At 39.8% G+C, this 102,849-nt stretch overlaps 2 protein-coding genes and 3 long non-coding RNA genes across 5 annotated transcripts; 2 read left to right on the top strand and 3 right to left on the bottom strand.

The window, feature by feature from the left end:
* The first annotated feature begins 6,778 nt into the window (after positions 1–6,778).
* Positions 6,779–24,593, top strand: LOC124267765. The gene is made up of 3 exons (XR_006896115.1): positions 6,779–6,791; positions 24,116–24,205; positions 24,584–24,593. It is a non-coding gene; the product is annotated as an uncharacterized LOC124267765 (long non-coding RNA).
* Positions 24,594–48,710: 24,117 nt separating this feature from the next.
* LOC124267764 lies at positions 48,711–48,891 on the top strand. Its single transcript, XR_006896114.1, has 2 exons — positions 48,711–48,828; positions 48,862–48,891. It is a non-coding gene; the product is annotated as an uncharacterized LOC124267764 (long non-coding RNA).
* A 2,943-nt stretch (positions 48,892–51,834) lies between these two features.
* On the bottom strand, positions 51,835–91,528 carry LOC124267761 (E3 ubiquitin-protein ligase RNF213-like). The gene is made up of 26 exons (XM_046702750.1): positions 91,348–91,528; positions 89,926–90,189; positions 89,361–89,499; positions 88,556–88,836; positions 81,070–81,175; positions 80,171–80,284; positions 76,958–77,029; positions 75,809–75,871; positions 75,413–75,610; positions 75,116–75,200; positions 73,592–73,626; positions 72,676–72,773; positions 72,335–72,485; positions 71,946–72,108; positions 65,362–65,462; positions 65,171–65,228; positions 63,565–63,767; positions 62,784–62,916; positions 62,584–62,667; positions 62,197–62,392; positions 61,324–61,552; positions 61,133–61,207; positions 54,446–54,640; positions 54,014–54,103; positions 53,572–53,771; positions 51,835–52,240 (listed from the first exon to the last, which is right to left on the bottom strand). Exons 2-26 carry the CDS (start codon positions 90,135–90,137, stop codon positions 52,087–52,089), a joined length of 3,435 nt encoding a protein of 1,144 aa, XP_046558706.1. The 5' UTR covers positions 90,138–90,189; positions 91,348–91,528; the 3' UTR covers positions 51,835–52,086.
* Positions 91,396–96,158, bottom strand: LOC124267762 (E3 ubiquitin-protein ligase RNF213-like). Its single transcript, XM_046702751.1, has 9 exons — positions 96,037–96,158; positions 94,254–94,401; positions 93,817–94,164; positions 93,371–93,534; positions 93,050–93,274; positions 92,484–92,680; positions 92,258–92,357; positions 91,900–92,001; positions 91,396–91,533 (listed from the first exon to the last, which is right to left on the bottom strand). Exons 2-8 carry the CDS (start codon positions 94,276–94,278, stop codon positions 91,957–91,959), a joined length of 1,104 nt encoding a protein of 367 aa, XP_046558707.1. The 5' UTR covers positions 94,279–94,401; positions 96,037–96,158; the 3' UTR covers positions 91,396–91,533; positions 91,900–91,956.
* A 1,574-nt stretch (positions 96,159–97,732) lies between these two features.
* LOC124267760 lies at positions 97,733–98,480 on the bottom strand. Its single transcript, XR_006896113.1, has 3 exons — positions 98,426–98,480; positions 97,984–98,118; positions 97,733–97,747 (listed from the first exon to the last, which is right to left on the bottom strand). It is a non-coding gene; the product is annotated as an uncharacterized LOC124267760 (long non-coding RNA).
* Between the last annotated feature and the right edge of the window lie 4,369 nt (positions 98,481–102,849).

Below are 102,849 nucleotides of genomic sequence, written 5' to 3'. Positions count from 1 at the left end.
CCCGTCCCTCCATCCGGAAAACTGGTTGAGTCCCCATTCAGTGGGATTCTCAAACTTAATCTTCTTCTACAGTATAATCCTGGATTGAAGTGAGAGAGATCCCAGAAGGGACATCCATGAACGAACTGATGCAACTGGCCTCTGTAACATGGTGGTTATCTTGGTTGATATTTCCAACCAACTTAGGAGTATAAATGACTTGCTCTTGAGTCAAAGATTGCGCCCAGAAACTTGATCCTCGTGAAGGACCAGTTCTGACTGTAGGATGAAGTATTAGACCCAGATGCGTAAACACGTGGGATTATAAAGCTTACTGCTTCGGCATGAGAACCGCTGTCATCACTTTCCTTGCCAAGAAATCGTCCAGATAACCGTGTGTGTATCGCAATCCCTTCGTTGATGAAGAAGAGCCAGAATCGGGGAGATTATTTTCATGAACAACCACTGGCGCTAGTGATATTCCGAACGGCAAGTTAATCTCTAACTGAAACTCAAGGGCCGTCACCGCGAAATCTGAGGGATTGGGCACCTGGATGAATAGGAAGTACAGAGAAGTGTAACCTGTGGATTCTGCTGCAACTAAATCAACAATCAAGGTGTTGAACCTTAGCTGGTTTCAAAATAGCTGTCACTTTCGACGGCGACGCGCGATTTCTCAACCGGGAATCTTCTTGGGGAATTGTAGCCATTTGTAATAAACCCGCAAGCCTGAACTCCCCATAGCCCGGCATGCCAAATGACGGCTGCTTGCCCCGCAACGCTACTCGAAGAACAAACTGACGTTCTGGCGCAAGCCACGGAGCTGCCAGCCATGAAGACAAACCCCGCCATGTCAGACTTTCAATCTGTTTGGTTGGATAAGGTTAGTTTCCACCATGGTGGATAAGCCACCGCCCTCAGCTGGACAAATGTTCTGATAAAGTCCAATTCCAAGGATTGCGTCCAGGAATGCTTCCTGGATTTGGGCAAATGAACGCTGGAACATGGAAGACTTGAGTTTCCCTTTGAAGCTCTTAATTGAATCCACAAAAGGATCACTTCCTACCAAACCCCCAGATGAGATGAGCCTCTCAGTGAATGTTGGCTACTTGAAGAATGCCTTGAATCCCAAATGGAATGGTCTCCTTGAAATTCATCACTACTGCTGGAAGATTGAGAGAATCTGATTTGGAACACTGGAAACCCTTTTCTAGATCTGAAGGCCCAAGTCTTCCTCATTTTTGGGAAATAAAAGGACAAACATGACTGGTTCCTGGCCTGCCTAAAAGCACCTCTCAGCCCCAATAGCCTGCTTACACATTCACAAGTGCTATCCCATTCCCAAGGCACTGATGCTGAAATGAAAACCCTTTGAAACATCCTCGTAATTCTCACTGAATTTAGTTGCCAGACCAGCCAGCAACTGTGGAAGTCCAATATCAAATTATCACAATGAGACTATATCCAAGGAATCATCCCTTTCTGAGCATGGAACCCAGTTCCTTTCTTAACCCTGCATGAATGGTGGGAAACAATTTGGGGTGGGACAAGCACTGAACTCAAGAGAAACCAGTTTCTAATAGATCCAGGTCCACCCCACAACTGGAAAGGAGGAACCTGCATGAATGAGATTTCTGGTGCTAACTGGAAGCTGTTAAAGTCCTGTCTAAACTTATTATTTGCTGGGATGAACAACAATCAGACTTGAACAAAGAGGCCAGAAACCAGAGAACTCCCAGCTCTGAGCCTTGGAGAGCTGGGGTTGGCACTTTCTTAAGGATGATGAAGGTAAGTACTAAAACTGCCTGTGGAAGAACTTATAATTCATTCTCGTCATCCCACGTGGTGTGGTAGTATTAGGATAAAGTCCAGGTGTTCCAGTTTAAATGAATTAGCCCAGCCTAAAATCCCAGGTTGGACATGTCCACTAGGGTCTTGCAAACTGACCTGGCCCACACACATCAATCCAGCTGACCAAGTGGCCACAGCCTGGAGGAACTACGTCAGCTCCTGGACTTTCTGACCCTAGAACTTTTGTAAGTCTTGTTCCTGTGGGAGGGCAGCAGGCTGTAGCAGGATAAGTCAAAGGATGAATGGCCTGTAATGCTGAATTTGAGTGGCATCACAGGGCACATAATTGGATCACATGAAGGAATGCACATGAAGCCCATTAATTACTCTACAGTTTCTTTGACAACAGCTTGGTCTGAACTTCTAGCGATCCATGGCCACTGAAGATTTTTGCCTTTGGGTGGACCCGAGGAACTGATTCTGCAGATGAAACTGAAAGTGATGATTCTGACATGTGAAAATGACAGAGTCTAATGCCTGCTGCATTGACAAATGATAGGGCTCTTGCTTTCAGGAACATGTTCAGAAATGAAAAACAGATCTACTTAATAATTTGTATAATATCATTTCTGAAACAAGGAAGATTTGCTTTAAATAATGGCACCTGTCATGGATCTAATAAATTAATTTAATTCTGGAAAAGACATTTCATGATCCTCCCATGGAATCAGCATACTGCACTTGACTTCTGAGAAGGTGCTGCAAGGAACTCTCAGCCATCAACATGCATGTAACCCTGGTCTCAATACCTGCTTGGTTTTCAAAGCCCAGGTCCCTGTAGGAAACAGGTACTCTATGAGAAATGCAACCTAGCCTTAAGCAAACACCACAAACCAATGCTATGTGATTTGCACAGCATACATTTATAGGGCCATGAACAACATCAAACTGTTTGGATTTTTAAAGCATCCCTATGTGCTTTATGTATACTCTGAATACCTTAGACCAAAGGAGGAGTCAAGTTAATTTGAATATATATTACAATTATATAAGACAAAAGCAGCCTGGAAATCATTTTACAAATCACCGCAAGCTAAAATCCTTCCTGGAAGCCTGCACTGGAATCATATGTCAGGAAGTATGCACCAACTACCATTTAGCGATATTGCAGGAGCTGCTCAATTCTGACTTATATTTGAGGAGGAGAGGAACATTTTTTATGATAGATTAACCTTTGTTGCTTTTAGGATGCCATTTCTGATGTAGATCCAGAACACTCACATTTGTTTGATAATGGTGTTAGGATTCACACATCTATCGCAACAAATGTCACATCCAAATGCAAACAGCAGCAGTCTATCCAAAAAAGTGTTCCTCATCACACCGCATTCTAAAATGCCACTTAAGGCTGCAAATAATAGGTTCCAATGCTTATCTGTTCGGAAAGGAAGCATCACCAGAAGGGCGATCAATTCTGTGAAGGATCATTCCACGAGCCCAGCCGCCCTGGAGGGCACTGTTTTATCAATGAGCATGAGGGAGTCAACTATGAGGGCATCAAGGCAGAAACTAATACCTGAGAACAAACTTCAGCCAAGAGGTATGGTGCTGATAAATGGCCAAGTTTGGTATTTCATAACCACAGAGCTGTCATAAATTAAACCTGCAGTCTTGTTGATTTGTTTCTGCATCTTTTTTAGACAACATGACTGGGGTTCATTACGACAATTACAATGCCACTGGAAATGGATTATTTAGACTTCTACTCTAGGCTATTATTAATTGCCAAGAAAATATAGGAACCAGCAACTTTAAGAACAAAACAAGGATGTCCACAGCATGGATTCCTAAAAGTTTTGAAGACATCACAATTGTAGGCATTGCACTAAGCATCCCCAAACATTCTCTCCATTCACACCAACTCTTATGGAGAAGCACAGGCACTTATCCTCTCCAGGCCTTGAAGACCATCACAGTACATTTTCTCTAACTAATGCATGTTCTACTGTGTGTCCAGTTTCATCATTTCACCCCACCAGCAGTTAGCATGTGGGGGAAGAGGGAAGCAGAGGATTGTGATGTGTCTGCAAAGACCATTTTCTATCATTTCAACTGTATCAGGTGGCACCAAATATTTAATGAGGGCTTCCTTCCTTCAAGGTCTTGGCAACAATGTTTAATCATATGTATTCAGCAGGGTAGGCACGCACGTGATGTCCAGATTCTTGTTAACGCTTGGAGCATTCCCATGCACTCCATGGTCTTCAAATTTGGTGACAGCCTACATTATGGAATTGCCACATATTCACTCAATTTGGGTGACTTTGACCTTATTTCAAAGTCACCACGCCGATACTCTGACCCTTCTAATCTCTGTATAATCTGTATCTCAGGCAATAACAAATGAATGTCACAATGACCTTATCTTTCAAAGGTCACCACCAAATGGATGCTGCTAAATATTGCTAAAAAACGTGAAAACCAAACTCACAAGGTCACCATGACACTTTGACTACTCTTCTCAAACATCATGATATCTCATAAAACCAACAAAAAACAAAAAGCCTTCAAATTATGTTAAAGAGCCATTGGGATGGTACCAGCCATAAACGGCTGTATTGGTTTTGGATTTGGCACCAAGCCTGAATATAATACATGGTTAAGATATTGAAAACTTAAATTTTAGCTCCCAGATGCAGAATATATTTTGCCATTAGCTTCTAAAATCCTTGAATAACAATACACGTAGGAAGAGGGAGGGGGTACCCAGGTAAAGAATTTCACCCATCCCAGCTCTTGTGAATGCCATATACCGGATACCTGACAGTGGATATGTGCATCCTTCTGCATTCAAATCACCATGCCTGGAATATCTTTAGAGTTAGGAGAAGGATCTCTGAGGAGTGTAACCATTATGACTTTGAAAACTGACATCACACAAAAGGTAATCTTCTGTGAGACCCTAAAAGATAAAACCATACTATGTTATATTTGGCCCTTCTTGAAGAAAGGGACACACATGTTAGTGGCAAACACTTGTTTGACAATAAGATTCTGTTAATGCTAGTGGCAGTGATGGGCCCAGGACTGGAGAGATAATCAGTGACCAAAAATTCGTAGTGCCTTTATCAGACATCAAAGTATCTTTGGTAGCGGTTTCTAATTCCGCTGCATTCGCCAGTCTATCCTTTCCCCAACCAATATGCATGATTCTACAGATGAGGGGCCTTCAGATGATGAGCTGATGCCTGGATTACGTTTAGTCAGCTGAGGAGTCTGTATGGTGGAGGACAGCCATTTACATTTGGACAATTTACCTTACTAATTTTCTTCTATGGTTAATCAGAAGCAATAGTGGCAGGTTTGCCCTGGTAGTGAATCAGCACCTGCTGTCAAATCCATCTAAATTTAGCAAAATTTTGAACAGCATAGGTTGAGTTACTTCAAATTCATTATCAAATCCACGGTATTGTAATGTACTATTGGCTGGATGAACCGGGATTAATTTATAGCTGATTGTCTTAATGGTGGCTTCGTGCATATAAATAACTGATTTTGGAAAGTGAAGACAGATATGCTTACCTCTTTTGGATGTTGAGAGTCCATACCCATACGTAAGAACGCCTGATGCCTACAGCATGGAGACTGATGAGAACTCTCCCGTGGCTGTCTTCGCCGGCCCACTCAAGGGCCTGGCATCTGCCCCATGATGCTGGAATTTCTCAGGTGGCACCTAACGGAGTTATCAGAAAGATCATCAGTTCCAGGTAGCTACCAGTCTTTAAATTGCTTTGTTTAGGAATGTTCATTAGTTTGCTGACTCTAAAGAAAGCAGGAATAGAAGTTGATTGGAGCCCGTGTGTGTCCATAGGCACCTAAAGCGTAATAATGATATCTAGAGGCCATTCAACCATTAGTCTCTAAATTGCTAGTAGAGGAGTTTTGACCTTGGAGGTCAGACTATTTGATTTGATGAAAAAGTTAGAGAGGCACAAGTCAGCTGCTCACTGCTAATTGATGTCAATTTTGCAGCGATTTTCTTGGTAATTCAAACAACACCAGTAAGTGATTTAATTTTGATGCTGACTGTATTGTGTGCCATGAGCCTGCCTGAGGTCAGTAAGAGGGAACTTCACAGCAACCATCTATGGTCAGCTACTGACTCCTGACCTGTATTCCGCTGCCCCTTATCCTGGCCAAATTGTAACACTTTGAGCTGTGAAAGGTACCAATTACTGGAGGACTTGAAGGATTTGAGTATCAGCTCAAAGAAGCCAAGCAATACAGGCCAAGTCCAGAGTGGAGCAGAAGCGTCATAAATTTGAAAAGAGGCAAAGTGATAATGATTTCGAATAGTATGGATGTAGAAAAGGAGATTTAAACAAAATGCATTGATAGGTTACACTCTCATGTCCTGCCCACCTGACATCCTTTGATATGCAATTTCTACCAAGCTTTCTCCCAGATTGACTCATGTTCGAAGGCAGGGCAGATTCAGGAAAATGTGCAAGTGTTCGGGCGACACTTCCAGTATGGGAAATCACAGGTGTACTCAAGACATTGGCCTCTTCATAAAAGAAAGACATCAAATTTTCTCCAGAAATGAATTTAAAGATTTGTTGTGGCGCGTAAACCTTCACTGAATAAAAATGTTTTCTTCTGTAAACCTTCTAAATGCTGTATCTTTTACGTGTATATATAGATACCTAGTCTGCTGACAGCGCTGAAACCTTCACCGCCAAGCTGATAAGTTTTATGGCATGAAATAATTCCTCAGGATATAAGTTCTCTACTGGACCATTCAGCAAGCAAACATGTTCTTAAATTTCTTAGGAGCCATTGTCTCGGCGCAGCTTCAAGCCTAAATTGAAGCCCCAGAACAAAGTCCAGCCTGCCAGATGTCTGTGAATTTATCAACAACTGGCACGTTCAGCTTCCTCTAAAGACTTTGGGAGGAGAACCTGACAAGTCACGCAGATTTTGCGACAGCTGTGCTCGTACCACATACAATAAGCCAGAAGGTGCACAAACATCACTAATTATGTTAAGAATACTCGCGGTCAAAGATGATATGTCATAGATTGATTAAAACATGATGTGTATTAGTGACATTGCAGGTATTTCTGAACCCCAGAAATTTAAGCAGGAACTTCTAAAATATTCAACGAAACAAACATAAGATGGTATATACAAGTCCCACGAGTGCATCACCAAACATTTTTATGTATAGGGTAGAGAACTGGTGCAGCATGTTCAGTGATTAATGTTATGGGGCTACCGATTAAAGTCTGTTACAATAAACACATACAATTTCAAACAAAGTTGTTTAACCCGACAACTCTTTACTCAGTCCCTTGTACGACCTTGCTATGATCCATAGAACCTAAAATTCGTAGTTTCTTGAAAAGAACAACGGAAAATGGCCTTTCTCTTTATTTCTCTCAGCATCTTACATTTTGAAACAAATTAAATTCAATTGCATTGAGTTTATGTGCGTATTTCAGGCGAAAGGGTTTTAGAGTTCAAAGAAATTAATCACTGTATTTTACCATATCCTGCAGTCGTGCATACTGCTGAACACCACCAGGTGTCTCACATTTCCATCATGGCATGTATAAGTCCTTAATGTGACGGGAATTTGATACACTCAAACTGATGTGATGCTGCTACTTGAATATAAATATCTGCAAAGATTTCATTCAAAGTAGTATGTCGAATTTACTTTTGCATGATAAAGAAATTCGAAATTGAATTGAATTATTTATACCTATTTTCAGACTCTTATTTTTGCTAAAGTTTATATTCACCTTAATCTGAACTGCACGTTAGTTATTTAGATGCTTGTGAGAACCATTCAGCACCTGATAGTAACACAAAGTGATCTCGTGGAGGAAGAAAGAACAAATCTACTTGAGTCTCTGCCGAGAAAAGTCCGACAAGCTGGAGTTTCTCCTTGTCTCTTGCTGTGTGGCTGCACCGCTGATGAACTCTGATGGACCAAGTCCAAAAGTCCATGGTGAGGGTATGTTAGTCACAATGTCAGTGAACTGAATGTCTGCAAGCCGAAATCAACAGAAGATTCATTATCTTGAGCTCGTAAAGTCCTAGAAACTTATAAGACAGTCCTCGCGTTATTATGGTACATTCAGAAACAATGCATGTTAAATTATTTTGTTATATTTTTTTTGAGGTTTGCAATATAAACACTTAAGTTCCTACTTGAGCGCAAAACGATGTGGATGCGGTGAAAGTCCAGCTATTGTTTTGAGTCCCAGCTTTGCATAAAGCTTTTCCGGTCAAACATTGTTGTGTTGAACTCTTTGATGTTTCAAATCCTGTGTAAAAGTAAAAGCTCTGTCCCCTAAGCATTTCTCCTCCTTCAGTCAACATGCGCTAGGTAGGAAACCTCGGATAACTCCTCAAAAGTGATGATACTTTAAATATATTATTGTGGCAGTGTATGAAATATGCCAAAATCCCAGCTAGATGAACAGGCCATAACTTCGAAAATGCTACCAGCCCAAAATGGATTTAAACCAGACCAGATACCGCCAAGTGATATGGGTGAATTACTGAATGTAAGGAAACCCCGGCTTGCTGCAACCCAGACTGCCCCACAGAAACTCCAAACCCCGACTCTATGGGGTTAACGGGAGAGGGGCCATTTCCGCATACAACACATAGGGTCCCTTCAGTTTCCACAGAGTGCTCGGACCGCATCTTGACTAATGGACATTTTGGCAGCTGATTGCTGGCCATGTAATTCTATCAGCCTGAAAGATTTAAGGTAAGGTCACCTGGACAGGGTCACTGCATTGATGAAGGCCCAGCAACCCGATCAAGCAGCACTTGATCAGACCTTTGGATAGAGGGTTATACTCACTCTGGCTCACCAGTACTCAAGTGCACACTCCCAACACACGGGCTGCTGCTGCAGGAGACCTAGCCGGGCGAGGGCTGAGATGCAGCCGATGCTGATCCCAGCTTCAATGGGATAATGTATTGTACTCAAGTCTAAATCAAAATAACCCTCTCCCATGTGGGCTTCATATTGACGTCCATGGGTGGGAATATGGATTTCTTTTAACACTTTCAAGGAATTATCGCTGATTTCGTATGAAATTGATGGATTAGTTTTAATCTTCCTTTACTGAATCTGTGAACCTTTGCTCAAGAAAACAGTTACAATATTTACTCACATGATACAGGTTTTCGTTACATACCTTGCTACATCGATGCACATTCGAACACCACCACTGAAACTCCTGGCCCAGTTCCTTGCAATGATACACAAACCCAGAGTAAGAACCCTTGAGCAAACGAGCAACCCACTAATACAGGCATTTGCCAAAATAGGCCTTTGTAAATAGCTGTGCCTGATGTGCCTGCATGACTGTAAACCTGGCAATGATTGACTGTACCTCAGCATTTACTGAAGGGTAACTCTGTAGGTTCTGAAGCACAACATGAACATTGGGCCAAACAAAGCATCTGATTTTCATAGAGTGAGATATGATTCTGTTGAAACTGACACCGAAGAACGACCATTAGAGACATCATAATTATTTTGTCCCACAGACTTTAAAATGATTTAACTATTCGAAATGAACTTGACATTATATATTTTCATATTTCATGATTTAATGCATGACTACAGCAACCCATTTACATGATATTTCATGCAGAGATTATTTTGATTTGACATATGTACTTTCTCATTTAATTTAAAACAGGTGTTTTATGATATCAGAAATGTATATATTTTAGCTAGTTTTTACTGCTGCTTTGTGCTAATTTTCTCTTAAGCCATACATATATTACATATTAACTATTTTGCCATTTTATTTCCTGTTATGCTTTAACTCATGTTTCTTTCTCTACAGGACTATTTAAAAGTATGCACAATGCATTTAGATGCATAAACAGCTCAGAGTGCAATCACTTCTTTCGCTTTCTTTGATTATCTGTTTCATCACTATGTTTCATTTGTTTCTTCAATAATGCTTTGCCTGGTGCTTGACAGTAACAAACATAGGAGCTTGCACTGCCGCTTGCAGGCCAAAACTGTAACCTCCCATTGTAACTAGCCCTCGCCTACTGGAAATTGCCCATACTACATGATCTACAGGAAGTGCGCTTCATAGTGCCTGCATGATTGGCCGCCAGTTTGCCATTTTTCCCAGTTTATCTTCTTTTGGCAAGTCGTAATGGTTATATTCAAAGATGAACCATACCGTTAAATACTACAATAAGTGTGATGTGAACAACGATAATCACAACAAAAAGACCATCAGCAATATTCCCATTTACAGCCGTTCCTTTCAACATGTTTTTTCAGGAGGGTGCCTAAATTGTCATTCTTTGATAATAATTTTTGTTGCTTACATGTGTTGAGAATACCATGTATACAGAAGGGTCCCATGCTTGCTGAGGCATCCTCTGCAAAATGATTTCCATAGCCTACAGTACAATGGGAGTTTCGTTTACCAAAATTGAGGCAAAACAGTAATTTAAAGAAGTATTAAAATACTTTATTCATTGCTACTTTATTTACGCTCACAACCGTAAAACCATGAAGAAACTGAACTGTCATAGTTTACCTGTAGGATTTCTGCTGGTATAGTCTCACAATGTAGAAAACATAGAAATAAACTTGTTTGTACCCGATGAAGAATCTATGAAAAAAAAACATTGACATCCAACTTTCTTTCATCCCAAGCAATGTTACAAAACACTCCTGGTAATCATCAGTGTCCACATTGTACTTTTATGTGTCTTAAAAGCATCCATTTTGGTTCAAGGTAGTCAGTCACTACACTGTAAATTAGTAGCCGCATATGTGCCATGGTTATATATACCCAAAGATTTAGTAATGCCACCAAATGGCACGCTAATATTATACACCAGTTGTCACAACGTCACACACTGTAACAGGTCAGGCATTCAAAGCATAATGATATACACTGTGTTGTCGCAAATCGTCACACACTGTAAATAGTAGGCCGCATTCAAAGCATTATATATATCACTTACACTCTGTAAATAGTGAAGCCAGATTCAAAATTTTAGTGATATATAATTTGTTACACCTTGTAAATATAGTCAGGCATCTTGTGCTACAATATACAACCAGCTGTCACAATACACTGTAGCGAGTAATGCATCTGTGCTAGCTCATATATCATGTTTCTTACACTCTGTAAATAGTAATGCATTCCAGCTGTTATGCATAATTTGTTTCTATACACTCTAAAAATAGTAGTCGAATCTAGGCTTTGCAATAATATAACTAGTTGTCGCCAATGTCACACTGTAAATAGGCATTCCAAAGAATACAGGTATCACTTACACTCTGGGTGTAAATAGTAGTCAGCATTCCAAAGCAGCTATATATCAATGGTTACACCTCTGTAAAATAGTAGCTCAGAACTAAAGCAGGGCTGACATACACCCAGCTGTCGCCAATGTCACACACCTGTAAATAGTACGCATTCAATAAAGAAGTTATGTACATCAGTAGTCATCGCTAAACCGTCATTACTATTGTAAGAAATAAAATCACCATTGTAAATATAGTCAAGTATCTAGCCAGTTATACACCGCTGTCGTCGTCACACACTGTAAATAGTAGTCAGTACTGTGCGCTGTTATATTACTAATTCAGTTATCACAATGCACACTGTAACAGAAGTCAACATTCAGGCTACAATACTATATACACCAGTTGTCATAATGTCATTACTGTGCAAATAGAATAGTATTCAGTTAACTCTGTAAATAGTAGCTCAGTGCATCTGTGCTAGCTAATAATATATACCGTTGTCAACGCCGCCACTGTGTAGTCAAAATGGCACTGCAGCCAGCCATTCAAAGCAGAAGAGGCTATCACTCTGTTACACTCTGCAATAGTAGCCGCATAACAGCGTACGTCACACCAAGTAAATAAAATGAAATGACCCAGCCAAAGGGTATCACTTGTTATGACTCTTGTAATTAGTAATGCGTTAGCAAATAACATACAATCTCAGTTGTCACACTCTGTAAATAGTATCATATCCGGGCTACAGTTATAAAAAGAATTAAAAGTAGCTCACAATGTCACACCGTAGGAAATGCAACCCACACATTGTAAATAGTAGTCAGTATTCGGCTACAGTTATGTACATCAGTAGTCACACCACCACCACACCGTAAGAAATGCACCCACACATTGTAAATAGTAGCCAGCATCCGGCGTACAGTTATATATCTATTGTCACAATGTCACACTCTGTAAATAGTAGCTTCAGCATTCACAGTTATGTACACTGCAGTCACAATGTCACACCGTAAAGAAATGCACCCACATTGTAAATAGTGAATGGGCATCTGCCGCAACAAAGGCGTACCAGCGGTCGCGTTCGCCACTCTGTAAATAGTGAATAGTATCTAAAGCTAAGCAGTTATGTATGATCAGTAGCCGCCAAATGTCGTTATCACCAAGAAATTTACCTACAACATTCGTAAATAGTGAATAGTATCTGGGCTGCCAAGGTATAATCAAGAGTCGTCGTCAATAATCGTAAGAAATAAAACAATACTTGTAAATAGTGGTCAGTAATCTGGGCTACGCTGCGCTGATCACGCCAATGTCACACACCGCAAAGAAATGCACCCAAACATTGTAACAGTGGTCAGTATTCCGGCCGCGAAGTTATATACATCAAAGGTCAAATGTCAACACTGTGCGAAATGCACCAAAGCCACTGTAATGACCAAATGCGTTGAGAATAGTAATGCCAATGCTCAAACTGTAAGAAAATAAAATCTACATTGTAAATAGTGTTGGTGGTCAATGGGTTCACAGCCTGTTTCTTTTTAATAAACAATAAACACTTCAATATAACCACAACCACTCTGTACTTTTGGCTTTTGCGTGAAATTTGCCTCATCCGAATAGGTTATGAATTTTAAAGTTAAATAGTCATAAATCATATTTGTAAAACGCTTAACATTTCATTTGAGCTCTCAGACAGCCACCTCAAAGGTGCCGTAAATAATTGCAGAGCTGCCAACGAATGTACAATGAAAACCCAACCGCTTATATCGCTTCATCTGGCGCCAATAGGAGTGGTATCACGATCTTCTTGTCACAGCGAGCCATGCACATCTGGATTATTATTACTCAGACAAACTTAGTTAAGAGAGAATGTTTCTTTATGGGTGACAACGCAACCTGAGGAAATACGGATTTTGTAAACAATTTTGACATTGACATCGCATGTGTCCTCTAACGCTGGAATCGGTTTGAAACGTTTTCGCACTTCATCACTTGTGAAGTGAGGTTAAATGGAAACTGAGCCGTGAAACCAACAGGCTTTGTTATGGTACTCTGGAAACAACAGCAATTAAACTATGGCGAAGTGAAACGCAGACTCGTTTACCAACAAACATGCTGGAATATCGGCATACTTATTTGAATATTTGACATGTCGTGTTTAACCACCCTAACTTTTTAAACAGACTTTTCCATGCTTTATTTAAAATGTTGTGGATACCGAAGATATCACTACTGATAAATACAGTAAACACAACTAAATGTAACAATGTATCGGCTGTTTATTGTTTCATTAAACATATGCTTAGTGTACTTGCTACCGGTTTAAAGATGAACACCACAAAGCCTGTAACGTTCCGGATATTATTATTTTTTACAGAGGTATTGGTGAAGAATTATAACGGTGCAATGAAGTCAAATTCGGCAACTGCGATAGCTTTTCGTTCGAACGGTAAAACGAATGAAGATGGATCGTAATATGTCATAATGTCCAAAGTTCACCGCGCCACGTCTGGCAACCCGCATCAACGGATACAATATGTGCTGTTCAACAAAGAATTTTGAATTGAATGCGTATCAGCCACGCAGAATTGAGTTTGCCAGCATCTGAAGAAGCGGTATTATACAGTAACGCAAAGTCTGGAACAGTTAATGTCCAACAAACGTTCATCCAGCCGCCCGCCGCACGAAATGGTCCGTATGGGTTCGCATGTCCTGTTTCCATCCGAATGTCAACAAAACCGCCTTCAACCCACGGTCCATGTTTAACCACGGTTGAATATCCGCGAAACCGCCCGTCCGCGTCAGCTGACCAGAAACATCCAGCGCGTCCTCGGTACGCGAAAATCATCCGTTCCGCGCCGATCACGGGTCAATATTTAGCCTGGCTGAGTATTCAGGGTAAGATATGACCACAGTTGTTGATCTCCCTGTAACCTTGTAATGTAATGACAGAGGCACAGTTAACCTCTCCTGACATACCCGCAGGCATAAAACTACATTCCTTTCAAATTATTCAATGAGGGCTGTTGCACCGTTGGCATTCCTTCCAGAACTCTGGTCTCAAAATATGCGTTCAAACATGAAAACACCACCAGCCCTTCCGTGCCGCGTACCATTTCAAATCATCGTATCAAGAACGACAATTCTACAATATACCAAGAAAGTAATAGGCCCTTCTGGTTTGGGGACAATATGCGATAACGGTCGAAAAGTCCACCCATTAAAACTAAAATACCTCCCATTGAATGGCTACAATTACTGTGTTACTAAGGGGGATTGGCGTCATGATGTGGTTCAATAACGGTAAAACAAGTCCGGCGCCCGTGGCGGTATGCATTTAACCCTGACCTTTTCACGCTTTTGTGTAGTTAAAGAACCAAAAATAAATATCTTAATATGGTTGCAAGAGCGACTTGGCTCTCAGCGAGGCATCCCACTGAAACCAATCCCTGTGTACTTGAGCCAGACCTGCAAACTCTCACATACAGTTGGAGTCCTGATACTTTCAATGAAAGGTTTGCCTGGACTCATGACAAACCAAATAGCCTTTAGAGGTGGAAGGGATGAACCTCAGTCAAGACGATTAACAGCTGACGCAGTGATCATATTCTAGCCTTCTAAATGTCAAGCAACTTTTATGAGTATTGAAACAAAATTTTGATTATTTCGGCATTGCAAAGCATCCTTTAAACCTGCAGTCTTCTCCCAGCTAAGAAATTACGGTTGGGGCCCATCGTTATTGATTCAGCGGCATGCACGTAGTGGAACCGCGAAGAGAGTGAAAGGCACCCGCAGAAATGTACTGAGAAACTTCTTTTCCCATTTCTGCGGCGCGGCATAAAGAGAAACATTGACATCATGCCACGTTCAAAAAGAGATACCTTTTATCTGATAAGCAACATGCACTGCCAGTGCCCTGTAAAACAACATTATGGAATTTTTACGACACCAAACATAAAGAATCATTAAATACCCACAAACGAAACACAACTTTGTGATTCTGACACCTTCGCATGACTAACCAAACAACCAACCGTAAAGTTGAAAAGCAAACGCGATGAAAACCGCACGCAATCGGAGTTCAAACTGCTTTCAATTAATTCTTTTCCAGACTTTCTGGGGAACACTGGTTTCAACAGCTGGGTATACCATAGCACGCACGCAGTAGAGTAACAGGTTCGCTAACTGGAAGCTGGCTGTCTGGTGAATACTCGGGTGAAGGCTTCGGTTTAGCTACTTCATAATGTTTTGTTGATATCTCACAGGCGCCGAGCTTTTTATATGTTATTGCGACAGTAAATAAACTGTTTATATAATTTCATTTGTCTATTTCACCACATGCTCTCTTTCTTACCGAGTCACTTTCAGTCTCGATACTTAAAAAGCAGTCATTATTTAGCGCTGACAATAATTCTTAACTGTGATATAGATATGTCGCTGTCACAGACAAAACTCAATGTCTTGTTTTATTGACACCTGTGCGTCTGCTCTTCTGCCTGTCTGCTAATGACAATATTCAATACAATAACTGGCGATCACTGACCACATGCAATTTGAACTTAACACCAATCAGGCTATACACCATAAACAAAATGCATTGATTTATGGCCCGAAAGTTCGGTCTCTGTCACATTATGTAATTACACAGACAGGCAGGTGTGATAATTTTGAACACATGACATGTTATGATGTCTGTTGATTGCAAAATGTTATACACAAAAAAATGAGCATGTATTTACAAAACCCAACATCTCTATATATAATACACACACAATGAGCCGTGGAAGACGCGGCATCTGCTAATGAACCAGCCGCTACACTTGAGTGCACACCCACCCGCTTCTGACTGGGTTCGGTATCCCGCCGCTTCGCTTCGAGGGAGGTAAACCCAAGTACAAAATATTGCACCTTTTGATTTGGCGATTATAATGCTTATAATTTTGTTTATTTGTTTTTTCATAATCAGCAATGCATATTATATGTCATGAAGAAGTGATAATTGTGTTTTAATTATGTTTGATTTTTGGTTGCATGTGACCTTTAAGGGATGCATCTTGTAAGTAAAAAATTATTTTACGGGCACTCCTTTTTTTCCAAATAAGCCATGGCAAGTAGCAGGCATAATGCGAACTTTTCGTATTGAAGTGAAGTGATTTGTGAAATATTTTATTCCCATTTCACACCCTCGTCAAAGTTGGAATGGAGAGGTTAATTTCGGCATTCCAACTCATTTTAGACCATGTGACCAAGCAGAAGTACTCTGGAGTACCTGGTTATTATATTTCTTCTAAATCCAAACAGCTTTAGAGAACAAACAAAAACGCGGCCAAAACTTCGAGTACGGTCAAAGGGAGGCAAACCATGTTCTCGGAAGAGCAGCCACTTCGCATTAACTCCACAATAGAAACTCGATTGAAACTCCAGCGGTTTGATCGATCTTCCAAGGGAGCTAACTGTGTATAACAAATCGACAGTTACGTCCCTTGGCCAAAGAGAGGGGTCACTCTGAAGAAAAAGAGGATTTACAGTCCCTTTGACCATCAATAACACGACCCCAGCAAATCCACTTTGCAGCTTGGGGCGAATAAGCTTTAGATTGTCCCGAAATGAAACTGAAATCGTCAGTACGAGGCCAAGTGAAACACATCCTGTAATCTCAATATACATATATATAGTGTGTGACACCTTCTTCCCTTTTCAGCTGGTTCAGTTGCTGAAAGGGTTGTTGGTACTCGGAACTACAGACAATCCCAGGTAGCTACCATTTCAGTTTCAGTTTTATGAGTACATCTCTTTAATGTACAGATTTAAATCTTGTTCTTCTCTTCATCCGAATCTTTTTTTCTGAATATGAACTTGGCATAATACCTAAAACAAAACCCACACCCCAAAAAACCACCTGCAAAAGACCGTTTTCGTTTATGGTCAAAGGAGGTAATCGTCTCACATTACGAGTTAACTCCTGCCTGAACTCCATAGTGTCTCTCATAAAAACTTCGCACAATACCGCTCTTAATCAAAGGAGCTAATCGCGAATTACAATTTTTGAAAACCTAACAGTTATCTCCCTATGGCGACAAAGGAGGTAAGTCTGTTTAGCAAACGATACAAATGGTATATAAGTTACTTCCCTTTGACCATCAATGCGCTGTATCATGAGTTTTATTACTGAAGCATGCAGATATTGGGTATAAACCGGGTGCGTGTGGAAAGTGTAGGTAGTAAGGTTGGTCATGAAATTATACAAAATTTTTCTCAGCCTATATTTTGCAACCCATTTTGTCAACTGCAAAACTGTGGATTGAGATCTTGCAAGTAGTCTGGCGTGACTACTTATGGTCAAAGGGAGGTAATCGTTTTCTCCCTGAGTTAACTCCCCTGCTTGAACTCCACACTGTAAGTTATTGTTTAAAACTTCACACACGCCGCCATAGCAAGGGAGCTAACTGAGTATATCAAAAATCAAGAGTTATGTCCCTTTATCAAGAAGGGAGGTAAGTTGTTTGTCAAAGGGAAACCAGGATTTGGCAATTACTTCCCTTGACCATCTACGGCATGGTTGTTGCAAAATCCAGTGAGTTCTCCATCCATGTAGGTAACAGAACACCCCTGTGATCTTCGAGTCAGAATAAAAAAGGGTGAGTCTGCGGCTCATGAAACTACGCCTGTGTTCCTTTTAATTGATATATATATTGCTTACAGCGAAACATGGAGATGTGTGGATAAAGTTTTGTCAGAGTTGTCTCCCTTTACCGAATAGATGTTTCAACACCACCGTTTGATGAGGGGATGGTTGGTATGGGAAACAGTACCTAGCGGTTGGAGTCCGTTACGAGAAATCTATCCTGTACAATGCAGTAAAGCAACTGGAGTCAAACACCCGTCCTGAAACAGGTTTAGTTACGTCAAAAGTACCAAACGACCCCATATTAGGTAGATTCTAAATCTCTGCAATTTTGTAAAACTACCAAATCATCATTCACAGTATTATTTCGTGTATGCTTTCAAATCTAAAAAATGTTGGATTATTCTAAGATTGAATAAGAAAAACTGCTGTAATTCATCAATTCCCCAATGGTCGTTCTATATGTTTGCAGTATACAGATTCGGTTGGGAAAACCCCCAATAAGATCATTAAAAAGGTAGGTGAACTTTTCTTTATGTTAAAAAGTTTTGATAACCAGTGTTTAGCTGAGTGGTGGTTTTGTAACACAGATTACCCCAGATATCCTCAGCACTAGGGCAGTGTTTTATAAAAAAACTAGTGATACTTGTTTCTGCTAGGTGTAAGATGAAGATGTAACTAACATAATATAGCTGATAGTATAACCCCCAGCAAGAGTTTGACAGGCAGAATTTAGTGTGGCAAAGTATGTAAAATCTCTGCCATGAATTTTGAAACGAAATTTGTTTTGCGGTAGAAAGCACATGATATTTACTGAGATTTGGCCACACTAATGTTGTTTTGAGCCAATGCTAGCCATGTAGATATAGGGAATTCATGACTATCTTCTCTCTTCAGTTTACATCTGTCAGTCCAGAGTCTATAATAACCAATTATGCAATTGTAAAACGGGGTTCCTGTCGATCCTCAAATAAACCAAAAGCATATTGATATCATATGTATACTGACATGGCATTACCACATTATTAAATAATAATTGATACATTGTCAAAATGGAATTCATCCAAATCAATCTCATGGATGTGAAAAATGCATTCACTGCAAGGATACTGTTTTTGTCAAATCAAACTATAACCATTTTCACCTTTCCATTTGTCACTTTGTGTTGAAGACTGGAATGCATACCTTTCTCTTGTGTTCAAATCACCATAGACCATGGGTAACTAGTCAGTGTTCAGAAAGGCTTAGACATTGTATCAATCTTTATTTCTGCAGACCTACAGATGGTTTGTCAGGTTCTTCCCTAGGAATCCCATGGAACTGATCATAACTGTTGCAGGAAGGACTAACAGTGTGGTAAAGTCAGCACAGTTTAATGCTTCACATTTGGGTAGTGCTACCATCTACCATGGTCTTCTGCCATCTGCCATACAGGGCTGAGAATATTCAGAAATCCAAAACTACCAAAAGGCACCAGTACACCACCAGAATTATCTATATGCCAAATTTGGTGAGGAAATATTGAACTGTTTTTAAAGTTCTGTCTCGAAAAGAGAACTAAAAACCAAATGCAGTTAAAGTCAAACAAAATATTTTATTCAGAAATCTTAAACCATCAAAAGCACCAGTACATCACCAGACCTATATGTGAGATCGCTTAAGAAGTGATAGTGAACGGTTTTTAAGTTCTGCTCTGGAAAGGAGCACCAACACCATTGCAGTCGGTCAAATTTGTTGCCATGGAAACGCGAAAAATATTTTATTCAATTCAAAGCTACCAAGAGGCACCAGTACACCACCAGACCTATCTGTGTCCCAAATATGGTGAGGAAATATTGAACAGTTTTTAAAGTTCTGTCTCGAAAAGAGCACTACTTCCAATTTCAGTCGAAGTCAAACTTGTTGCCATGGAAATGCAAAAAATATTTTATTCAGAAATCCTAAACTATCAAAAGGCACCCTCCAGACCTATCTGTGTGAGATGTTTGGTGAAAAAATAGTGTATGATTTTGCCCTGCCCGGAAAGGAGCACCAACATCATTGCAGACAAACTTGTTGCCATGGAAACGCGAAAAATATTTTATTCAATCTCCAAACTACCAAAAGGTACCAGTACACCACCAGATGAATCCATGTGCCAAGTTTGGTAAAGAAATAGTAAGCTTATTTTTAAGTTCTGTCTCCAGAAAAAATGAATGTGCATGGATGGACGGATGCACGGACAGTCCATTTTAATACCCCAACCTAAACATGGGCAGGGGATAAAAAAGTGATAATGAATTGATGAGTGGTACCCTTGTTCCCCGCTTAATTTGCCTGGTACTGGGAATGCCAAATCTTGTGTCAGTGAACTGTGTCTGAGCTACAACACACTCTTTGTCCCTCTTTGAGGTGATTTAGTGCAGCTAGTTTGTGACAGGATGAAATGTTTGTATATATTTAGAGTTTTTATTCTTTAGTTTTAACCAAATTAAATATTCACTTTGGTGTATCTTAAACATCATAGATACTTCACTCTTTCAGCTTTTCTAAACCCCTCTCTCCCCCAGCTTACTGCATGCTTCTCTGCCCAGACACAATCACTTTCTACTGTCAGCTGGTCACAAAAGCACTTGTGGATATTGATAGTGCATATTTGATTTTGACATTTTATTTTGGAGCTCATGGGATCATTTCTGAAGGTTAGTCTCTTTCAATACTTTGTAGTATGTAAATCATGTGGTGTGTATAGATATTGTGTTTATGCTTTGATAATTTGGCTGCTTTGTCATATTGTAAATATTGAGTAATTTATGATAACTAATTGTGCTGCAGAATGTTAATGCATTATCAGTGTATCGTAATTATTTATGAATGTATAATGTGTGAAAGCATGAATGAAACAGGGTTTTACCATTATATATATATTAAATGTTTCTCATTACTCAACAATAATTAGCCTGCACAGTGTGTATATATGTTTATTTATTCATGCAGATGCACGAGGGGCTTTTAAAAGTTCAAAGCTCCAACCAAGAAACCACACACAAATGTGGCTGCTTTTATTTTTCTACTTTCTACATATTATCTGTCAACCTTAAGCAAATTGGTATTAAGTATGTTCCAGCCTCATGATCACCATTTTTGTGACTTTTATCTTGGTACCCCTAAAACGCAGTTAAGCTAAAAAAATGGGGTTATCCTTAAAACAGCCCCACAGTAATATAAATCAAGCAATCCAAACCTTTGAATGTTAATTATGACGGTAGTCATCGAATACTATACTGAACACATTTTATATATTATCTGAGAACATACCATTATGCAAGAGGTACCAAAATGACAGAACGTTTCTTCATTTTCTGCAATTTTAAAGAGTGATTGAGTTAATATTTAACGCCACATCGGCAATATCTCAGCCATATCGCGGATGATAAATTTTTAGAGAAATATTATACCCCAAGTCCCCAATGTGTTGTGATGAATAATATCTCAAACAACATTACCCACATATTTTAAATTTTGTATATGGCTTTGCTGATGATTCCTTCAAAAATAAAATGGAAGCTTTTCAAACATTGAGCATCGAGAATATATTAGGCTGAATACATATTGAATACCCCTCATAGCTGTATTGATCGCAGTAGCTGTCAGTAAAATTCCAGGTCCACACACTTGGTGGGTTGTAGACATGGTAAGAAATGTATCATGCTGTTTGTTTCCCTAATATGATATGATATGCATATGCATATGTATGTATGAGATAAAGTATATATGGAATATGCCATCATTATAATGTTGAGGAAATGTATACCAAATAGATTAGCAATTATAATATTTTGTAAATAATTAAAGATGATATTAAAGATTGATTTATCTATCAGCATAAATTCTATGTTTTGTCTGAAGAATGTTTTAATTGTTTCAGGGTTTTAAATGAATTATCAGGAAATACAGGGCCATAATGCAAACATATTGAAACAGTTCTATTTTCATGTTACTTATTAGGAATTGCAGTAATAGTATGACTTAGATAGGTATCCATGATCAGTTCTTAGAAACTAAAGGGATTACTATATGTCAGAACCTATATCAACTCTGGTGTGTTCTGGCAGTGACAGTGATAATGGCCTCCCAGATTGTAACACAGATTTCATTAAGGCAATGATGTAAAGTGTGTAGTATTCTTACAATTATGAAGAATGGCAACTGTTGTTTTAATTTAAGTGAAAAGTGACAAACATACTTCATGAATGACCTTCACGGTGATCTTGATCATAAATGTATCTCGGCTGACAACCTTCTTAATTTATGCCCTTCATTTCTGGTGTCCCTGCTGTGATATAGCTGGAACCAGAGACCATTGCTAAAAGCTTACATAAAACCCAACTCACTCACTCATGCCCTTCATGAAGGAAGGCACATATTAGTTTCTTTAAAATACAGCAGATCATTTTCAAATTTCCATCTGCTATTATAATTAATCTTGACACCACATTTCTTCAAAGATAAGGGAAAACCTTTTTAGAATCAATGTAGTCTTGAAAATGTACTCAATTTCTAAATGGTTCAATGTCTATAGAAACTACGCAGGATAATCAATATGCTATATATGATCTTATTGTAGATGAGGGGCTTTAAGAAGGATGTAGATGAGCTGATGCCTGATTTGGTTGCTGCTTGGGAAATGTGTCAAGGAGAGTCTGCATGGTGAGACAGCCATTTTACATTAACAATATACCATCAACATACATACATTTTAGATTAATTTTCTTCTGTGGTTAATTCATACACTAAGGTATGTTTGTTATATCACCCCATGTATAGTGCAGGACTGTAGTGACCTGCATGTCAATCCATCAGTGAAATTTAACAAATTTTGCATGAAATTGTAAAGGTTGAGTTATTTCTCAGTCTTATTATCAAACTATTTGGTATTGTAATGTATAATGCAACGTTATTGGCTGATGAACCTAGATTAATTTAGTTGATTGTCTTTAACATGTATTTTTGTGTATATAAATAATCAGGAGATTTTTGGAAAGTGCATGACAGATATGTTACCTCTTTTTCAGGATGTTGGACAGTCCATGATGGTCTGATACACCTGCCTGCTGCCTACAAGAACATGAGAATAGATGAGAACTCTCACCTTGCCGTTCTTCTGCCGTCCACTCAAGGGCCTGGCATCTGCTCCTACATGATGCTGGAGTTCCTCTTCAGGAAGCATAATGAATTCATGGAGAGTTACTGTGAAAAGATCAGTTCCAGGTAGCTGCTTAGGTCTTAACGTTTCTTGTTTAGGAATGTTCATTAGAATTAATATCTCCTTGCAACAAAGCTGACAGGGAATATAGATACTGGCCTCTGTGTGTCCATACCTGTGTTGTGGACACAATATCTAGAGTACCATTCAACCATTAGTCTCAAACTTGCTACAGAGGTGCTTTGTGACCAGAGGTCAAAGACTATTGATTTGAGGGTAAAAAAGTTAGAGAGCATGGTCAAAGTCAGCAGTTCACTATTTGTTATGAGGGAGGAGTGCAGAGAAAGGGACAGCCAGGTGTTAGAGAAGCATGTGTGCAAGTGCCGACAAAGTTATTGTTTCATTAACCTGTGCTGTGCTGTCTCCATCGTTTCTGGCACACATGGCTGTCCCTTTCTTTGCACTCCTCGCTCGTAACAAATAGTGAACTGTGTCAATATTTTCATGATAGTTTGTTAAACAACTCTTTTATTTTTAGGACATAAATTCTGCAAAAACCTCACAGAGTTGGTCTGACGTTTTGATTATGATCAGTGTTTCATTGAGTATTTTATGTTTATTAGTTTTCGAGTTAGATTTCAATTCATCGGTCTGCTTTTGAGCCAAACGGACTATAGTCAGTGATTCATGTTATAAGCAATGATTAAGTCTGTTACGATAAAATGACATACAATAAACAAAGTTGTTTAGCCTGACACCCTGATTGTGGTCCCCAGCTAGGTGACCTATTATGACCCACATAGAGTCCTGGGAACCACAGGGGATTCCATGACAGAACTGGTCCCTAGCAAGATGACCTATTATGACCCACATAGAGTCCTGGGGACCACAGGGGATTCCATGACAGAACTGGTCCCTAGCAAGATGACCTATTATGACCCACATAGAGTTCTGGAAACCACAGGGGATTCCATGACAGAACTGGTCCCTTGCAAGATGACCTATTATGACCCACATAGAGTTCTGGAAACCACAGGGGATTCCATGACAGAACTGGTCCCTTGCAAGATGACCTATTATGACCCACATAGAGTCCTGGGGACCAGGGTTTCTTGAAAGTATGATATCAGAACTGTACTAGGCTCTTCTTTTATTTTCATATCTGTAATTTTTCAACAATGAATTCACTGTATTGAAGTTTATGTGTGTATTTCAGGCGAGGCAGGTTTGTGAGTTCAGGCATGTTCAATCACTGTGGCTTTTACTGACATTCCAGAAGTCAGTGATACTTGCTGAACACCACCAGGTAAACTCACATTCAGACATTTCCATGTATAAGTCTTTAATCTGACGTTGGACTTTTACACTAAACTTGATACTATGTGATGTTTGTTACACTTGTGAATATAAATGATTCACACAGATCATCTGCATGACAGATACAATTTTGACATGACATCAAAACCTGCTTTTGCATGATAAAGGAATTCCGGGTTAAATGACTGAAATCTTGTATCAGGACATGAAATTGAAGCTACACTGTAGCTTTGGATCAACATTAATTCAGCTTTTCTGAACTGCATTATGTATACCTATTTCTCAGACTGTATTTTTAGCACATGGATAGTATATACCTAATCTGAACTTAAGGCTGTTAGTTATTTGTGATGTCATGTTTCTGCAGGATCCATTCATCAATCTTGACAGAGAACACAAAGTAGGTCTTAGTGAGGAAGAAAAAACAAATGTACTTGAGTTCTGTCAGAGGAAAAGTCCTGACAAGCTGGAGTTTCTCCTTCAAGAGATGTTCGACTGTCTCATGCTGTGGGTGGCTGTACCTGCTGACAACTCTGATGGACCAAGTCCAAAGTCCATGAGGTATGTAGGTCACAATACCATGAACTGAATGATTGTATGTCTTGCATGAAATCAACAGAAGATTCATTATCTTGAAAAGGAAAAAAGAAGAAAGATACCACTAATGACACTGAAAGTGATAATGTAAATTTAGAAGGTATTAAAATATTGAACACAAAATATTTCCAGTCCACTGATGTAAGTATTTTCCCCAGATTTGAAGACCAAATCTCTGAGCATAGGATGGCTGGGGTATTATGTGTTATGACTGATCGACAAACAGATATATAAAACATTGACTCTCACAAAGGAATATAAATATCACCAGAGAGTTTCCACCTAATTAGATTCCATTGACAGAAAATAGAAAGATAGCAGTGAAATCAATTTGAATGGGTCACTGAAAATCATAGATGAAACCATGTGTTTGCAAAAAGTCCCAGAAACTTGTAAGACAGTCCTCATGTTATTATGAAGGTACATTCAGAAAAACTGTATGTTAAATTATTTTATTATATTTCTTTTTCATGTTTGCAATATAAAACTCTTATGTTCCTACTTGAAAGGCAAAATGTATGTGGATGGTGGAAAGTCCAGCTAGCTGTTTTGGACTGTATCCATTGTACATAGCTTTTCTCAGTCAAACATTGTTGTGTTGAACTTTAATTTGATGTTTCAAACTCGTGGTTCTTTCCAAGTAAAAGCTCTGTCCCTGCTTACTTCTTCTTCAGTCAACATGTTGCAGTTGTGTCAAACCTCGGATAACTCAAAGTATTTATACTTTATATTATACATAGGCAGTGTATGAAATAAGCCAAAATCCCAACCAGACATTAGGGCTGGAAACTTGAAAATGTAACCAGCCCAAAATGGATTTACCGGTAACCAGACCAGACACCAGCAAGATATGGTGAATTTACTCACATGTATGGAACATCTGGCTTGCTGTAAATCTAGACCGTCCGTCAGAAATCTAGCCTGTCTCGGCCGGTCGGACAGGCCTTATTTCATACACTGACATAGTCACATAGGTTCCTTCAGTTTCAACACAACAGTGTTTGACTGTATCTGGATTAATGACATTTGGCAGCTGATTGTTGACATGTAATTCTACTTCAGCCTGAAAGACTTGCTGCAAGGTCACCTGGACAGGTCACTGCACAGTGATGAAGGTCTAGGAACCAGATCAAGCAGCATTGATCAGACCCTGACAGAGGAAGACATCGACTCACTCCCACCAGGCATCAAGGGCATGCACATTCCTAACACATGGCTGTTGCTGCTGCAGATCAGCGGGCGCAGGAAGGAGATGTAGCCGACACTGATCCCAGTGTCAATGGATAATGCAGTTGTACATGTATTGTACTTACAAGTCTAAATCTGTACAACCTCTCCTGAGCAGCATGTATTTCATAGCTGATGTCCATGGTGGGAATATGTGATGTTTTTAAATACTTTTTCAAAGAATTATTTGTTGATATTTGTATGAAGTTGATGATTAGTTTTTGAATTCTTCTTTATCAATCGTGAACCTTTAAACAGACAAACAGTTATTGGTTTAATTTACATGATATAGGTTTTCAGCATATACTCTTTGTTGTTATGATTGATGTATTATTTGACTACCTGGGCCCACTTGCACAGAGCAATCTTAGTTACAATCAATCTTAGGCCCCTACAATCAACTTTACAATCACCATACAATTGCCCTAATCCACTTGCACAAAGCCGATCTTAGCTCGATTGTAAGACCGCATGTATTTAAGATCGCGATCAAAGCTAAGATCGAACCCTTCAACGGTGGAGGTACGAATTTCTTAAACTCGACTCCCGTCTACAGTTTTTTGAAAGTGCGCATAGCATGCTTCGCAAATAAAAAGTGATACTGGTCCCAGCACACAATACATACCTCCCTCAATCGCACCTTGCAGAATTTTCATGAAAAGTCCCAGAAATCTTAGAAGGAACCGATTACGTGGACGATAGCATATATTTTCTCTACATTCTAACTGTCTTGATTTATGAACTGAGAATGTGATATTGCAACCACAGAAATACCTACCCATGTTTTATGAAAATACTGAAATACCTAAAAATACATGAATAAATTTGAATCTAGATTTAGTGACTTAATTATGGAACTTAAAATAACAAATATAAACGGTATTTCCTTTGATGATATAACACCTAAATGTATGATTTGCCAATGGTTGTCAATGAGACATTGTTTAAAACGCAGCTGTTGGTATGCGGGTTGGGGTGGTTGTAAAATCCTAAATATATCCGAGAATAAAATACAATAAAATAATGGCTACAGAAGTGTTGTAAAGAATGCTTTGCAGGGAAATACGTGCATTAAATAATATTTCAAGAGAGTAGTTATTAAATACGATTCACAGTATATTAATTATTTAACCCTATTGCTGATTAATATTTTTCTTAAAGTGAAATTCTTTTGAAACAGAAATTTTTAATACCCCATCATGTGTATATCCCTATTTGATGACTACTTGTATATATTTAAATTGCATAATCAAATTTAGATTTAAGGATGAGAAAGAAACTTGATTTTGCACGTTAACTTGTATCTAATTGTAGATTACTTTAATGATAAACTAAGACAAAATCACTCCATGACCGAAAAGAGATATCAGTATGTTGGGCATGAGAGACTGTACGGCAACGGCATATGCCAAGGGAAACCACTCCCATCTTTAGCGATAAAGTAAAATTATCTGCTCTTGAGTTAATGAAAAGGTCACGGCCATTGTTAACGTGACGCTGACACCATTCGCTATTACCCTTTCCTTGATTATCAAGAAGGTATATATATGTTGTTTCACACTTATTCCAACATTGAATCGGGTGGGAATAGTACTATGTGATATCGACTCGATAGTTATGTGTTTCACTACAGTAAATAACAATGTATCCGACGTTAAATCAGTTGTGCATTCTCCGTGTTGTTGAAATGTCGAGGTTGTAACCACACAGTTTCATGCAATATAAATGCAATCTCCAAACGTAAAGCTGATTATTTACGTGAAACAGACACTAATTTGAATGCCATTTCTAAAATGACTAAAATGATCTTAGCTCCTTACAATTGGTCCGGACCAATTGTAAGTTTCGATTGTAACTTACAATAATCTTAGCCTACAATTGCTTTGTGCAAGTAGATGGCGATTGTAACCGAAGCCTAAGATCGCGATCTTAAGGACTTACAATAATTGTAGCTCTAAGATCGTTCTGTGCAAGTGGGCCCTGTTGACCACTGAAATCTTAACATAGCTCTAAATGGGATACGTAACCCAGAGAGGCAGAACTTTTGAGTAACAACTTGTTAACCTAATTTAGAGAATATAGGCATTTGTTGTGTTGTGGCTTTGTAAATTGTGGTTCGATAAATGCACAGGGACTGTAAATCTATGCATGCATTGACTTGTACTCAGCATTATCACTGAAGGGGTACCTTGTAGGTTCAGTGTCAACACATTGACCAACAAGCATCAATAGGTCTGTTTATGTTTACAATGTGAGTTACAGTTGAAGAACATAGTTATTGCTATGTTATACTGATGGAGACGTTAATGAAACTAGAAACATAGACAACAACAATTAAAGTCACAAGGAGAGCAAGATTAAAGGTAATGGAAACTACTACCCTTAACACATGTCTGAATGCAACCAAGTCCATGCACCACAAGTGACAGTCAATGTGGGCATCAATGGTTAATCCCAGATGTAACTGAACTGCACTCTTCGAACTTGAAAATGTGACATTTTATCTGGTTCCCCCAATTGTGATAATGAGTACATATAATAGTATTTTCAGACTTATTTCTATGATTGGCTGTGTACATGGATTTGAAACTGATTTACATGATATTTCATGCAGAGATTATTTTTGATTTGACAGTGTACTTTCATTGAATTTGAAACATGTTTTATGATATTTAAAAAATTATATATTTTGCTAGTTTTTACTGTTATGCTTTTGTATATTTTTCTCTTAAGGTTATATATATATTACATATCAACTAATTTTTCCTTATCCTGACTCATGCTTATTGCTTGTCTCCCTTTCCTTCCGAATGCTAGTGGAACACTTGAATCCCCTTTTGAAGCTCCCTTCAAAAAAGCGGACGTAAAATCACTTACCAGGAGTCACCTCCCTTCCCAGGTTTTGGCGGGAAACGGCGCCACCTGTCTCCCATGCTCTTCACTCTCTCCTGATTCGCCCGAGTGGGCGGTTGTGAGAGCACCTGGTCCCCTATACGGCTTTATATCCTTTTATTATTTAGGCTTTTCTTCTAAATTAGCTGTATAAGGCTTTAGTTAACATTTACCTACAATATTCTACGGAATTAATTCTCAAATTTCTCCGTTTTTGTCACGTTTTTACGTGATTATTCACATTGTTTACAATTGATGAAATCTTGTTCTGGTTGTAGGTATCGTTTGTCTGCTGTTGATCCGCATAACCTATGTCCTAATTGCCAGCCTATATGTTTATCTGACACTCGTTGTCAGTTGTGTCTTCATCTGTCTGATATTGCATTTTATAAATATTCATATTATCTGTCTAGACGTGCAAAGAACAGGTCCAGACGAGAATTACACGACATGTCTAAACCGGCTAAGCTTGCAGAGGACCGGCAGTTGGTGTCTGCGCAGATACACCATTCCAGTGGTCTACCGGGTCGTCTCACGGAGGAGGTTGCCGCCATAGACAACGCTGGCTCGAGGAAGAGGTCATCTACATCTGAGACACCCTCTTCGCAGTCTAAGAAGACTAGGGCATCATCTTCCCAGAGGAAGAAGGCAGCTAAAACGAAGACTTCGGCGAAGTCTCCACACGGGGCAACGCAGAAGACGAGGACCTTTTCAGCCGAGATCGTCCCTCTGGATGAAGTAGATGTCTATGATGAGCTGCCCATCCTCATCCCTGAGATAACATCTAAGAAGATAACAAAGACGTCTTCTATAGTGACCACGCAGGACAACCTATCAACGCAGACGTTCGGCACGAAGGATCAACGCCCTTCGGAAGAAGCCTCATCCGTCTCAGATGCGTCGTCAGTACAACACACAACGCAGACCTTCAACCCGGGCACCTTTATGCAGCAGATATTGACCTGATGGAACAACGGTTCGCACGCCAGAGAGCTGCGACGAAGACGACGTCTGCGGCGAACCCGAGTGAAGGTCAACTGAGCAGCACACCAAGTCCGTTGGGAACCAACGTCCTGCAGAGCATACAGGAAGATTCCAGCACGACTACAGCGTCCGCACAAATACCTGGCAGCCATACCAACGTGGAATCCGCACCAACTACGTTCGGCGGAAGGACCAGACGTTCGCCGAACCCACGCAGATCACCATCGACGTCAGATACGGATGTTCGTCACGAACCTGCATGACTACAACGTCCGCACGAAGGTCTGGCAGTCCTACCAACGTAGAGCCTACACCAGTTTTGTCGGCGAACAAGACGTTCGCCGAACCCACGTAGATCGTCATCTACCTCAGATGCGAACATTCATCACGAACCTGCACGCAAGCATGACTACAATGTCCGCACGAAGGTCTGGCAGTCCTACCAACGTAGAGCCTACACCAGTTACGTTCAGCGAACACTCAAGGACAAGACGTTTGCCGAACCGACGCAGATTGTCATCTACCTCAGATGCGGACATTCGTCACGAACCTGCACGCAAGGGTTCGTTACCAAGGAGAAGAGAATCTACACCCGTGCGAAGGCACAGAGATTCGTCACAAGACTCCAACCCTCGACAGAGCTGTTCACCTACACGCAGGTTCGCCATGAAGCTCACCACGCAGGTCTCCATACAGATCACCACGCAGTTCACCACATAGATCTTCATACAGATCGCCTTACAGATCTCCAGACACTAGGAGACATCAATCCTCAGAGCATGATACTGCTAAATCGGAAGATGACGGCGGAATTATTATTATTTTTTCCAACTCTGAAATCAAGTCATGGATGGCCAACGGTTTGGAACTCGCATCACCCTCTAAGGAGGCCAATGAAGCACTCTCGTACTTGATGTTGAATGATGATATAGACACACTCACGATTCCACCTATCGACCCTGTCTCACAGTTAGACACAGTAACCAGACGAACCTTCTTCGGCCTAGCCAGGTCAAGAGCTATCAACGAGACCCTCATCTCGATCATGCAGATCTTCAGGCAGGTCTTCAGGCAGATCTTCAGACTGATCTCCAGAAAGGATTCAGGATCTGCAAAAAGATATATCTACATCAGAAGAGGGTAGCGGGATTAACTGCACAAAAACTCTCCTCGACGCTGAGAACCTACACATTCATGAAGGTTAAAGATGTTTCTTAAGAATCCAGGAGGGACTCATGTCCATATACAGATCATTCACCGACGGGCAGATCTTCAGGCAATCAAGTCGTTGCGGTTCAGAGCTAACGACTTGATAGATACTACCGGAGAATTTCAGCGCAGCCTTGGTAAGCCTATGAAGTTCCACAGTCAACATATCCCAGACGTCCAAGCCAGGGATTTCCCACTACTTCACACAGAACCCTTCATGAAGGCTCAAGAGAATAATGTGAACTGCAAGATCACCACCGCTTCCGTTGTAGATCTTACACTGAAGTTGCAACTCTACAAACACCTTTGTGTATTCAACACAAAGGGGGGTATTTTACGACGCTTCATTGAGACTGATGAATACAGTCTACAAGTAACAGCGTTAAGCAAGTATGGAATTTCAGCTGATCATCTGTATAAGATGACGACTGCATTATCTTCAGGAATGAAGGAACAGTCACAGCAGCCAGGGAGTCAGTCTACCTACATCTGTATTACGCGGCTAAATCTTTCGCGTGTTAACCATTCAGCCCTTTTTTCACGTGGTCACTCGTGTAACTTCGGGAGGTTACGGACAAGGCCGAGTGTTGATGAAGAAATCAACGACTGCACAAGATTCTACAAGGATCTTTTTCCTGCAAAACCGGTGACGTCACATCGCGGGAATCTGAAAGGAATCAAAATGCTGCATTTTGATTGGTCCATGAGAGACAACGCCCTGCGCAGAAGTCGGACATCGCTCACATGTCAGGAAGTTATCTACAGATTGTAAACAACATTTCAACATGGGAGCTGGGCTCCATTTACAGTCCGTTTACAGTCCAGTTAGCAGGGTACAGCGTGATTTGACCATCTTCACGGGATTTAGAGACCTTCCCTGTCAGCAGATTGAAGACTGTTTATCCGGCGAATTGCAGCAACATACGTTGACGAAATTTGTTCGCGGCAGCCAGTCTACTATATATAGACTTCACAACGATGGCAGTCCCAGATCCGGAGGTTGCGTCACTTCCTTTACGGTCATGGCAAGGATTCCACAGAATTACAAGGTCGTCTCAGAGGATCGTTGTGTCTAGATACAAGCCATCGTATCTCAAGAACTACTCTCTCCGTTACCACTACGAAGTTGGCAGAACCTACTCAGTCTTTTCACGTCAGCCCAAGACATGGCTCACAGAGGAAGACTACAACTGCGCCCTGTTTAGGTGCGTGACCGCCCGTTTCAGTAGTCTGGACTCCTTTGGACTACCGGACGGATTGAAACCATAAATTCTATGGTGGACTCGCAAGTCGAATATTTGCGGAGGAATCTACTTATCAGAGCGGAGTGCAACACTCATCTCTACGTACATGTATCACTTCAAGGCTGGGAAGCTCACCGCGACAACGAAGTGGCAGCAGGGAAATGGTCGAGTCAGGAGCAGTCTGCATATCAACATGCTTGAGATGAAAGCAGTAGGACCTTACTACGCTGGTCCAGCATACTAAGGAATGCACAACTGATGATCCACACGGACACAGTGGCATTCTACATCAACAAACAAGGATCAACAAGGTCCAGATATCTACTAGACCTCAGCTTTCATCTGTTCAGCATAATAGATGACTTGAACATCTACATAAGAGCATGCCACTTTCTTGGAGCCAAGAATGTGATAGCAGACGCCCTATCTCGTCCAACACAACCATCCCCGACAGAATGGATGTTACATCCAGAAGCCTTTAGATACATCATACAGACGATAGATTTCCGCTAATAGTGAGTGAGTGAGTTTGGTTTTACACCGCTTTTAGCAATATTCCAGCAACATCACGGCGGGGACACCAGAAATGAGCTTCACACATTGTACCCATGTGGGGGATTCGAACCCGGGTCTTCGGCGTGACGAGCCAACGCTTTAACCACTAGGCTACCCCACCGCCCTTCCGCTAATAGACCTGTTTGCAACAAAATTCAACAAACAGCTTCCAACATTCGTCTCTCCGATTCTCAATCCACAAGCATGGGCAACAGATCCTCCAAGCATCTCCGGGGTAGGACTAAACGCTTAGGCGTTTCCTCCTCCAGCTCTCATACCACAAGTGTCGCAGAAAATCAAGCAGACGAGGAAGCTGCAACTGATTTGATCGTGCCTTACTGGCCAGCGACAGAGTGGCCGAACCTACTGATACATCCGCACACCAAGCAAGCACACGGGAACCCCACAGTGTGCTAGCTACACACATGGAGTGTATCAAAACTTGCTTGACGAAATGAAGAATGCTCCGCCAGAGCAGCGAAAGCAGTTACACTAGCTTTACGCAAATCTACCTGCACCTTGTATAACGACAAGTGGCAGAGTTTTGAGAAATACACCTTGAGAAAAGGCTTCACAGCGATGAAAGTAACTCATCCTCAAGTGGCGGAATATCTTTGTCATCTCAGACAAATAATACAATTAAAAGGTTCAACGCTATCTACATACCTAGCGGCCCTCAGCTCAGTAATCACCAGGAAGTCAGGTGTTAAACTGACTAAAGTACCAGAAATACTGGCCTTACTACGATCCTTCAATTTGGAAGGTCAACAAAGGAAGTTTAAAGCGCCGGCTTGGGATCTTAACGTAGTTCTACAGCTTCTCACCAGTGATGCTTATGAACCACTAGACAGGACATCCTATGAGTTTCTTAAACAGAAAACTCTCTTCCTGATCGCTTGGCAACAGCAGCACGGATGTCAGATATACATGCTCTTGACTTTGAACGTATACGTTTGATGCACATCACAACATCGTTCATCTGGGATTGAGATGGGACTTCATAGCTAAGAATGTCAACCCGACAGACAGTCCCACGTCCCAGCATTATCATCAATCCCTGGGCCACAGGATATCCAGGACCTATCCTTATGCCCAGTCAGAGCACTGAAAATCTTTTTACAAAATCTAAAAACAGGAGACGTAAATTCAAACGCCTTTTCATCCCCATATCGTCGGAGACACCCACAGAGATCTCACGTACTACGATATCAGTTTGGATGAGAGCAATCATACTACGAGCCTACAAGGCAGCAGGACTTGAGCCTCCTCGAGCCTCCAATCCGCACAAAGTTAGAGCACTGGCATTTACACTCGCCCTACATGGAAACTGCTCAATATCCACGATCATGGAAGGGTGTTTTTGGAAATCGGAGACAGTATTTGCTAACCACTACCTCAGAGACATTGCTACCGAGGACGTCTCCGGTATCCACCAGTTTGGACCTCTGGTTGTAGCTCAACAACTGACGGTCCCTCAAAGGCGCTGAGATGTATCTCGCCCTTTTACCGCATGTCATGCAAAGCTCGTACTCCAAGGAATAGAGCTTATAGTCCATGTACACGTCTAGAACAGACTAGCATGAATATTGGACCCTGTACTTGTAAGGAATTACTGGTACACGGATTGGGTCACTACTCCACTTGATATGACCATCAAGAGTTTGAGTTATTTAAAATCCACATGTACGATTACAGAAGAGTTTGATATATTGTGGTCCCCCAAAATTACCAAATTATTTCGACATATTGATCAACAGCAGCAGTGCCATTTAAAGTTCCCATGGGGGTATATAGGACGTAAATTCATCACTAAGGAATCCAGAGGTGGCTTGACCCACCACCTATACCGTCGGATTCTACAAGCAATAAGAATGAGTCAGGATAAGGAAAAATATGTAATTTTCTGACTAAAATTGATATTTTATACTTATCCTGACTCATGAGGTAATCCCTCCCAACCTCCCCTCAAGGCACTCTGGATTTCCCAGTAAATCAGTGTGTCGGGCTATAAAATACGGAGAGAGTGAAGAGCATGGGAGACAGGTGGCGCCGTTTCCCGCCAAAACCTGGGAAGGGAGGTGACTCCTGGTAAGTGATTTTACGTCCGCTTTCTTGAAGGGAGCTTCAAAAGGGGATTCAAGTGTTCTACTAGCATTCGGAAGGAAAGGGAGGCAAGCAATAAGCATGAGTCAGGATAAGTATAAAATATCAATTTTATTCAGAAAATTACATTTTTGCTATTTTATTTCCTGTTATGCTTAACCAGAGACCATATAATATTATATGGTCTCTGGCTTAACTTTCTTTCAAGGTTGCAGACTATTAAAAGTATGCAGATAACATTAGATGTATGCTTCAGTTTCAGAGGTGCATCACTTTTTTCTGCTTTGATTATCTGTTTGGTCAACAGTGTTTCATTTGCTTTCAATAATATTCTTGTTTGGTGTTACAGTTTATCAGTAACATCATAGGAGTTGTTTTTAAAACTGTAACCTCCCATTTCATGTAACTAGCCCTCAGCTTACTATAATTGACCACATAAGAATACTATATGATCTACAGGAAGTGCTTTCTATAAGTGCCTACATGATTGTCATGGCCAGTTTGCCATTTTTCCAGTTTAGCTGTTTTTTTAAATGTATCATATATTCACATCTTGAACTGCGACTGTGTTAACATTGTTTAGACAAGTGTGATGGAATAACTTATTAATCAATGCACCAAAAAGACCATCAGCAATATTCTCATTTACAGCTGTTCTTCAAGATACGTTTTAGGAGTGGTGCCTGATTATTTATTCTTCATACAATTTTGTTGTTGAGTGATGTGTTGAAACATCAATGTGTGTTATTAGTATTGGTCCCATGTTTGTTGAGGTCATATCCCCTGTACGTGACTTCAGCTCAGTACAATGGAAAGCTGTTGCATTTCAATTTTGAGGTAAAAGAAATTTTGAAGAAAGTACAAAAAGTTTGTTTTCTTATTCATTTTCAGCATTTATTTAAGCCCATAAGCCTGGGGAAGCTATAAGAAAATTTATTATTAATACTGGTAATTTGCCATTGTGTTGGGTCACACTGAGAGTATCGGGTGAACTTGGAGTCTCTTAATGATGGGTTTAGTTTTAAACACTTCTGATATTTGTATTAAGCAATATTTCATCATTTATATTTCACTACTGTGTTATGAAAGTTCCAATTTTAGGTCGTACTGATTGTTGTCAAGTTTTTCCAAACTGTATTTATAGTGATGTGTGCCGATCATATGGATGTACCTGTATGTTGTCATCTGTAGGTAAGGTGGTATGTACAGGCATACCTTAGTGTAGCACCATTATGATCTTCATATCAGTATGGTGATGTATAATGTATAACTGTTTCCATTCCATCTACACAGTTAGGGACTATATAGTTGTTTGTTTAACTGTACATTTGTTATAGAGAAGTCTTAATACAATGTAGAAACAACATGTAGAAATAACGTGTTTGTAAAAAGTATGAAGGATTCCTTATGAAAGAAATATCCAAATCTTCTTCATCCTTGGGCAATGTTACAAACACTCCTGGTAATCATCAGTGTCCACATTGTACTTATGTCTAAAAGGCATCCATTGTCATGTAGTCACACGCTGTAAATAGTAGTCAGTATCTGTGCTACAGTTATATACACCAGTTATCACAATGTCACACACTGTAAATAGTAGTCAGTATCTGTGCTACAGTTGTATACATCAGTTATCACAATGTCACACTCTGTATATAGTAGTCAGCATCTGTGCTACAGTTATGCATATCACTTGTTACACTCTGTAAATAGTAGTCAGTATCTGTGCTACAATAATATACACCAGTTGTCACAATGTCACACACTGTAAATAGTACTCAGTATCTGTGCTACAGTTATATATATATATAAATCACTTGTTACACTCTGTAAAAAGTAGTCAGTATCTGTGCTACAAATATATACATCAGTTGTCACAATGTCACACTCTGAATTGTCAGTATCTGTGCTACAATTATATATAGAGAATCTCACCCAAGTGTCTTCTGATATCAATTATATCAACACGAGTTGATAAAGTTACAAATATCCAAGGCTTGCCGAGGATATTTTTACTTTAATCAACGAGTGTTGATATATATGATATCAGAAGACACGAGGGTGAGATTCTATTTATCATCCAAAATCACTCTTCATTAATTTTCAATGAAAACTGTACATGTCTGAACATGGTACTGCCATTAGACTTGCAGTGCATCGATGTCATAGTATTGTGACGTCATCAAGTACATGACGTTATAGCATTGTCACGGCATTGTACAAAATCTACTGTCAAAACGATATCTCCTAGGAGATATCGTTTGATCTCACACAAGCGATATCTCCTGTGGAACACAGTTTTGGATGATAAACAGCAGTTGTCACAAAGTCACACACTGTAAATGGTAGTCAGTATCTGTGCTACAATTATATACATCAGTTGTCACAATGTCACACACTGTAAGAAATGTACCCACACATTGTAAATAATAGTCAGTATCTGGGCTACAGTAATATACATCAGTAGTCACAATGTCACACACTGTAAATAGTAGTCAGTATCTGGGCTACAGTTATAACATCAGTTGTCACAATGTCACACACTGTAAGAAATGTATCCACACACTGCAAATAGTGCTGGTGATGAATGTCTACAGCCTGTTTCACCTGTTTCGTTTTAAAAACAACCCAAACACTTTCAATATAACTGGACCATCCACTTGTGTATTTTGCTTTTGCAGAAATTTGCTCATTCATATAGGTTATGAATTTGGGTGTTAATAGTCATAAATCATATTTAGAAATTGTTGAACATTTTCATTTGAGCTCTAGGACAGAGTGCCACCTTTTAAACTTTTATACATGTATGCTTTACTTACAGAACTGATTTAAAAGATCATATAGTATGCATGTGACAACTGTAATAGTGAAAACGATCATAAACATATCCTTGTGTCTTTAAGTGTTTAAGCTTCTGTGTAAATATCAGTCATCAAGTTATCCTTGGTCTGTATGGTATATATTCAAACCTGTCAATTTCCACTGTAACTGGAGATCTATTTGCTACATGTATATGCAGTTTTAACTGTGTTGTTGTATATTGGATCTAATCACATCTCTTCACCTAAAGTGAATTTAATGGAGCCATGCTTTAAGTCACATATTACCTGCTGTCTAAAGTTTGTTATCATTGCCATACAGTCAATCATAACAGGTAGTTCGAAGAATAGTCACTTTGTTGATCAATGAGAGAGTTGTTTTTGTGTGAAAATTGTTTGGGGTTATATTATTTGGACATGGTTTAATTTCCTCAGCTATTTTCAAACAATTAATGTATTGGTAGCTTTAAAAAACCCAACTGTTTGATATAGTTTCCTTCTTATTCCCATACTAAGAGAGTAGTATTTGGCCATTCATCTTTCTTTTCATTATGAAATATGTATATGTATATCTGGATTATTATTATTTGAGACAAACTTGTTAAGAGAGAATGTTTCTTATGTTAGATTAAATTCACAACTTGAGTAGGCCGTGGATGTGATTTTGTAATGGTCTTGATATTGACACAGTACATGTGGTTTCTCTAACTGATGAATTCAGGTGTGAATGTTTTCTATGTATTTACCATTGTGAAGTGAGGTTAATGGGAAACTGGTTGTGAAACTAACAGGCTTTGTTGGCATTTGAAACAACAGCATGAACTATATGAAGTAAATGCAGGATCTCGAGCTATCAACAAACATGGGACAGATTTCAGATACTGATGTTCGAATATTTGATATGTCATGTTTAACCAATCTTTTTTTAAACAGATCTCTTTTCATGTTTATATTTAAAATGTTGTGATACTGAAGATATCACTACTGATAAATACAGTAAATACACCAATGTAACAATGTATTTGCTGTTTATTGCTTCATTAAATCATATGCTTTGTGTACTTGTTGTCTGTTAAAAAGATAGCACCACAAAGCCCTGTGGCTCACCTGATATTATTATTTTTATTATAGGATATTTATATAGCGTACATATCCAGGCAACTAGTGCATGCTCAAGGCGCTGGTATTTTTTCCCATCGATCATTGGATGTCAATCTCAATGGCACATCGTGTTATCGATCTCAACTCCCTGGGGAGTATACAACTCTTGCAGCCACTAGGCACACCGAGTTATTGTGGCTTTCTCATCCCAACGAGGTACCCATTCACAGCTGGGTGGACTGGGACACATAGCCACAGTTAACTTTGTCCAAGTTCACTGCACGTTGCTGGAACACTGCATTAGATCAGATAAGAAGGATAAGCAAAAGAAACAATTAAAGTATTTTCATTACATGACACCTTTTCTTGAAGGCCTTTTCAAGAGAAATGTGACATGAACCATTTTCATCTGTACCAAAGCAGGTGACAACTGAGCTTGATAATATCTTTGTGTGTTGTTTATATTAATGCAGCACTCTGCAAAAGTTCAGAAATATGACAATATGCATTAACCAAATCACCAAGTTTCATTTGTTGTCTCTTATTACATGAAGACCAGGCCAATTCTAAATGAGGTCTGGATGGTCTTACCAATGTCTGTATTTCTCTGATCCTTTAATGTTTGTATCAAAGTTCATCTTCAACCCATATACTTCTAGCTATCCTAAACACACCTTACCTTTTGTGCTGAAAGTTTGTTAAATGACCATTGAAACTCGGGCGAAAATGAAGTGTGCACCCCTCCTTTTCTCAATAGTGTGCACCCCCCTTTCTCCAAAAGCTGTATCCGCCCCTGCCTTATAAGTACTTTCAGTGAAATAGCATCACATCTGGACAGCGAAAACATGCCTCTGGGTTAAGTGTTGATTCCAAGTTGAAACTAATGCTGAAGTTAACTGGAAATAAGTTAGTAAAAGAACTTGGTGTAAAATAACAAACAACATGCAATGTGCAAGTTAACAATTGTATTCTAAAACCAAGTTGACAAATTAACAGAAATCACTACAAAGGTTTTACAGGGTTAGAACACTTTCAAAGGCTATATAATACCAAACAGTGATATTGGCAATAATAAATGGTAATACATGTGTATTCGCCTTGCTACTCCAAAAAGTTGATCATACAATATTTAGCCATGGCTGAGTATTCAGGGTAAGATATGACCACACAATTGCTGATCTTCCTGTAACCTGTAATGTAATGTGACATGAGAGGCAATAGTTAACTCTCCTGACATACCTAAGAAAAAGCAACTACATCTTTCTATAATGATCTCTGCATCAGACGAGGGTTGTTGTACCCTGTTAAGTATCTTCTATCTATCTATCTATCTTCCCATTGAAAACAATTATTGTGTAGGGGGATTACATCATGATGTGGTCTGACAACAGAAACTGAAAGTCTCATGCCTGTGGTTATTACCTTGGACTTTTCACATGCTTCTTTTTGTGTAGTTAAAAGAACCAAAAATAAATATCTTAATATGGTTGCAAGAGTGACTTTGGCCTTCAAAGGAGGGTCCCACTGAACCATCCCTGTGTAACTGAGCCAGACCTGCAAACTCTCAAGCATACAGTTGGAGTCGTGATACTTTCAATCAAAGAGTCAAGTCAATCTCAATGACAAATCCAAACCTTAATTCTGAAAATAACCTTTAGCAGTGATGCATGTAGAACTCTGTTGGCATTTGATTACACAGTTGAATGCAGTAGATCATATTCTATCTCTCTAAATGTCTAGAAATAACTTTTTATGAGGATGAAAATTACAAAATTTTATTAGTTTCATACTGCAAGTGACCCTTGGATCCTGGCTCTGAAGCAAAGAATTTCTATTGGTTTGGAAGACCAGCTATATTGCTTCATTACATGCATTGAAAATCAAGCATGGGAAAGGAAAGAGGAGGTGACTCCAGAACTTTTTCCCTTTGCAGCAAGTATGAACAAAGTTATAGAACATTGTTAAAACTCTGTACAATATTCAAAAATATTTTCACTCTTTGATTCACAAAAGCAAGTAAGATGTACTTGTGCTGAAGGGGTCGTTGTCGGCATGGGTACTACACAAACATACCCTAGGACGATTCCATTCTCATTGTCTCGTATTCTTGACCGGAACTGTCATACTATATTGTATTCGATACATTTGATTGCATTATGTAATGATGAGAATACGCACTAACGGATATTTCGCGATGCACATGAATACCACTCGAATCAGTTGAACAGGAACAATTACATACGGTTTTGGTTTTGATTGCGGAATATGGACTCGTCCGCCTTTTAGGGTACCAGGTACGCTTTCTGTATTTTTACTTTGTTTAGGGTACATGTCTGTATACAGAAACGTACTTGTAGTACCTGTGCCGAGAACGACCCTTTCAGCCGTACTTGTTGTGCCCACTGTAAATCAATATTGTAGAATTTTTTAAGGATATCTCTACAATGAAAATCCAAAGAATCAATGTCTGTATCTGTTCAAAAAAGTATTTTACGACACTTTTTTCAAAATACTAGTAAGCCATGTCAAGTAGCATACTGGTGAACTTTTCATTGAAGCAGTGGCCATATACCGAGCTCTGAGGCCCGTCCCTTGGTATATGGTCTCTGATTGAAGTCACTGAGGTGATTTCTGAAATATTTTGTCCTCATTTCACACTGTTTACACAAAGTTGGGAATGGAGAGGTTAATTTTCAGCTAACCCAACTCATTTTAGACCGTGTGATCCGCAGTAGTACTGAGTAACATATATATTTCTTCAACTACAACAGTTTTAGAGAATAACACGGTCAATAAACACGGGCGGAAGAACGCCGTTCACATTTTCTTGTTACATGCAACATTACAAAAGCCCGGCCAAAACTGAGTACGGTCAAAGGGAGGCAACCATGTTCGTAGAAGAGTTACCCCCCTTGCATTAACTCCACACAGTGTCTCGATTGAAACTTCACACATCATCGACCATCCAAGGGAGCTAACTGTGTATATAAAATCGACAGTTATGTCCCTTGGCCAAAGGGAGGTCACTCTTTGATGAAAAGAGGAATCACAGTCCCTTTGACCATCGACCCTCTTAAATCCATTTTTCAGCTGGAACTAAAGACAATCCCAGGGTAGTTACCATTTCAGTTTCAGCTAGTTTATGATTACATACTCAATGTACAGATGTAAATCTTGTTCTTCTTTCATCCGAATCTTTTTCTTCTGAATATGAACTTGGCATAATACAAGAAACAAAACCACACCCCAAAAACCACTGCGAAAGACCGTTTTCGTTTATAGTCAAAGGGAGGTAATCGTCTCGTACAAGAGTTAACTCCCCTGCCTGAACTCCATATAGCGTCGCTCATAAAACTTCACACACTGCGCTCAATCGAGGGGAGCTAACCGCGTATAACAAAATTTAAGTTATCTCCCTTGGCAATGAGAAAGGGGGGTAAGTCTGTTTAGCAAACGATAAAAATGGTATATAGTTACTTCCCTTTGACCATCATCGCGCTGCATTGTGAGTTTTATTAGTGAAGAATGCAGATATTGGCATAAACAGGGTGGGGTGGAAACCGAAGGTGTATGTTGGTCATGAAATTATACAAAATGTTTCCTCAGCCTATATTTTGCAACCCATTTTGTCAACTGCAAAACTGTGAATTGAGTGCTCGCAAGTAGTCTGGCGTGACTTTATGGTCAAAGGGAGGTAATCGTTTTCTCCCTGAGTTAACTCCCCTGCTTGAACTCCACACAGTGTCTTGCTTAAAACTTCACACACTGCCGCCATAGCAAGGGAGCTAACTGAGTATATCAAATAAGGAGTTATGTCCCTTATCAAGAAGGGAGGTAAGTCTGTTTGTCAAAGGGAAACCAGGATTTATAATTACTTCCCTTTGACCGTCTACGGCATGGCTGTACGAATCCAGTCAGTTCTCTCCTTGTAGGTAACAGAACACTCTTGGTGGACTCGAATCAGAATGAATGCGCGGGTCCGCGGCTCATGAAACTACGTTTGTGTTCCTTAATTGGGATATATATTGCTTACAGCGAAACGTGGAGATGTGTGGATAAAGTTTTTGTCAGAGTTGTCTCCCTTTTACCGAATAGATGTTTCAACACCACCGTTTGATGAGGGGATGGTTGGTATGGAACAGTACCCAGCGGTTGGAGTTACGAGAAATCTATCCTACAATGCAGTACAACTGGAGTCAAACACCCGTCCTGAACCAGGTTAGATACGTCAAAAGTACCAAAAACGACCCCAAATTAGGTAGAACCTAAATCTCGGAATTTTGTAAAACTACCAAATCATCATTCACAGTATTATTTCGTGTATGCTTTCAAATCTAAAAATGTTGGATTATTCTAAGATTGAATAAGAAAACTGTTGTACCATCAATTCCCCAAAGGTCGTTCTATATGTTCGCAGTATACAGATTCGCTTGGAGAAAACACCAATAAGATCATTTAAAAAGGTAGGTGAACTTTTCTTTATGTTCAAATAGTTTTGATAACCAGTGTTTAGCTGGGTGGTGTTTCCACACTGATTACCCGTATATCCTCAGTGCTAGGGCAGTGTTTTATAAAGAAAATAGTGATACTTGTTTCTGCGTGGTGTAAGATGAAGATGTAACTAGCTAACAGTGCATAATAAACTAAAATAATATAGCTGATAGTATAGCCCCAGCAAGAGTTTGACAGGCAGAATTTATTGGGAAAAGTATGTAAAATCTTTGCCATTAATTTAAATTTTTTTTATTTATATACTGAGATTTGGCCACACTAATGTTGTTTTGTTTCAATGATAGCCATGGAGATAGGGGTATTCATGGCTGTCTTCTTAAGTTTACATTTGTCAGTCCAGAGCCTATAATAACCAATTATGCAATTGCAAAACAGGGGTTCCTGTTCAGCCTCAAATAAACCAAAAGCGTATTGATATCATATGTATATTGACATGGCATTATTACATTATTAAATAATAATCGATGCATTGTCAAAATGGAATTCATACTTGTTTTTCTCAAATCAAACTATAACCATTGGGGGTAACTCAACATATGGGGTAAGGGGATCCCAACAGGTTTTCAACTTTCCATTTGTCACTTTGTGTTGAAGACAGGAATGCATACCTTTTCTTGTGTTCAAATCGCCATAGACCATGGGTAACTAGTCAGTGTTCAGAAAGGCTTAGACCTCCAGATGTCAGGTTCTTCCCTAGGAATCCCATAACTGTTGCAGGAAGGACTAACAGTGTGGTAAAGTCAACACAGTTTAATGCTTCACATTTGGGTAGTACTACCATCTGCCATGGTCTTCTGCCATCTGCTATACAGGGCTGAGATTATTCAGAAATCCATAACTACCAAAAGGCACCAGTACACCACCAGACCTATCTATGTGCCAAATATGGTGAGGAAATATTAAACAGTTTAAAGTTCTGCTCCGGAAAAGAGCACTACTTCCAATTTCAGTCGAAGTCAAACTTGTTGCCATGGAAAAGTAAAAAAATATTTTATTCAGAAATCCTAAACTATCAAAAGGCACCACCAGACCTATCTGTGTGAGACGCTTGGTGAAAAAAATAGTGTACGATTTTTAAGTTCTGCCTGGGAAAGGAGCACCAACACCATTGCAGTCTAAGTCAAACTTGTTGCCATGGAAACGCAAAAAATATATTTTATTAAGAATTTAAAACTACCAAAAGGCCCCAGTACACCACCAGACCTATCTATATGCCAAGTTTGGTGAAGAAATAGTAAACGATTTTTAAGTTCTGCTCCGGAAAAGAGCACCAACACCAATTTCAGTTGAGGTCAAACTTCTTGCCATGGAAATGCAAAAAATATTTTATTCCGAATTCCCAAACTACCTAGAGGCACCAGTACACCACCAGATGAATCTATGTGCCAAGTTTGGTAAAGAAATAGTAAACGGTTTTAAAGTTCTGCTCGAAAAAGACTTAATGTGCATGGATGGATGCACGGACGTTTTAATACCCCATGAAACGTGTGGCAGGGGATAAAAAGGTGATAGTGAATTGATGAGTGGTACTCCTTTGTTCTCGTTTAATTTGCCTGGTACTGGGAATGCCAAATCTTGTGTCAGTGAACTGTGTCTGAGCTATAACACACTCTTTGTCCTCTTGAGGTGATTTAGTGCAGCGTGTTTGTGACAGGATGAAATGTTTGTATACATTTATATAGAGTTATTATTCTTTAGTTTTAACTAAATTAAATATTCACTTTGGTGTATCTTAAACATCATATACTTCACTCTTCAGCTTTTCTAAACCCCTCTCTCAACTTACTGCATGCGTTTTCTGCCTCAGACACAATCACCAAGAGCACTGCCACACAATAGCCTACTCAAGCTCGCCCACTTATTGTCCCTTTGTCGTAAAACTTGTTAGCTTACTGTCCCTTGTTTAAAGTTTTGAGTTTATGTAAAGTTCAGGATATTTCTACTGTCAGCTGGTCACAAAAGCACTTGTGGATATGGGATAGTGCATATTTGGATTTTGACATTTATTTTTGAGCTCATGGGATCATTTCTGAGTCTCTTTCAATACTTTTGTAGTATGTAAATTCATGTGGTGTGTATAGATATTGTGTTTACGCTTTGATAATTTGGCTGCTTTGTCATATTGTAAATATTGAGTAATTTATGATAACTAATTGTGCTGCAGAATGTTAATGCATTATCAGTGTATCGGTAATTATTTATGAAAGGTAAATAGTGTGTAAAATGTATGTGTAAATTTATGAATGTATGAATGTATAATGTGTGAAAGTATGAATGAAGCAAGGTTTTACCATTATATATATATTAAATGTTTCTCATTACTCAACAATAATTAGCCTGCACAGTGTGTATATGTTTATTTATTCATGCAGATAATGAGGGGCTTTAAAAAGTTCAAAGCCCAACCAAGAAACGACACAAATGCGGCTGCTTTTATTTTTCTACTTTCTACATATTATCTGTCAACCTTAAGCAAATTGGTTTTGCTATGTTCCAGCCTCATGATCACCATTTTTGTGACTTTTTATCTTGGTACCCCTAAAAAATGCAAAATAAGCAAAGAAAAGTCCGCTAGAATCAAAGTTAGATATAGTAAAGTGCATAAATATGTAATTTGAAACTACAGTCGCTTGTTTAAGCGACTCACCCTTCATGTTTACTGAAAGAGCTTGTTTTGGAGACATTACCCTCTTTCAGATGATGTAATCATAAGGATATCACTTATTCCAATGTTTTCACTTATTCATACATGATGCCAAGGGTTCAAACTAAATACTGAATGGTCACACAAGTGTCAGCTCTCAATATATTTTATACAGTGCCAGCTTGAACATTTGGACACAATGTTTTTGAAAGATCAAAATGGGGTTATCCTTAAAAAAATAGCCCCATCTAAATATAAATCAAGCAATCCAAACCTTTGAATGTTGATTATGACGGGTAGTCATCCAATACTATACTGAACACATTTTATATATTATCTGAGAACATACCATTATGCAAGAGGTACCAAATGACAGATCGTTCTTCATTTTCTGCAATTTTTAAAGAGTGAGTGAGTTAATATTTAACGTCACATCGGCAATATCTCAGCCATATCGTGATGATAAATTTTTAGAGAAATATTATACCCCAATCAGGGTTTTACGGGATGCAAGATTGACCTGTGTATTGGACGCAGAAATTTGGTGAAGTACCCCCAAACTAATATCCTGTGAGTCCTTGTGGACTCAATATAATTTCTTTCTGGGAAAGAACTTTCTGAGTTTGTAATGACATTCCATATTAATATGTAAACATTTTATTTACAATCATTATTCTAATGACATTGAAAGTAACAAATATCATAACATAATCATTATCAAATGGGAAGCATCCATTATCATTGATTTCATGCAAATTGATTGACTCCCAATTTTGGAAATGGACTTAATGGAAATAAGCCCGGAGTCCCCAGGACTCCTAGTTTCAAAGAGCTATGTAAAACCCTGATCCCAATGTGTTGTGATGAATAATATCTCGTTAAAATTACCCACATGTTAAATTTTGTATATGGCTTTGCTGATGATTCCTTCAAAATAAAATGGAAGCTTTTCAAACATTGAGCATCGAGAATATATTTAGACTGAATACATTTTGAACACCCCTCATAGCTGTATTGATCGTGCAGCTGTCAGTGTACCCAGGTCCACACACTTGGTGGGTTGTAGACATGGTAAGAAATGTATCATGCTGTTTGTTTCCCAATATGATATGATATGCATATGCATATGTATGTATGAGATAAAATATATATGGAATATGCCATCATTATAATGTTGAGGAAATGTATACGAAATAGATTAGCAATTATAATATTTTGTAAATAATTAAAGATGATATTAAAGATTGATTTATCTATCAGCATAAATTTATGTTTTGTCTGAAGAATGTTTTAATTGTTTCAGGGTTTTAAATGAATTATCAGGAAATACAGGGCCATAATGCAAACATATTGAAACAGTTCTATTTTCATGTTACTTATTAGGAATTGCAGTAATAGTATGACTTAGATAGGTATCCATGATCAGTTCTTAGAAACTAAAGGGATTACTATGTGTCAGAACCCATATCATCTCTGGTGTGTTCTGGCAGTGACAGTGTGATAATGGCCTCCCAGATTGTAACACAGATTTCATTGCGGCGATGATGTAAAATGGGTAGTATTCTTACAATTATGAAGAATGGCAACTGTTGTTTTAATTTAAGTGAAAAGTGACAAACATACTTCATGAATGACCTTCACGATGATCTTGATCATAAATGTATCTCGCTGACAACCTTCTAAATTTATGCCCTTCATTTCTGGTGTCCCTTGCTGTGATATTGCTGGAACCAGAGACCATTGCTAAAAGCGGCATAAAACCCAACTCACTCACTCACTATGCCCTTCATGAAGGAAGGCACATATTAGTTTCTTTAAAATACAGCAAATCCTTTTCAAATTTTATCTGCTATTATAATCTTGACACCACATTTCTTCAAAGGTAAGGGAAAAACCTTTAGAATCAATGTAGTCTTGAAATGTACTCAATTTCTAAATGGTTCAATGTCTATAGAAACTACGAGGATAACATCAGAACATGTTTGTGTGTACAGGCTTCATTAACATGGCCACCTATTAAAATTGTTGTATAATGGAAGAATTGATTGAAACATTCTCATGGTCAACATCACAGGGGGATTGATGACAATGCCAGCCAAGTTACACCATGTCACAAACTGTATCATCAGCTTGACATGAAATAAATGGAGGCCTAGTCTGAATACACAATTTTGAGTTCCATATACATAAAACTGTACAGGTAATCTGTTTCAAAGGAATTTAGGAGAATGTTGTGTGAAGGTTATACATGAGAAATGTTTAATTATTGTTTTCTTTATGATCATGGCCAATTGGATGTGGTGCCATCTTTGCCAATCTGGTTCCATTGATGCTAAACATCTTCTTTTGTGAAGATTTCATGTTGTGACAGACTAATTGTGGATGATGCCATTTCCTAAATATATGTACCCAAGTACACACACATCTCAGTAGTCATAGAAGAACAAGAACAAACAAGTTGTAGGCTTTATTTAAGCATGTCAAGCAATCCTCACCTAAAGAACACAATCAAAATGTCATCTGATAAATCATTATTTTTTTACATAGGAGGACAAAGTCTTGAATACGATGATTAAAGAAAAACAATTTAACCAACACCTACAAAAGCAGATAAGCAAACAAAATATTAAGCAATAAACAAATTTCTAACCTACACATTACCAAATGAAGAAACTTCCAACAACCTTAATTATTGCATTAACTGGTACCATATAATAAAATCTTTGTTAAATGAAGCTTTTTTACTCAGAAACTTCAGTTCGGCACAAAAATTTTAGGCATGAATTGAGGAAATGAAATGAGGAAAATTCCTATGCTGCTTAACAGTCATACCATGAATAGAAAAGAGGTGTACAAGTACAAGCAAATGTAGTTCTAAGCTATGATTACATTTATTCAATAATCATATTCCAAATATGATTCTTTTCACATTAAATCATCTGTTGAGGAGAAAGGGTTAAACTGAGATGTCAAACTCATCTGCAAAATCAAATAAACTGATTAAAATAAAACTGAAATATTACATGAACACAAATAAGATTCATCAAAAAAATTCACAGGTCAAATGAAACCTGATCTTTTAAAACTAGAAATTGATGTTATATATATATACATCACCTATTTACAAACTTCCTGTTCCTTTACATTTCAACAGGTGCAGAACAGTTCATGAATAAGTCATGTTAACTACTGTAGTAGTTTGTGTTGTGTACCCTGCAATGTGATGAAGATCTTGATTTTTTAGTTTGCACAGTATCTGACCAATCCAGGATGCAAGAATGCATTTGTGATATGACATGTCACGATCATCTATGTACATATCATTGGGCCCGTTTTGGGCTGTTAAAGTGCTATCACACTGAATTAAAAATACTTTTTACAAAATCTTATATACATATCATACATGACATAAACAACTAAAAGACTACTCTCAAATGTTTCATTGGTTCATGTTTCTACTTACCAAACATAAACAACAATACATCTATATACTGTTTATTCACCATAATGATGAATAAGCTATTCAGAACAAAACATTTTGAATGCATAACAATAAATGAAGACAGAGGGCAGATGTTAACATCTGCCATACAAAATAAAATATTCAAACTGTCAGCTATGAAAAAACATACATGTAGCTGTGAATCAAACAAAAGCATTATTTAAAAAATGGCATGAATGACAATTTGTGTGTGAGAGAACTGAACACATACAATTAATGTTATCCGTTACCCTGAACTGTTCTTTATCAGGACAGATCACATCATTAATCATTTTGTGTATGTGCAGCCAACTATCCAAAATTATTGGCAATAATACACGAAACAAGAATGATTGGCACATAAATGATAATTTTACAATAACTATTGAAAATTCTCTATTCTGATTGGTCAGTCATAGGTTTCTTATCTCTCAGTCAGTGTTAGAATTTGAATTAATGCTATATACAAGAAAACATACATGGAAATAGCTTGGATTCGAAAGTCAATTTAGTGACTTCAGTCTCCAGGTAACATATAACATTGAAAATGCAAGATATGTTGTAACGACATGTACTATCAAGAATGGACACAAGATATAAGAAACTCAAACTTACTGCATATGTATACTGCCTTTAAATCTGATATTGTTCCGAATTGTATTTGATCGCACTCTCTTCAAGCTACATCTGCTAGAGAGTCTTAACAAAATTCAGATGTGGCTCCACCAATTTAAAAATAGTTTCAGCATAGAAGATCTAAAGACAATGACATTGTTGCTATGTGCGATTATTGTAAAATGTACCAGAAGATGAGTATCATGTGTTAATGAAATGTCCTTTATATGCAGCTAAAAACTCACTACATACCAAGTATCTATATTATGAACCCAAATAAACAAAAAATTTGTACATCTTCTAAATACTAAGAACCATAATATAATACTCCGCCTAGCAATTTTTGTAAAACAAAATCATGTCCATGCTTCTGTAAAAATTTAATCTCAGTTGTCATTTTGTACTATTGGCCTCATGGCCACATCTATGATATAAACCTGTCTGTCTGTCTGTGATATGTATCTCCAATCACATCACATGAATAACCCTTTATCCTCAACGTGACACAAGAAAATGCATTAAGATTGTAACTGTGTAACTGATAAATATTGTACTATGTACTAAACTGAACAATCAATGAATGATATGAATGAATGTTGTCTCAAATGATCAAGTATCATCCATTTCTATGTTTAAGATATATTTCAAAGCCAATCAAATCATTCTTTAAAATTAAACACTCATGATTTTCAAGCCAATCACCAGCTCTGTTGCAAAGACACTGTTCAGGTAAATGTTCTGCTAAAATGAATATTAAACAAACAGTTAATTTGCAAACATCCATCAACAATCCATGTAGAAATTGAAAACTGCATACAAAGGCAAAATATTGCAAATCAGATTGTTGCTGATCAAATCCTGATTACTGGTGCAGGTACAACATCAAACATCAATAACAACTAATTCTATGTATGATCCTTACAACAAGCATAATAACATTATCTGTATTAAAAATCCCTGCATGCTCATATAGAGAAATGTGCTGCAACATTTATCACTATGTAGCGGAAACACATCGTTACATAGGATTGATAGGGCATATCTCTGTTCACTAAGTGATTATCTGTACACCTTATTTATACCAGATAATTAGATCAAGTAAAGAATAAGAAATGTACGATCTGATACCAAAGTGTGTAAAACATGTTATAAATTAATACTGGTTAATCATGGCAAGGCAAAATGCTATAGCAAATAGGTGTTTTTACATCAAAGAATATATAAGATCTATAAGTCTGTTAACATAAAAATATGCATTCCAAAATATATGTTATTATGCAATGTGTAATAGAAAGCAGTTTATTAAATACAAAACAACAAGGACATATGTCCTTTCCATCAGCGAACTCAAAATCATTTGAATTTATCATAAACATATTAACAATAACAACTAACTCAAGAAAATATATGTCAGAATGATTAAATTGATACATAACATCATACATAAACTTCTTTCATCAAATAAAAAATATATATTAATGTCTTCAAAACAATTTGGTTTTAATCTACCACATAATGAAAAGAATAAAAATAATTCACAACACCTTCACTATATAAAGAAATGAAAAGAAAATATACGTCTGAGCAGTTATAAAATCAGCAAATTCAATTATGAAGATCACAAACTTATCAAAAATAGTTATGTCCAGAAGTATTTTAAGTCCATAATATCAAGTGTACACTTGACTAAACAACGCCTTCAAAAAACACAACTTCAACCCAAGCAGTTTGACAATGACAGATGCTGAGGCACTGTTGAAAGTCTAACAATGCTGGTTGACTTTCCAGAAGATTGGCACATTCATAAATATACACCATATAAGTTCATGTTTGACAATCCAATATTGACGTATGTTGAGGCACTATTGAAACTCCTTCCTGCGTTTTTCAAGTTCCCGGAGGACTGATAGCCAGGTGTCGGGGATGTGCTTCCCCCAGGATGACTGCTGGGAAGGAGAAGATATCTTCATCGGTCAGTGTTTCATCAGGTTCCTTACTGTACAGTGGAGCATCTCTGTCCCCTTGCAGGATGTCTCGCAGGCTGTGGAATGTGAAGTTACATAAATCAAAATAAAATGTTTGTTGCAAATATTTATCACACCTTTTTCCATCTTTAGTATTTGGTCAATTCCAATTTGAATCTCTATCCCCATGCAAGATGTTTTGTAGGCTGAGGACACTATATCGTACAAGAGTGATCGAAAGAACATGTGAGAGATCTATTTGTGATGAACAATGAATAATTCATGATAAATTAATTCATTATAGTATGGCATGTAATTTCTGTTTAGTCAATGCAGTTACCTTATTATACATGTTTATGCATACATTAATAATCTGGGCAAAGAGATGTCTGGATGTGCCATATGTGGATATATCCCAACCTTACAATGACATGTATATAGCATATGATTATCATCTAATTTCCATCACAATTTCACATTTTACACTGAATGGAATCAGTGTTCGTAGAGAGTCCAGGGTGATTATTCTTTGGCATTGGAGCTTTGAATTTCAAAGCTTTTCTATCTAATTCTATACTCTATATATTTATATATTTCAATAAAATAATTTGTACTGCACAAACAATGGTCAATATTGATATCCTTTTCAATTTCAACTACATGAAGAAGCCAGTTAAATTGGTTCAGTTTCCATTGAAGGGAAACTTTCATGTGCCTCACAATTATCAACCATATGCTCATTAAAAGCAAAACGTCATCAGCCTAACATAATCAGTCACAACATTCTGAAAAGACATCCAACCAACATATATTCAAACAAGACCTCATCCATCTTACATTCAAACAAGACATATCATTAACATTAAACACATTATCTGAAGGGACATGATCAGTTCAGCAGTGTAAGGCGCCACAATTTGCTATGCAGAATTCTGCCCTCTGAGTATGCCAGAAATGTGTAACTTTGAGTTGGAATCCTGGTCCTTCTTGATTATTATTGTTGGCACACTATCTGTGCTAAATGGTTTCGCTAAAGAGTTAAACATCTGAGGTTCAGGTTTTTTTATCCTGTTGACATGCTGGGATATTTGCTCTAAGTGGTATTGGAAAGAAACATTCACTCTCATTCATCAGAAGGCATCATCATGTTAACACATGAAGAAGGGCAATCAAGATAAACTTATCAAGCTAACACAATATGATGGAAGACACAAAAGACTAACACACATTAAGACAACACAACAGCCTAACATACATTCAAAAGACACATCAGCCTAACATACATTAAGAAGAAGACACACCAGGTCAATCTTTATTCAGAAGAAGACAAACAAGGATAATACACTTTCAGAAGAAGACACACCAGGCTAGCACAAATTCAGGACATGAAACATTCAACACCGCTCACCTAATGCTCTTCAGGTCTATGGCATCCTGATCATTTGGGTCAACTGGTTGAGCTACTCTCAGCAGAAAGCAGTCAAACATTTGCTGCAGAAGGTACTCCAGCTTTTCTAGGTTCTTGTTCTGACAAAACTGTTTAAGTTCAGCTCTGGCATCATCAGGGAGACCTTCTTTCAGTTCATTGTCAAAATCATCAAAGGCATCCTAAATGAGATATACATGACTATGAAAAAGCAGGCCCCAGTTCAAAGAAATAGTATTTCTGAACATACTGAAATCTCTGACAATTGTAATAAACAGAAATAGCCTAGTTTCAGCAATCATTCCCAGGTGACTTCAAAACAAATTCTAATTTACACTTTATTTATTTAAGAAAAACAAAAGCCTAGTCTGGGAGAGGTTTGCAAAGGTGACTATTTGTATAAAAAAAGAAGATGGTTTCTAACCTGTCCATGTTGAGCTAAGATAACGGATTTCTCAAAACTGAGCAGCAGCCACAATGACTGTATATGCTTGAATCTGCAAAACTGTCTTGCCTGAAATAAATGAGAAAATATTGACAAAGTCCGACTGACAGGGGCGAACCTCTTTATCTTCGAATGTTCATTCCAATGTTTTCTGAAGGTCAACAGAAAATATTTCTCCCACATGATGGATAACAATCTGATATTTGGTCCCTGGTCATAAAGAGCAGTCCCATAGCTAAATCTTTTTTAAGTTTATTCTAAAATATGAGAGCAATGAGTTACATAGAAGCATGTCTGCTTGTGAACTAGCAGTCTTGACTATCATCATATGTTGCAGACATGGGGCCACCTTTTGAATATTTATATATATGTAAGGTTAACTTAAAGTGATAAATAACTTCAAACACAAACCTTCTGGCTAGTTATTGTCTGTTTCATTTTGAGCACATCTGTCATGAAAGTCTGCAGTGGCTTGTCTGGTTCTCCTCCCAAAGACTTGAGGAAGCTGGTGGTGATGTCCAAGTTGTTGATAGAGTCACAGACATCTGGCAGGCTGGACTTTAGTTCAGACACAATTTGGAGCTTCACTGCTGGTGAGAGAGATTCCTGAAACAAGGTTGATGCATGTCCAGCTCATTAATGGAATATTCTGGCCCATGTCCAGAAAAGGTCAAGATTGTGTAGATCGTGGGCATTGGACTTTTATTAACAGGTTTATAAAACTGACATACAAAAATAAAACAATAGTTATCACTTTAAATAATTTTCAGAATACTTTCTCTATCACACCATTGCCATAAACCCTGTGTTTCTGACAGCAAACACTAAATTGTGTATGTATATACTTATCCTATTTCACGGTATGCACTTCTCTCTCTTGATTCGACACTGAGTGGAACAATGTCAACTTTTTCACCCTAGGCCTCTCTTGTCCATCCTCCCAATCACTCCATGCTACCCTCATTATAAGACAGCTTCCTAGGTGTCATGCAAAGCATGCAGCATCCTCCATTAGCTACCCACGTGACCACCTCTGAATAATTATTCTCATTCTTGGAGCCACTGGATAATCTACATAGCGGGGAGGTAACGCATGAGATGGGATAAGTATATACATGTATATATCAAATTTATAGCTAAATTTTTATAATGTTTAAACTTATCCTATATCACGGTATGCTCAATAAGAGTTCCGCCCGAAACCCCCGCTTGACATGTTTGCTATTTATTATCATTATTTCTAGGGGTTAGGATTTAGGATAAGGGTTTAGATTTAGCATTATGTCAGGTTTAGCGTAAGGTTTAGGGTTAGGGCAGGGTCTGCGTAGGCTTTCCATAAAATACATCTTTTCTTAGGTATAGAGTTATTTACTGGAATCCGGGAGTGACACACTTCACTGACGTAACTGCTTCAAAAAGTAGAGATCAGGAAATGTGAAATGTCTAACCCTTCCACATCGTGATACAGAATCGTGCTCAAGATTCATCCAACCACCGAGGCGGCGGTATCTCCGTGCCTTAGTATAAAACTAAGTGAAGTAGTTCTAACCTATAAGCAAGCAAAACATAAGGCAGACAATCAGTTCAGACTTATATTCAGGAAAATACTGGGAAGCAGCAACTGCATGTTACTGTCCCCTATCTGCGTTGTTGGGCTGAGGACAGCTGTTGTGCGAAAACAAGGGGTCCAAACTGGTACAGACCTTGGACGTCCTTGACTGAGAGGTCTCGAAGGTTGTGGAGGAAAAGACCGAGTCAGATCGCCAAAAGCACCCTTCCATAATGGCGTGGTGAGAACAGTTACTATGCAGAGCCATAGCCATCTGATTCTTCACTACAAAATCCCAGCGGACACTGAGGAAGACTTTGCCATGCTTCTTCTGTTTGAACTGGACTCTGTTAACATCCAAAGCATGGAGTTCAGAAATCTGAGCAGCTGCAGCCAAAGCCACAAGGAAGAAAGTTTTGAAGGAAATCTTCTCAAAATCCTTCTTATCTAGGGGTTCATAGAACGTCGAGGCCAAATGATGCAGCACCACAGATAAATCCCACGCAGGAGGTCTAAATTTCTTAGACTGATCAGCCAGCTTGAAGGACCGGAGCAAATACTGAAGCTCAGGAACCGTAGAGACCTTAGAGCCTGTGGTGGTAGCCAAGACCGAGTTGATTGCAGCAAGGTAAGTGTCCAAAGTGGTACCCTTAAGCTTCCTAGACAACCGCAAATGCTGAAGAAATTCAACGACGATTTGAGGTGACGAAGAAATTGGAGATGTCGGCCTGGATCAGCAGAGAAGAACGCTGAAGTTCCGTCGCCCGATGCCGACTGGCGAGAAGAACCGCCAAGAACTTGAGCTCATTGATGTGCAAGTCCCGTTCTGCGGATGACCACAGCCAGGCCTTCTGATGATGAAGAAAGTGAGCCCCCCAACCTTTGAGCAATGCATCGGCGAACAAGTGGTGCGTTAGAAGGAACGGCATCAAACAAACTCCGGCGCAAACGTTCTGTTCTACAAGCCACCACTGAAGAAGAGGACGTAAGGATTCGGGAAGACATCTCAACTCCTTGGGATTCTCTGATACGAGATACAGACGCATGAAGCGATGCAACAGGCATAGTTGCAATTGTCCCCGCCGTGTCAATGCCTGTGCCGATGTCAAGAGGCCCAAAAGTTGCTAATGGAACTAGATGTTGTATTTTCACCCATCTGTCTTGGGGGATGAAAATCAGGCCCTGATGCGTCGAAAGTTGCCCTGATGAACTGATGTGTCTGGGTCGGTGATAGTTCAAACTTTGCAACGTTTAACAGCCAACCCAGCTGCTTGAGAAGCTTCATGCTGAACTCCAACTGATGTAAAAGAATGACTGCCTGAATGCAGTCCTCTATGTAACTTTCGAACACGACCCCGTGGAGAGGTAAAAACCTGGTGATCGGCTTGGTGATCCTGGTATATAGCCATGGGGCCGGAGAAGAATGGGCACATGGAGATATGCATCCTGTAGGTCTAGGCTGACAAGAAAATCTCCTTTCTTCAGGATGGTGCGAAGGAGGAAGGTCGATACCATCCTGAAGTGAGGTGGATGCTGGAGATAGTGGGCATTGAAAATTTTCATTAGTCTTAGTTTTGTTGAGTTTTTCTTGGGAACCAGAAAGATGGGGGAATAGAACCCCGGAGTGTTGGGCGCCAGACCGAGAGACTGGATTACACACTTTTCTATGAGAGTACCTATGTTGAAACTGGATCTGGTCCGCTGGGTAACTGTGATGTACCGGATGCACTGTCAGAGGAGGGTGTCTGATGACTGGAAGCCTTTGGAGAGTAGGTTGGTCACAAAAGGATCGTCTGGGATGGTCCAATTGGGAGTGAACCTCCTAACCTCCCGCCCACTGGAGAGTCTGTACGATCTGAAATTGGTCCAGTATAAGGGATATACAGCCCCTAATGTAAGCATCTTGGTTGGAGAATGAGTGCTCTACTGATGCCGCAACTGCATCCACTGCCGAGATGATGCAGTTGATTGAGGGTAAGGCGTGACGAACAGCTGTGTCCATGTGAAACAGTTCTCTGTCCTCAACTAAAAAGGCTGAACAAGTCCTTTACCCGCAATGTGTTTAGACATCTTCATCCCACGAAGAGGCAGTAGACAACGACTGGAACCCATGGGAATGAGCCACCGCTAAAGAGTCTAGACAAAGGCAGATCGTCCCTAATCCTCTTAAGGCTTTTAAAGGCATGATCCAAGTATGTAGCTAAATGAGCAACACACGGTCGTGGTGGAAGTGTAATAAACGCCGTGTCCTGTTGTCTCAAGGAGAAGGAATGCGCTAAGTCCTCTGGGTTCCGTGACAAAGGGAGATGGAGTTTCTCCACTATCCATGCTAAGACTTGAGGTTCATCAACAAAATCCAGACTTCCCTCTGAGGAAGCAATATCCAAACGTGCCAGAGACAGAGGATCCGCTGGAAGACTAGGACTGGGCGCCGCAACAGATGTCTGGAGGGGGATGAACCGGGTGAAGACGCACAAATGGAGAGCAAGGAGGGGATGTATCATAACGGGAACTATGATCCCTGGATCTAGAACGATAGACAGCACTCGATCATGTAGGAGATCTAGGTTGACGGGTTGAGTGCGCAGAACTAGAAGTCCCATGATCATGAGAAGACGAAGCCCGATGAAGAGACTTTGAGGGGAGAACGGATCTAAATGAAGTAGCTGAAGGCGTGCGTTTAGTACGAATGCGAACGATTCGAAGAGTGGCGTCTCGGTGGTGAACTAGACCTAACAGGTCTTTCCGGTGAACAAATCCGAAGAATAATTGAAGATTGGTCCAAACAACTCGGTGAAGCTGTGTCCGTGCTGAGGTCATGTGACTGTAAGAGCCAACAGAGTTCGGGAAGTACTCAGAGACATATGATCCGGAGAAGGGCATTCTGCTGAATACTGATTCGAGGAATGCCGTTTCGGTGAAAGTCAATTCAACACATGATGTTTCAGTGAATCCTGATGCGAAGTATGCTGTTTCGGCGAACATTATTTCGACAAAGTCCATTTTGGTGAGACCTGTTTGGAAGACGACCGTTCTGGGTGAATGTTGAAGACTAGACTGCCATTTCGACGAAGGCCGGTTTGGAGAGAGCTGATTCATAGAGTGCCGGTCTGATGAAAACTGGTTCGACGAACTTGCAGGCTTTGGTGAAGTGGATGATCGAGGTATCGGGACACAGGAGACAACACTTCTATTCACCGAATGGGAAGTAGTTGGTGACACAACGACTTCCAACCGTTTTGGCGAGCTAGACCAATTCACTTCTGGACGAATGACGAGATCTTGAACGGCTACGGCGAATGTGATCTTGACAGTCAGGTGTAGAAACCAGCTGATTCTTGTCCGTCGAAACTGATAACCCAGGTTCCCTTGATAACTGATCCATGGAGCGAGACACAGGGAGCGTAGTTCGAAGGTCCCGCTGTAGTGAAGTAACCTGGAGGTAGGTAGCACGCTCGACAACCACAACACGGGATGTGGTCGAAGACGAGGGACTCGGGCTGGGATGTTGAGAGCCAAGGAGTTTCCAAAAGTCTTCAGATAAATAAGAGTAGGACGCTTAAACTTGACTTTCTTGTTGGGACTGGGTCCATCTAACGATGCTGCATAACATGCTCTATCAGCAACACGTGGAGCGCAAGCCCTGGTGTAGTCTCCAATGGTCTCAAAGGTAAGATTCTTGCATTTCTTGCAATGAGTTTCCCATTTGCATTGTCCCACACAATCGACACATAAAGAATGTGGATCACTCAAGTGCGACAAGAAGAAGAATGATGATTCAGAGGTGGTCACGTAGGTAGCTAGTGGAGCATGCTGCATGCTTCGCATGACAACTAGGAAGCTGTCATATAATGAGGGTAGCATGGAGTGTTTGGGCAGATGGACAAGAGAGGCCTAGGGAGAAAAAGTTGACATCGTTCCACTCAGTGTCGAATCAAGAGAGAGAAGTGCATACCGTGAGATAGGATAAGTTTTAAAATTTTCAGATTCTCACTGTCAGCTATACTTAAGTAGTTGCAGCAGCACTATCACCTTACAGCACTTTTTGGCATCTGATGGTTAGGTGTCCAAACCACTTCTGACAACATGAATTGATACATTGATGACATATCCGGAAAGGATATGGGATATCCAAGCTCCCTGGTACTGACTTGTCAGATGTATGATGTTCTTCATCATAATCTTGATATGATTCCATATGGCAGTAGGGAATCTCCGAATGGTAATCAAGTAGAAAGGGTGTGTCGAAACACACAACATAATCCTCATGGGTAGAATATGAGTTGCCATCGAATGGTGTCCAAGATTCATTAAGAATATTTGCATGAGGAAGTTGCGATGAAAAGTGGTTCCACAGATAGGATTGTATAGTAGTTGCCTGGGAACCCTAATGGTAAATGTTCTATGCGGTGTTTTCGTGACTGAATGGAAGGTATTGTAATGAACAGATAATTGTGTTGGGAACATATGCTGGCCTTGAGGGGCTTTAACTGCTGGTGAATGGTCTGTATGGTCCATACAGGAGCCAGTAAGTAGCCAAGCAGACACTAACATAAAGTGTCCACGCATTTGACATTTATTACAGGGAAGCAGACAATGCCATAGGAATAACATCAGACACCAGTCACCAGCAAATACGTAATGTGTCCCAAATACAGTCCCTAATAGAGCCAATAAGTTATGCAGACTAACTATTAACTATGTAAACAGAAACAATCTAGAAACAATGTGACTACATAACCAAGGAGTAGGGGGGAACAAATATGTAGGGTGGTGTTTAGTTTAGCACCCACAGCAAAGAAGTGAGGTTTCCCTGTCTTTGCACAGAGAAGATTATGTTAATACTAAGTTGATCTGGAAGAAATAAATATTTCAATACCAACATTCAATTTTGTGGCAAAGTGTTTGTAAATCAACATGTAAACACTTAACAAATTTTATTACATTCCTGAATGTTGTTCATATATAAATATCAGGATGAACTTCATGGACTTCACCCAAGCTAAAGTAAATTTTAGTTGCTGTTGCTGAAACTATGCATGGAATAATAATACTGGCATGTGAAAAATGAGAAAATTAATAACAATCATCTTATAAATGAAATAAAGTAATAATAAACAAAATATGAAATTCTAGTACTTACTGTTGTTTTAAATAAGCACTTTTCAAAATCCACACTGAACGTACTTTCAAGGTTTGTGAGAACCATGCTACATTGATATCACATTTAGCACAGATATGGCCTTGGTTAGAATATCACATACCTGTCAACTCTCATGCATATGACGTGAGTCTCACACATTTCCAACTAAAATCATGCTCTCACGCCATGCTCCCATTTTCTCATGCGGGTAGTTAAATTCAAACATTTTGATACTGAGATACTCAGAGATATCCTAGTTGTGCCTAATTTTTGGTAAAAAAAGTTTTCCAGATATTGAACTGAAAGAAAAAATAGGTGTTGGAAAAGTAATATTTTGATAAGCTAAGGACAGCATTCATGACCAAAAAATCTATGGCAGATCAAAACTAAATAAAAAAGTAAGTACCTGATCTATTCTGTCTCGCAGTATCTTGAAGACAACAGAATTGGTTGTGTCAGCTCTGTACACCATTGTGTCAATCTGAAATTCATATATTTTTATATGTGAAACTTCAAAAATGTTCACATCACTTTTAATAAAATGATTTCAATGCAATTTTTCACATTTTATAATCTAAATTTGTAACCATAACTCACTGGTATGACATGCGACTTCTGCTCCACTCTGGACTTGGCCTGTAGTATGACTTCTTTGAGCTGATACTCAAATCCTTCAAAGTCATACTCAATGGTGGTACCTTTCCCCAGCTCAAAGGAGTAGTTACAGTTGGCCAGAACAAGGGGCAGCAGGTCACGGTCAGGGTGGTAGCTGACCAGGTGGTTGCTGTGAAGTTTCCTCATGCTGACCTCAGGCAGGCGCTCATACCTGCAACATACAGGGTCATGTTTAGCCATTACAAGTATGGTCATTCCTTGCCATAACATGAGTCTTGGCGTCCATGGATCACTCCCTGCATTATATATAACATGGAATGAAGGCCAAGTAATATTGCATTTTTCTTGTGCATGGCATAAAGAGCTAGGATTAAGGGAATACAGTGATGAGACAAACGATGTGCAGTTTCATTGCAAAATATATATATAACTAGCTAACAATGTTTATAATTCAAAGAATACTACCTCTATTATATCATAGCCACTGCTATTCTTTTACATACTGCCATTATAATTGTTCTGCCATTGACTTTTGTACTGTGTAGTATCATTACTTTGTACTAAGTAATTTGTATTAAGGCTTATTATTCAGTTAATTGTATAACAATTCTTTGTTTCATGTCACATAACAAAGAAAAGACGGAAAAAAATTCAGTATGTAATAAGTACTCATAGGAAAGAAGTGATGATTCCCATTGTGTACAAAGGTTATTGCACTGCACACAGATCACTTTACAACTAGATGTTGGCCAAATTACTAGTACATAAATTGTGACTTCAAAGTCACTAAGGTATGGTATTCAAAGAAATTATAATGTTTTTATAACTCTATTTCAGTGTTTCTTGGAAACTCACTTTTGTTTTGTCTTGTTACAGTAACTCTCCATGAATTCATTATGCTTCCTGAACAGGAACTCCAGCATCATGTAGGAGCAGATGCCAGGCCCCTGAGTGGACGGCAGAAGAACGGCCAGGGGAGAGTTCTCATCAATCCTCATGTTCTTGTAGGCATCAGGCAGGTGTATCAGACCATCATGGACCGTCCAGCATCCTGAAATTAAGGCACACCTCTATCATATTTAGTGTGTAGCTTGAAATATTTTACATAAATATATAACCTAAAAAGTGGTTACAGAAGTGTTGTCAACGGATCTGCATAAATTGTATTATCTGTCATCGTGTTCACATGTAAGACATTTACACATCTACATCTTTTGACAGTGTCACAGAAGGAAATCTTACCGTAACTGTGAAGTCCTTCCTTGACACATTCCCAGGCTGCTATGAAATCTGAGAGATTTTCCAACACATCAATAGAGTTGTTTCCTGGAAGACAAAGTGGATAAGTTGATTTGACACTCACCTACTGTGTGATCCTTAATAAAATATCAATGCATGGTTATCATTTCTCTTGTTTATAAGGATAATAATGATATGAATACCGTCTTCAGCAGCATCAGCAATGGTCATATTTTTTGCCTCCACTCTATCAAGGGGCCGCCTGTATTTTGCCATAAGGAACTGTTGCAGCCGTAGAATATTTGGGATGCGATGTAGTGCTTGTAGGAACGGATGCTGAAACACAGAATATGTACAAAAGATTTTGGATTGGGAGGCCAGTGTGAGATACGTTAAATATTCAAGTCATATTACCAGGGATTTACAGGAAGCAAATTCCTGTGTCCCATACGCATAAAAATTGACAATGGACGCAACAGAATTTATTAGCGCATCCACAGGGACGCAGAAAATGTCTAAATACTTTTGTAAAAATTCCAATCAAATCACAATTAGTTATCACTGAGTTTGCTACTAGCTGAGTTTGCAATTTCATTATTGTAACAATTAAACTGTTGATCATGACACACAATACAATAACAGTATTAGTAATAATAGATACAGTGTCTGTGAGCCCAATTTTGTTGTCCAGGACCCCTGAAAATTATAAGCATGAGTCCCAGGGACCCTCAAATACAGGACTCAAGGTAAATCCCTGTATTACAGTATGGCAGCATAACGTAGGAGGAAAGATTAAAGTGTAGCAGATCATATACATTCATAGACAATATTTTTGAACAAACTATGTGCACTGGTATGTTAATTACAGACCAAGGACCATAACTTGTGTAAATCTAAGATTCCAACCATCCATTAGAAGGATATCTGAACACAATGCAGGTCGCATTTCTGCTATCAATTTCTTTTTCACTCCTAGTAACATACCTGTTGTCTGAAAAGGCTGAGAACTTCCATCTTGGATTTCTTGCCCTTGATGTTCTCTACTTTCAGATGAAACTCTCTCAGGAAATGCTCCAGTGTGATACGTGACCGGTACCTCCAGACAGCTGGGAACTCGTGGAGACATTCAACTTCCTTGGGTGTGGATGTGTCTACCTCATACAGAATAGACATCAACTTGTCCTGACCTATGAAAGATATACAAACAGGTTAAAAAAACAACAATAATAATTCCATCAATAATTCATCAGGTATTAAATACTTCTACCTATTGCTCATATACCTATTGCTATTACATAATTAACCTCTATTTCATACAAAGAAAAGTTAGTGTAAATACAACATATTCAAATGTTTCAGCATATCATGCTTGATTCTAGCGCATAGCCCAGAAGGACATATGTATCCTTGATTTCTCTGGAAATGTTTTGGAAGTGAAAAGCCTTTTTCTGGAAGTGTGAACATTCAGTGTTTCAGAAAACATTCCAAGGCTTTCACAAAGAGCAAGTGTCACTCTGTTCAAAGAGACTGACAAAAACATGATTGGAGATAAAGGTCTTAATGGATTGTTTTCAAGCACAAAGTCTTATCACATCTGGGAACCTTATATCAAGCATATCTTCTTTACTGCCATTGAATATTTACTTCCTTGCTCATACTACTTTTGTCACAGATGAAAGTCATGCCACAAAAAAATATGAAAATTGATAAAAATAATCCGGACATATGAGAACTACTTCAAGGTGAACTATTTCTGATGCATGTGAACAGGATTTTATACGCAATGACAAAACAAAAAAAGTATCTGAAACTATTATTTTATCCATTTTGTATTCTTACATGATTTTAACCTTAATCAGGGTTATGCACGTAGCATTTTGGTGTTTTATCAAATTCATCAATGGAACAATTGACATGTAACTATTGGGGTTTCTTGCACACTAGCTATTACCCCCAATCAGTATGCTGACATTTAACAGTCACACCTATGATGACTTTTATGACTTATAAATTAAAAGTCAAAATATGTCAGTCATGACACATACATCCAGTTGACTGTCAACTAAGGTTTGCTTCAAGGCATCAGTAGTAGCAATATTAAAGTGGTTGCAGTGAATCATGTAAAGGTATGTGGTAAGCGAAACCTGTGGAACTGGGTAAACAGAAGTTTTAAGTATTGTCAGACACAATATTGATATAAATATTATTGAATGAAATACTACACACTATATAATGTACTATAATAAATATTACAGTTTATAAATATAAGACGAGATAGGTAATGTACACTTTCCATTACCAGATAGTGTAACAACAGGATTAATTTGTATAATTCAATACAGATTTATTGATATTCTATTTCCAATGACTATTCATGGCAAGAAATAGGCAAGTTGGTGGTCTGGCTTATGTACCAGACATACTATTTATTTTTACATAAATTTCAAGGATCAAATGAAGATCTGGTCTTGAACATGAGACAGTCATATTTGGTACAAAAATGATTTTGTGCAATCCATCATTTTACCACAAACAGACTGATGGCTTCCATAAAACTGATAGACATAATTCATTGAACATGAGACAGTACCTATTCTCTTGTCTTTCATGATTCTCTCATTGCATGTATTCAGGCAGTTGTCAAGATCCTGTGAAGAAAATGAATACACACATTTAGATTTAATTTTCTTGCAGCTGTGTGTCACCAACAACCCAAGGTATATAAATGAGGTTTGTGAGAGCACAACTGGGTAATGCGACTTGAACTGTAACACCTGGTACCTGTAACACTGGGCCAATGAAAGATTTTGCAAACTGTTCCTCCCAGGTTTCTCTGATCTGCTTGTTGTCCAGTGCTTGTGGCTCCATTCGTCTGTATGCGTCTGTGATTCAAACAGACAGATATTTTTATTGAAACCTGTTGATATTTGTTAAACATGTAATTTTTAGAGTAAAATTGATATTTTATACTTATCCTGACTCATGCTCTTTTTGCTTGTCTTCTTCTTCTTGCGAACATAGTGGAACACTTGTATCTCCCTAATTGAAGCTCCCTTCAATGTAAAATCACTAATTAGTACACCACGAGTTACCTCCCTTCCACAAGCTCGGGAACGAGGGCGCCACCTCTACCCATGTGCCTCACTCTCTCCTCATATACTGAGCCCAACATTTGAATTTACAGGGAAATCCAAAGTGTTATGTGGGGAGGATGGGAGGGCTTACCTCATGAGTCAGGATAAGTATAAAATATCAATTTTACTCTAAAAATTACATATTTTTCCTTATCCTGACTCATGCTCTTTTGCTTGTAGAATCCTAACGTGAAAAGGAGGTGGGAATATATAATACTTTGGATTTTAATAATTAGTGATTTGAACTGTGATGATTGTAATAACCCTATGGGAACTTCATAAAGGCACTGAACTGATGAATTCCTGCTGCTAACTTATCAGCTGCCATATAAAGGTTATTACAATGTACTTATTACAATGTACTTATTATGATAAAGTATATATAACATTAATACAATGCTTAAGACTAATAGACTTAAGCTTGTTAAATTGCTAGTATAAACTCCTTAGAGTTTGTTAGCTAAATTACTTTAAGATATAAACATAGTACTAAGCTTAAGATATGCTTAAACTTAAGCTAATTATATAATAGCAAAATTCTTTAGAGTTTGTTAGCTAATATACTTATATGATATGAGCTTAAGATATGAATAAGCTTTAGCTACATATATAATAGCAAACTCTGTAGAGTTTGTTAGCTAATATATTTTACAATATGAGTATAGTACTGTGCTTAAGATATAATTAACTTAAGCTACATATACAATAGCCAAAACCTCTGTAGAGTTTATTAGCTAATAGACTTATATTGTTACCATAGTATTAAGCTTAAGATATGATTAGACTTAAGCTAAATGTATATAGCAAAAAACTCCTTAGAGTTTTTTAACTAATATACTTTTTATGTTAAAAAACATAGTACTGAGCTTAAGATATGATTAAACTTAAGCTATATATATAAAAGCAAAACTCCGTAGAGTTTGTTAGCTAATACATTTTATAATGTAACCATACTGCTTAAGATATGATGAACTTAAGCTAAATATATAATAGCAAAAACTTTTTTAGAGTTTTGTTAGCTAATATACTTATATGATATAAATATAGTATTGAGCTTAAGATATGAAGGAAACCTTAAGCTACATATATAATAGCAAAACTCTCAGTGAGAGTTTGTTAGCTAATACATGTTATAATGTAACCATAAAGCTTAAAATATGATGAAACTTAAGCCAAATATATAATAGCAAAACTCTTTTAGAGTTTGATAGCTAATATACCTATATGATATAAACATAGTACTACTGCTTTAAGATATGAATAAGCTTAAGTTACATATATAATAGCAAAACTCCATAGAGTTTGTTAGCTAATACATGTATAATGTAACCATAATGCTTAAGATATGATGAAACTTAAGCCAATTAGCAAAACCTCTTTAGAGTTTGTTAGCTAATATACTTATATGATATAAACATAGTACTGAGCTTAAGATATGAATAAGCTTAAGCTACCTATATAATAGCAAAAACCTCCGTGAGAGTTTGTAAGCTAATATAATTTTACAATATGTGTATAGTACTATGCTTAAGATATAATTAACTTAAGCTTACATATATAATAGCCAAAACTCTGTAGAGTTTATTAGCTAATGCATTTATAATGCAACCATAGTACTACGCTTAAGATATGATTAACTTAAGGTAAATATATAATAACAAACTCTGTAGAGTTGTTAACTTATATTGTATGATGTAATAATCATAGTACTGTGATGATAAAAAAGAACTTAAGCAAATTATATATAGCATGTAGCTATTTAGTACTGTTATAAGATAAGTAGAAATCTGTAAGATTGACTTATCTTCTCCGAGGAACTGTCAACTGTTGTCTGAGGACCCTGGAACCGGAATTGGTGGATACCTGAGACGCCCTTGACGGTGATATCTCTCAGATAATGGTTGGCAACCACCATATCGGATCTCCAGAAATAACCCCTCCATAATTTCAAATAACATTTGTGTAGATCAATTATAGAAGTTAGCGCTCTAATATCATGAGTATTAGAAGCTCATGGAGGGTCGGATCGGGTCCATCAGTCTTGTAGGCACATAGTATGACAGTTCTGATCCAAGGAGATGGTAGTACATGAGACTTCAGTCTGCGTAACTTGAATATAGAGGAAATAATCTGATGCATTTTCCCTCCTGTTTGGTTCGGTGGAGATAAATTTACAGTGCTCTTGCTGGCCATCGTGATAGAATCATCGTATCATGAAGTCCAAGTATGTCATCCAGGCGGTTCATAAACCTCACTTGTGAGGTGTTGGAGCACTATATACAGATCCCGGGTTGGAGCTTGAAACTTCCGCTTTAATCCTCCAATCAGAAAGCTTAAGTAGGTTTACTAACCATCTAGTTGTGTTAGTAGTTTGATGATGAAATTCAGTTGTAGACTGAGACGCTGTGGATTTAGATCCACTTGTATTCCGTCGTCTAGGTAAATCCGCTCATGAAGTCCTTTGACGATGTAGGTGCACAACCAGGTGTGTCTGTCCTCGCTTGAACTTTATGTAAAATCGCCTGACTGCCGCGGCCCTCGTCCTAACTTGACAGGGAGGTCTCTAACCTGAAGAAAGCAGCCCAATCATGAAGGTTCAGATTAACTGGACTGTAAGGAGGCTTGCTCGCTCACTGATATATAGTTGTCACTTGTAACGTGAGTCTTGAACTGTGAACTAAGACCGACCTCTCGTGGAGGTCGCTGTCCATCGCGGTCCAATCAGAACAAGGCATTTTGATTCTGTAGAATACCCGCTGTGATGTCACCGGTGTAGCAGGAAAAACCTTGTATAAAATCTTGCCGTCGTTTATATTAGCATAATCACGGGTCTTCACCGTAACTTTCGGTTACCCGAGTGACCACGTGTTTCGAGGGTTAATGGTAAACGCCACGAAACCTCCGGCGCGAAATACCGCGCTCTGTAATATTAATGCTGGGTAGGTTATTTTCCTGGCTGTCGTGAAAGTAACTTCAGTTTTGAATATAATTCCGACTTCCTTATATAAAGGTACAATAAACTTGCAAGTTGTCAGCTTGTAGACTGTATACATGAATGTATCGTCATAATTGTAGAATTAAAGCTGAACTTGTTGTACATATTACTTCTCAGAAACGTTGACGATTATGAGTTATACTCGCTGTAACAGGTTGCTGTTCAATTTCGATATTGAATTGTCTGCAGATCTGCGTAATGGTCACGCATGTAGATAATCGTATCGTAGTGTGGGATAGTATATTCTAGCAATCTATACGGAAAGTTGATTTCTGTGAATATCTATGAAACGTCGTTGACTAATTAATATAGCGACGTTCTGTGTTGTAAATGGCCTGTGCAATTGTCTTCGCGTAGGCTTATAGACGGCATATGGCATACAGTTGATAGACTGACTGACTGACTGAGTTTAGTTTTACGCCGCTTTCAGCAATACTCCAGCAACATCACGGCGGGGGACACCAGAAACGGGCCCAACACATTGCGCCCATGTGGGGAACCGAACCCGGGCCTTCGGCGTGACGAGTCAACGCTCCAACCACTAGGCCACCCCACCACCCCAGTTGATAGACACTTTATGCGATGTCTTGAACGGACTGACGAGTAGCTATATATGACGAGTGGCTAGTATATGGAGACCTTGGAGGATACTTCCTCGGTGAACGACGGAGACTTCACGAAGCTCTCGAAGTATCCCTTCTAGATCTTCTGGGTGAAGCAGACTTGGAGCCACTTAGCCTTCGCGACCTTCGCGAAGGTATCGAGTCAGAGCCCGATCAGTATATATATATGTAATTTTTAGAGTAAAAATTGATATTTTATACTTATCCTGACTCATGCTTGCTTCGTGAACGACCTCTGTGTTCAACAGGATGTGGGGTCGTCGAAGCGCTACTCCTCCGTGACGTCCCTTGTAACTGGTGAGGCTCTAGTTCCTTCGCGGAGGCGGCCTGGGACTTCCTTATCGAAGTGTCTAGAGTCCGATCAATATATGAGCGTTAGCTTCATACAGGGTGTGGTTCTTGCTGGTTCTGCATAAGTAGAGCCGAGTAGATCATGCTATCATCTTCAGAAGTCGTGTCACGCGAAATCTGGTGATAAGAATCTCATTGATCGCTCTAGATCTATTAAGGCCAAAGAACATACGCCTCTGGCGCTTGAACTTACATGCCTTTATGGTAGGCTGTGTCCACATTCTGTGGCACCGCAGCAATCGGGTCGATCGGAGGTAGGGTGACGACGTCTACATCGTCTTCCTTCATCAGGTATGTCTGCGCTGAGTTGCCACTCTTGGACGGTGAAGATAAATCTAGGTTGTTTACCATCCAATATCTTATCTCAGCGTCTGAGAAGATGATGTCTCCATCATCTTCTGTACCAGCATCGGTGATGAGAGGTTGATGCTCTTCTGATGGTGACCTGTGTGCTGCTATCTCTATGTCGGGTGACGCTGCCGACTTGTGTGGTGACCTGCGCGAGGTGATCGACGTGGTGATGTACGTGGAGATCGTCGTGGTGAACGGCGTGGAGATCGTCTAGGTGATCTGCGTCTATGGGATGACCTTGAGTCCGCATCTGAGGATGAGGCCGAGGACGGTGACGATCTCTCCCGTCTTCGCGAAGACTGTACATCTGAGTCCTTCGTCGAGGTGGTCTGTGACTTCCTTCTCGAAGGCTGCTTCGTCGTGGCTGCTACGCTGACTGGGGGTGCCTCTGGGGTGTTGTCTGCGTTGCTCAGGCCCTGGGCTGGCTGCTTCCCTCGACTGTAGTGGCCCTCCATCATGGTCATGATCTGCCGCAACAGCTCGTCTGGGATGGTCTGCGACGAAGTGGTCGGTGCCCTCTCTGCGATGACAGCTGCTGAGCCCTCAGGGAAGTCGTCTGACATCAGTGTAGAGACATCAGGCTGCATGGCGATCTCTGCTGATGTCACTGGTCGCTTCTTGTGGCGTACGCCGGGGATGATGATCGGTTGATCATCGTAGAGGCCCAGTTCAGCGGCTGGAACAATCTCGGTTGAGAAAGTCCTAGTAGACTTCGTTGATTTCCCCTCAGAGGTCGTGTTGGTAGCGACGGGACCCTCAGGAAGATCATCGAATATCAGCCTGCATGTTGATCTGCGCTGACATCACTGTTGCCGACATCGGTCATTCTTTTGATGTACATCAGGTATGATGATCGGCTGATCATCATACAGGCCCAAATCTGCGACGGGAACAATCTCGGCTGAGAAAGTTCTAGTAGACTTCGTTGATTTCCCCTCAGAGGTCGACGCTGCCCTGGGGGTGTGAAGTCTGCGTTGAGATGCAGTAGAAGCCCTCTAGTCTTCGGCTGCGACGATGGGATGTCTGGGGAAGCAGGACGCTTCTAGGAGGCGGCGGACTACGTCCCACTCCTCTCCACCACTCTAGCGGAATACCAGACGGGAGGGGGGTCGACCAACAGCAGTAGACTGGCGAGGGTTCAGGTGTATCAGTCATGGCTAGACTCTGCATACGTGACCTATCTGCTGCGCCGTCCTCAAACATAAAGTATTTATTTATTAAAGGCAGAATTGGATAAATTAGTACCGCAAACTGCCACGCGAATAAAATGAACATGGCGCAGGTACAGCTAGGGCATATTAAATGCGGATCAGCAGCAGAATAAAAAACGTAATCTGCAACAGTAAAGAATTTTCATCAACGTAATCCACAGAACAAACATGGCGTCCCGTGAATAAACAGTAGAAACACGACTAAATATCAATATATAATTGTTGAAGGATACTAGCTAAACCTCTATAGATGTCTATACGAGGTAACTAACTAAATATAATCCAAGGATATAGTGTGTCGGGAGACACAGGCGCTCTCACGTCCAGCTCACTGGGCGAAGAAGGAGAGAGTGAGGCACATGGGTAGAGGTGGCGCCCTCGTTCCCGCGCTTGTGGAAGGGAGGTAACTCGTGGTGTACTAATTAGTGATTTTACATTGAAGGGAGCTTCAATTAGGGAGATACAAGTGTTCCACTATGTTCGCAAGAAGAAGAAGACAAGCAAAAAGAGCATGAGTCAGGATAAGGAAAAATATATACTTATGGATATTCAACTCTAACTGAATAAAATACTAACACAGTGGGAAGAATTGTCAAAGATGAAAATATGGAATGTTAATAAGCATTAATTACAAACTTTGGAAGACATAACATAAGTACAAAACTGCTTCATAACGGTAGTGGTCTTGCTGAAAGCTCACCTGATTGAGAAATCTGATGGCAGATGAAGTGTAGGAGGAGGAAGACATCATCTACACTCTTTCCTGTGGCCATGTGGATAATCTGAAGGTCCTTCTGGAGGTGTTCCAAGAAAAACTGTCTGACATCCTGCTGTAGCGGGGGATAGACTAGAGCTGCTGTGGCCTGCAATGGATCAAGGTAAATGCATCTGTCAGTTGCACTTTCACAGGTTCAACACACTTTTAGCATTTCTACCTGTAACATGTTACATATGTGACACATTTTAATATGAAGGTGAAACTTACAAATGAAATATATGCAACAGGCAATGTTTGGAACAAATTTGGTGTCCAAATGCTTGAAATATATTGAAATCGGTGGTGTACATGGTAATCAACCAACAACTTGCCGGTTGGCTGGTCTCTGCTCCCAGAAGTAATGCAGCATGAGTGAAGAAACGCAGTACAGCACAGGCAGCTCCTCCCAGTCTGCGTTCACCTGCATAGGCATTGGTTCTGTCTGCTGCTCTTCCAAGAACATGACCAGGACGGGTCTGGTCACTATAATAAAGAAATAACTACTGGCAACCAACTAACTTGCATGTATCCTCATGGCAAGATTTCCAGGTTTCCTATGAGCAGACATGGATACAAATCATTCACAAAGATTTCTCACTACCCCATAATGTTCATGTCAGTCTTCACAAACCCACACAACATCAGAGCCATATTTGTGACCATAAATACTTACCCAGTAACCTGTGTATTTCCAGCTGCTGCTTGGTGAGATTGTCCACCAATCTTGGTTTTACAGATGTTGCAGGTTGCTTCAGTATAAGGTCTACCACACTGCAAAATGTCATAAGATAACACAGTAATGAACAGGATTTATAACACATAGATCTTTAAGAAATAGCAATATTGATGTCTTTTTCTAAAACTGTGTGTACATACAGTCATGCATATGACCTTTCAGTCCAAAGTATGAGGTTTTCAAGAAGGTCCTTAGATATGTGGAACACTAAACTTGAAGGCTTCAACTGTCATTTAAAGTTGGGTTATTAGCATAGTCTCTCAAACAAAATTTAAATCCAGGATCTTTTAGTCTCAGGACATAATTTAGCAGTCTAAATATCACATTTTCCAGGACTATGACTTTTCATAACCAAGACAAAAAAAATAAAATCTGCAAAGACTTTGAAAACCTTCCATAACAAGTATAAGTTACTTTGTACATAATGCAAGGATTTTCAAGCTACATGTACTTTGCTGCGTCTCAAGGCTCTCCAAGTCTGACGCTTAAAATCCAAGCCTTTCATGAGGGAGCTTGATATCAATGTCTCATATGTATAATATTTGATGAAATTTAGAACTTTAACAAATCTGCAACTTTAAAGCGATCTTCACACGGCAAACTAAAGTTTGACAGCACATGTTGTTGAAATTTTAAAAGTTCTCAAACTCGCATTTTCACAGGGCAAACACATCTTGTCAAACTTTGTGAAGGCCGCTTTAAACATCAATAGTTGGGATAATCTTACATTTACATGTGATCAATGTTTGGAATGATGGCATGTAACATTAATGTTTAATTGATCCTGCAGTTTCATGAGTTATGATAATTCTCTAATTATCCTTGACCATATGTATTTGTAAATGGTGCCTACCTCTCCAATAGCATATGGGTGTCCATTTTGACATTCTGGAAAGAAATCAAAACAAAGTGGCTACATTACAAACTCTTCCATACTAAACTTGGACAATTTGGGACTTATTATGTAACATTCTAACATACTACCTATATTACCTCATTGCCATAATTACTGTAATTTGGCTAACATCACACCATCCAAACCAGTTCTTAGGTAAACTGTACTTTCTGAAAAGCCTTTGTGCTAGATTGTAAACATCACTTCTTTCCAATCACTACATCCACTTAATGCAGACAGAGTGCCATAAGTGGTGACATAATAGAGCTAGTATTCTTTGAATTATACTTAACTATTGTTCGCTAATTCCTTTGAATACAAAATGTCTGTTACATCAGTCAGAATACTCCAGAGTGTTTGGTGGGGTCTAACATTTAGTAATCTAGGACAGCTTGTTTGTGTATGAAATTCTCCCTTCTCTAGTAATATCTCAATAGTCAAGTGGTCATCTGCCAAAGGAGTTCCCGCCAAATCAACAATCTCCATGTCTGCAACTGGTGGTATAGGTGCAACTTGTATCCTGTTCAAACAACCTTATTGTTAGCTTGGAGTTGTCCCTATTAAATTCTGGGGCTGCTCTGAAGTTGAAATCTTGTACATGATGATAATATTAATAATGCCAGAAGACAAAGCCAAATGGACAACCCTGTCCCTTTCATTACCTAGTCCTTCTGCCATGCATGCTTTCTGGAGGAGGACTAGGTAGATGCCTTCTCTAAAGATTTTGTGTACCAAGATCAAAGATGATGTATCACTTCTAATGATGGTTAGAATGATGAAGTACATGACTAAAGACATAGATGTAATCTGTAAATCCTGATGTGGTAGTGCAGCAGTTTGCTTGATAGAGAATACATCAAGTACACATATGTGGGTCCCCGACTGTTATGGTAGTTCTGTGACCCTGGAGGGCTAGATATGGGTTCCATGCTCTAAAATGTGTTACCAGATCTTACATCTGTATATCCAGATCAGAATAAACATATTTTCTATTTGTCTTTTGAAAGTTAGAAATAAATTTAGTGTTTTAAACAAATTAAACATATGAGAGTGTAGATTGATAAAAATCAGGTGTTGCAGCTTGCACACCCATGAAAGAAGTGACATTTCCCACACAAATGCTTCTGCACAAAGTACAGGTACCTACCTCGGATAGCTGACAGGATAAAGTGGTCATCTGATGAAAATGTTTTGGATTTTTTTCATGTGATTTTAGCAGGGTATAAATAGCTATGATATCATACTGGAAGGATAGTTAAAGAGATTATTGTATTTTGATAAAGAAATAGGAGATTGGATGTAATGCAACAGTATATAATTTAACATTATGTATGGTAATATAAATGTAACCTTTGTTTACAAATTAACCTTTGCATAAGATGAAAGCAAATGATTTTAACTTCTGTTACAGAAAGTTATAACGTGTAATAAACAGTTCTTCTCCAACAACTAACAAACAAGGATGAATCAAAGTATACTTACGGTAGAACACAATGGTTCCTTCTCTTGTCAGACTTTGTCTGATGGCATCTATGTCATCCTGTGGCATTGTGGGAAGGAACATGTTCTGTGGGAAAGTGAACAATCACTGCTACACAGGTCTTTATGATAATGAGCAATACATCAATGGTGTTAACCGTTCTATGGCATACCAATAAATATATGGAAATAAATCAAACTGTACTACAAGTAGGGGAAATATATATGGAATAAATATCAGTATTTCCTTTATACCAATCACTAAGTCAACTTGACAAAGTAAAAGGGCTTCACTCTTACCCTCATTTTGTGTGGTGCCAGAATGAGGTCTGTGAGAGGTTTGATGAAGTTTGTCACCTTGTTGAAGTGAGTTAGAGTGACATATGCATGGACTAGAAGACACATCACACTCTGGTCTCTCATGTTGTGACCTCGTCGAACAGTCAAACAGGATCCTGGACCACCAAGCTGATTTCTCAGCAACCTCATGGCTATGTCCTATCACCATACAAAATAAATAAATAATCTCATTAGTGTTTATCATTATTTCATATTTCAAATTTAACATTTATAAACTTTAGAGGTATAACATCATATATATTAAAGGTATAACATATACCACAAGTGATGTCAACCTATCAATGATGAAAAATAACTTTTATATCAAATTATTGATAATGACACAGCATTGCTTACCTTTTGAGTAACCTTTTCTTTTGTTGTTTCAATAAATGTTGTAATGCCTTCCACAGATTGTTCCTGCATAATTAATGTTTAACATTGATACGGCAGCAAACACCTAGTAGTCCCATTAATGGTGACTGTTTCAAAATTACAAATTTAAGGTGTTGTTGTGTATGTTGAGAACCAGCATTTACACAAACATTAGGTATCACTGGGCAACTGAGTGGTGAACAGTTGGACATTACTGTCATTAGTATTTCCTTTTTCAATGTTGTAATATTAACAAAAATAAAGTCATTATGCATGTCCTTTACATAGATCAAACTGAAATTGATTGAAGTGCACTATATTTATGTAACAAACACGTATCAATATCATGTACATCTGCTTGTGTGACTAGATTACATGAAAACTATAAATGTTAGGCCAGACCAATTTTACCTCTTGTTTTACAGATTTTTGTCCACAGAAAACCTAAAGGCAGGAGGGCAAAAAAATAAAAATAATAATAAATAAGTACTAAAAGTATTTTACTTTTGGCTATTTATGAAGTGTATATGGGGCAAAACACAATCTAAAAAAACTTTTCTTGTAAATTTACAGTTTTGACCAATAAAACATTAGGATTTTATTTTTTGAGTGGGGAAAATTAACTTTTATTTTTTTTCTCATTCTTGAAAAAAATACGACCGGCGGATCCATAAAACAGGAAATAAAATGGTCTGGCCTGAAGATAAAAAATACGTGTGAACCAAGTCTGGTGAAAAATTATTGTACTTTTCTTGAGAGCTGCTTCAGAAACAAACACTACCATCATGTTTAGTCTAAATTTACTCAGATGGAAACTTGTGAAATAACTTTTTTTTAAAAATCCCAAACGATGACAGACAGATGTCCACACAGATTCCATTTTCACATGCCCAGCACTTGTCGTGGGGGATAGGGGGTAACAATGGTTGACATCAGGCTCATCATGGCAAAGGTGAATTAAGTTGAGTAAAATAACATCTGTTACAGAAACTGAAAATACTAATCAAAATTTCTGATAACTTATGCCTAATTATGTCCTCACAAAGATGTTAGAAATGTTAACATTAATATTTTCGGTCAGTTTTGGTTACAGTTAAGAGAAAAACATCACCAGCCTGTGTTATATCCTACCTGTGTTTGAGGGTTGATGTTCCTCATGGTCACCTCCCTGTGTATGGCCAGGAGGAACAACATCTCGTTGTCCTGTAATGTCAGTCATACATTGCTAATTATATGCATCTATCCTGAAGTAATCATGTGTACTTATCTTTCCTGGAGGAAGAGAGACATCATAGTCAAAGCCACACATGTAAAATGTAATTTGATTGTAAATGCACAGTAGCAATACATATGTTACTGAAAATTAAGAATCTTTCAGTAATTTGAAGTACAGATCTATGCAGCACTGTTGTGGCAAATAAGTAAGTCATAAGTTGGCTTTTTTTGCATACACATTTAAAGCCAGTCACCACTAAAACATTCAATGCTCCAGAACATCTCAAATTAGTCAGCACTAAACATTTCAAATTTGAATAGAATGAACAAAAATAATAATAAGCAAAAGTCCATTTCTATGGTGTTGATATCCTTCACTATGTGGATGAAACACTTTAAAAGATATGGTTTGAGGTTGGCCTTGAATACAGAATGAGATGAATTTTTAGTTAGAATAATAATATATTTGTAAAGCACCCAATATCCACCTTACAGATGCTCAGTGGAGCTAATACAGTGATAAAACTGGAACATACATACATAAAACAGAGAATGATTATCTACTGGTACACAGATAGAAATAGGTGAGTCTTAAGCTGTGATTTAAAAGTGTCTTTAGTGGTTGTATTTCTGAAGTTTTGGGGAAGTGAATTCCTGCGTTGTGGGCTGATGAAAGAGAAGGCATGTTCAAAAAGTCCATTTGATTGAGTGATTTTGGTTGAGTCAAGAGAGAGTCACTGGAGGATCTGAGATTCTGCTGAGGTGAGTGAGGGGAGATAAGTTCTTTGAGATAGGATGGAAAGTTTTTATTGTAGAGACTGTCGTGAGTGAGGGTGACGAGTTTGAAGGTGATTCTTGCAGAGATGGAAGCCAGTGAAGGGACCGAAGCACATCTGGTCATAGCGGGAAGAACAGGAGATACATCAGGCAGCTGAGTTCTGAATTCTTTGAAGTTTCAGAATTGATTTGGAAGACATGTTGATAGTGGCGTACTCTGCTGATGTTGAAAATGCTGTAGTAGCAAGCTTTGCTGACAGAAACAATATGGGCGTCCATGGACATGGTGGAGGCAAGAATCACTCCCAGATTTGTGTGAAGGCACTGTGTGAGGGCAAAACTTCGGCATCGCCAATGTGAAGACACATGGAGTCAGACTCTAGCTTTCTGAGCTGGTGTTTAGATCCAGTGAGAAGAAATTCTGTCTTGTCTTCATTTAACATGAGAAAGTTAGATACCATCCACACTCTGATTTCCTGAATGCACTGTTCCAGTTTTGAGATGTTGCAGAGAATTTGAAACTGATATAGAGTTGAGTTGAGGAAATCTAGAAAATGTTTTCGAATTATGTCTCCAACAGGAAGGATGTAAATTGTGAAAAGAAGTGGTCCCAAAACCAATCCTTGTGGCACACCAAACAACAGAACTGATTTTAGTTCCATCAGGTTCCATAGGAAATCAGCAAAGTGAGAAAAATATATTTGTCCATATGAGGGTGACATTTGGGACAGAGTTATACTCAGGAAATATACTCTCAAAAAAAAAGAAACGCATCATGAAACTAGCAATTTCATGTAGCAATGAATTAAGACGTGTTTCATTTTACAAAAGGTTTTGCTCTGTTTATGAGTCCTATGGTGTTTATGTTTTGAAACAGCACAACAAAACGCACCATCTGTAAAATACCCGTATTTAACAGCATGATTTTCAATTTCGACGTGTAGTGTCACAGAATACACAATTCACATGCAATGCACGTGAAAGTTGAGGATCAGATAGTCTCAATGATGGGTATAAAAGGTTGATCGCTGTCTGTTGATTATTCACTGTACATTTGTATTTGGAATATTGTTGACGAACGCAAAATGCCACATCTAAGTGAAGCCAACCGTCATATTGCCATTGGTTTGCTTGAAGCTGGCCAGTCTCAACGTGTAGTTGCCCGACGCATGAATGTTCACCTAAGCACCATTTCACGGCTCTGGGAGAGATATCGCCGACAGAATGCGGTAGCAGATGCCCCTCCTAGTGGGCGACCTCGAACGACCACTGCGGCGCAGGATCACCACATCCGGGTACATCACCTGCATCATCGAACAGCTACGGCAACCAGTACCGCTCGACAAATACCCGGATTGAGGAGGCTTTCTGCACAGACCGTCAGGAACAGGTTGAGAGAGGCTGGTTTACGTGCCCAAAGACCTTATTTTGGCCCTGCGCTTCGACAACAACATCGTCGACATTGAGTTCAATGGTGCACCAAAGTTCAGGCCTGGAACCTATCTGAATCTGGTTCAGTGATGAATCACGATTTCTATTGGAACGGCACGCTGGAAAGAATGTGGGTGTACAGGCGTTGGCGTGAACGCTTTACGCCCGACGCTTGCGTTCCCCAGGTGGACAGATTCGGCCGGGGCAGTGTAATGATGTGGGGAGCGATCACCTGCCGTAGGAGAAGTGATTTGGTGATGATCCAGGGCAACCTGACAGCTCAATGGTACTGTGACGAAATCCTACGCCCACACCTCCTTCCAATCATTGATCGCCAGAGGGAGTTGTTTCAACAGGACAATGCCAGGCCCCACTCAGCACGTCACACTAGAGACTTCCTCCAAAACCACAACATCAATGTGCTCCCCTGGCCCTCAAGATCACCGGACTTAAACCCGATCGAACATCTGTGGGATGCCCTGGACAGACGGGTGCGACGCCGTAACCCTCAGCCCCAGACACTTCAGCAACTCCCACAGGCACTACAGGCAGAGTGGGCTGCGATTGGGCAATACGAGATTCTGAGACTTATTTGTTCGATGCCGAGGCGATGCCATGCCATGCCCACGGTGGTCACATGAGGTATTGACTTCAGCGCCACCACACGTCTCCATGTGACACTCAACTGACTTTCCTTGAGTTGGTGCCAAAGACGGATAAGTCTGCATTCCCAGTGTGCAATTTCGCTATATTTCATTGACCCATAAAGCCTACAAGATGTTTCAAAATAAACATAAAAATACAGTTGAAATTCCTATATGCGTTTCTTTTTTTGGAGAGTATATATACATATATATATATATATATATAGAGAGTATATATACATATATATGTACAGTACAGATAGATATAATGATGTACCTTAACTAGTTGTTTCAGGTGCTTGATGTCTTCACCAAGAAGAGTCCTTGCCAAAGTTTCTCTTATCTTTTGGTATTCAAGACAGACAACATATCGATCAGGGCACTCCTTTACCTGCAATTATGAAATACTGGATTCAAACATTGAAATCAAAGCCTTTAATAATTGATTTCTATTATATAGATAGTTATTCAATTCTGTCCAAAACTGCAGATTACAGAACATTGAGCAATTTCACATACCATATTCACAAAATGACTAAAAATGCACTAAAATATCACAAATATTCAAAATTGAAAGTCATTTATAAGTTGCAGAATTCCTGCATTTGATCAAGCAATAGTTTTGGGGAATAAGATACATTGCTGCTATGTAGAATCTGAATACTCAATCTGTATAGGTCTTTACATGACAGAATATGTTGATTTTAGACTAACTGAATTTGGATTAAAATACTCATCATTATCTGGAAACCAATCTTTAGGCACTGTGACCACCTCACTGACTGATTTGAACTTTTAGCTTGATAATGACGTAAGGATCTACATCGAAACGTCACTCTATGCAATAAATAAATAGTTGTCATAAATAAAGTTGTATGTTTCATTTCTGATTTGAATGGTTATCAATATTGATGTGTTTACATATTACTTGTGTCAAAATCCATCCATATCTAATAGATTTATGGTGTGAAAAGCAATATCAAGCCAGTAATATGTATAATCAGCTAAGCTGTGACTTATATGTTAACAGATTCAAGAGGCTATCCAACCTAAATGCATATCAACTCATTACTACCTCTTCAGCCAATTAGATGTGGTGTAAAATATGGTCATTGCTGCCATCCTGAAAAAGAACAGCGGTAAATTAGAAATACAATTTTAAAGTAAAGCATTCACCTGATCTGTAACATCCAGTGCCAACCATGGCACCTTGCCAGTATCACAGATAGCATGGTAGCTGTCGGTCCCGAATTCCCGACATATCTGCTTCACCAAGAACTTCCTGAAACACACCATAATAATATATTTCTATAATAAACTTGATATTGTAAAGCCTTACTATTTCTGCTAAATGTCTCATTGATATTTAGAGATGTTTCCTTAATCTTGATAACACCTGACAAAAAAAGCAACCTGTTTATAATAGACCCTCCCACAAGTGTGTAGCAGGCTCTGGGTAAGCCCTGTGTCTTCCCAAACTAGTCTTTCTCTTTTTAGTGAAAAATTGGTTAGGAATCTGAATGGATGGTTGGGTAGGTGTAAACCATGTGAGATAGAAAAGTCTTCCATATATCAAATGTATAACTAATACATAAAGTTTCAAACTTATTCTATCACACAAACTGCAGTTATTCAATACCCAAAGGAAAGAACTTAGCTATGGATTCATAAGGATAAATAACCTGCTTGGATGTAAACAAACCTTAGTGATTGTAAACAAAGTTCAAAACTAATAATCTCCTGGAAAGCCTAAGGTGCTGTGTATCATCATCAAAGAATCATTGAGTTATTCACATGATGGCATGATTGGTGACTTGGAAGGATTCATACCCACCAAAACATATCAGTATTCTGGAGGTAAAGCCCTGATTGAGCACAATGACAGATCCTCATGATTTCATGACATCCAATGTTTGCTGCTGTAGCTTGGAATGGTAAGAAGATCATCATTTAAAAGCTCTGATCCTGGAGAGGTTTGTAGTCCTCTGAAGCCAAAGCCTAAAACCAGAACCCAGACTGGTGATCCCTACTGTTTATATTTATCAGCTAGTTTGTACAATCAGATAAAAGCCTGAAGTTCAGAAACCATGGAGACATTGATGCCAGTCTTGGGAGATATTTGAGTACTGATGGCAGCCAAGTAGGTGAGAACGGTGGATCCCTTCAGCTTCATTGTTATCAATCCTCAGGTGCTGAAGTTTTTTGTGGGAGATGAAAAACTCAAGATCAAACTACAGCTTTTGAACACATTTGGTGTTTTATAATGCTCTTAAATCTTCAGTAGAGCGTGTCTGTTTAAGATGGGATGCTTGGACGTTAGTGTGGCTAAACAAGAAAGTCTTTTCTTTAGGGTAATGATTCTGTATAGAGTGGTGAACCATCAAAAAGGGGGCACTAAAAACCTGATGAAGATTGTTGGTGGCCCTGACCTTTTGGGATTATGCAAGGGAGAAGAGCTGTTGATAGGCATATGCTCACAGATCATAAGGTGGCATGAGCACTAAAGTTCCATGCTTCTGATTTGTGGTACATATATGCATTTTCTGTGGCTGAAAATGTCATGTGACAGTTGTATCAATGTTTTAATAAAAATATTGTACAATAAATAAAAATCTTTTTTATCTATTATACGGCCCCCACCACGTGGAGTTACCTCCCTGCTACACATGTGCAGCCAACCAGGTAAGCACTTAGGCCCGTATCATCATTCCTTCTGCTGAATAAATCAGTGAACAGAAATTGCGGGGAGGTGGGTGGCCCTACCCCAAGAATGACTCTCTTCAAAGAATTGGAAACCTCTACAGGTTTGGCTATTTCTTTTTCATAGAGATCGTCCTTGGGGTACATATATGCATTAACTCAGACTCCCAAAGACCGGAGGCCAGGGAGGAGGGAATTCTGTTAAAGTACACATAATTAGCGATCGTTAGGAAGAATGTAACAGACGCCACAACACTCACCTGTCACGTATGCCGAAGCTTCCGCAAGAGGCATGATGGGAGGGTAACCGACAGGGAAGAAAAGTACTTAGATCCGACCTCATAGGTTAAGCATAGCAATTCGCACACAGTGCGAAAGTAAAACCCCCGCTCACATCATGGTCTATTAGAGAGCACATGAATGTGTATCGAGCTGATAGTGCCTGATAAAAGTGCTAGGCCTGCTCCAAATAGCGGCAGAGCATATCTCTTCAATGGGCAGTGCCGATGCAAAAGCCTTTGACGTGGCCACTGCCCTGACTGAGTGAGCCTTCAACCCCTCAGGTGGAGGCTTGCCCTTAGCCTGATAAGCAGCACAAATGACCCGATACAAACCAGCGAGATAAGCCTTCCTGCCACCGTAACAGCAGAACAGATGGGTACCCGTACAGATCCCTTGTGTTCGTTTGATATAGACCTTGAGAGTCATTTCGGACATCCAACGGGTGAGTGCTCGTTGCACAGGTCCCCGATGTGGAAGGCTGGGTAAGAGTAGGAAGTTCGATAGGACCGCCACCAGAAATACGTCTTTCCACGTTAACAACTGAATGGAAATAGCCGATAGACGTGAGAATGTAGGACCGGACAGCCAATCTATCACGATTGACAAATCCCAAGGTGGGATGGTTCGCCTGACAGCAGGTCGAACCCGATCCACGCCAGCTAAAAAGCGCTGTAGAAGAGGGTGCTGCCCCAGAAGAGCACCATCGACAGGGGTGAGAAAAGTGGAAATAGCGGTGGAGTAGCCACGAATGGTCAAAGCCGCCAAGCCTTCTTCCAAACGAGCTTGCAAAAACTCCAATACTCGGACTAAATCCGCAGAAAAGGGATCTGCAAAACCCCTTATCTGAACACCAGCGCGCATAACGGGACCACCTATCCTCATATTGAACGTTTGTCGAATCCCGCCTCGAAGCCAGAATTGTGTCTGCAACTGCTGCAGGAATTCCGCGTGCTTCACCTGACAGAGGCCAAGCCATCCACTGAATCCTTGGATTGGGGTATGGTGTGCCGTTCTGAGTGAGAATGTCCGGTCGCAAAGGTAATAGAACAAGAGGCTGAGCCAGAAACCTGAGAATTACCGGGAAACCAGAATTGTGACGGCCATAGCGGTGCCAGTAGCGCAAGTAGCCGAGCTGGCTGGGAGGACAGCTGCGAGAGGACCCGGGGAATGAGTGGTAGCGGCGCGAACGCCCAGAGCACTTTGCCCGTCCAATCCAGTAGGAAGGCGTCGGAAGCCAACGCCCTCTGGTCTGGTATTCGAGAGCAGAACACGGGTATCTGATTCGTTCTGCCGGACGCAAACAGACCCACCTAGAACCCAACTGGGAGATAACTCCAGCCCCGGGAGATAAACAGGAAGCACCTGACAGTCGCACTGGTAGCACCAGAGGAGAAATTCCCACGTCTCCCAAAGGAGCGCTAGGGACACCATGCCGCCTTGCTTCAGGATGTACGTCATGGCCGTATGGTTGTCCAACTGAAGACGAACCACCTGGCCCTGGACATGCTCGAAAACCAACCGCACAGCTCTCAGTTCCAGGACGTTGATGTGAAGGCGGGCCTCAGCTTCGGACCAGAGTCCGGACACCGACAGACTGCCCAGAACAACCCCCCTAGCCCTTGAAGGATGCATCGGTTTGAACTGTAAGAGCTGGCATCGGGAGTTCCAAAGGGATCCCCTTGGAGAGATTCCCGACATTGGTCCACCACTGAAGGTGAGGAGACAACCACCCGGGGACTGTGACACACTGCTCCAGACTCGCCAAAGCTTGCTGTATAGGGCGCATCCTCAACCGCGCCCGCCACACTACAGAGGTAGTTGCCGCCATATGACCCAGTAGACGGAGCCCAGTCCGCGCTGGTGCCTGGGGCTGGGAGAGGAACAAAGACACCATCTCCCGTACTCTGGTGACCCGGTCGGGCGACAAGGAGACAAGACCCTTGTGAGTTGTGAACCGCGCCCCGAGAAAAAACAAGTCCTGGGTGGGTACCAGGTCGGATTTCTTGAGGTTTATGATCCACCCCAGTCGAATTAGAATGTCTATCACCGTGTGGGTAGAATCTAGCGACCGCGAAAAGGCTGATGGCAGCCAGACGAAGAGGACTGCTCCTTGCCCTTTGGTGGGACAGCTGGTCCTCCTACCCCTGCCCCGGCAGACTCGGGCCCCTGATGGGAGCCAGACGAAGAGGACTGCTCCTTGCCCTTTGGTGGGACGGCTTGTCCTCCTACCCCTGACCTGGCAGACTCAGGCATAGGCTGCGCCCCGGAGGAGGAACCCGCTATGGGAGCATGGGGCCGAGAAGCCCGCGGATGCTCCAACAAGGCCGTAGAGTCCTTGAAGGAGGTAGCTGCGGCAGCAGCCTCCCGAATGACCTGCTGAGCCCCCGGAAACAACGTCGGTCCCAGTTGGAACGGAAGGGCCAGCAAGGTCTGCTGTGTCGCTGCCGAGTAGCGGGACGTAGACAGCCACAGCTTTCGTATCACCATGACTGAGCACATCACCGTAGACGCCGCAGACCGCAAAGAATCGCGCGTTAGGTGGGCCTGCACTTCGGACAACCGGTGAAGCAGAACAACATGCGGGGACACGTCCCCAGTGCTCCCTTCCGCCTCCAGAGCTGACCTTTGAATAGAGGAAAGGTAGGCCTCATGGATCACCACCCGCACCTGCTGCATGGCATTCCGATAGACTTCCTCATAAGTCCGGTATGCCTGTTACAGGGGAGTGCCCTCAAGGGCAAATGGTGGAACTAAACGCCCTTGCTTGGCAGCCACAGCTGCACCTGAGGAAGCTGTACTGAGCCTCCCTCGAGGGTGACCGCAGTGAACACGCACTCGTCAACCACCGGCACAAAGAACAGAGAATCGTCCCTAAGCGGGTAAATCGAACCGGAGGCGTGTCCCAACCAGGAGGGGATCCATCACGTCCTGCACCAGGGAAGGCAAGATACAGAGCAGTGTCTGCGAGGGTTGCCTATGGGCAAACGCCTCGCCCGGCAGGCGAAACTCAGCTGAGTCCGAATGACAAGTGGGTACCGTGGCTTGGGGAATATACTTATGCTTGTCGCACCTCCCGGAGAGCCGACGAGAAACGGAAAGTGCCCTCTGGCTCCTCGACCTCCCCATCGTCCATAGACTCGGCACCCGAGCCCGACTCAGAATTCGGGTCTCCTCGTGAAGAGGATCCGAACCCCGACCCGATGGGAGGCTGAGCCGCAGACACCGAGGGAAGGAAAGAGCCGAAGGAACTCCCCGCTCCGGCAACCGACACACTACTCGAACCCCGGTACCGAGACACGGGAGGAAGACCGGGCAGAACCGACTCCGTGGCGCAGGGAATGGAACCCCAGGAATCCTCAACGGACCCTGCGCCAGCACCGAGAGGGGGACTGGGAGTGAACACTCCCCCTCCGTGGTAGCCAAGGCGTCTGGACCTGAAGCCAAAGGCAAAGGATCGACAGACACCTCCAGGCTAAGGGATCGAGCCAGCTCGGCGATCCCACCCCCGGACTCTCGGTCCCCTGTTCAGAGTGGGCGAGGAACTCCTGGTGGAGACCTCCAACGGACTCATGAACAAGGGACTTCACTGAGTCCATATGCTGCTGAAACAATTGAGTGATTAGTGACATATCAAAACCACTAGATTGGGATGACTGGAAAGGCGACTTATGCGACCTAGTTTTAGGTTGTTTGGCTTTTTTGGCTTTGGACGGGGGGACCTCCTGGGTAAGTTCCCCTCCCGCCTGTTGCAATTCCTTATAGAAAAGGAAATCCGCCGCCCTTCTCTTCTGGGCCTGGGGGGAAAAGGCCATACAGAGCTCGCAGACATCAGGGTTATGTCCCACCTTCTCTAAGCAGCACAAGCATTTATCATGCTTGTCGGCTGTAGGATATTCTGCCCACAGACAGAACACCCAGTAAACACCTGAAAGCAAACACGCAAGCATGTAGCTAACAGCGGAACCAGCAGCATAAATATACACGTACAAAACATTGAAAATTACGTTAATGCGACCACGGGCATGAAATACTTGGTTAATAACGCAATATGGCAATAACCACGTGGCACGCTAAACTTCCCGCCATGGAATAGCAACACGTGCGTAAACCACGGGAAAGCTAGTGTAAAAGTTTATACAAAGTCACATAAATGAGAAATAACAGACTGCAAAGTCAATTAAACTGTTCTGTTTCTTTTCCAAGAACGAATAAAGACCATACATACAGTTGTTGAAGTCTCAGACATTCTTCTAACGAAGTAAATCAGCTTGTAACTCAGGTAGTAAAAACGTGTGAACGCTTGAGTGACAGCAGAAGGAATGATGATACGGGCCTAGGTGCTTACCTGGTTGGCTGCACATGCGTATAGCGCAGGGAGGTAAACTCCACGTGGTGGGGGCCGTATAATAGATAAAAAAATTTTTTTATTTATTGTACAATATTTTTATTAAAACATTGATACAACTGTCACATGACATTTTCAGCCGCGGAAAATGCATATATCTACCCCAAGGACGATTTCTATGAAAAAGAATATTCTTGGTCAGCAGTTGGATAGGAGCAGTGACTGCGTGCGTATAATTGTCTTTGTATACTTTGAAGATGATATCTGTGACAGTTTTCATCATTCGGGAAAATAGCCTTGGGGTCATGAATTGCCAAATAGCAGGATCAGCCACTGGTATTGCAAACGTTGAAAGAGAGAAAGTGCCTGTATTTACAATGAATGAGGACATAGAGACACTTTTTGGTGTCATGGTCCAAGTCTACCATGATGTTACCTTGGATGATTATTCAAGTGATTAAAACATTTTCTCTTCATGCTGAAGACCTGGGTTTGATTCACACATAGGTACAATGGGTGAAGCCCAATTTTGGTGTCCCCACCATGATATTGTTGGAATATTGCTGAAAGTTGTGTAAAGTCAGATCCATGTAGTTATCTGATAATGGTGATTGTCTGATGCTGCTCAATCACTGTAACAGAGTAGATTCTTGTTCCTATGACCTTGATGTTGAACTTAGAGGTCAATGTATGCTCCTCTGCTTTTTAGGAATAACCCCTCTTTTATCTCATTTGTTGAAGGTTGATCTCATTATGTGTTAAGGAGGAAGCTGAACGTTTCCAAATGCGTGTGATACCCTAACCCCTTAACCTGCTCCAGAATGCTAAGTCACATAAGAAACCAGTCGGGAGCATGGTTGAATGATGATGTCTGAGTGATATAAGGAATGAATCAGATTCCTCCTCTACTATCAGCACTGGCCAAAACAAAACAGGATCTGGATGTTGCATCCATGATGGTCTCACTGCTAGTAAAAGTCCTTAGTCGATGGCATCTTGGAAGTAGAGGATGGCAGTTGTGGCTCAGTTTGACCATCAGTTTCTAGTCTCTCTGACACTTCTTAAGATACATCTTAAACTCCTCCTAGGTGGGCTTTGGATTCTCTGCGACACCATGTACAAGCATAACATAACTGAATAGCTTATTGTTTAAATACAAATATTGCATTTGATGGTAACTTGACCCTAAACTAATAGTTGAAATCTGCATTCAGGAATGGCAAGAAGAATATAGGAAACCTTTTGTAAATATCAAAGCAGAGACTACTTCTCATCTTTTCATCTAAACAAGGTAAATAAACTTTATCATTAACATGTGTCTAGTTACATACTTACTTAGGCCATTCTGTGTCTTGGACACTCAGCAGCTGTGATGTCCTTTCCAACAGTTTGTTGAAATTCCCTGTTGAAGTTTTCTTGTGTCTTGCAACAAACATTGCATGCAGATATTTGGCTGTCACTGATAGACCATATCTACACTGAGCAATGTTAAACATCTTAGCCATATCCAAGCCTGATGACAGAATGTAGGTTCTCCCATCCGACAGGTGGGAACAAGCAGCACTCATCTCTTCTGATGGTCTAATTGTCTGGGACCCTTGCTCATGGTACAAGTCCTGGAATAATGTACACATTTCAAACAAGGCATTTTGATTCAAATATACCATACTAGATACTACAGGATATAACTTGAAGATGATCTTGAATACTTATTCTAATGCCCCAAAATAATTCCAGTGAAAAGCTACATATCATTCCAAAGCTTTAGCTATCACACATTTGTTGATTTTTCATAGAAGATTCATAAAAAGAATTCACATTAAATATTTGGTTCTAAAGGTTGTGTGTATCTCATGGTTTCATGTGCTAACCACTATATTCACCAAAAGGTTTCATATTGTTCGAATCATTCAGACAAAAAACACCAACAAATATTTGAATATCAGGACTAAATCTTAATAGCACTGTTATGACAATAAAATAAATATTCTGTGAGCCTTATGTATTTTAGAATTTACACTAAAATATTTACTAATTTGTGAAAAAATATCCTAAAAACCCTCGTCTGAATCTGCCATAAATCATGACCAGATGACCTACAATCAAAATATCATTTCACTTCACCATATGTCAAACCTACCTCAAAGCAGTGTATGACAAGAAGACTGAACTGCACAATTTTATCTATAGTATCCTGGTCTGTCTCCTCTCTTCCTTGACGACACAGTCCTGTAGCATGGCAGAAAAAATCTTGCAGGTACATTTGTACCATCTCTTCACTGAAGAAAAAGGAACAACTTAGTGTATTACTATGTATATTTACATCAATCAAAACATTCATGCTCAATCACCATGTCTACACAAAATGTGAAACAGTGTTTATATTAATTTCTCAACAAGGTTCCTAATAGTTTCCTTAATTGGTGCAATTAGTGCCATAAACAAGAAGCTAAAAGGTTAATGAAGGAAATTTGGAGCAATACAGTATAGGGTAAGGCTGATTACTAGGACCAAGAAGTCATTACATTATAATGTAACTGTTTTACCACTATCAAAATGGGTTGTTATTCTATCAAAGTATTGAAATAGCAGTTTTTGGAGTAGGGTACTTAATAAAATGATTACTTTACTTGTTAAGCATGTCCAGGTTAACACCATTAATCTTTTGATCATAACTTACAACGGCAACAAGGACATAGATATACCTCTTGTGTATGAGAAGTTGAAGAAGAAAGGATCTGACTACAGGTGTGGGATCAATCATGTCATCAAACACAGACATCTGCTTGGTGTACATCCTTTCCCCAGCTTGATTAGACCGCTCAACAGTGCGAGTGATGTAGCTGAAAATTCTCTTTATGACATCACTCTCTGGAGGCTCAGTTCCACCAAAACACAGCTTGGACACCACAGACATGAGAAAGCTGTTGCAGCACTTCAGATACTCTTGGTATTCTTTGAAGACTTCCCTGTACAACACAATTGTTCAAGTTACAAATGCATGGGGAACATTAGACACATTGCCTATCATATCATTAGGTCAATACCTGTCCCAGTTGAATGATGTACCTAATCAAATTTTGCACTTTTAGTTATCTGGTCATTGAAAGACATATATTATCTTTCTTTTCTAAAAGGACAAAATACGTAGTCAACCAGAGAGGCATTCATTTTGTACGCTGACTGTTCAGCAGCAACCCATTTTTCACGTTTTGATTTGCCTAACCCAGCACTTCTTTTTCAGAGAATACTTTATGCTAACTGCATTTGTTACAAGACGACAAAGTCATCAATATCCCCCGAAATGGCAAAATACTCTTTATGAATATGTCTACTAATTATGATTATGTCAATGTTTTGGAGTGTATACAGCAAAGTGGAAGGAGAGTATTGAAAGGTTTTAAGATCTGCTCCAGAAAGGAGCACTACCACCAAATTCAGTTGAAGCCTAACTTGTTGCCATGGAAAATGCAACAATTAGATGACATCCTCATAGTCACAGCCTAAGTCATGTTTCCATGGAAACCACAAAAAAATACAATTCATATCTGGTTCTAAACCCCAAAAGGCACATCTAAGGATCATGCTTGATATGTGTACCAAGTTTGATGAAGCTTGTATGTTTAATTTATGAGATCTGCTCCAGACAAGTTGACATCCTCACAGCCACAGCCTTAGTCACGTTTCCATGGAAACCACAAAAAATAAACTTCATATCTGGGTCTTACCCCCACAAGGCACATCTTGGGATCATGCTTGATATGTGTACCATGTTTGATGAAGCTAGCATGTATAGTTTGGAAGATCTGTTCCGGACAAGATGACATCCTCATAGTCACAGCCTAAGTCATGTTTCCATGGAAACAGCCGAAAATAAAATTCATATCTGGGTCTTACCCCTAAAAGGCACATCTAGGAAAATGGTTGCTATGTGTACCAAGTTTGGTTAAGATATCACCAATAGTTTAGGAGATATGCTTCGGACAAAGTGTGACTGACGCATGGACGGATGGAACTCATTTCTATATCCATCAAGTATGGCCTATAAAAGAAAAAAATAATCAGCTTGGTAAGGTAAACGTTATAGAAGATAGTACTTTGTATAACATCTTGTTGTGACAACTCACTTTTGCTGTGATTGGCCACTGCCAGGTTGAAATCTCTTTGAGAATGTATTATTACAAATAGGACAACGCAAATCCCTTGTAGCTTGGATATCATTGAAACATCGTAGGCAGATGTCATGTTGGCAGGGTAGTTGTACTGGTGGTGCTTCAAAGTCAGTTTCACAGTGCCTGCAAGTATCCACTTTTCTGAAAAATAAACCAGCACAACACATTCAACAGGAAGTCAAAACATATAAGAAGTCCTTTATGTCACGGTACTATGTTAAACTGAACCTTCAGAAGCAAACAAGTGATGTTACCTTAATTTCAAACTCGTACTTCACAGAATGTTGAAATGATGGGTAATAAGCGAATTGAATGCTTCATATTTCGTATACCTCAGAGGTTTAGCAACGCATTAAGTACATATCAAAACCCAAGTATTTTCCTGTATTTAATGATTCTATCATCAACATCATCATCATCAAAATCTTTATTACATATGAAGGCCACAGCCCCATATACATATTGATATACATATTCTATCAAAACACTCTGATCCAAAGTACCTACCCACTGATTTTCTTCACAACTGATTTGTTGACTGTTTTCAAGAACCGCTCTACTTTTTCAAGGGGACTTCAGTTTTGTCAGATCAGTTTGGTCATCAAGCATCTGCATACAAGGTTGATTGAATGAACATTTCAACAGATGTCAATACCAAAGTCATTTCCATCACAATGACCTGCAAGTATCTGATCATACATACCAGTGGTTGATAAAATGGCTGAAGGAAAGATATACTTTTAATTTCAGAATTACTTACATGGCTGAAGGAAAGATATACTTTTAATTTCAGAATTACTTACATGAGATCTATCTTATTTTACTTGCCATACTGTAGATGATCACTGGTGAGAATAATAATTACCTTCCAAAGAGGCATGCATCTCATGTCCAGCTGAACCTTTTTGTTTCCAGTAAAACTTTCCAGAAACAGTTTCATGGTCATAACTCGCATCCAACTGCATCTGAAAATAGTTTGACATATTGTAATAACTTCATCTGAGTAGCTGTGTAATACAGAAAATATCTGACAAATTTGTATTTTACAAAGTTCAGTGTTTTATGAGGACAAGTATAATAACTTTAATTACCTGGCATGATCCATGTACCGGAGACACACATTGCCGTGTGCAAGGTCTGTGTCTGTAGTACTGAGGATTCTACCTATCACAGGCAGATACATTTTGACACGACCCATCCAGTCTGATCGGCCTTTGTCTGTGTTCAGCTCATCCTTACTTGGCTCCAGCTGCTCCATGAGAAGTGTCAGACTCAGAACATCCAAAGTCTGAAGTAAAGTAGGAGTACAGTACTGCATTGGACATAGACACAGTCTGCATTGTAAAATAGAAGTATTTTCTAATTCAAAATCCTATATATGAACTGTAGTCATATAGTACGTGTAGTAATGAAACTAAATAATCTTGAGAGACTCACAAGTCAAGTTATACTGCTATATCATGACAGTCAAAAAGTAATCACTATAAACCAGTGAACGATAGCTCGATATGGTTATCATTGTCAGGGTATTATTACACATAACAATGTAACCAGATCAACAAGTCGGGATATTACATTTAACAAAATGAGTTATCAAATATGATATGTTATCAAAGATTCTGAATCAAATGTGCAAACTCATCATTGAAGCACACACCATTTCATCATCTGTGAGCAGTGGGTTTCCCCCTACCCTCTCCTTCAACTCAGTCACAGCCATCACAACTTCCGGCCAGATCTGGATCACTTCCAGGAAGACCTGTAGCCTCTCTTTGGCAGCAGAGTGGATAACATGGATGTAGACTACAGCTCGTATCATCCCCAGACAATCCAGGTCTCTTCCTCTCTGTCGGGCTGCACTCTCAAGGGCATGACACAGAATCTGGGAAATACATGAACCACAATTCTTCAACTGAATTTTTTTGTACAAAACTACTCCTATATTAGTTGTTGTACATCATACTGAATGAACTTTTACCTCAGACTCATCTGTTTTCCCTGGATATTCTGTATGGACAAAATCTTTCAGGTATGCTTTTATAACACCATTCTTTTCTTCCTTTTTCACAACAGACATTAGGACCTCGCCATAAAGAGTTTTGCTGATAATGTTCTCAACATAACTCATAGTTTCAGGCGAATCTGAAAGGAATAAAAAATAAAACATGTTTCAAAACAATCATTTCCCTTTGAGACATTATTGAAGTATACATTATAATACTAACTGATCAATCATTTAAAGTTTGTTCAAATCATGTAATTCTGCTTAATGACACATGCAAATTTAATGTTACAAAAGATTAGTTGTAGTTAATTATCCACTCAATATGGTACCTTGTGTAGTCAGACTGTGATGCAGGGAATCAGACAGTACATACTACTCACTAATGTAACTGCTGAAAAAGGAACACAAACTGTATCTACCTTGATCAAAGGACTTGCCAATATCTTCCGACTGTCCAATGGCAATTTTCACATCTTCAAAGAGAAGCCAGAAAAATGGTGTCTGTACTGTAAACACCAATTTGCTGACTCCAAAATGATGTGGTACAACCTCACTCTGCTGGGTCTGGTTGCCACGTGTGATGATCCTCTTACATTGGTCTTGACATATTTTGGTGTTGTTTAGCAATCCCAGCCACAGTCTTTTCATCCATGGTGCAACATCAGCTTCATGCATGAAGTCCAGGTTCCTACTGGTGTCTAGGAAAGCCAGAACCCGAGCCAATACTGGGGTCAAATTTGTTCTCAAGGCACTGGATGGCAGCACGTCTACAAAGTATTATAGCTCATGTAAACAAAATTATCAATGACAAAATGTCAAGATTTAGAGGCACTGTTTTCAAAGATTGAATACATACCTGAACGTTCCTGCCTTTCTAACATTCTCTGGTCTGGCAGCTTCTTTAGAAAGCCAGTTTGTTGGCAAGATACCAGTCTGTGATTCCTCTTTTTCTTTCAGGAGGCTGATGATGAGTTTTGACAAGCCTTGCATGAACATTTTGGCATCTAAAATAAGAAACAGTACCATCAACAGAACCATTAAAGCTTTCACAAAATAACCTGTTCTAAAGAGTACTTAAATTAAGCTGAGCTAATCTCTCCTCTGTTTTGCCCAAATAGGTATATTTCTCAGATACATGGCCCTGTGTAAACAAATCAAAATATTAACGTGGCTAATTAAAGGATTTCCCATACAAATATTATGCTATTTGCTATGGCAGTGCAGGTCACCTAGTTGTGAAATAAACAGTTAAATATGCCCATAAAGTCAACCACATAACAAAACTTGCTGTCTGCATTAAATTGTTTTCTTCTTAAATACTGAAACTGACTAAAGAAGTAAAACTGACAAAACTTCAATTCAATCAATAAAAACATGATATCTTCGAAGAAGTCCCATACATCACAAAGTACGCCTTCTCAGTCTTGCAATTTCAGCTTTAAATGCATTTTGAGAGAACCTAAAGAGTATAGTTATAAAACCATCAAATCCAATAATATTGTGAAAAAAGAACATATGCAGTCCTGCAACAAGGGTCGGTCAAAAAGTAGTTGGCCTATGGGGGAAATGTGGTTAATAAGATATCAGTCTTCACAACACATTGGGGTATAATGTTTCTAAAAAAATTGCAGAAAATGAAAAACGATCTGTCATTTGGTACCTCTTGGATGATGGTATGCCCTCAGATAATATCATATAAAAGATGTTCAGTATTGGATGACTTCCCGTCATAATCAACAAAGATTTGGATTGCTTGATCTATATTTAGATGGGGGCTGTGTTTTTTTCAAGGACACCCCCATTTTAGTCTTTCAAAAACATTGTGTCCAGATATTCAAGCTGGCCCTGTTTACAATATATTGAGAGCTAGCACTTGTGTGACCATTCTGTGTATATATAGTTTGAACCCTTGGCATCATGTATGAATAAGTAAAACATTAGAATAAGTTATGTCCATATGATTAAGTCATCTCAAAGAGGGTAGTGTCTCCAAAACAAGCTCTTTCAGTAAACATGAAGGGGAGTCAATTTATCAAGCAATTGTAGTTTCAAATTGTTTATTTATGCACTTTAATATCTAAGATTGAGTCTAGTAGACTTCTACCTATTTCAAACACACAAAATGTTTCTTGCATATTTTGTTTCCTGAAGTTTGTGATTTTGCGTTTTTTGGGGGGGTACCAAGATAAAAAGTCAATATGTAAGGATAAGAGAATATGTAGAAAAATAAAACAAAAACAGCTGCAATTGTATCATTTTCTAGGTGAGGACTACTTTGACCGACACTCATATTACAAAGGCCTTAAAATTGGATTTAAACCTCTTGAATGAATTTGGGTGTCATCTTTGGTGGGAACAGACTATGACATAAACTCACTTGACTTTCAGTAAGGTGAGCTAAATACAGAACACACATCCAAAGTGAATTGAATTAGTTGGATTTAGCATACTGAATCATATAGGTATTGCATAAACCACTTATGTGGCTGGGTCATAATAGAGGAATGTGTGTAGTGACACTTGACAAATCTATGAATCTCCATCATGGATGAATCTGGGCTCAGTGGATCCTTGCCCTAAAGTCATATTACTGGCAAATCTCTATCAACTACCAACTATCACTATCAGCTACCACTGACCTTCATTATCAGTGTTATCCAGGAGTTTAAGGAGTATCTCTATCCTCTTAGTGGAGCGTTTAGTGTCCAATTCAACATCCCTGATGAGAGCAGCAGCAGACTGGATGCAGGGCAGGAGGAGGTGTTGGAAGTGCAGGGGTGCAACAGTTTCTGTTACTGATGTCATTCCTTCTAATGTAATGTCATCCATTTCTAATGGATCTTGTCTTTGGTAAATAACAGATTCATCAACTTCCATCAACTCTGCATGTCTCTGTTTGGTCCTCCAACTTTCTTGATCAGCAAGATTCCCGATCAAATCTTCATCATACTCCATTGGTTCAATTCTTTGCTCTGATGGTTGGACACTTGTAGGGGGCATGTTGCTTTTCCGCCCTTCTAGAATAGATGATGGTGCATTCTGGTGAAGCACCTCCATGGATGGCATGTCTGAAGTTGGCGGTCGCAGTTCATCTAGATGTAACGAATGCCATTTCCCAGCCTGAAAGTATTTATAAGGACAATAGATTCATATCTTGGAAAATTGAAATGTTTTTATACTTACCTGATGCTACACAGAGCTTCAGCTACCTGCCTTAACAAAATAGTCAAAAGGCAGAGAAAATTCACTGAAAAACAGTGTTGCAATTGTATTACAGTATTTCTGTTCAGATTCAGTAGGGGGCAATGGTATGTTTGTTACTACATTTACACATGGGTCACATGTGATGGGGAAGCGTATAGAACAGCACAGTTCTGGAAGCCAATATATATATATAAGGCAACAAATGTGGGCCTATGTCATCTCAAATTACATCAAGACAAGCAGTCTGTGAAAACTGTCATTTTCATCCTGGATATCCAGCATTGGCTTGTTTTGGAAGTCTCCATCATTGTCAATGACTTTGTTTCTATTGCTGCTGCTGTCTATTTAATACTGCCATTCTTGTTGCACTGCCCTTGAAATTGGTACTTGAATATGCAAACTGACATAATGTTAAAATACAATCATTAATTGTATAATATTTTAGTTTTGTTTGTTGGTTTCAAACCAAGGTCATTTACATAAAGAAATCTGGTTAACATTTTCTTTTTTAACTTGGAAATAAACGAGCAGCAAATTAGAAAGTAACGGAACAAAGTGTTAAAACAGACTATAGCCCATGCCCAAATACCACCAAAGCTATCTGCTTGTCCCCTCATATTAACATTACAGCAGATTTGGCTTGGACAGCAGTGACAGAATGGTAAGATAGAGGTTTCAGGCTCTGGTACAGAAATAGGAGGAAGTCGGCAATCAATGGAATGATGACCAGAATGATGTGTGGGGCGAGTAAGAGGTGTGAAAGAACCTCACTTGACATCCTAGAGGGAAAAGAGTGGATGTTGAATGAGCCTTGGAGGTTGCTTCAGCGGCATAGGCTGAGAAATCCAGGGACCTTTGGTGATCTTCTTAAACACATCTGACCAATAATGATATTTTTTCTCTCTTTCAGCAGGTTGATAAGAATCTATTCTGAACATATATGATCTCACCTGAAACCCGGAAAAGCACCCTCCAGCAATATTAGGCAGTTGTATGATGAAGACTACAGCAAACTGTCTTGCATCATGTAGCTCATCCAAAACACAGTACTGGGCACTCCTGATGAGAGACTGGTTCCTGTCTCCAGATCCACACTGAACTAGCAGCAGTTTCTGACCCTCTCTTACTTACAGCTGAACAAAGTTTCTGCAATTTGACAAAAATAAGTATTGAACAGCAAATTTTTGGCTTACATAAGCACTGGAGTAAACTCTTTCAGGTGCATATATTCATATAAATCTGGCAAGGAACAGGATAATCCCAGAACCTGGGTAAATGGACTGAACATTAATGCTTGCCAATGTGTTCTATTATGTCCCAAACTTCATGTGCTGCCAACACTTTTGAATTCATTAAGGAAGTCAATAGCTGAAGACACCTACTTGATCTGCTGTGCAAATTGCTGCTCTGTGTCAAAGGACTGCAGTGTGAGCAGGATGATATTGTTGGGAGTCAGACTTAGATGTCCCCAGGTCCTCCTTTTCCTGGTCTGTCAGCAGTTTGGAGTGAGTTGTCACCTATAATTATGTGTGGACAAAGCCTAATTTGCAGTCAAGGAAGACAAGTTAAGTATAAAATGTCTTTCTAATATTTAAAAAATTGTTGATATATGACCCTTTTATTTTCTAATGATCAAATATACATTGCCTTATTGTAATTGTATAAAATTGTATGAATCAGTATTGTTTGTTTCACTGAGCAATATTCCTTTGCAGTCCAGTCACTGAATCAGACCACCTTAAACATTTAGTCACTCCTTTACAAACAACTCAGGTTACTGGTGATCTGGAATCCCAATCATCGTGATGTTCTTTACTGTAATACCTGAGCTTGCAGTGTTTGACATTTTGCCTCTTAGGATCTTCCAATGAAGATACTTCCTCGACCACAATATCTGCAATGATGGTATTTTTTTAAGATCTTTCGACCCGTTACTGGCGATGAGTCGCATGCGACCAGCCTTATCGCTTTTCCTTCACTCTCCCCGTTTTTCGTTCTAATTGATCTGCTGTAAACCCTGGCGTTTCCGTGGGAGGTTGAGGGTTGATTCATGATTGCGGGATAAGGCAAAAATATTACCACAATTTCAAAATTGGCATATTTTTCATCCTGACCTTTAATTTTGCTTTATAGAATCCCGCGGATTGTGCGGGTCGTCGTACTTCCCGGACCATCAGCTGTCCTTAGATACGGTACTTTGATCCTGGCCCTTCCAACTCGCTGGCAACCCCGTATCCACTATCTGGCTCTACCAGTCCTGGTAATGCTTAACAACCATGCCGACCATGGCTTCAGATAAACCAGTGCATCTCTTCTATTGGCTGTATATCTTATAACAACCTATGCAGATTATGATAAGATCTCTTTATCATATATGAGTTGCATCCTCTGTACGCCAGGTACATCTCTACCCACAGATTCCTTTAATCACTCATGCTAGCCTGCGCGACCTGGAAAGCATGAATTTTCGCAACCTTAGTATTTTCCAGTAAAAGCTATCAAACTAGTCAACGGATAAAGGCAAGCAGAGATCTTCAACTCAGCCTTTGAGGAACCGCGCCGCCGTGCCAAACGAAAGTAATTGGAGGAATGCCCAGACGCCGCCGCAGTACAGTCCGGAGGTAGTGGTTGGCAAACACTGTGTCCAACTTCCAAAAAGCAGCTTCCTGAATCGTTGTATAATCTCCAGCCGCAGAGGCACAGTTGACGAAGTGCTCTTGACTCCTGGGTTGGAAGCTCTAGAGGTTCAGTCCTGCTGCTTCGAGCAGGCCTCAATATGACGGCACTCATCCAGAATCCATATCGCTGCTCTTTTGAGACTTCTGCTGATGTTCCCCGCTGATAAATGGATGAATAGCTTGAATTTTCGTCTCCCTATTCCAGACACAAGGATAGGTCTTCTATATCCTTTGGGCCGAGGATCGTGATAGCGCTGGCGGCGTGGAATCGCCCCTTCTGGCTTTGACCAGGTATTATTCTTGCAAATGAAGTCCCATCTAAGTCCTAGATTTACTGCAGCATGCTGCCCTGTGTCGAATCTTACCCCACTGCAAAGTCCAGCGATGTATCTCTATAGCCGTGGCTAGCTAAGCAGGAACAGAGTCCTCTCAGTCAGCAACCTCGCAGTCTGGTTCCAGTGGGTTCAGAGGCATCACCGCAGTGCATATCGTGAAATTACATCTTGATCCTGTGCCGAGCTCTGAACTCTTTGTTGGTCCCTCCAGTTTAAAAAGATCTTTCACAGCTTTATGCCTGTTTTCATGGTAATGACTAATTTGCTGGCATGTATGTAGATAATGTCGAATCTTCAGATGTCTAGTCTGTCCCCTAGATGACAATAGGTATTCCTTCACTTGAGGAAGAGGCTTCCATCGCCAATGAAGCCTTCGCCCTTGTGCATAAGTTCCCAAAACTTCTGTGACACTTGTCATCATACATGTTGGCCAGTAGGACCGCGCATAGCATTACCAGCCCTTTAGCTGCCCTGGTGGAGTATCCTCTTTCTTCAACATGTTTTGATACGTCCACACGTGAAGCAACAGCGTTGGTCTCTGTGGATCTGCTGGTGCGGATGTAAGGAGTAGGTTCAGCCAGTCTCTAAAACTCGATTGTTGGACTTCTGAGATCTTCTATTAGGTCTAGGGAACCAGTTGCTACTCTGCTGGCCAGTATGGCTACCAAAGCTCAGTTGTAGCGCCTGTGTCTGTTTGATCTTCTGTGCAGAACTCTCGGGTAGGTAATATCGGGTGGAAACGGTAGTCGCTAGTCCTCCAAAGATATGCTCAGTGCATCTGTTGTGGTGAGACAAACGTCTGTAGTTGCTTGTTGAACCTTGTAGCAAAACAGGTCTATGCAAGGATTCTATTTTATGATTGAACGCTTCTGGATGGAGCATCCAATCTTAGGTGACGGGTGCAGTGGTCGGGAGAGAGCGCCTGCAGAACGCTCTTGGCTCCGTATGCGATACTTTATCCAGATAAGTTTATCTGGATGTGGGACATCTGGAATGTGAGCTGTAGAAGGCTTGGAGACCTGTATCTCTTGTCATTTATGGAGAATGCCAATTGCAGAGTTGTCACCATCAGCATTTTGTTGTTCAGCGAAGCTCGACTATAGCGTGTTTGATCATCGGCCATCTCTGTGCAGATTGATGAAATAAGGCTCTAGCTCTGGACCACTTCCTGATGCAACTTGATCGTTGAGATGCACCCCAGCCTTGCATCAAGCCGTCACGAGATGCTTCCGGCCGCCTCTGGTAAATAGGTCCCTCCACAAACCACCTGTGTGTCCACCACAGATACCTCCGAGGCTGTCTGGCAGCAAGATTTCAGGTCAACGCTAGTTCAGATGTTTTATTGTTACCGCAGCCGGTCTTAGTTGTAACTCTGTGGAGCTATCTCCTGCTCGAAGTATACCGAAAGTAGAACTTACCATGACCGTGAGTGTTAACGGAGATGACCGCTGTGCGGAATCATGGCTTGTATCTTGACCCAACGATCTTGGATGACAATACAATTCGTGCTGTGATAAACCCTTTGTCCCCAGAATCAGATCTTGTTTTGGTTCCAACCTGACTTTGCCATGGGTTCTGGCACTCAGCCACCAGAAGCTGAGTGATGTAACTTGATTGTGAAGTTCAGCTGTAATCCGGAGCTAACTGGCATCTTGGTGAACCTAAATCTGGCCCAAGTAGAAGGCATTGGCGTGAGAATCTCTCGATGATGATATGAATTATAGGCTTGGTAAAGAGTACCATGTAATCTCGATGACGTAGATATGGCTCATAGGCTTGGTTACCGTGTGAATAGCCACTTGTTTCAAGATATTCTGCCGGTGGACGCTCCATTGCATTGGAAGCACCCTCCGAAGGAGAACCCGTGAGGCCTCTTTATCCCCGGATGTATGGGGATGTGCAGGCACCATCCTGCAGGTCTACCGGGCTACTTAATTGACTTGACGAAAGTAGTCTCAGTTGAGGTAGGTGGATCATTCTGAACCCGTCTGGTTTCAGATAGCTCTCAGTTCCATGATGCTGTAAATCAGTCTCAGAACTTCTTCCCTCGGAGTTCTTCGGGTACTAAGAAACATTGGGAGCAGGAGCCTGGAGCGAGATGATGCTGATCTATTATCTCTCAGCCCTTCATGCAGGAGCTGATGCCTTTGTAGTTTGTCTGCCTGCTCCTCTGTATAGTTGAAGACCATAGGACGGTAAGATCCTTTGTCAGCCTTCCTAAAAGCTGGAGTACTTCCTCTCCTGCTTCTGTATGCCGGAATATTTGGACTTGTTGGTTATACTTTGCATGGCGCATGATGATGACGTTGGCCAGGGCATCGGCGTGATTTCCTATCATCATAACTTCTCTAGAGTCGCATAGCTTCATCGTCACTATTCCAAAGATAGCTCCCTCCCATGGAGCTTCCTGCAGCGTTGGGTGAATCTGTCACCCATGAACAGGATGCAAAGGCCTTGTCTGCATAGTAAAGATATAGGGATGCCAGATGGTCCGATAAAAAGAATTGGTCCTTCTGAGTTAAGGAGTCGGTCATATTTCCATTTCCGTCATCTTCCAACTTGGAGTTCTGGAATTTACACCAATGCTTAATTGATAGCTCTTGGACTCCATAACCTAAAGAGGGATCTCTCGTAGCAGTATCGCCGGTGATAACTTTTTTATTTTCTAATTTTATAGCACTGGTTCGGGGACTCAGACCCTTTATAGTTATCATCCCATTCATGTTTCTTTGTAAATGGATCCATATGATGTATGTGGGGAATCTCTTCACATTAAATGATATGTAGATGCTGACTCTGGTAATTTGGATGTTGTCGAAGTTAAAAGGGAGGCTAGAGGGCAATCTGGGATATAGGTTCAATCGGAGGGAGGACGGGACAAGTCGGGCCATTACGTGATCATCATATAAGGGTAGATTCTATCTTTATCCTTAGAAGGAGGTTCCAAGTCCGGGTTTGGTAATCCAACAAATTCACTGAGCCCTTTGCCAACGAAAAGTCTCCTGATTATTAGAGCAAGGCCTCTGCAAATGATCCACCTCGGTAAACCTGTATCCCTTCTCGAACCTTCATCATCCTTTCTCGAACCTCATCTAAAGATTCCCCCTATGCTAACGTCTATCTTGAGAGTGCTCTCTTGAACCTCTGTGAGTTATCTCACGAATCGCCTGTAGCTAGATGTATCCCTTCGCTAACTTCTCTTCGTAATTTAACATCTATCTCCTGTGATGAGTGA

This window comes from Haliotis rubra, unplaced genomic scaffold, assembly GCF_003918875.1.
Source record: "Haliotis rubra isolate DU_JTF1 unplaced genomic scaffold, ASM391887v1 Scf1336, whole genome shotgun sequence".
Classification (NCBI taxonomy): Eukaryota; Metazoa; Mollusca; class Gastropoda; order Lepetellida; family Haliotidae; genus Haliotis; species Haliotis rubra.
The sequence above is the reverse complement of the archived record's forward strand: the minus strand, read 5'-3'. Positions and strand labels throughout refer to the sequence as shown.

Excerpts from the sequence above, each read along its gene's own strand:
- LOC124267762 (XM_046702751.1), bottom strand. The coding sequence starts at position 94,278 with ATGTTAGAAAGGCAGGAACGTTCAG. Across the intron at positions 92,681-93,049 it reads TGCTCACAGATGATGAAATG|ACTTTGGATGTTCTGAGTCT; the intron begins GTGTGTGCTTCA and ends ACTTTACTTCAG. Across the intron at positions 92,002-92,257 it reads GATGCATGCCTCTTTGGAAG|ATGCTTGATGACCAAACTGA; the intron begins GTAATTATTATT and ends CCTTGTATGCAG.
- LOC124267761 (XM_046702750.1), bottom strand. The coding sequence starts at position 90,137 with ATGTCTGTGGTGTCCAAGCTGTGTTTTGGTGGAACTGAGCCTCCAGAG. Across the intron at positions 75,611-75,808 it reads AAGAAAAGGTTACTCAAAAG|GACATAGCCATGAGGTTGCT; the intron begins GTAAGCAATGCT and ends GTATGGTGATAG. Across the intron at positions 62,668-62,783 it reads TGCTGATGCTGCTGAAGACG|GAAACAACTCTATTGATGTG; the intron begins GTATTCATATCA and ends TTTGTCTTCCAG.